The sequence below is a fragment of the Paramisgurnus dabryanus genome, chromosome 16 (assembly GCF_030506205.2).
Source record: "Paramisgurnus dabryanus chromosome 16, PD_genome_1.1, whole genome shotgun sequence".
Classification (NCBI taxonomy): Eukaryota; Metazoa; Chordata; class Actinopteri; order Cypriniformes; family Cobitidae; genus Paramisgurnus; species Paramisgurnus dabryanus.
Window position 1 is genome coordinate 34,547,221 of NC_133352.1, and position 144,179 is coordinate 34,691,399.

General features: G+C 38.6%; 1 long non-coding RNA gene across 1 annotated transcript; it reads left to right on the top strand.

Moving 5' to 3' along the window:
- Nucleotides 1-57,153: 57,153 nt before the first annotated feature.
- On the top strand, nucleotides 57,154-92,802 carry LOC135745658 (uncharacterized). Its single transcript, XR_010531316.2, has 3 exons — nucleotides 57,154-57,220; nucleotides 57,312-57,548; nucleotides 92,250-92,802. It is a non-coding gene; the product is annotated as an uncharacterized lncRNA (long non-coding RNA).
- Nucleotides 92,803-144,179: the final 51,377 nt, after the last annotated feature.

Consider the following 144,179-nt stretch of genomic DNA (forward strand, 5'->3'; position numbering starts at 1 on the left):
ATGACGAGAGACGCTAATTATAACACCCTTATGTCTTAATCTGCACATGACTGTTTATTGGCTGCCATTATTAACCCGCAATAAGGCGTGTGGAGGCAGTGCTGGAAAAACATTGCAGTACCTGCTAAACTTCTCCGATATTTCTTTAGCACGAGCTCGCTTAAGAGGAAGTGAATGCCAGACCCCCCTTAATCTTCATATGTCAATGTCACTCCCTTGCAAAAGCAGTATATCTGCCACTCGCAGAGTTATTTGGCTCGAGATGGAGTCGCGGGCCTGCCTAAACGGGTTGGATTAACGGCATTTTCAGTAGCTGTCTGTCTTGTTCCTTAGCGGCGCTGTGACCGAGTAAATAGCTTCCTTTCAGAACAGCAGAAGGAAGTTCCCATGGGAGAGATACACATTCAATCATATATCATCCCTCGCCCTTGCTTTGCGTTAAAGAACCGTCCTGCATCACCTGTGAGTTTTTCTCAACAATGCACCAAAAAATGCAATGCTAGCATAACGAAATGACTAAGATGCCCTGGTTTTTGGTTAAAAATCATGTGAAATCCAGGATTAAGTTTGATCATCTAATAATGAGATAAGGAGCATCAAAGTTAGATTTTAATCTTTGACATGACCTTACTCAGTCAATATTAAAGATATCAAGATTATATTTACATTCTTTACATTACGTAGGATGATTTTTTGTAGAAAACACACAAAAATGACTAGCTGGGTTTTCACAGACTGGGTTACAATTATTTAATAAAGACATTAAGATGAACTCCACCCAGATTGAAAAAATTATGTTCCTATTAGTCACGTAATTTTTTTATTTTTTTCATGATACATGTCACGAATTTCCGCATTTTTTTTGTGATGGCATCACGAATTTCTGTTTGTGTCATTGTATTGGTTACGCATGCTTTTTCCTATTTTCAAACCATTTTCGCTTCGGTTTAGGGTTAGATTTGGTGTTTGCATTAGGATGTCACTTTAAGTATTGGTTTATACTGGTTTTTTTCAGATTTTTTTTTACTTTTTTAGGGCTGTCAAAAGATTAATCACGATTAATTGCCTACAAAATAAAAGTTTGTTTTTGCATAATATATGTGTGTGCACTGTGTGTAATTATTTTGTATATATAAATACAAACACATGCACATATGTATTTAAGAGACATTTACATGAATACGTGTAGGGATGCACCCATACCACTTTTTTGGAATACGAGTACGAGTACTTGCATTTCAGTACTTGCCGATACCGATACAGAGTACTTAATAAAAAAACATGATTTAAATTTACAGGTAACAGCTTTAGTCATATAATTTAACAAAAAAAAAAAAACAAAGGACTAGTTTTCCAGTTTGTTGTAAACTCTGCCTCTTTGGACAAAACAAGAGGCATTAACCCCTTATACGCCGCTCAAACATAGACATTTCTCAGACCGTGGTATCAATTCCAGGTATGGGGGGACTTTTAACGAGTACGAGTACTTTAGAAAATGTGGTATCGAGGCCGATACCAGTATCGGTATCGGTGCATACCTAAAAACGTGTATTTATTTTGATATATATATATATTTTATATCATATATAAATTTTAAAAAGTTTACATAAATAACTTAATTTACATGTATGTGTGTATTTATATATACACAATAATTACACACAATACACAAACAAATATATTATATTTTGTATGCGATTAATCGCGATTAATCTTTTGAAAGGCCTACATTTTAATATTTTCTACATTTCAAACCATTGTCGCATGGCGTTAGGGTTAGAGTTTGGTTTGGGTAAGGATGTCATTTTATGTAAATCTTACTCTAAACCGAAGCGAAAATGGTAAGAAATTAGGATAAAACAGTTGAGTAACCAATACGTGACTATGACACATAAGCAGAAATTCGTGATACGATCACGGAAAAACACGAAAATTCGTGACTGTATCAAGAAAAAGAATCAAAAAATTATGTGACTATAGGTATGTAATTTCGTGTGATTGGGCTGATGAACTATACATAATGTTTGACTTGAAGACCAAAAATAAATTTCTATACAGAGAACATGAATGGGTTTTGTTCACTTTATTCAAATATGACTGTTTGTATGACAACATTATTGTGTTGTGGTCTGCTATGCACTTTCATTGAAGTCCCAGCGTTGAATGCACTGTAAATCATATTTCATTTCAAAATGAAACGTTTTTTTATGACCACAGATTGGTCAATGCTGAGTTATATGGACTGTTTTACTGTAAAATGGCAAAAAAAAAAATATGGGGTGAGAAAGGCAATGGATGGCATTATAGATCACATTGCAGTGCGAGAAAGGAGTCCTACCTCTTGTAATGTTTAATGGAGTGAGGTTATTATGGGCTTACAATAGTATAACTGGAAACGAGGTGCGTTCGCTGCATCTTCGCCTGTTTCACACCCGCGTACGTGCCTTTATCACATCTGGAAAAGAACGAGTCACACCATTGACACTGTTAATTTGTCGTAATCTCTGGTGATTTTCAACATCTTACTGACTTTATTGCAGTCCGAAAATGAACATCAAATCTTTAAAAGACCATTTTGAAGCTGTGACAAATCGTCACATTTTGTACACTTCTAATTTTACTGAACGTACCTCAGTAAGATGGAAATGACTCGCATGCACTCCAGTTGGATGAATGTAATTATTGCTCTTACGTTACGTTTCTGGAAAGATCTGATGACTTTCATGGAAGTTGTAGAAGGACTCGCTGAAGTGTTTGAGAGCCCGCCGAATCTGGGGTCAAGCCATTACCCTCCTTAATGTGCTGTGAGATTGCATGCTAATTGATGCTGCATGCTAATTGATATTAGCTCTCGCTATGTCTATTTAACACACTTGCACACAATGCATACTGTAGGTGTCCTCCCAGGGGAAAATGTTATTGCTCAGATGTTGATTTTTTAATATGGTTGTCAGTTGTGCTTTATTTATGTTCACATTTTCCAAAATGACACAAAGATACTAGATGTCTTAGGCTTATATGTTGATTTTTCTGTTGTTGTTTTTAGTAATTTTACAGTTGCATTGTACAAACATTGTGTTAAATATATTATTGCATTTGCTTTTTTTTTAACATGCAAATACATTTCAAATTTTACAACCTATACGGCAAAAAATATTTTTCCTTGCCAAAATCTAAACGTTTTTACAAAATGTATAAAACATATAAGTATGTACAAAATATGAAATTATAAGTATATTTTTTGCAGTTGAGCAGTTTAAATGTTATTTTAACATTTTCAAACTTTTTTGTATACAAAACATGTCCAAAAAATATGTTGGTGAAAAATATATAATTTCAGCAATATATATTTTGGCCACTTTTTGTATAGTTTGAAATACATTTAAAGGTGCAGTGTGTAACATTAGAAGGATCTAATGACAGAAATGCTATATTATATACATAACTATATTATCAGTGGTGTATAAAGACCTTGCATAACTAACTTTTATGTGTTTATTACCTAAAGAATGAGCCGTTTTTATCTACATACACCGCGGGTCCCCCTACATGGAAGTGACCATTTTGTGCTGCCGTGTTTCTACAGTAGCCCTAAACAGACAAAAAGCTCTACAGACCGCATTTTGTTACTACTGTATTTGTCTTAAACAACAACATGTTTGTCCTGTGGCACCTACCATAGCTTCTCTATGCGTTTCAGTGAATGGTGGACTGATCCGTTGGTTGCAATTCACAATCTTACTGCTAGATGGCGCTAAAATCTACACACTGCACTTTTAACATTATATTTAAAAAAAAACGTATATTTCTGCCATACCTAGGGAAAACGCAAAGTAAAAAAAAAAATTATAGTGTAATTTAAACCTGTATGACCAAAAATATATTTTTAAATATAATTTTTAATATACCTTAAAATATACAAAAATGGCCCAAAAAATATGGTCTAAAATATATTTCAAAATACACAAATGTATTTCACCAATATATTTTTGGGCCCTTTTTATGTATTTTGAAATCTATTTTAAAGCATTTATATTCAAGTGCATTGGAAGAAAAACTTTGTATGTTACAAACCTGTAAACATAACAGGTTTAAAAATATTAAAATTAAATATATTGTAATTGTATACATACTTATATATTTTTACTTTATACATTTAATACAAACTTTTATATGTTTGCCAGGAAAAATAATTTTTTTTTTGCTATATGAATGATAAAATTAGAAATGCATTTATTTCCCCTGAAATACATTGTAATATGTTAATATATAAAGGTTAAAACTAGTGCTTGGGATAGATTTATCTAGGTTTATTGAATACAAAATAAAATATTTTGCATAAAATATGAGTGTGTGCTGTGTGTAATTATTATGTATATATTAATACACATACATTAATTTATGCATTAAAGAAAATTTACATGTGTGTGTATATATATATTTATTTATATTTTTGTATATTCTATATTATATATAAACAAAACAAAAAATGTGTGTATATATATATATATATATATATATATATATATATATATATATATATATATATATATATATATATTCTGAAATGCATAAATGTGTGTGTGTTTAAACATAATAATTACACACAGTACATACACATAAATTGTAAAGCAAAAATGCACTTTTATTTTGTATGCAATTAATCTACATTAATTCTATTCCCAGCACTAGTTATATACTAGTTATATATAACTAAATATATTTTAAAAATTAAATAATATATTTAATTAAACTTTACTTTCTACAAAATGTATTTAGCATATATAAAAAAATTTGGCCGGAATAGTTTTTTTGCTTGTGGGAAACTCTGTTATTTTGGATAAAAGCATCTTTTCTTAAGAGGACACCTTTTGGAGTTGTTCTCAATAGGTGGAGTGGTTTATCAAGGAAGACAACAGTACACTAGTAGACTACAGTTCACATGCACAATTGTTTTTTCTCAGCCAAACACATTCAACGCAGAATGCTTTGGTACACGAACACATCTTGAGATCAATTCCTCTCCCTCTCTACCTGCTGGAGGGTAAATTGCTAGCAGATGTATAAACCTGAGTAAATCAGTCGTATTGGCACAAAACAAAAGGAGCAGGTAACTAGCAGGGGAGCTTTACTGTTGGAGGTGTTGTTGTGTGATGAAGTGGAGGTTGGTGCGATGCCCTCTCTCCCCCCGTCTCCCCCGTAGCGCAGCGCCCCGGATCCTGTGGGAAATCTCAGCAGGCTGTCTCCAATAAGGACATGTGCCGAGGGAGGACTCCGGTAAACAATCCAGATCCTACCCTGCTCTTTCTGCTGCACTTTGGGCGCCAGGTAACCTTCTGCAAGGAGCTGAGTGGCAGGTAGAGATGTTTCTCTCTATTTTAAGCAACGTCTAACAAGCCTCGTCAGACAGGCGGCGAGGGCCCTGTACTCACTGCTGGCATAACTCAGAGAGAGAAACCAGCAAGCTCACCGTCAGCTAAGCACCGGTTGCCGCCCCAGCACCTCCACGGAGACCTGCGCACACACAACAAACGTCCCTGCCTCTTGAGAGTTTGTCGATCGATACGAACCCCCAACTGGAGCGTGGCGCCACGGGGTGAATGCTTTCTAAGATGAGAAGGTTAATTTGGGGCCTGCGGCCTCAATCACTGCAGACTGGAGAGTAAATATGCTTCTTAGATGAATAATGCAGATTCGACCGCAGCTGAAAACTCAAGTGGAGGGATTTGAGATGCACTCGGTGTAAGAATCGGGCAGTCGAGGGATAGGAAGATGAGTTTTGGGGTTTGGTCACGCTGTGAGACTGTGGCGTTGCAAATGATGTTGTGGTTGAAAGTGGAGTGCCGTAAACGAAAACAGCACTGGGTCATTTGTAATGTGGTGATTTAATGCTTATGAACGTTCCACAGGGTTCCTCAGATGGTTTGAGTCAGAAAAAAATGGTCCAAAAATAGTGCCAAGCTTCTTTATGTGTACCATTTAGATATGTATACATTTGCTACCAATATGCACATCTGAGGTACTAGCATGCACTCTTTAGTACCAGTGTGCGCCTCTGAGGTACTAACGTGAACTCTTTAGTACCAGTGTGCGCTTCTGAGGTACTAAAGTGCACTCTTTAGTACCAGTATGCACCTCTGAGGTACTAATGTGCACTCTTTAGTACCAGTGTGCGCCTCTGAGGTACTAGCGTGCACTTTTTAGTACCAGTATGCACCTCTGAGGTACTAACATGCACTCTTTAGTACCAGTATGCACCTCTGAGGTACTAACATGCACTCTTTAGTACCAGTATGCACCTCTGAGGTACTAATGTGCACTCTTTAGTACCAGTGTGCGCTTCTGAGGTACTAACGTGCACTTTTTAGTACCAGTGTGCGCCTCTGAGGTACTAGCGTTCACTTTTTAGTACCAGTGTGCGCCTCTGAGGTATTAGCGTGCACTTTTTAGTACCAGTATGCACCTCTGAGGTACTAATGTGCACTTTTTAGTACCAGTGTGCGCCTCTGAGGTACTAGCCTGCACTTTTTAGTACCAGTATGCACCTCTGAGGTACTAATGTGCACTCTTTAGTACCAGTGTGCGCTTCTGAGGCACTAGTGTGCACTTTTTAGTACCAGTGTGCGCTTCTGAGGTACTAATGTGCACTCTTTAGTACCAGTGTGCGCTTCTGAGGCACTAGTGTGCACTTTTTAGTACCAGTGTGCGCCGCTGAGGCACTAACGTGCACTCTTTAGTACCAGTGTGCCCTTCTGAGGTACTAGCGTGCACTTTTTAGTACCAGTATGCACCTCTGAGGTACTAATGTGCACTCTTTAGTACCAGTGTGCGCTTCTGAGGTACTAACGTGCACTCTTTTGCACCAGTGTGCACCTCTGAGGTACTATCGTGCACTCTTTAGTACCAGTGTGTGCCTCTGAGGTACTAACGTGAACTCTTTAGTACCAGTGTGCGCCTCTGAGGTACTAACATGAACTCTTTAGTACCAGTGTGCACTTCTGAGGTACTATCGTGCACTTTTTAGTACCAGTATGCACCTCTGAGGTACTAATGTGCACTCTTTATTACCAGTGTGCGCCTCTGAGGTACTAGCGTGCACTTTTTAGTACCAGTATGCACCTCTGAGGTACTAACATGCACTCTTTAGTACCAGTATGCACCTCTGAGGTACTAACATGCACTCTTTAGTACCAGTATGCACCTCTGAGGTACTAATGTGCACTCTTTAGTACCAGTGTGCGCTTCTGAGGTACTAACGTGCACTTTTTAGTACCAGTGTGCGCCTCTGAGGTACTAGCGTTCACTTTTTAGTACCAGTGTGCACATCTGAGGTACTAGCGTGCACTTTTTAGTACCAGTATGCACCTCTGAGGTACTAATGTGCACTTTTTAGTACCAGTGTGCGCCTCTGAGGTACTAGCCTGCACTTTTTAGTACCAGTATGCACCTCTGAGGTACTAATGTGCACTCTTTAGTACCAGTGTGCGCTTCTGAGGCACTAGTGTGCACTTTTTAGTACCAGTGTGCGCCGCTGAGGCACTAACGTGCACTCTTTAGTACCAGTGTGCGCTTCTGAGGTACTAGCGTGCACTTTTTAGTACCAGTGTGCGCTTCTGAGGTACTAGCGTGCACTTTTTAGTACCAGTATGCACCTCTGAGGTACATAATGTGCACTTTTTAGTACCAGTGTGCGCCTCTGAGGTACTAGCCTGCACTTTTTAGTACCAGTATGCACCTCTGAGGTACTAATGTGCACTCTTTAGTACCAGTGTGCGCTTCTGAGGTACTAACGTGCACTTTTTAGTACCAGTGTGCGCCTCTGAGGTACTAGCGTTCACTTTTTACTACCAGTGTGCGCCTCTGAGGTGCTAGCGTGCACTTTTTAGTACCAGTATGCACCTCTGAGGTACTAATGTGCACTTTTTAGTACCAGTGTGCGCCTCTGAGGTACTAGCCTGCACTTTTTAGTACCAGTATGCACCTCTGAGGTACTAATGTGCACTCTTTAGTACCAGTGTGCGCTTCTGAGGTACTAGTGTGCACTTTTTAGTACCAGTGTGCCCTTCTGAGGTACTAATGTGCACTCTTTAGTACCAGTGTGCGCTTCTGAGGCACTAGTGTGCACTTTTTAGTACCAGTGTGCGCCGCTGAGGCACTAACGTGCACTCTTTAGTACCAGTGTGCGCTTCTGAGGTACTAGCGTGCACTTTTTAGTACCAGTATGCACCTCTGAGGTACTAACATGCACTCTTTAGTACCAGTATGCACCTCTGAGGTACTAACGTGCACTCTTTTGCACCAGTGTGCACCTCTGAGGTACTATCGTGCACTCTTTAGTACCAGTGTGCGCCTCTGAGGTACTAACGTGCACTTTTTAGTACCAGTGAGCACCTCTGAGGTACTAACGTGCACTCTTTAGTACCAGTGTGCACCTCTGAGGTACTAGCGTGCACTTTTTAGTACCAGTATGCACCTCTGAGGTACTAATGTGCACTCTTTAGTACCAGTGTGCTCTTCTGAGGTACTAGCGTGCACTTTTTAGTACCAGTGTGCACCTCTGAGGTACTAAAGTTCACTCTTTAGTACCAGTGTGCACCTCTGAGGTACTAAAGTTCACTCTTTAGTACCAGTGTGCACCTCTGAGGTACTAACATGCACTTTTTAGTACAAGTGTGCACCTCTGAGGTACTAGCGTGCACTTTTTAGTACCAGTGTGCACCTCTGAGGTACTAGCGTGCACTTTTTAGTACCAGTGTGCACCTCTGAGGTACTAACATGCACTTTTTAGTACCAGTGTGCACCTCTGAGGTACTAACATGCACTTTTTAGTACAAGTGTGCACCTCTGAGGTACTAATGTGCACTCTTTAGTACCAGTGTGCGCTTCTGAGGTACTAGCGTGCACTTTTTAGTACCAGTGTGCGCTTCTGAGGTACTAGCGTGCACTTTTTAGTACCAGTGTGCGCCTCTGAGGTTTTGGTGCACAAATGGAAACTTTAGTGCATGACAAACAGAGACTACAAGAAAGTTTTTGGAGAGTTTGCATTATATAGATGTTTTTTTTTCTCCTAGTTAATATTAAGTTTATCAAAAAGGTTTAATGCAGGGCAATAGCACTAAAATTTTAACATAAGATTATGTCAGCATTTTTATTTTGCTTTATTTTACGTTGTTTACCCCAAAAGGGCTTACAGTGCATTCAAGGTTTAATTTCTTTTAAAAGCTTGTGTTAGCTTTTAACTCAATTTATTTCAAATTTGCATAACATTTTATGACATTCAAATAAGAATAATCAAGTAAAGAGCACAGTCTATCTTCCTCTTTCTTTGCAGAGGTACTGAATGTTGACTGCAGTTTAATATTTATTAAAATATAAGGATTCTAGCTAAAATAGCAAGTACATATTATAATGTATTGGCCACAATTATTGCATGCATTTTCTTAGAAACGTTTCTGTGGCAGGTGGAAATGTAGGCACTGAAATAAAAATATGATCTGCACCTTTAAGAGAATCTCAGGGGGCAAAGGGAGGGTCGGGTTTGTCAAGTGGATGACTGACAATCAGAACTATACCAGGCTTGTTAAAAAGGAAAACACAGCCGTTCACGCAGGTACAAGCAAAAGCCATCGTGACAGAGGTGTGATGGAGGAAGTATTCTGTTGAAAATCAGGCAATAAATTTGTTCAGATTTGTTCCCTGCCAGTACAACTGTGGGGGTGTATTTTAATTAGGGACTGTGTGAGGTTTGCGGTTCAGTAAGCACTGTGACTGTGTGCTATCTGTGACACGTTCAAGACAGTCTCCGGTTTATGGTATAATCATCTATAGATGCTTTGGCAGGTTTGATCTTTAAGCCCAAGAATCAGAGACCCTCGCTAAGCCTCCAGATCGATCTGGATCGTGGTTTAATATCACACTACTTGTGGTATGCTGAGGTACTTTATACTTAAATTGATTACAAAGACAAAAAACAGAGCAGTCATCCAAAAAATGACAATAATACCACCTTGTTATTTTACAGTAGCAAGTGTGGGCTTTACACCGGGTTGATATTGCATCTCAGCTCTTTGTTGAAGGTGTTTCTCACGGAGGTTGGGGCCAAGTTCACGTACACAGCAGGAAATGACAGAGAACGGGGAGTGAATGTTGCACTCTCACATGACGCCGGGCAGTCGGGGCACCAGGGGTTGGAGAATTGTCAGTCGGTGTCTGGGAGGTGTGACTCGTATGACATTCACGTCCTCCGCAATTATCACTGCTATGATGTGCGAGCATTAATGATGTATGAATGTTCAGTAGGAGGTTGGGGGAGGAGGGGAGTCTGGGATCTCAAGACCTCATTATCTGGAGGAAACTGAAAGAAAGGTGAACCTTGCCAGCTTTGGTCTACTTAAGCATGCAACATGTTTGGGATTTAATGTCAGCATTAATTTAACAAAATTAGCTTTTAACTTTATAGATACATGCGTTTGGTCTGTGTTAGATACATTCATTTGTATACTAAGAAAATTGCATTTGTAATCCATCTGACTTTAAAATAACTTCATTTACGCTTTTGACAGATGCCTTACAATGCATTCAAGCTATACATTATATCAGTAGGAGAGAGGGGCACAACCTAACGCTTTTTGGTTTTGGCTCAATCATTCAAAAAAATATTTGAGTTTGAGTAATTATATTTTTACACAAGCAACACACACATCTCTTCTACAAAAGAACATTTGAAGTTTGTTTCTAGTACTTACCATTCTTGAACAATTATATCAAATGTGACAGAAGTGCAAACGTTACAACTTACCCCATAGGTGGGGTAAATTGTAACAGGCAGGGGGTTAGTTGTAACACTTGATAAAAATTAAGTTTGCATGGTATCCACATGGAAAGGTATCCACACTGTATTCATTCATCCAGCTCTTTTCTAACAATAGTTCAATTATAAATGGATACAAATGTCTAAATATGTGAGAAAAAGCAGCACCATTATGACAAAACATTTTTTATATGTGACCAGTCTGTAATAACCATACTACAGTTTTATCAAATCTAATTCTGAGATAATGAGCATCAAAGTCTGATTTAAGCCATTCATTTCATTATGATTTCAATATTTGACTTGACCTTATTCAATCAATATAAAAATTTTTTTTTAAGACAGGCACATTTATTTTTTTGGCAGCCAGCAATCATTCGTGTGTAGCCGATTTAAAACAACGACAAGATTTACGCTAACGTTAGCGGTTTTCATATCGTAAGTGCTGAGGGGTTAACAGCGTTACAATTAACAAAATATTTTCATGCCCACCAAAACAGTTGCTAAGAGCTGCAGACATATTTCAAAACGATGCTATGTTTTAGTCAACAAGACACTGATTAATATGACATAGCATTGGATTTGGTATCTTACACACCCAACTCAGAAACCGAAAAAAACATATGATGAAAAAATTTACTTACATGCCACCCAAACACTCGTTCATCAATAATTCTATGGAATTATATATTATATATTTCCAATAATTTGCGGGAGACCGTATTTTGGCAGCGTGAAATCAATACGAAAAACAAATTGCTCAACCCTGTGCAACAATGTAAACAGTCCGTGTTACCACTAACCCCGCGTTAGCTTTTGCCTCGGGCACCCCTACTGTATGTGTTTTTTTCTGAGTTCGAATCCATTGTGCATGTCGAATCCACAATGCTCTTCCGGTTGTGCTAAAGCAATGGTTCTCATACTTTGCAACGTGTGCTGCACCCCCGGAGAACACCCCACCCCTGTATAGGATGCACCCCTTTGTGCCCACCCCAAAGAACATCTCAAACTTAGTATGTTTTTTGTTTCATTTATATTCTATGTAGTGCTGATGGTTTGTTGCTATATTTTTCTGAGGTTTGATTAAACAGAAATATTACTGTTTTTTTATTTATTTCATAAAACATATTGTGCTCCCCAGTTTGAGAAGCACTGAGCTACAGAAACACTTTATTCTGGTATGGAATGGCCACTTTTTTTTCTCTTTATGAAATAAAATTGTTCCTGTAGCTAAACTGGTAAAACATTTTATTAACAGAACAAAAGGTCATGGGTTTGACTCCCACAAACTGATCAAATGTATAACTTGCACTGTAAGTCACTTTAGATAAAAGCTTCTGCCAAATGTGTAAATTTAAATTGTGTCATTATGCAAGTAAAAGCTGTCACTGGGCGGTACCCTTTCAAAAAGCACACTGTGTCACATAAAGAGTTTATATTATTGTTTCAGAAGTAAATATTGGTACCATATGTATGCTGACCCAGTGGCGAGGCTACATTAGGGCCAGGGTGGCACTGGCACACTCAAATTGATGGTTGGCCCACCCAGTCAGAAGAGACACAAAATGAAAGCAAAAAAAATCACAGATAAACTATAATAACATCTTTGGAAACACTTTACTTGAAGGGCTGTTCATAAGACTGACATAACACCTTTATAATCACGTGTCATGAACATGGAGATTTTATGCACTTTTTTGGCAACTGTCATTAAGTGTCATTTGTCCAATTATGTCATTTTTTTAATAAAAAGATTAAAATGTTTGTGTTGTCTTTGTTATGACAACTTGACATAAACCAATACATCATAGCTTGTCATAAATCTGTCATAAACATGACATAGCAGAATAATTATCAAACTTAAGAAACTACCTAGCTTTATGGGTTAACATTACATTAAACTGTCATTTGAATGTCATTAAAGAGTAACTAAACCCTAAACCAACTTTTTTTAGTTAATGATCTGTAAGAAAGGGGCTTTATTAGTGCTCTTCATTGATTTTAGTAAGTTTTTTGACATTTGGATGTAAAGTGTTTCAATACTACAATATATGGTGTAAAAACGTCTGAGTGCTGCCCTCTTTAGGTTGAACGCTGGCTACTGCAGTTGAATTTTTCTATTGGATGGTGGGTCCAAAAAAATGACTCCTGACGTAAGCAGGTTCAAGATCACCACGCCCTTGTTACGATCTCACCACACACTTAGTTCGTCCCCTCTATCTCCTTGGTATCTGCCCACTTTTGTTGCATTTTTCAATTATTGTCAGTGGGTGGAGTCAGGCTCTGACCAGGGGTTTAGTTACGCTTTAAGTGTTAATACTATGTAAAATAATTTTAAATAACTTAACAAAATATAACAGACTTGTTAAAATATTATACTTTACTTTATATATCTGCACAATACATAAAAAACAACTAACATAACTTGATCTTCCTCACACAGAGGGTTCAGAAATGTTCAGAAAACAAAACATTTATCAATTGTAATTAACTTTGCAGCAATATGAACCCAACACTGCATGGCTTATCCCATTATTGTACTGTTTTCATTTAATTTAAGTGAATCGGTCTCCAAATGCAATAAAATATAATTTATCAATTTTAATTATAATTATTATTATTGAATGATTGATTTTATTTATTAAACGCATGGAAGAAAATAAAAAAACATTATGAACTGAAGAATATTCATGATGTTGTTTTAAAACTATATGACAGAGTATTAACACTTAATGGCATTTTAGTGACAAATTAAATTTGTATCACTAGTAAAAATGGTCAGGTATGTTGTCTTTGTAATGTCAAGTTGTCATAACAAAAACATCTCAAACAATGTCATCTTTGCATTAAAAATGACGTAATTGAACGACTGACATTTAATGACATTTGTCATAAACCTGCATAAAATCTCCTTAATGTTCATAGCATGTGTCATGTCAGTCTTATAAACACCCCTTAAAGTAAAGTGTTGCTATCTCTTTAATAAAAATGACTCAAATAAGCTAGTTAATCATTTGCATGTGTTTCTAAACCTTGCAAATATTAACATTTAATTGATTCAAACAATTTGAACACAAGATGTTAAAGTGAGGTGTTTTTTGTGCGCACAGATGCACAAACATGCTTAAATGGACGCATACTCATAAGTGCATGCACAGAGACAATAAGCAATAGACCAATTTAGAGTAGATGTCACAGTTACGTCACTGCAAGCTGTGCGCGTAATGCGGTTGCAGAAAAACAGTGGAAATGAATTAGACACGAGTGAAAAGAGCAAGATAACTCACTAGAAAATGTCCTGTTGTGCTGTTAAGTGTCAAAATAAGAATGCCAAAAAAGATGGCTTTCATTTTTATAGAATACCATCGTCGCAGACATCATTTGAAGATAAACGTAGGTGTTTATGATTACAATAAGCCCTTAAACGGACAGAATGGAGCGAGTAAATCATCTGGAAATCTTTTAATAATTAGAATAGAAAATAAGTAGAGAAGATGTCCGGTGTTCTGTCGAAGTTTGTTCCCTCCATGTGTTTCTTATAGCGTTTTTATCACGTTACAATTATAATTTATTAAGGGAGAAATAATAGAAAACAGGAAAATTATGAAATATTTAATTAACGCTATTATATATAATACATGATAGTATTGCTTTTACATGTACTTTAGCGATTCAGACTGTAAAAATATTTGATTTAGCAAAAAAGAACAATACATATACATTACATATATACATATCAGTAGCCAAGCCATTTAAACTTTTTATCTATCTAAAAAAATAAACGTAATGTGATTAAAACGCTATAAGAAACATTGCACTAAAGGGAAACATAGGGGAATCAGACTTCGACAAAACACCGGATCCATAAAAATCACTGTTTAATGTTAAAACACTTCACAACCCTACTGCGGAGCAGTCACTTTCTGCAACCAGTTTGGCTCCGCCCACAAAAAACGTCATCTCTGTTTGCAAACACGAAATTGGTCTATTTCAATAAGCACACCAACACAGAATCTCTCTGCATTTGACAGGACACAAACACCCAAAATTGTCTCGAAATTGTCTCCACAGTCTTAGCAAGTATCTCATAAAAACAGTCAGTTCCCTTTCAGTCTGTCACTACGACGTCACGTCGTGACCGACGAATTGGGAACTCGCTTAGAGAGACCAATCTGCTTCGTATACTACTAAAACGCCAATGAACTTGGCCTTGAGATATTTGCATAATGCTGGCGCCGCCCCGCCAGGTGCCTATATAAGCAGCAGGTGCAAATATGGAAATTAGCTTTTTCGCTTCGAAAGCCGGCATTATCTGCTACTGAGAAGCTACTTGCTCTTCTGGGAACGGTTGCTGAAGTTGATTGACAAGCAGTACTAACACAGCGGACGCTCGCAGTATTCCACGGCTCTGCATCTTTTTTGTTTTGAGTTTAGTGTGTGCGTTGCCTCTCCCTGTGCGCATCATCAGCTGAGCACCTAAAGAGTGATTTCCCTAAAAGAGTGATACGTGAGAGCTCTGTGTCTTTTTAAAGACAGCCACTCTCTCGTATATGCGGAGATCAGCGTCCTTTTCAGGATAGCTTTTCTTTCGCCCGTGCGATCTTGGATGCGAGAAGTATAAGGGTTCCAGTGACGGTCACGAGCGCTGTCTTCATGCTCAGGCATCGAGCACTCCGGGGCTGCGTTCGTGGAGAGTTTCTGTTCTCTCTGTGAGAGCATAACCCTCTTGGATTGCGGAGACGACTGTCGTTTCTACGGGGACGCTGTCCGCGCCTTTGCAGTGCTGACGCCGCCATGGTGCGGCTGTCAAGCGCTCGCAGGGCGCCCTTCGCGTCACTACGCTGAGTAGGACGGAGGATGCGTCCTCCACCTACCGGCCTTCTCATCCTCAGCCGGTTGAGGCTCCGGTGGAGACTGCAGAGTCGTGTTCTACGATGTCTGCCGAATCCATTGGACCTCCTTCTGGTCCCGTCACTTCTGCAGCATCAGAGGGGTGTCCATTTTTCCTCCGAGGCAGAGTCGTTCCGGAGATGGCGGCCGTGCCCCCTCGAGCGGCGGAGACGGTAGAGTTGGAAAGGTTAACCCCTCTCCGCCCGAACCGTCCCGCCCACATGATTGGTACTTCGGAGCTGCTCGGGCCTCTCGGTCCTCTCCTCCTGTGCCTTTCTTTCCCGACGGCACGAAGAGCTGACGCGATTTGCGGCCGTCGGCCGTTCAGCTTCCACCCCTCACCTCCCTCACCAACGGAGCCGCTAAGGGCGTGGACCCCTTCAGTGGAGCGGGATGCGTTCCTGGAGGGACCACCCAACCCTTCCCTCCCGTGTTTGTAGACAGTCGTCCGGTTACGGACGCTGCCCATCAGGCATGCCGGAGAGGCGGCTTCGGCCCTGCACGCAATAACGTTGCTGCAGGCTCACCAAGGATTTACGAGGGAGGCCGCGACCTTCAGTCGTGCGATGTCCACCACAGTGGTTCAAGATCGCCACCTTTGGCTGTGTCTGGCTGACATGACGGACGCAGACGAGAACAACTTGAATGCTCCTGTGTCACAGACCGGCCTCTTCCGCTGCGCAGACTGAGGCGATCTCCTAGGTCATGCCCCGGCGGAAGAGAGCTGCCCTTGGTCCACCACGCCGGCTCCTCAGTCTGCCTCTCGCCGTCGGCGTCCTGCGGCGACCACCTCCGTTCCCATCCTCGGACCCCATCTCGGCAGCGCAGGGGAACCGGTCATCAGCAGCTCGCCCCGCCCGCTTAGCCGCTTCCCGTGAATTCGGGAGTTTAAGTGGCCAGTAAAGGGCGACCCGGATTGGCAGAGGATCACTCTTCAGGAGATGGAGCTCCTTCCCCCGATAGAGGGTCGGGTGGAAAATCCTTGGTTTGCATATGTTCCACCGGCTGTTCGGCCGGTACCCACTTAACCACACATAAGAGTGTATTCCTCTTCCCTCTCTAGGTCTCCGGAGGATCGAGAGAGCCGTGAGCGGGTACACACCAGCTCCCCTACCTCTCCTCTATCGCCAGCGGGTGACCTGAGGAGTCCGAGCTCTCCGCTGAGGAGACCGGACCACCAGCACCCTCATCGGAGTCTGTGGTCTCCGTAGAGGAGACCAGACGACCGTTACCCTCAGCGGGCTCAGATCAGTGTCACACACACATACTGTAGATGTTTATGCTGTCACAGCAGACGCACCGGCAGTCCCACCTGTCTTGCTTCGCTGCCCCACCGCAGGAACTTCGGTAGTGTCGTTATTCCTATTCGTACGGTGCCTGGGTGCTTGGCTTCAGTTCCCAGCCCGTTTCGTTGGGTTTTACGCACGATCCGCCTCGGTTACGAATCCGGCACACCCCAAAATTCGGGCTTTCGTTTCACTGTGGTGAAAGCGTCCGATGCACATGTACTGCGTGCAAAAGTCGATATCCTGTTGGCGAAGGATGTTCGAGCCGGTCCCTCTTACCGAGATGATGATGATAGGGTTTTTCCAGCCTTTATCTCATAGTACCCAAAATACGCGGCGAGTTACGATCGATTTGATTTACGCACCGGCTCTACGAAGGTGTTCTTTTTGGATGATAACGCCGAGGCTCGTATTTCAATATTCAGATCGGTTTGCAGCCTTAGACCTGTAAGACGTGTACTTTATGTGTCCATCTCCCCTCGCTTTAGACCGTTTTTTCGCTCTGCGTCGTGGGGTGGGCATATTAATACTAAGTACACCGTTCGAGCTGTCTCTCTCTCTCTCTCTCTCTCTCCGTGTCTCCATGTGCTAGTCACGGCATTAAAATATCAGAGAGAGAGCGTTGTTCGCATTCTGCTTTTATGTACGTCGACTTATAATCGACCATTCTTGGCAGACGTGCGCGAACACAGAGTTAATGCTTCGGCATCTCGCTCGTTTTTGTCTTCAGGTCGACTGGGAAAGAGCAACTTTGCCCCGTGCAGAGGATCCTTTTTCTCAGTATGGAAATAAGACTCGATCGACTAATTGGCGTATTTTACAAGAGCGCGCAACCAGTCAGTTCTGACTTGCCTCGGTTTAATTCGAGGGAAGTACGCGGTCCCTCTGAAACAATTTCAGAAGCTCCTGGACATATGACAGCATGCTGCGGCTGTGACACCGCCCGAGCTGCTTCATATGAGACCGCTTCAGCGTTGGCTTACGATCGAGTCTCGAGGAGAGCGTGGAACACCGGAATACACCGTGTAAACATTACACCTGCGTGTCATTTCAATTTTTCCCCGTGGTAGACTTGGCATTTCCGATAGAAGATGTGCCCCTGAGGGGTCTCCTGGCATTCTGTAGCATGCAATGCCCTCGGCACGGGATGATCAGCCACGTATGACGGGCTTGCAGTCTCAGGGGTGTGCAACCCCAACTGCCGCGAGCGGTGCGCTGTATATCTGGGACTTGTACGCTCCGCTATGGAGATGCGAGGGAAGGATGTATTAGCCGACACCGATAACATTGCGACTGTTGCGTTATTTACCGTTAAGGCGGTTTTGCGCTCTCGTCACCTGTCGCATCTCGCTCGTCATCTCCTCCTTTGGAGTCAGAAACATCTGAGGTCCCTTCGTGCCATTTTTTTCCCGGGTCGCTCAATACAGCGGCAGACGCGCTTCCCGAGCTGCGCCCCCGGCGAATGGCGACTCCACCCCCAGACGGTCCAGCTAATTTGGATGAAGTTCGGTCGTGCGTAGATGGATCTGTTTGCGTCGCCGGACGATACCCACTGTCGCCTATTTTATTCACTAACCGAGGGCAGCTCGGCGTGGATACGTTGGCACACAGCTGGCCGCGGGGATGCGTAAATACGTCAGGCAGGACGAGGAGAGCCTTTTTTAATCGTCTCTACTGGACGACTAGGAATTGGTTTTCATAGTTAATGCTCCTCGCGACAGCCCTCCCTGGCGGATTCCCCTGAGGAAGGACTTTCTTTCTCTAGGAAGGGGCACATTTGGCACTCGCGCCCCGACCTGTGGGATCTCCATGTATGGTCGTTGAGCGCGCGCAAGGTTTAGGTGATTTATCGCAAACGGTATCTAACACCATCGACGCGGTTCGAGCACCGTCACTAGACGGGCTTACGCGCTTAAAGAAACCTTTTTCGTCACCTGGTGCTCTTTGCAACGCGAGGACCCCAGAGAATGCCCATTAACATTGTGCTTATATCTCCTACATAGGTTAGATGGTAGGCTGTCCCTTCGCCATTAAAGTTGATATCGCCGCTATTTCTGCTCGTCACTCACTCACTTATCAACGGCAGATCAGTTGGCCAGCATGATTTGGTTCTTACATTTTAAGAGGCGCTCGCAGGCTAAACCCCTCGCGCCCTCCCTCTATTCCTCCTGAGACCTGTCCATGGTGCTGAAGCCCTTCAGGTCCTCCATTTCAGCCTTTGCAGTCTGCGAGTCTGAAGTTTTTTGTCAATGAAACTCTGACCCTGCTAGCATTGGCCTCCGTGAAGAGAGTAGGGAATTTACATGCATTCTCTGTTGACGATTCGTGCCTTTAGTTTGGTCCTGCTGTCTCACTGAGACCCAGACCAGGCTACGTGCCCAAAGTTCCCACCACTCCCTTCAGAGATCAGGTGGTGAGCTTGCAAGCGCTGCCCCCGGAGGAGGCAGACCCAACCGTGGCTTTGTTGTGCCCTGTACGCGTACTGCGACTCTACGTGGTTTGCACGCAAAGCCTCAGGACCTCAGACCAGCTCTTTGTTTGTTTTGGTGGCCAGCAGAAAGGGAAAGCTGTCACCTAAGCAGAGGATGTCTCATTGGATAGTTGATTCTATCACCCTGGCTTATAATCTTCAGGGTATTCCTTGCCCTTTGGTACATATTAGGACCTTTTTGTGTGGCAGCTTGGGACCATTTTTTGACCATTCTTATAAGAATTAAAAAAAAATATTTTTGTTGACTGTGTGTTTAAAAAGGGAGCACCACGTCTTTATCCCAACTCTTTAGCATTAGTAAAATATTCTCTTTCTTTCCAGAAAATGAATCCCCATTAAGTTAAAATAGAAAACTTGACCTAACAAGGCTGGACTGTGGCCCTTTTCCCGAAACAGACAAGATGTCTGATTATCACTAATTAAAAATGATTAAGCACCTACTTACCTGCGTCGATATCCATTGATTGAGAGGAATGCTGATGCAGGGAACATTCTGGATGAATTCCAAAGCACTTTTAAATTTCTACACACAAATCGGAGTGGATGCTCATTGACTGAACCAGCAATCATTAAAGCTCTTCGCTTTGGTTCCTACTTTAGAGTTTAGAGACCTCTTGGATCCGTCTGATTCCTCAGATTCTTGCGTGGTGCGTGCCGTTAATTGAAAGTGGTGGAAAGTGTGACGGTAGTCTATTTTAGTCTATCAGCCAGCTGAAAAAGTCATGCGTCATATTTTACCATGGACAGAGATTGGCAAAAACTGCAAATGTTTGCATATAAGTGAAGAGAAGCTGAGTAGCTTGGAAAGTTTCATTTTAAGGCTGAATAGAATAGCTTCATTGATATGCTACTGTAGGTGTTTGTGGGTCTAAATTTATTTGTGAACACAAGCATGACTTACTTTTCACTCGCCAGATGTTATCTAAAATATTTTCATGTCAACAGTTAATGACACTACACTCGAAAAAATGCTGGGTTATTTTCAACCTAACGTTGGGTCAAAAAGGGACGAGCCCAGCTGTTTGGTTAAATTAACTGAGAAAATGTTTATATTTGACCAAACAATGGGTTAAAAAAACACAGCATATATTAAATAACAACCCATCGGGCTGGGTTCGTCCGTTTTTGACCGAAATATAAGTAATAAGTAAATGAAAAATAAGTAAATGAAGCCCTCGTTATAGCGATCTCAATGCTTTAACCAGGGAGAACACACGGGTCAAATTTGGCCAATGTTAATTGATGCTAAGAGAAGGGTTCTTGGGTTCTCCAAGGTTAAATATTCATTAAAATGTCTAAAAAGATCTTTATATGTATGTTTTCTGAGAGGTGTGACATCCTAAATGCTTACTCTAATAAAAAGTTCCATCTCCATCCACATGCGTGTCACATTTTGGTTTGGGTTTTAAAACATGCAGGAATTAGAAAGTGCAGGACTTGTTTGATGTTAAAATAGCTGAGAGATAAAGTTTGGGACCTGATTGATGTTAAGTTATTAAGCTTCCTAACGCTAAATGATAGATACAAAGGATGCAAAAACGTGCAAGCACGCAACCCTGATATATAAACATCTACACAGAATTACAGTTTGAAAAATATCTGTTTTGACAAGAATTCATGCAGATATAGGGCCCTATCTTGCACCCAGCGCAATTGACTTTGTCAGTGACGCATGTATCATTCGTATTTTGCGCCGGCGCACAGCGGGTTTTTCCCTCCACAGAAGCACGCCGGCAAACTAGGGAATGAACTTGCGCCCCCTGGGCGGTTCAGCGCAAAAAAAGAGGCGTGTTCCGGCGCAAACCATCCCTGATGCTATTTTGCAGTTTCAAAAAACAATTGCGCCACTGACCAGAAAAAAAAAGTTTAAAGTCAGTGGCGCGTTGCGCATTGTTCATTATGCTATTTTAAGGGCGCATGCTTGACCATAATGTATAGCGTGCACAACGCGCATACACTTTGCTTATCTAATCTACACAGATGCAACAGTTATTTTTGCAAATCATAAATTGTTACACTTAAAAATATTAATACACGAGATAAGGGGAATCATAGTGGTGAGCATTGTGGTGATAGTTTTTATTTATTCTCATGCAAATAACGATTAAAATATTTTCATAAGTTTGTTGTGTGGCTGTATTACGTTTATTTTATGTAAATAATAAGTAAAATGTTTTCATAAGAAACCTTAATGTATATGAACTTGATTTGTAAGAGTACTTTGGGGTTGGACCTTGCTTGCGTTTCTTGGGTCCGATTTCAAAGCCTCCAAACCCTTTCAGCGGTGAGGGTGGACGCAGCGATGTCCTCTGCCGGCGTCTGTGTAGAGGCAGATCCACCTCCCGTTACACGGCGTGCCCGATTTATGCTGGCGCAACGATGGGGATGCCAGCTGATGAGACAATTGTGGATATTTCCTCTCATGCCTGTTTAACCTACGCTGATTTGGTCGGGTTTCTCCTATCCCCATACAAAACAACTTCTCTGTCTTTGACGTGGGTCTCCTCAGCTGCAAACCGCTCCTGGCGTACCCCTGGTAAATCCGTCATAATAATAGCAACCCGCCATGGAACTTGCGCCCTTGCGTTTAAAGGGAATGTTGGATAGCGTTCTGATTGGTTTATTTGACGTTACGCCCAAACCACAATAATGAACCTACTTCAGACCAACCCCTTATTGATTTGCGCCCGGCGCAAGAGTTATTTCTCATGCCGGGAAAATAGCAACAGCGCCCAAGATCCGCCCACAAACTCACTTGCGCGTTGCGCTTCGCACTTGCGTTTCAGATCGTTAAAATAGAGCCCATAATCTGTTTTGTCTTAACCGAATGTTTGATTTAACTTTTGGGAAAATTATCTGATGTGTAAGATTATATTTGATCCTTGCATTACAGTAGATCTTAAAGCGGTTTCAATGTCAATCAAACAATAAAAGAAAGAAAAAAGTTGAACATATATTTTTCAAACAGATATTGTTTTTGACTTTGTGTCTGCTTAATCTATTAGTTTTACAGTGATTTTAAGGTATCGATGCTGTGATTTTGCTTTTGAACCTTTAAAAATCTTTAACTTGATTTTTCTCAAATCTGACTTTGCTGACTTTATCAACTTCAAAAAAGTGTAGCTCTGTCATTTTTTTTTGTCAGATTTGCGTATAATTTTGAAAAAAAAAATTTAATAGAGAATGTCAAAAGATAAATAACGCATTTTTTGAAAATTTGTTCATGCCGATTTTTTTTCAATATTTGCTAATAATCAACAATTTTAATGACATATGATGTCAATTTTCAACATATGAGATTTCATTTTAGCATGCAGTGAAAGTAAGTACAGTTTAAAAAAATGCTGGGTTATTTTCTACCCAGCATTGGTTCAAAAAGGGATGAACCAAACCCTTTGGGTTAAATAAAGAGTTTGGTTCCAAAACCAGATAACTTGTTTTTTAATTTTTTGTCAAAACATGTTTATTATTATGTTATTATGTTTTATTGTGTTATATTGTGCTACTTATTTTTAGTTATGAAGGCTTAAATTAAAACAAACCAACTGCAGTTTGATTTATAATAATTGGAATGAACAATCCAAAACATTTTTCACATTTTTGAAAAATGAAAAAAAAAAAACTGAGTTATATCGTTTTGGAACCAAACTCTTCAAATTAACCCAGAAAATGTTTATATTTTATATAACAATGAGTTAAAACAACCCAGCATTTTGAGTTTAAACAACCCAGCATAGGTTAAATTACAACCCAGTGCATTGGGTTCATCTCTTTTCGACCCATCTCTGGATTTAAAAAAATTACCCATTTGATCAACATATCTTCCAACCCATACGATTGTTTTGGTCGTTTTTTCCATTTCACCAAATACGACCAATAAATGAATTTAGTAAATCAGCACCTCTACCGGCAGCAGGTGAAACTTAATATATTAGGGTATAAAATGATATTTTGGGGTATAATTTTGCTATGATGTACTGGGATAAGATTTTCAATTTAAATTGCCAGGATTAGTTGTATTTTATTGCACATTACACTATTCAGGCATTTAGGGCAAATAACGTACCCATTTATTTATTTATTATATGATATAAACACATCACACAAAACCGGTCACAACTTTTAAAAAATATACTTAAAATATCCAAGTGTACCAAGGTCAAACAATCAATTTATTTGAAGAAAAGATGCAGAAGTGATGACAAACCGCTGTAAATATCAGATCTGGTGTAGACTGATTCAAAACATGCCGTGATGATATGTCATCTATGATTGTGAAAAGGCATTGGCTCTCGTGTGTCTCGTGACCGATTGGATCATTACGTCAGAATGTGAAGCGCTATTGGCTCTTGTGACCGACTATGTCATGTTGGTTTATGTTTGAATGAGATCTGACTGTGCGTTCTTCATTTAAAGTAATCTTATGGCTTCAGTTCGCAAGGTTTGCAACACGAATGGTTTGTAATCCTTTTATACTGTTTTATTCAATAAATACCTGACTGTACTTTTACTTACGTGTTGTGTTTTATATGGTTGAGAAGTGGTGGGGTTTAGGGTAAGTGTGAGGGTGGTGTTAGATGCTCCAAAATATCTTTAAAACCATAAATGTTTATAAAACTGTTTCTTCATTTACAAATGTATTAAATTAAATGTGTCTAATCTAATGTATAAGGCAAAAAACTTAAAACGTAACAACAGGTTGTAAAAGCTACTGCCACTAATCCCTTAATACGTCACTTTACGGTGTAATAAGGTGCTTGCAGAAACGACATACGGTATGAGGGTGTTATATTCTGGAGGACAGTCTCTATTTGATAGACACTTTTATTCAAAGTGACTTAAAGTGAATTTCAAGCTATACATTGATTCAGTATGTGTGGTCCCTGGGGTTCAAACCTATAATCTTTGCATTGCTAATGCAACTCTCTATACATTGAGGAACACTACACACTGTATTGCATCTTCTTAGGTAGTGTGCACACCAAAGTGTTTACACCGGTGTATAAACGCAAGCAGCTGGCGGGTTTTGTCTGGGTTTTTTGTGCTCAGCGCAGAGTTGTAAAATATTGAACCGTGAAAAGCTCAGCTCATCAATGTCAATTCTCACTCAGCCATCCAATCACAGTGGAGGAGGGGTGGGACAAATATCACAAAAACCAACCAGCAATAAAAAATAAACAAAGCAGAAATATCATAGCAACCAAAGCACTCAGCTGGCAAGCACCTACAGTCGTCATCCGCCTGCCGTTTTCAGCCGTGTTTAAATGCTTTGGTGTGAACGCCCCCTTAATCTTACCTTTGACACGAATGTTGAAAATATGAAAAGTTATGAATATTTCATACATTTGCTTTCTAAGGTGTGCGGCTATGTGTTTTACTCTGTAAGGCTGGAACAGATGGTGTGGTCCAACCTTAACACTAAGGGAATCGTTGCTGTTTTTACTGTTGTGTTAAGAGTCCTACTAAGATGAGAAGAGAGTTTTTCAACAACCGTTTCCAGCGAAACTCATATCCATAATTAATAAAGGCTTGAAGTAAGGAGGCATTACTATAGTGGGAGAGTCTCGGCTCAGGCATCAAATATTTGATGATTGCTTTTGATTATTAAAGCATCTAATAAATGTCTGCTCACTGCAAATGTATTAATTATAATGTTATGAAGACAGCTCCCTCATGGAAACGTACAAGGAATGTACTAATGTCAATTAATTTGTCTTATCACATTAAAATGCCTCTCTGGAGGATGCCTTTATGAAAAGCAGCACAGGAAATAGTCGGAGCAGTGTGCAAGGTTCATTTTGCTGATCTATAACAGTATAAAGCTGCATGTTTGTGATGTGTTCATCTGGCTTGTTGTGTCCATGGAAACAACAGCAACAGGATGCTGTGTACAGTGCATTAGAGATGATAGCTCAATGATATGCTGCGAGTGTAAGACTGAAGGCACACACATATACTTCTGAATCTATATTAAAAGGACTTCTACCAGATGAAATGGTTTTCATATAGGACAATGATATTTACTATTGTGTACTCCAGGGCTGCACGATATTGAAGAAAAATGTGATATGCGAAAAAGGTTCAAAAGCTGTCAACGGGGAGGTACATTTTTAAAAATACCTAAAGTGTGTATATTAGTGCCTAAAATGTACATATCTGTACCTACATGTATTTAAAATATAGGGGTGAGCGGGAGCACAAACTAACGTAGGGTTAATTGTAACACGGCTACTTTGCATATTTATACAGGGTCAAGCAATCTGTGCTTTTGGTCTTTTTCTTTTACTTTCAGAAGATCTCCTGTGAATTTATGAAAGGTTCTGATGTATTTTGGTTAAGATATTGAACAAAGAGTGTTTTGGAGGCAGGAAAGTACATTTCTTCATCTTATGTTTTTTTCGATTTCTGAGTTGGGTGTGTAAGTCACCAAATCCAACCTTATAATATTTTAATCACTGTCTTGTTACCTAAAACATAACATTTTAAAACATGCCAGCAACTGCTAGTAACTGATAGCTTGGATTGAAAACATTTTTACACAGCTGGGTTAGTTGTCACACAGCCTCAGGGATACAATGATAATAAAATGAAAACAATGCAAATACTTTTCATTAAAATGATAACTGTTAATACAATATCAGGGGAAATAACTCAAAAATATGATTTTTGTCTTAATTGTGCAGCACTTGTGCTGCATAATACAAGGATGATTATATGAAGGAGCGTGGATGGATGAATGTGTGGATATCTATCTATGATAGGCAGATATATAAACAATATCCACCTTTAGTGTATAGACAGAATTTGATTGAATTATTTGTCTTTTAACCAAATTTTCTAGCAGGTGTTACAACAAATCCTCTGTTTGTTACAATTAACTCTACATATGGGGTAAGTTGTCATGTTTGCACTCCTGTCACTTACAGTGTAATGGTATGATAATGGTAGATACCACAAACAAACTTTAAAGATGCACGCACTCACACTGTACTTGTATCGATCCGAGTCCGGGCGCGCTTTCGTCATTAAGATGCGATTGTTTTGAAAAAAGCAGGAAGTAAAGCTCTCTCTTAACACTGGAACCCACCGTAATGATAAGTCTGTGTTTTTTATTCGGAGTCATTTGGTGCGCGATTACAGACAGCCCTCTCACATGTCATCATATTGCTTAGTTGATCTGTCACGTGCGCAGCTCGGACATTCACGTAACCCTGCGGCGCGCATCAAAAGGTTTTTACGGGGGCAGATGAAGGTGAGTGGTCGCGCAACTGACGTCTTCACCTTTTGAATCGCGCTCAAGCGCGAATGCGCTCACACCACAGCCTTCCGCGCCTGAGCCCAAGTGAACCGCGCTCCGGCCCACCTCTGCAACCCAGCCGCGGCGCGGATAACCAATCCGCGCTCGGGCGCGGAACAGAGCGATCACACTAGTCAAACAAACCAGGCTTTGGGGGTCAAACGCGCCCGAGCGCGGTTTGGTTTGGATAGTGTGAGTGCGCCCTAAGTGTTCATTTGTAGCAGAGATATGTGTTGATTTAGTTTTTTTTACTTCAATTTAAGTTAAAAATGTTTAAATATCAATGTAAAAAAAGCAGAATTTTTTTAAAATCAACATAATATGTGAAGTTAAAATTACATAAATTAATTTCAGCTTGTTTTTATAAGTTATGTCAACTTATCACAGGTCAAAACCTAAAATATTATGTTGAATTGACCTGCAAAACCAAGCTGTTTTAACTAAAAAAAAAAAAATGTTAAAAAAACATTTGCACCTTAATTTTTTCACTTTAAAGCGACACCATGTAATTTTTCAACCTTCATAATACATTTTCAAGACCGTTGTGATAGTACATCGACTTTAAATAGGTTGAATGACATGTCTACCATAGCCTGACGGGGTCTGTATCACTTTTACTTGTACTTTAAAACTTAGGGTTTCGGGTAGTAACCAGAGCACAAAAAAATACAAAATTCGACTGCTTTACGGCATACGTCACTTCCTCCACTTCCTCAACATAATGTTTTTTTAACGTGAATTTTGCTGGAGGCTATATAAGAAGTGTAGCGAGCAACTTCTATTATGTGACTCTGTGGCAGTGTGTTAGTGTCACAGACCTATGACACGGGTGACCCGGGTTTGATTCTTCTTTAAGGCTATTTTTTATATAAACTCACAATCTTGATTCATACATAAATGCGATCTTCTTTATAAATGACGGCGATTATCTTGCATATAGTTGCCTGTATTCAGATGCTGCATTCACGTGTTCACGTATTTACCTTTCTTTTACTGTCTATGGTATTTACATTACAATCCAGGATGCTATAGCAGTCAAACTTGCTCAAACTCACACAGTGTAAAACCAAACCCTATTCATTCACCAATCAGATCCGAGCGTTTCTCTCTTCCTCATTTGCTACGTTCTGCTGTCACTCGCGTGACGTATTACAAAGCGGCAGACCTAAACACATCGGTTTACTTGGATTTGAAGCGACAGTTTTCACACAAAAGAGAGGAAAAACGAGCGCCACTGCAGAAAATCCTGGTGGCGATGGAGAAAGGGATGTTGCAACAATATTTGTTTTGAAAAAGTCAAGGAAATACTTCTGATCGTTTCTCAATTGGAAGGCTGCAGCCTCCGGAAGTCAAATATGCAGGCTGCATACGTCATCAAGCCTGGTTTATTAAGGTAACCTGAGCATTACATTCGCAAATCATAAGCATACTGCAACAATTTACAATTAAGTAAGTATAATAGTCAACTTTTTAATTGTTAATATTCTGAAATAAGACTGTCTTGATGACGTATGCAGCTTAGAAATACGACATCGGGTGGGCTGCAACCTTCAGATTGAGAAATGGCTTCTGCCACGAGTTCCTCATCAGAAAGTTGTAACATGACTGCTTTCCTCCTTGATGGCTTAAAATGTTGATCGTTTAGCGTTTCGTTTTTAAAGGTTTAGTTTTTAGTTTTAAGGTTGGCCAGTTCTTTTCCTTTGCGACAGTGCTGCGGCGCTTGTGGCCTCTAGGGGCGCTAGGCGTGAAAAATACATGTCTAGCGCCCCCCTAGTGGCCAAAAAGTTCCGCGGTGTGCCTTTAAGTGAAAAAACTTTTCACTTTCACTGCATCATTAACATTATGCAAATTAGCCCACTCTGCTCCTATTTTGTAGTTTTTTTCTCTGTTTATATTATACTGATGTTTTGTATTAGTTGTCATTTGTTGTCGTTTGTTGTGTGGAAAGTTTATCCTGTTATTAAATCTCTGTGGGGTTTTTAACTACCGTTTTTGTGATCCCTATGTTAATCAATATGGTACCTGCGCATGTAGAGAATATTGCCTGCTGATCGCGTCAATGTGGTTTGTGTAATAACAAAATTATTTTATGCCTGGAGGGCCCTCATCTTTCGTTGGGCCCCAGGCAAGCGCCTGTATGGCTGTTAGATGGGCCGGCCATGTGTGGCCATCTTACAAGTATAGTTAATGCTGTACACGCAATATTTTAAATTTGTAGTCTAAAATTGCGTAGGCTAGGATTCGTTGTCAATCAATTACAAACACTTCGCCAACTTCAATGCTGCACAAAAAATATTTTGCTAAAGTAACATAGTTTAACGGTGGTTTTGTAGTAAAACCATGGTTTTACAAATAATAATAAATATGCCCCCCCCCAAAAAATGTAAAGGTTGAAGCATTAGTTGGTTATTGTATAGTTCATCACAGAAATAACATCTTGATCCTTTTAAACAGATAAACAAATGCTATCTCATGGCAATTCATATGAATTAATTTGTACGTTTTTGTACGGTTTGCATTTGCCCGTGACATTGGCGTTAAAGCCAAGGTTGAGGTGAGGTTTTGTTATTACGATTTTTTTGTATGATTCACGTTGTACGAAATAATACGAATTAGCCAAAATGCATACAAATTCTTGTGAGATCAGGTTGATGATACACAGATGTGGAAAGGTTATGAATGACACAAAAATAGAAGTGGTGGTTTTACTTTAATTGTTTCATCTGTTGTATTTTAATGCGATTAGGAAGATTTCTGTGTTTGTGTTTGTTAAAGCTTTCCTTGAATGTTTTCTGTGTACAGCATAGGAAGAGAAGTGAAGTGTCTTTAATGCAAAGCGTAATTACTACTACAGGGTTCCTTACAGCTTGAGGAAAATAGAGAGGAATGGATAGACGAATGGTGTAATTAGAGGATTAGGAGGTCTCGGGTAATAGGGCAATAGCAGCACCCACAGCTAATTATCCTGTTTCCAATTTCCTGTTTTATGTGTGTGTACTATTCCAGGACAAACACAGCAAGTATCCTATACATCCCAGTATGTGAGATTTGATTGTTTTCTGTAATAAACAATATAATGCTTTTATTTTTGCCTTTGGCAGGATGTGAATGCCTGTAGCATCGCACGGTAAAGCATTCATTACTACATAATGTTGCAACAACTCTGTACGCTCCACGTTCGTTCACGTCAACCGGCGATATATAAAAACAGCAGTGTCTTACACCGGAGAGAGAAAGAGAAACAGCTGTCCATAAAGCACAGTTCATTATTTTTAGGAATAAATTTAGACATTCAAATCTGCATGTATTGCCTGAAGCATTTTCATTCCATCTGTAATTTTCTTCTCTTTTTTTATTGGCATAACTCAATATTCAGCTTCACCCCCAAATCACATTCCTCGCACCTTTTAATTTTTTGCAGTTAACTTTCTCACCTGGAAACAATACCTCGGAGAGACAAACCTCATTCTGTCTGTCATATTTACTCTGCTGTTTCTCGTAAAATGAGCTTCATGCCGCCTTGGCTCACCTCCGTTGAACTGAAGCCACGAGAGCGAGCCGATGCAGCTTTCCATCACCAGTCACGAAAAAAAGAGAGAGAGAGAGAGAGAGAGAGAAGAAAATTAATTAAATTGTGCAGGGACAAAGGCCTGAGACATAAAGGTCTGCTGTTAGCATTTTTCTAGCCCATTGATTCCTTGTTACAACTGCACATTATGGCTCCCCGAATCCTCATAAATCAATTTGCACACTATTGTCCTTTTTCAGAGAGCCCCTTCCCAACACCAAACTCGGCACTGCGGAGGTGACCGTAATCTATTGTTTGGATTTAAGAGCTCAGAGTCGACGCGAGACCCCGGGGCCTCGGGAGAGCGGCTAAATGAATCAGCTGCCCGGAGATTTTTTAAGGTTGGTTGACGCACGGGAAGAGAACGGCAGATCCGCAGGAATCCGTCTGTGTCTCGGGCACATGGGCGCTGTGTATTCCGCTCTAGCTACCTTGACCCACATATCAACAAGAGCATTGTCCAAATTCACTTGTTTTTCTGCGGCTTTGTTCCAGGCCAGATGTGCCCACGGTGTAACTGGGGAAAAGTCTTTCAAATGTGTGCGTTTGTGTGAATGTTCAGGAAACAAAAGTTTGCCTGGGAGGACATTTTAGTTCAGTCGTACCTCAGCATTTGCACATGGATAAAATACGTATAAAGTACGTCTTTGCCTACATCTTAAAATGCATCCTTTAAATTGACTATATATAGTCTTGTGCTCATCACATGAAGAAGAATTTAGTGTTTACTTCTTGCAATAAGGATTTAAAATACAGAGCATGCACAAACATTGTGCAATATATTTTTAAAATAAACAATCTTTTTTTATCTTTCAAAGCTGTTCGTCTGTGTCCGAAAGGCACCAGAAGGCAACAAGGCACTAAATCCAATGTTTGCATCACATTCTGTCTACAAAGATGCCTTCATCTGGTTGATATTTGAAAGTAGCATAGATGTATCCTTCGCTGCTTTTGAAATCCCCCAATCCTATGTGTGGTTTGACGGTCGGTTCAAAAAAGTAAGTGGCATCTGAAGGAGCAGTTTAACGGAGTAAATTAAATTTGTAGCTCTGTCGAAATTGGTTTCCATTTATGCATGCAGTAACACTAAATGTTGAATTATTGACTGACTGGACAGTCACAGCTTTTAACTTGAGCCCAGCACAGTGCATTCTGGGATTGTCTTTTCAACACAAAAGAAACTTGCAATACTACTATCGTAATTGTAATCTACCTACGTAATTTGGTTATTGCAAACCATTGCAATTTGCGATATTTCTTGCAGTTCTACCCTGCTCCAAACATCTACATTATTAGATTTGATTAAATAATTTGGCCAGTTTGAATAATTTAAAATAGTGAGGACCACCAAAAACAAAAGATTAGCTAATCCTGTACACACACAGTAAAATGTTTTGTCTAAAAATGCCTCATTCTCAGTAAGGTAACACATCTATCACAAACTTTGATGTCTCTTAATTTCAGGTTTCACAGGGGTCATGGAATTTCTGGAATATTGTGGAATTTTTAATGGTCTATTCCAGACAATGAAAGTCAGGGCATTTTATATATTTTTGTCATGGAAGTCATGGAATATCAGGGATTTTTGTTTGTTGCTTTAGATTTTAGTTTCCATTTATTAAAATGTAATCCGCTCATCAAGTTGTGACGTAAGGAATGGCGTTGCAGGTCCAGGGATTTACTGATTTCAATTGAGACGACAATCTAAACAGAAGTTTATTGGCATAGTTTTCAGGCTACATTTTTATAAACTCATGGTGTGCACTACATTATCCATGCTAACGGCATCCTGGACATAGGTCATGGAAATTCAGCTTTTTATTGAGTGAAAGTCAATGAGTGAAAGGGAATTTGACATTTGGCTTTTTTCTAATGTAATGGAATCTCATTTGTTGTTTATAGTCAAAAGTTTTTTAGCAAAGAACAGCAGACTGACAGGTGCAGGGGGCGGGGTTAACGGAAAGGTCATTAGAGAACGGGTACATTGTCATATTTTGATTAAATTAACCATGTTTTTTGTGGTAAAAGTGTAGTAACCATGATTTTTTGGTGTATTGATTACTATTAGCAAAACCATGGTTTTACTACATTAGCCATGGTTTAACTATGGTTTTTGAAAACCATGGTTTTCAAAGCTATGATTATTTTGTGGTAACCATACCTTTACCATAGTGTTTTTTTAACTGTAGTAATACAATGGTTATTTTTTGTAAGGGAAGGGCACAAGAAAAAAACACTTTCACTTTATTTTCATGAACTTTGCCAATTTTACTTAATTCTTTCATGTTGTGATAACTAAAAAAAATCTATTTAACAATGTGAACTTAATTTAATCTAGTTCATTCAACAAAAAAGTGTGTCTTGTCAGTTTTACTTAAAACTTATTTGTTCAGCCAACATAACATTGTTGCATAAAAGTAACAGATTAATAAAACTAATACAGACTTGCATCTCATTGGCTGAAGATTTTGCAGTGCATTATGGGTAATTGTTGTTCTGGCACCCTCTTGCAGAAGTGTAGCACCATTAAATAGATCCCTGAGTAATAATAAGTGATATATTTCTGATATATTTTAGAACAAATCAAACAAACGGTTTGGAATGTAACATTGCATTTCAAATATGTTTGTGATATGTTTGATTAACTCTTTTAAAAAACGGTTCATTTGATAAGTTGTATTGAGCAGCTGCACTTTGATTGATTTACTGGGTGTTATGGACTTATTAGATCCTAATTAAAAGGGGGTGGAGTTTATATATTGGCATTATTCAATTTTTTTGTCATCATTAATAAAAAAAAATTATGTACAATTAACTAAATTTTTATTTGTTGACTCTACTAAGAATTGTTGAGTTTTCTTAAACTTCTTTTGTAAAATGAACAAAATTATTGTTGTTGACATAATATTTTAAATTAAACCCAACACTTCATTTTTTTTGAGTGCATACCAATAAATGTTTTATAATGAACATGGTATTATTCAATTCATAAATGAAAATTGTCATCATGGGGATTAAATGAATTAAATCTTAAATTTTAGGGCAGAGATAACATTATAAACAATTTCAATGGATAGACAGAAGTAAAGAAGAGAATATAGATGTAAAACCGATACAAAAGCTTACATTAAAAACTTGTATTTCTTGACAAAATCTTGACCTTATATATGGACTCCAAAATATATGGTATAAAAGGGTTCTCTTGCAGCGATGCTATATGAGAACCATTTTTGGTTCTCCAAAAACTTTTGAAGTTAAAGGTTTTTGAATGAATCATTTCTTTCTTACATTCTAAAAAACAATTTTTACAAAGATACATTTGTTTAACAGAATGGTTGTGTTGATGTTTAAGGTTCTTTATGTAACCATACATTTCTTGAAGCTTTATCTTAAAGTTTGTATTGTAAGTGGTTGCTTTTTCTGTGCTCTTTTTTTCTTGTTGGAATGTTCCCACTTCGCTTCTGTCTCTTCACAAACCCTGTGACTGATGAAGTACAGGCTATTGAAATAAATCAGCCAGTTCTCCTTCTTCTTATATTCTCTCTCACTTTTAAAATCATAAGCGGCACAATCAACATTTTTGACTTTGACATCTCTGACACTACTAAACCCAGGTGCTCTTATGCTAACTGAGAAAAGGGCCACTTAATCCAGTTTTTCTTCTCCTCCATGCTGTCTGCGTTCACTTCACTTGTACTGACCTCTTAGCACGGGCCAGGTTCAATTCGGTCTAGTGTTTTTCCTGATTCGCAGGAATTAGATAAGCGTCCATGTACAGCTGCATGTGCCTCCCTGAAATCACAATGCGCGTCATAGAAAGGTCAGAAATTCTCAGGGGCGGGTCAGTTGTACCTCTTGTTCGAAATGCATGGAATTGCGCTGGGAGACGGAAAAAAGGTACAATTATTTCACAAGAGTTATTGAGCTCTGTCTAGAAGTAGGTTTTTATGGGTGTGAATTATGCAAATGCATTGTCTAAAAAATGTGAAATTATTTCACCTTTCATTATCAAAAATGAAGTAGGTAATTGGTGCAAAGCCCCAGGTGATGTTCTTGCTATTTTTATTTGCTAACTTGTGTAATTCACAGAGTGAGCAATGGATTAGATTTTTTTTAACTATGCAAACTATGTCACTAGTTTAACTTGTCTACTAGAGGTTGACCAATAGTGGATTTTACCGATACTGATAACTAAGTTGGTCTCTGCTTGCTGATAACCGATAAATCGACCAATGGTTATTACATTGCGGGCAGCTGCATATAGTTCGCTGTCTCTCGTTATGAACTTAAAATATGGATAAAAATAACCAGCTGGAAAAAAAACTAATGCAAATTGATGAAAATAATCATGACATTAAACATTTGGGTTGGATTTATCTGTGTTTTTTGTTTGAGGTACTACTAATATTATTGTCCTGTCAGCCTTGATGACAAATCCTGCTAGGGATGTCCCGATCAGGTTTTTTGCCCTCGAGTCCGAGTCATTTGATTTTGAGTATCTACCGATACCGAGTCCCGATCCGATACTTCATAATGCATAACTATAGATGTGTTAAAAAAATAATGAGAATATATATAGTATGTACAGTTGTTAAATTGGGATTTTGCATAATCAAAATACATAATTTTATTAAACTATACAATAAGTCGTATTCAGTTATCTAGTTAACATATTGTAATAACATGAGTGACATGGCTATGCATACTTTCATACTTTGTTTCTAAACTTCTATTAAGTTTTTTCGACGTGGGTACCATTCTTACCTCTCTCTTTATCTCTCATCTCTACAATGTCTAATGTCATGATCCTGTACGTATGCACGTTCTTGAGGTTCTGAGTGAAATGGTGAGAAAAACGTTCGACGGGTTGTTTAAATGAGCAGTAAGACCCCGGTTTTGTCGTAGGTGCCCAGCGCGCACGAGTGTGAAGCTTATAAATGAAAACACGTCATTATTTGCTTCTCGTCAGTTTACACGGACCAGCGCAGCGAGGACACTGGCTCAGAGCAGAGCGAGACCTTCAGCCTATGTGCCGGGGCCTAGCCCCGGATGGCCCTGACCCAATTTAAACCCTGCATATGTATCCGAGTCCTGATCGGGAGTTAACGTCCATTTTCCGATCGAATCTGAAACCACGTGATCGGGCCCGATTTCCGATCACGTTTTCTGCTGTTATTTCTCTGCTTATGCAGCATCTATTCACCAAATTATTTACTTCATGATGATATGAAGCAACGGACTTGCTACTGACCTTTATGCATATGCATTTGTCCTTATTGCATGAGCTTCTTTTTCAGACGGGGAAAGTATTTAAATAAATCGTGCAATGTGATTTACTAAGGTTTGCGTTCGTCAATTTACGGGTTTTTGCGCTATTATTTAACTTAAAAAATGCATGTCGTAAACCCTATGATAATTTGCGCTGCTCTTGGTAGATTTCATCAGTCATTATGGAAATGAGATTTTTGCGCCTGTGTTCTTAAAGGGACAGTAAGTAGGTTTACCTCCATCTAGTGGTGAAATTGTATTTTGCATTCAAACGAACAGTGCTCTCTAGCGCCTCGCTTTTCCAAATGCGTGTTGCAACTATGGTAGCCGTTATGTAACCACTGATCTCCTTGTACATTTCAGCAGGTTCACATGTTCTGAATGAAAACGCATTGTGGAAACGCGCTGGTAGGCAAATGCTTTTTGTCCCTCTCTGCTATTATAATTTATCAATAGAGCGGACGACATGAAAGCCTCCTTGGTCTTACCCGTTCAATGTAAGTAAAGAAAATTTATTTTAAGATTACAAAGAAAAGTCAGATCATCGGCAGAGGTCATTTGACAGCAACGAGGACATATTTAAGAATAAAGACATTGATTTTGATTAATAAAACACTTAAAATCCTACTAACTGTCCCTTTAAACATTACTAACAGTACTCTCTCCCTGTTTAGTAAATCTGACCCGTTATCTTAAATGATCAAATCCTGATTGATGTATTTTGTCTGACACACATGAAGGTGGTGGGAAAGACATTTTACATTTATTGAATAAATTGACACTTCTGTCTTGGTAAAGCTATAAGTTTGCATTTTATGTATAATATTTGACACTCCTTGCATGATTTGACAAATTGACACAATAAATGTATTCTTTTCACAAATTATATCAAACTTGATTTTTCTTTGTTTCCTTCGCACATCACATCTCATATTTCACCTCAGGCACGCTCTTCACTGACAACGCTGTCTCCATGGTAACAATGTATACACTAACTGGTCGTTGTAGATGTGAAATCTCACTTTGAGGAGCTGTTGCATACGTTTATTTCTGTCCAATATTTACCCAGCATGGGTTAAAAACAACCCGGCCATTTTTAGGGAACAACCTCAAACTGTTAAGCTGTTAAGAAGTTCAACTTTGTCTGACTAATTATGATGCAAAGGTGAAAAATTTGGTAACATTGTGCTGGTTTAGACAGTTTTTCTGTGCACAGACCCTTGGGAATATTCTCCAGCTGGCAGAGAGGTGCTCATATGTGATGGTGAGGTTACACAAAAGTCTCGCTTTCCTTCTCTCTCTCTCCTCATCAGCAACTTTATGTGCTGTTATATAAAGAAAGAAGCGTTTCTGCATCTCCCATCATTACCCAGTTTAGATCCCGGGCAAGCACGATCCATCAGTTTCATCAGCATCATTATTCCCGAACACGCAGATGAGAGCAGGCGGTTCACTTTGAGCTCAGCTCTCACCTGTTTCCACCCAGCCGTTCCCGCGCACCGAAGGATGTGTCGTGGTGAGAGAATTTCAATCGAGGACGCGGCGGGGTGTCGGCCTCATTTAAACAGTAGGGGTGTTTAAAGCCAGGGTTGGGAAAGGACACAAGGTTACCTCAGTAATATGCCACTGATATGAGTTTTCCGCACCTTTCTTTGTTACATTTCTTCGCCTTTATAAGTAGCTATTTTGTTTTTTATTCCCTGTGCAATTTTGAGACATCATCCGCGTCTCTCTGCAATGTGCGCTCGGACCAGGAGTCAAGGGTAGCGACGGTCCCTCCCGTCAGCAGTAATGTATTCAGGGCAGAAGTTAACGCCTTTCAGGTGCCCAGCAGTGTGCTTTGTCAGCATTCTGTAATCAAATCCAATCTGTTTTTATTAGAAGATGCTCTTGACATTTGACTCCGTCAAAAGAATAACCAAAACCTCGCATAATGCGATTTGTGGGAATGCGTGGTCCCCGGTGACCGCAGGGTGGAACAGGACAATGTGAAATTTAAAGACCCACTAAAGATGCGCAAAATGTGCAGTCAGTATTTTTAATGGAAAGTATCTAAAGCCTGCTTGGAAATTTGCTAAATGTCGTCAGATGACAGCATATAAAAATGTTTACGCCGTTGCTTCGAATTTTGCATTTGCTGTCTATATTTTCTGTTTCTGCTGTTGTCAGATAATAAGTATTGGCGTGACCCATTAATACCTGTCTACTGAAAGAAGCCAAGGTTTGTCCAAAAAGTTGCTAGATTTGTCGCTAGGCATTGTTTTGAAAAAAGATTGCTAAATAAGCTTTGTTCAATGCGTTGATGTGTTTTCCATAAAACAGGAATTTAGGGCAGATCACATTGAGTGGCTCCGCCCCATTTTAAAATAGTCAATAGTGTTAAAGCTAAAAGTATAGTGTAGTTTAGCTTTTACACATACGCGAGGGTCCACGTACTGTGCCCATGGAGTAAATTTTGTCATCAGAATAGGGGCATGCACTGTGCGCAAATTGCATATTGTGGGTATTACATGTAGGTTGCGCTGCGCATGTACGTAAATTTAGTATGTAGCCCAGGAGATGCATTGCATTTTGTCGCAATGCATGCGTAGAATGTCTGTGTACACGTACGAGTCAAATAAATGATGCTTTGAAAGCTGTGCGTTCAACCGTGCGTTAAAAACAGACTGACAAATGTCTTTTTGGTGTCACCTGCACAAATTTCCTTAAATAGTTTTTGTGTCCGTGGCACGGCTTTCGTGTTTTTTTCTTGTCATTTTATGTTTTTCTTTTCTCATTTTTTCCTCTATTTTTAAATCATTATCACTTTTGGGGTTTGGGTTAGGATGCACTTTTATGTATTGGTCTCTACATGTTTTTCTTTGGCTTTAAAACTATTTTCGCCTGGAGTTGGGGTTTGGATTAGGATGTCTAAAAATGTAACAGAAAGTGATTCTGACCACAAGGGACAATGGTCAGAAAATAGGAAAAAAACAATACACAAAATTACACAAAAAAGAAAGTCATGCAACGGAAACGAAAAACAATTTATAAAAATTTGTGCAAGTTACACGAAAAGACATTCATGCTCAAGGCTGAAATTTTGTGCCATGGACACGAATAAATTAATAACATTTTGCGTGACTATAATAGAACTTTCCTTGAGATCAGTCTGTCCCTAAAGCTAAAATATTCTTACTAAAACCCCCCAAAATTTCATTTCAATTTCATCTGGACTTTATTACCTTTAGGTCTCTCACATAAGAAAGTCTTCTGTATTACTTATTACTTTATTACTAACATTAAATACCACCTTGTTCTCTTGTGCTCATAATGGAGTATTAATTACATTAATTACATTATTTAAATAAGTAATACATTTAAATAACTCCATCCAGAACTTTATTTAAAAACTGCCATGCTTTTCAGTGTTTTCTTTGTTTCTATTTTTATGTGAAGCTGTATTTGTACGAAGAACAATTGTGAAATTCAAATAAAAGTGAATTGAAGTAGACTACAGTCTGTTTTGCCTTAGTTTACGAGACCTGTCTTTTGTGCGAAAGGAGAATTGCTTGTTCGTTCCTCAATATGATTTGAATGGTTTCTATTAAAATGAGTAGCACTGTGAGACCATGATAGAAAAGTATATTTTCTCCACTTGAGCATCACATTCAGGTACTGCTGTGCCCTCTCGGCTATTGAAACTCTCTGCTTTGTGTTTATATCTTAGAGAAAAGTGTTAATAGTTTTTTTTCTCTGTGATGGCGTTTTCTCTTGGTTTCTTTCTCAAAGGAGCCTTCACTCCGTGCTATTGAGGTATAGAGTCAATGTCACTTCTGTGGTTGTGAACTGATACACAGTGACAGTGTTGAAGGCCTACTGTTGTAGTATAACACGTACACTATGACACATACAGTAGGCATACAGAGTAATTTTCTAGTAATTTTTGTATAAAATTAAAGCATTTTTTTAAAGCTTTGACTTTGGCTTGACCACAAAGTGACATTGGGACGTACTGTATATCTCTAGACATTTTAGTGTAACACGTAAAATGTTATCATAGTCACTGTTAATATTTTACAAGTAAATATGGTGTGTATTTAGTTATTTAAATAATTTATCTGTCATCAACAACAAAGCCACAAATGGATCCATTATAAAGTTATGACCAGAGCTATTAAAACAAAGAGTTACTGAATTAAAAGACATAAACAGCCCAGATCATAATTCCAATAAAATGTGGATCATAGCATTAAGCTATTAAACTCTACTTAACTGACTTTATTTCTAACAAATAAATAGTTTATCAGATGGATTATTTGCATCTATAAAATGTAACATGACTACATGTCATAAAATAAAAAAAATAAGGTCCCCTGTCACTGGGGCAGCACGCTTTTAAAAAGCAGGGGAGAACCGGGCTGAAAGTAACTCGGGACAAAAGTAATGCTGCGTTTACACCAGACGCAGTTAAGGCGGCAAGCGCGAGTGATTTCAATGTTAAGTCAATGTGAAGATGCGTTGACAAAGTGATTTTCTCTGAGCCCTGACTTCATTTGCTTTTCAAACTATGACAGCATCTTTAGCACGCAACCCTTAACAGAGCTGACAAATATCGCATTATTTTGTCACCGTTTTGCGCGTGTAGGTCCAGAAAGCTGTTTTCAGTTGCTAAAGCGGTCATTTTTTTCTTATAAGGCATTGTGTTTCTGGTTTCATGTGTTACAGAACTGATCAATCTACAGGTTATTTAGTGCTCTAACACATCCTGAAGTTTGACTTCTCAGAGTTTACACAAAAATAAATAAAAGGAAATCAGGTTTAAATGTCAGGAGTTCCTGTCGGGATGAAAGTAATACTTGTTACTTTTGTCCCGCTGCTAATACTGTTGCATTATGTTGAGAATGTATATTATTGCAATTTGATTTAATAAAATTTTTATATTGTTCGTACTCTTGAAAAAAATGTTTTATTCTCAACAATTCAAGTTTGTACTGTTGGGTTGCTTTTGAAACATTTAATGAAACTGAAATTTAAAATGAGATGTAGTTAAAAATATATATTTTTTTGCATAGATAAACGACAAAATTTGTTTGCAGTTACATATTAACAAGGTCATAGTCATGTATATCTACTGAAAAACAAGTGTAACACAAAAATCTTGTTCTGTTGTGTTACTTTGTGTTACGAGCCAACAGTGTCACAAGTAAAAATGTGCTACTTATGTTTAAAGTGAAATTATAGTTAAGTCGTTAAACGTGTTCAAGATTAAAACCTTGATAGACCACAATATCAAGAGTTTTTGACCACAGCAAACATATATATATATATATATATATATATATATATATATATATATATATATATATATATATATATATATATATACACAGTATTGTTCAAAATAATAGCAGTACAATGTGACTAACCAGAATAATCAAGGTTTTTAGTATATTTTTTATTGCTACGTGGCAAACAAGTTACCAGTAGGTTCAGTAGATTCTCAGAAAACAAATGAGACCCAGCATTCATGATATGCACGCTCTTAAGGCTGTGCAATTAAGTGCTATAATTGGGTCCCCAATTATTTGGGTCAACCTAAAAATTTGAAAATTTGAAAAAGCTCAACCCAGTAACTTAGTTTTGGTAAACTATTCTCTTCAAGCATGTGGAACAATAGGTAATTGAAATTTGGCTCCCTTTGTGATGTCAGAATGGGATCTTATTATAATAATACAGCCCCTTAATTTGCACTATCCAACCATGGCACTGCCATTTAGTGCAGAGATCAGCTAATTTGCATTTACATTTTTGCTCACACCTACAAAATGGCAGTTTTAACATGTTATAATGAATTATCTGTGTGGTATTTTGAGTTTAAATCTTGTGAAATGTCCCCTTTAAAATTAAGTTTTTCTGTAAAATGGTAGCCTACTTTCCCCCCAGCTCTCCCTTACACCTTTGTACCTAAAGAGCTTATTAGAGCTTAGTACCACAGAGAATACATATTGGTACCAAAGAGTGCTTATTAATACATCAAAAGTACATATCTGTACCTAAATGGTACATATTGGGCATTTTTATATGGTATACAGACAATATTTTTCTTACAGCGTTGCACATCGAAACCATTATATGTTTGTGGGTCACGACCCACACTCCTTTTACGACCCAAACACTTTTTAAGACCCATGGTACTGGACCCCTTACTTTTTCTCTAATTGAGCTCATATGCATGTTCACTTGTCAGAGCCATCAGTCAAAACCATTCAATGATAGGAATGCCATAATAAATCAATCTCCATGTTTTAGCTACAGTCGTGAATTCCACATTGGCGTTTCCTCGAATCCATTTCACTTGGCTCATTAGAGTCCATAGAATTTAAACTCCATTTCGTGTTTTTACTACTTTCGCCAACTGCACTCCCGCGAGGGACGTGACTCAAGGTAAACAAAGCTTTTAGGCAATAAAAGCAAGTGTTTAATTAAAAGACACCAGAATACAAGAAAATGGCATCTACTCCAGTAAATGTTTTGGACCTACCCAGATTTTTTTGCTTCCGACGCCTATGGTTAGAAGAACACCACTTTTACACCACTGTGACACCTTGTAGCTTATTGCTTTAATATTCTATGCAGTTAGAGACATATTTCATAAAATCTGAATTCAAAATGGTTCTAACATATATTAGAAACATGCTTTTTAAATGGTTTTAAATGGAGCATGTCAGCTGCCCCAAATGTCTCATTGGGCTTTATTCATTAAACAAAAATCCTTCATAAATCAACTCATGTGTAAATTGTCATATTGAATAAGAATGTGACATTTGTTTTTGTGCAATTTTCACAGAAATGTGTTCCTCGTGTTTAAAAAATAAAACGTATTTACTTAAAGGTGCATTGTGTAACTTGGAAGGATCTCTTGAGAGAAATGCAATATAGCTACATAACTATAATATCAGTGGAGTATAAAGAACTTACATGAACTGAATTGTTTTTAATTACTTTAGAATTAAACGTTTTGGCTGCTTAAAATGGCCCAACTTTTTTTAGAATGAATCCTCTATTTATCATATTACTTTATTGGGGGTGTATATATATATGTGGCCATAATTCAAGACTTTGCTAAATAAATATGAATGCAAAAATTGGAGAGCATTAAATGGCGAGGTGCACAAATGGTAGATTGACTCACGCAATGCTCCACCAATTGAGCTACAGGAACACAGTACAGTATCATCGATACAACTCAGCACCTGTCTTTATTTATTCATTCGTTCATTTATTTATTTATTCACTCATTCCCATCAGAGTGTCACCTTAAAGGGAGAAACTAAATTGGGAGGAAAATCAATATGATAAACTGCTACTTGTTTTGTCTCCAAATTGTTTCGGTTTGGAAATCGATATCTGAGTCATGGCCATTCATCACAGCATGAGAGCAGTGGGAGGGACTCATGAGATAATATAAAGCTGAAAATGTCCCCGTGGAGGTGGGGAGGAGAGAGGAGGAAAGGGTGTGGGAGCGAGGGGAAAAGTGAGAGGGTTAGAAATAGCAAGCGGGGAGTGAGAGGGAGGTGAGCTCGTGAGAGAGGAAGGTGGAAAATAGAAAGTGAGAGCTACAGCATTGATAGATGGATGGTAGTGAGCAGGTTTATCAGCCGCTGACAGACACAATAAAAAATAACCTTCGCAGTGAGGGCCCTGCTCAAATTAATATGGAGCAGCCAGGCGATGCTTGTGGGCCGCCATTAGGTGCCCATTGGAAACGCCATTAAGACAATGGGCAGATTATAGAGGTTACTGATGACACATCGGTGCTGGGACCAACAGCATGTTAGTCACTTGACCTCTGGAGAGCGCTCCCACGACCGATAAAAACGGGTCTGGTTCATCTTTCTCAGGCAAATCCCCTACTGATTAATTCCACTCGGAAGTAAAAAGACTCATTATCCCATCATTTGTCACTGCCGTGTTACTGAGGGCTTTTTGTGTTTTTAACACAGCGGATCTTTTCCATCATTCCTGTCGGAGGAGGCGGAAAGACGGCCGTGATGGGAAGTGACCTCCGACCTGGGTTTCTCACATCGTGAGGGGCTCCGGAAGGCCGTCGGTAATCTTGATCTATTTGCTTCTGCTCTGATGCGCTGGGCTCATTAAGAAATCCATGTGTGACATCTGTTTCTTTGATATCCGACTGTTTTTATGTGTGTTCGACTATATTACAGCTCGTTGGGTTTTATTCACTGTAGTCATCAAATATTTGGGAGGAAATTATTCAATCCGACTCTAGCAGCTGAGTCTGTCTGCCAGGAGTATTCCCAGATGAAATTGAGCGGTTGGTAAAATTAGGTCCACTGAGATATGTTTCTAGAACGCTAAAAAGCAATTTTATTTATATAGTACATGTCATACACAATGGCATTTCAAAATGCTTTTTCCAGGCATTGTAAAGACAAAGAGAACTATAAATATAATGTCAAATTCGTAATATAGACATTAAGGGGCAGTTTCCCAGACAGGGTTTAGATTAAGCAAGACTAGGCCTTGGTTATATTAGGAAATGTTTTACAAACATACCTTACAAAAAAACAATAGTGTGCATCTTGAGACAAAACAATGTCACGGATGTATGTGTTTATAAATTAAAGAGATAAAAATGAAAATTCTGTCACCATTTTCTCATCCTCATGTTTTCTAAATCTGAATTTTTTTTTTTTTTGATAAACACAAAAGAAGATATTTTGATAAATGATGATAAGCACACAGCTGATGGTAACCATTGACTTCCGTAGTAGGAAAAACAAATGCGATGGAATTCAATGGGTACACATCAGCTTACCATAATTAAACAAAATATCTTCTTCATGATTTATTACAATACTTTCATTATATTTGTTTTCCTACTGTGGAAGTCAGTGGGTACCATCAGCTGTGTGCTTACCATCATTTATCAAAATATCTTCATTTGTGTTCATCAGGACAACATGAGGATGAGAAAATGATGACAGAAAAATTAAATATCTATCCCTTTAAAAAGCTCAAGCATGCATTTTAGTCTGGGACTAGGGACCTATGGAAGGTTTTTTTGGTCTTTTTTAAATTAATTAATTAAATTATAAAATAATTAATTAAATTATAAAATAATTAATTAAATTATAAAATAAAAAATAAAATCGCAAAATATGTCCCAAATTTGAAAATGAAATGCTAAAATAAAAATTTAAACATTATATTAAATTATTTAATTTTCATTTTTAACGTGATGAAGCATCATTCCGGCCAAATTGAAAAACTAAATTAAATTGATGATTTCACATTTCATTTTCAATATAATCTTGAGTCAAGACTGACAATATTAAAATAAAAAGGCAAGCTTGAAAAGGAATCTGTAAATATTTTTTTTTTAAGGGCTTTTTATTCATGCCCAAGCAATAATAGGGACAAAATTAAAATAAAGTTCAGTTTTAATTTTATGTTCTCTTTTATTTATTGGTTTTCATTTTCTTTTTCATTTTCGTTTTCATTTTCGTTTTCAACTTGTATGCAAATTCAATGTTAATCAGTGGGTGGGGTTTACTTGCTCATAAAAAGGGGAATGGCTGAAGCAGCATAGATATGTGAAGCAGTGTTGCCAAGTCAGCGACTGTTTTGCCAACTTAGCGACTACATCTAGCGACTTTTAGACCCATTTAGACAAACTTAGCGACTGTTTGGATTAATCCTAGCTTCACATCTGTACAGAGAAGCTACTGTGTCGCATGTACCGGCCCACGAGTGCTGGGTGGCGCTGTCTCGGTGAAATGTGCGTCTGGTGTCTCTGTACATGCTGAGCAGCAACATATTAGACTGTACGAGCTGACGCGTGGATGAGATTCGCGAACATTGTTTACATGTCAAAGGAGGAACAAACAATAAAAAGGGGCTGGTCCACTGTTATATATGTGCGTATTTTCACACATTTGATCCGGTGAGGCGTCAGTCATTCTCATCAAATGCATACACATAGCACAGTGTGATTATCGTGCAATACATATGCCAAATTCCGGAAAGTATTGGCGTATCATATGCTCGCAAAATTGGAATTTGGCTTATGTATAGCACGATAATCACACTGCGTGTTATTTGTATGCATTTCATGAGAATGGACATACATAGACACGTCACTTACTTTTGCAGCGGGCACACTGGTACAGAACAGACCTTCAGCCTTTGTGACGGGGCTCAGCTTCGGCCCAATTTAAACCCTTCATCCTCATGTGTTACGCTGATTTGTGAGTAGGGCTGTGACCGTACAGGAATTTGTTTTACCGCGGTGAAGAAGCAACAAAATCACGCGGTTACAGCACAACAACCCACCCCAGGAAAGCAGTAATCTTATATATCATTAAAACGACAAATTATATTAGCAATAACAGCATGAAATATGTATTTCTTTATGTTAACTTTTGTTTTTTATATCTTTTGAATATACTATTGATTATAGAACTTTTATGTCACCGTTTATAGCCCATTTTATACAATACATTTCATAGAATAACAACCTGAAAAGCTGTAGAAAGAATATGCAGTTTAAGATTGTTTCTGGTGAGTTGTGCAAAACCTGATTCCTATTTCTTTAGACATTGTTTTTCGGTTAACTGTCCGTGGATAGAAACGCACTTCTCAAAACTTGTTGAAACGCTGAATAATTTATTGTACAAAAAATGGGTTAAAAACAATGACAAAAACGGTTCCATAATTGATATTAAACTCAAAAGATATCGAAAATAAATAGTTTTTAATGTTATTATGATTAGTATGTTTAATTCGATTTTTTCAAAGTGGATACAAAACGAAATAGCCTATTGCATCATTCCGTAAATAACTGCGCAAAACTTATGGATACTCCAATCAATGCTTTCAATTTCAGCTGTCCATTTACATCATCAAGAAGATAAGACTTTTTTTAACCCGAGCTGGAGAAATTCACTTACAGCAGCTCCAGATATAAACACAGCATTCAACCAAATAACGAGTCGCGCTGTCGGTATGCGCTCACCTGCCTTCATAACGATAGTTGTCATGTTTGCCCATTATAGTTTAAAATTATTATTATGCTATTATTATCATCACCAACACACAGTGCCTGCTTCTCCTTGAACGAGAAATAATGCGCGTGGCTCGGACTCCTTGCACATGAACTTGCATTGCACTGACATTTCCTTGCAGAGATGATGTTATTCGCGCAGGAGTTTAAAACCAGGGAGTGAGTCGGTACCGTTCAAGAAATCAGAGCACCTGTGCATGACACGCTTCATGTTTAAGAAGGTTGCGGCCGTGACATCACCGCAGCTGGCATCTCACGTATGGCCGTACGCGGTAAGCGGCAAAATCGCCGAGCGGCTTCAGCTTTTCTCTTGTATTGGAAGCGTTTTGTGCAGCATTTAGTGCAAATATGTTTATCTTCAACGGTGCCTGTCATGAAGTACCATGTCCGGAGAAGGAATAGGATTTTGGGTGCACGAGCAAGGCGTGTGGACCAACTCCGCTTCCCCTCTGTAACCGCCCCCGTTTTGCCGCTTTCCGCACGTCTCCTATTGAAAAAGAACTAAACACTCGCGGTTGCCGCGTACCATGTGAAACGGCTACTGCGGTGATGCAGTAACGCGTTATCGTCACAGCCTTTATGTGCTTGCTTCAGCTAGGTCAGAACTGTATGTTGTGTCCAGTGCAGTGTACAGGGTAGACCCTGAAAGACTTGCATTTCACAGAGGACGCAAGTCCTGATACGATACTTGTAAAGACAACACATAGGCTGAATAAACAGATAATGTTCATATAAAAGTAAGTGACTGGTCGGTGTATGTCTTCAGCTCGTTAAACTGACGCCTCACTGGATCAGATGTGTGAAAATACACACATACATAACAGCGGACCAGACACTTTTAGTGTTTGAAATGTAAACAATGCATGCGAATCTCATCCACGCGTCAGTTCGTAAATTGTTCACTGCTCAGAAAATGCACAGAGGGTAGACGCCAGGCGCACATTTCACCGTGACCGCGCCACCCAGCAATCGTGGGCCGGTACAAGCGACACAGTAGCCTATATGTGCAGATATGAAGCTAAGATTCATCCAAACAGTCGCTAAGTTTGTCTAAATGGTTTAAAAGTCGCTAGATGTAGCAATAAGGTCGCTAAGTTGGGAAGCAACACAGTCGCTGAGTTGGCAACACTTCAGCCAATCCCATTTTTTTTTAGCAAGTAAACCCCACCCACTGATTAACATTGAATTTGCATACAAGTTGAAAATAAAAGTGAACACGAAAATGAAAATGAAAAAGAAAAAGAAAAACAGAACATAGAATTAAAACTGAACTTTACATTTTAATTTTGTCCCTATTATTGCTTGGGCATGAATAAAAAGCCTTTAAAAAAAATTATTTACAGATTCCTTTTCAAGCTTGCCTTTTTATTTTAATATTGTCTGTCTTGACTCAAGATTATATTGAAAATGAAATGTCAAATCATCAATTTAATTTAATTTTTCAATTTGGGCGGAATGATGCTTCATCACGTTAAAAATGAAAATGAAATAATTTAATATAATGTTTTAGTTTTTATTTTAGCATTTCATTTTCAAATTTGGGACATATTTTGCGATTTTATTTTTTATTTTATAATTTAATTAATTATTTTATAATTTAATTAATTAATTTAAAAAAGTCCAAAAATACCTTCCATAGGGACCATGTTTAAGAGACCGCCCCTAAAATAAATAAAGGAAGAAAAATAAAACTTTTATGAATATATTGTATAAATGCACATTTAAAATAAAAGCTCACCCAAAAATAAAAATAAAACTTTGGTTAGTTAATAAAAGAATTACTTTTTATTTTAATCCATGCAGTTACAATGACTAAGATTTCAAGTTTCTCAACGAAACTCAAAAATCACACATTTACCTACAATAAGTAAGGGTGAAAAAATATGATAATTCAGTCACAAGAGGCTAGTAGATCTGATATTATTCACATTTCTAAGAAAAATAAAGTAGATTTGTCGTGTTGTTTAGGTTTTAGACCCATGATGTTGGTTTCTAAGTGGACTAACTGTATATTGTATTTATTCAAGTCAACTAAATTAACAATCAAGCAGTATAATTATTTATTTCTATGATATGTATTTTCGTATAAAGACTTAATAAATAAGGTTAAAGGGGTTATTCAACCCAGAATACATTTTTTATCATAAATCACCCAAGGCTGGGTATTGGCAAGGGCCTCACGATACGATACATATCACGGTACATGGGTCATGATGCAATGCACCACTGTACAATACGTTGTATGCTGCGATTCATTGCAATACTTAAAAAAATAGAGCTGTTTTTTTTTTAAGCCAAAGTGCTTCCACACGTCGGCTTTAAAAGCTGCATGTGTTTTAAAATTGTCTGCCATTTTCTCACTACTGATTACTTTTGAGATATTGGCCGAATTGTTGGATATGACAGACAACTGGGCATTGACAACTACAGCAGTGGCGGAGGAGATTGTTTGATGCACACAGAGGGATTTGATGTTTTTTATATCAATAGTAGTGATTGAAATATCGATACACTATCGTGGAAAAAATACCCCGATAGTTAGCTGTTTCGATATTTTTGCACAGCCCTAAAATCGCCCCTATGTCATTCCTCATTTGTGCATTCATGAGCAGACTAGTTAGTGCGTGACCTCCTGACATAGTTGCAAAGCAGCTAGAGGACAGGGCGTGAACTTGTAGTCTGCTCATGGACGAGGAAAACAAATTGTTGAATACAGATGTTTGTTTTATTTTCTTTGCATGCACAAGTGTTTTTGTCGCTTTATAATCTTATCATATTTTTTTGAACCAATGACTATGTTTACATAATGCGATTATTTCCAATAATCAGAGGGCGTCAGATGATTATTCACACATAACCCAATGCAGAGCACAAATGATGAACTCACATATACTGTCCACTGTTTTTATTTACTTACGTTAAATGACAAAAACTTTCTTATGGACATATTTCGTTATTCAGTGCTGTGATAAAGACAGAATTATTATGACTGTAATGGTTTTATACTCTGCTGTCATCTTATTTTAGATGTTTCTGGATGAAGGCTGACTGCTGACAGCCAGTCTTGTTGAAAACTTCCTAATTTCAAGTTTAAAACTAATTTACACTTAAGGTGCGTGATTTAAACACACACGCACTTCAGTTAGTGCAGTATAGATGCGATTAAATCGTTTATACGGATGAATACTGCGACTAAAAATGCTGTACGCCACCTCTTTTAATACGATTATACTTACTGCGATTTAGGGCTGGGTATCGATTCAGATGTTCCAGATCGATTCGATTTCGATTCACAAGCTATCAGGTCGATTCTATTTTGATTCTCGATCCGATTTTCGATTCCGATTCTTGACTCGTACTCGATTCTTGATTCAACTCAATGAGTATCGATTATATTTAATATTATATTATATTATAATATATTATAATATAGACTGAATGAATGAATGAATGACAGGCTCGCCTCTCGCTCCTTGGTAACATTGCGCAAGGTAAAAAAAATGGTGACCTCTAGTGGAGAAGACTATTAATTAGATTGCTGTTTATCTTCTTGCGTTCAATGTTTGCAGAAATAAAATTGGAAAAAATTCAATTCGTGGCCTGTGAGAATCAATTTTGAATCAACCAAGTGAAAAAAAAAATGAATAATCGAAAAATCTAATAATTTGCACAGCCCTACTGCGATTATGAGCTTAATCGCATTATTTTTATCGAAGAATTGTGTTTACAGGAGGTAAAGTATAATTGCAATATTGCCCAAAATACCATTATAATCACATGGTCATTGAGGGCACATGTCTTTAATTCCTTTCTGGGCTTGAATAGTGTTGTTGAATACGGGCAGTCACAAGTCACCCGGTTTTCCTCAAAAATATCTACAAAGGAATTCCTGAAGACAATCAAATGACTTATGGATTTGAAACGCCACGGGGGTAAGCGATTTATGTTAACAATTTCTTTCTGGGGTGAACTATCCTTTAAGAATGAATGTGAAAAGTTCCAATAGCTTTCTCATTATGTTTGGCTCAATACTTTGTAAATCATGGTGAAAGTGATCACACGTTGTTCCTACAAGTTGTTAGTGCGAGTTTGTGTGAGAATGAAAAAGAGTTTCAGGAATCAGAATGATCTTGTGATTAACACACCTAGTCTGCGATTAGTCGCTTAAAGCATGCTCTGAAACAACAACAACAACAAAAAAGTGTGACTCTTACAATTAGTTTCGTCACGTGCGCTCACCTTAAATTTTCTCACCCCACCAGAAGATAATGGAATGGGACGACATCTGTTCTAGACCAAACGAAATTAGACTGATTTGCATTCTCGTGGGTTAAACAAAAACGGAGCATTCTTCACTTCTGCAAAATTTACACCTGAGCTGTTTCTTCAATCACAGTTTAAATTGCACCCATGTCATCTGTCACTGAACTTCATACCCTGATTGAGAGAAGATTTGAGAAATTGACATTCAACTCATCTGTACTCAGGAGGATTGATTTTTTTTTTCAGGTAACACCTGAGCACAGCAGCAGTGCCTTCCTGTCAGTCAAAGCCTTTGCTACGTCTTTCTCTCCACGGCTGACAAACAAAAATCACCTGGCTCTGTTTTTGCTCTTCCATCTCTGTTTGTCAGGAAACTGCAAGAGTTGCTTTAACGTACAAACTCACTTCCAGTGCATGCACTATACTCATGTAGCGAGACGAGAATAAATAAATGAATAAAATAATAATCTGATAAATGAGATGCGGTGTGGTGAATCTGAGGTTAAATCTCTTACCCTAAAATAAGTCAAATCTCAGCTTTGATGTGATTTTAAGTCTGAAGAAACAGTACAGTAGGTGGGCAGGTTTGGAGGATCAAAGTCAACACAAACATACCTCTGCTCTCAATATTTTATAGGCCTTCAAACCACTGCTGAATATCTACGGCCAAGCGGTGGCCAAATCTCAGTTTGGCACCTTCATGATCGATGCGTGTTGATTACTTTGTAGTCAGATTTTCATTGTGTGCCCTGAGCGCTTGAAGTGCACTTATTTCTCAGATCTCTCTCTTCTTTTCTCGCCTCAAACCTGTTTTTTTTTCGTTGAGGATCTAAACTGATGCATTAAATTTGTTCTTGCCATTATAAAGGTAAAAGTGTGTCGCTCTTTCTCACTTTATTTATAGCTTCCAGATCACCTGTTTGACTAAAATTTAAGGAACGCCAGCTACAAAATCTAAGGCAAATGCATCAGAGATGGAATAATTTAGAAAGATGTTTCAGTGCAAAAACTGTGTCTTTTCACCAACCACCTGTACTCCATCTTAACCAGCGGCTAAATGAGCTGAAATAGCACTACCCAGTGTGACACCTATTTGGAGAGATTTGGATGGCATGGGTGGGAAATAATGTAACTGTTTCTTAAAATGCTATATATGACTTGATTTATGTTCGAAATGATTTTATTTATGTAAATGCATGTTTTTTAGCAGAAGCGAATCTGGTTTCCCGCAGAAAATTTGTTAGTTAAGGTGGTAGGGATGGGCGGGTGGGCGGTCCTGAGGGCGTGGCAATTAAAAGGGCGTGGCGTATGTGTCATACTGAAAATTAAAATTATTTTAATAAAATAAATAAATAAAAGATTTATTTTTAAAACACTCAAATAAAACTTAATTTTGAAGAAACTATGACAGAAAATGAACACATACTAGATTATTAATGTATTACATGTTTTTTCCTCTATCGGGAATAGCTGCGTGATGAAGTGAAACTAAAGGGTTAATAAACACAAACTAAAGCAGATGTTGTAGAACTTCTGGCGAATGATGATAGATAGCGCAAAAATTGTAAAAACTGATTATTTCCCACTATTACTTACATTATCTTAAAGGAGTGTAACTACTATCTAAATAATGCACATAAATAAAGTGAGCAAGAGCTCTCAACAATTATATCCAATCAACAGGCACGTGAAACCTAGCTAGCAGGTTGCTCAAACAACAAAATCACCAGCTAACTTACTTTAAATTTGCAAGAACTATAGACTAATACAATAACAGGCTTGAATAACCCCAAAACATAAGTCCACTTACAGTTCTCACGGACACGTGTTATATTAACTGGCTATCCTCCAGACATGACGGATCACGTCTTATCTCATTTCGGTCGTGTGGTGCGCGTGCACGCTCACGGTGTGAAGCGCGTCTGCGTTATACTCCGAGATGTTTTATCAACTGCTAGTTACCTCTAGACAGTGACGTCCGGACCACGTCTTTCTCATTTCAGCCGTGCGGCGCACGTCCACGCTCGCGATGTGATGCACGTACACGCTATTCTCCGAGATGCACTTGACGGCCTTTTGTGCAGCTATCTTTTTTTTACCACCTAGTTAAGGCGATAGGGTTTCCAAGCTTAGGCGGGCCGCCTTAACTGAAATATGCGTCGGGAAACCCTGTTGTATGCTCTGCTTTCAGACTTCCAGCAGTATTTTTTGATTGTTTCTGATTCAACACTAAGAAAATCATTCTTTAATTTGGCTAGTTATATACAACCGTGTACCACTTTATTTACTTTTCCCATTTTTTTGTTATGCAAAAAAGGCTATGCATTATGCTATCATCCATCCATACATCCATGATAACAGCTTTGTGACACATGGGAATAAAGCAAAGACAATAGATATGTTATAGGCTGTTTATTAACCATTTATTTTCGTTTACTTCAATTGACTGTTTTTCTTTGTAGTTTAGACAAATAATTCTTGGTCTTCAAGGGTCTATTTTTGGCCTTGAATGTAGTTTTTGGGGGTTGTGGTTCACAGTAATGTTTAGGTTAGATGGTGGTATTTTGTGGTGATGCATTTTATTTGAGATCACAAGTCCTGTTTCTTCAAACTCTTCTGAATCTTCAAGCTTGTGTGTTTATCTTTTTCTGCACATATCAGAGGTCAAAATACTCTAAGGGGGCGTGCACACCAAAGCTTTTACGCCTGCGGTCGGCATATGTTTTCAATTGTTTCCAATGGAAGCTCAGCGTTTAAAAAAAAAGCCAGCAGCTAGTGGTTTTTTCGCTCTGTGTTTTCCGGCGCTAAGTGGTGAGCGCCAATAGTCGAAAAATAGTCAGCTTTGGATGAAACTTTGGTTCTCACACAACCATCCAATCACAGTGGAGGAGGGGCGGGACAAATAGCACAACAACCAACGTGTGCATCGTACAACAACTGATAAACGAAGAAGAAGTATAACAGCAACCAAACAGCTGGCATGTGATTTCCTCCAGGCGTTTCAGACGCATTTAAAAACTTTGGTGTGCACACCCCCTAAGGTGTTGTTTCCCAGACAGGACATATAATACATGTTTGAGTTGCCTTAATTTAAAAAGTTCTTGCACATATCTTAACATATATCAGTGCCATTGTTTTTTCTCAAGATGCATGCCAGTATTGCTTTTTTTGTAAGGTTTGTTTGTAAAAAAACACTTGAATTTTCTAATATAACTAAGGCCTAGTCCTGGATTTATCTAAACCCTGTCTGGGAAGCGTTTGAAAGCAGGATTTAAAGAAATATTTTCTTTAACTGCTTTTCTATATCACAACTACCACAAATAACTGCTTGGAGAGTTTATAGTTGTTGACTTGCATGGATTTTGTGGATGAATTTGTTTTCTTTACTTTTTTAATGATGTAGATTTAAGTAAAAGTAAATGCTGTTTGTCTGCATTTATAAAATAAAATAAAACGACACGAAAAGATGCGCCATATAAGTGAACAGGAAGGACTGGTGTATCATATGCATGCAAAATTGTCATTTGGAAAATCTATTGCACGGTAATCACATGTATGTTATTCAGGGGGGGTCATGCACCAATTTTTTTTTAAGGGGCGCAGTGTGCACAGCTCACAGAAATGTGTGCATACACAGACATCAAACAAAAAATATTATAGACCTTTCAGTCTTTTCCATGACACTTACATTTCTAACAATCTGAGCGCCCCTGCCTTCATGCAAAAACCTCCAAAATAAAAGTGTTGACTAACTTTCATATCAAATACTATTTAATCGGAATAATGACATATTGGCATCATATTTACATCTGAAACGGCATGTTTTGTTTATTTACGTTTTGTTTAATTGTGTCATCAATGCATTGTGCACAACAACTGTATTATCCTATGACATAAATGTCATTTTAAATCCATAAACAACGAAAATGACATAAGCTATAGCCACGTGATTGATTTTAATGTTCAATAATGATTTAAAAAAATATGTTCAGATAAAATTATTAGAGGAATGGATTTTTGCATAAAATTTTACCTCATATGTGAGCATGTGTGATTCCGCGCCCCCGTGAACTTCGCGAACTTGGCGTTGTACCAAGAAGATGAATCTAGAGATCTTTACTAATATAACATCGAGACGGTCACATTTTAAACCATACATTTTCTACACAGAGGAAGTTAACTGCACAATACCGTACTTGGGTTTGGAAATGTTGTAAGCGATTCTTACACGTTTTAATTCCTCAGATAGCAAAATGCAGCAGCAACAGCAAAGCTCATGCGCGCTCACGCTCAGATGCCAACGTCTGTGGCTGCGTTGACTGCAGCGCCTGCCGCCAAAAAAAGTTATGTAACACAATAAAAACGGCAAAAATCTCTAAAAAGTGACAAGGATGCAGCACAGAATTGATAATAATTTGTATAACCCATGGGTCTTCAACCGGGGGTCCGCGGCCCCCAGGGGGTCCGTGACGGAACTGCAGGGGGTCCGCCAAATGATGTTTAACAACAAGCTATTTTTTGCTTAAAACGTAAAATATATGTACAAAACGTTACATGTCCCCTTTAAGTTGTGCACGTGCGTGGCCGCATAGGTTTGAAGGCGCGCGTTCCGTTTCGCCAGCGGACCAAAATAAAATATCTAAAGATTATAAATGTCCACTCAGGAAGCAGCAGTAGCGACAGAAAAGTCATCATAAAACAGGTAAATCTTATGTGTGTCTTTCTTTCAGAATGTCATTTTAGAATCAGTGCGACATGATGTCTCATCTATATTTCTGAACTTGGACGGCTGTTTCACGCGGTTCAGATTTAAAGCGCTAATTCAACAGGCAAATGACACCACACCGCGTCTGCATTTTAAACTGTGACAAAACTATCGCTCCCATTTAAAAATTAATGAAACGCGCGCCGTGATGGTGCTTTGTGCAAGATTCATCTGATAGTCAGGTTGAAATCCGCCTCTCAAAAAGTTTCCCTAAAGAGATGCGCTCGGACTCGTTGCATGTTGTTCTCCTGAGTCTGATATGAAGCTATACAAAAAATAAACCTGCGTTACTTAAACTCTTGACAATGATGATACACGAGAAAGGCAACAGACCTCAGAATTATAAAGTAGCACAACCTCTATCCCCACCAGAATCTTTGTGCCATTCACCATGATCAGTCTTCTTTATAAACTGAAAGCCCTTGTCCAATTCACAGTAAAATGAAAATATATTACACTGCAAATACCCTAAAATAATATATTATTATTATTATTATTATTATTATTATATTAATATAAAAACTAAATCTACTTTAACAAAAAAATTATGCATTTTAATATAGTATGGCTGTGTGACAATATGGTTTGTTTCTATTTATAAAACAGTTGCAGTCCTTGATTCTGATTGGTCATCAGTTGTACTTTACTCCACTTTGCGTTGTGCCTAATATGAAAAGGCAGCCTCTCGTACCTTACTGCTTACTTAAATATCTTTGTTTTACACATTTAGTATTAGGGGGTCCCTGCTCCATGCCTGTCTTATCTAAGGGGTCCCCGACCCAAAAAACGTTGAAGACCCCTGGTATAACCGATTAAAAGAAATTGAAAGATTAATGGAAGCTTCTTTGATTTTGAGGTTGCATGCAAAATCCATTTGCCTCAAAAAACCCTGCACATACCCCCTCAGTTTCAATGGGCATGATGCCTCTGGTGTTATTTGTACGCATTTGGTGAGAATGGGTTGGAAAAACTATAAAAGCAGGCCATATATACTGCAGACTTTAAGTTAAGATAATTTTTAAACACATTTTCTAATGATCAAGGCGACAGTAATTTATCAAATAAAGAGCATCATAAACAGGCACATATCAAACTCAGAACTGGCAAAACTTCAAGACAGGAAATTACGATGTGCAAATTGCATTCAGCACATTTTTTAGCACCATTAGCGGATTTGCATGATTTTTACAGTCAGGGCTGTTACTTTGCATACAGTCCTATACAAAAACATGAGGTTGGGCCTGGCGTCCAGTACACATGACAGTATAAAGACACATTTTGGGTGCTGCTCTGGGACTGTGTTTCAAGTCTTTAGTACTTTGGGTGCTCAAACCACACAGACAAATTTATTCTTGCTGATTTCCACCTCTGTGAGAAATCCTGAGAAGTTTGTACCAATGAAGACCACTTCTTTTCCTTAAATCCGACTCTTGCTGTCTCCTGCAGGCTAAACACAGCACTCGGGGGAATGACTGGCATATAGCACATCCTCTGTGTCTTTGACACTTGCTAAGGTAAGCACATATTACGAAATATCAAATTTTCCATTTTAATTTAAAATGAAGCCCGTCATCGCCTGACCATCTGTGCATCGACTCTTTTTAGGAGTGACAAAACGCCACATGTGTCAAAGAAACTGGAGATGGGTGCTTTCGTAAGTAAGAGCGATTCTGTCCCTGTGAAAAGCATGGAGCACTTTGCCGGTGACCTTCCAGATGAGTGCGGCTGAAATTGGATGATTGCGTGCTGTGTTACCGGACAAGTGACAGGTGGCTGTATCTCCAGGCTTGAAGGCAGGCAATCTCACATACCCAGTCCATGTGTGCTGCACCCAGTTCCCAGGTATTGGATCCCCAGCTGAGATCAAAAGCAGTTTGAAGATTTACAGACTCTTCATTATATATTTATGCCGGTATCGGCTTTCATTTCCACAGAATGCATAAAATTTTGTCGCGTGGGTGCTGCTAGCACAGGTGGACGCATAGCATATGCATGGCAGCAAATACGTGTGTAAGCTTTCAGCATATTAAAGCACGACATCATATCCGATTTGATTTGTGTGAGATCATAAGCATCGCTTTGATGTATACGTCTGCCGTCGGTTCCAAGAAAGGATTTGAAAAATACTGAAATTGTACTTGTAAAACTATAAGTTTGACTTATGTCAAAACAGACTACCTAAGCAAATACAATCTTAAATGTAAAATGAGTTTTACTTCAGAAGTGTACAGATTTACTCATTGATGCTACTTTCATGCACAAACTGTGCAATTTGAAATTGTCCGCGATTATCTAGGGTGACCATACAGGTACGTGCCATTTTTCCTGTGAAGAATTTTGGGTGTGTCTTCCGAAAGTTGTATTTGTCGACAGCATACATAATCGAGGTTCTTACATTTCAGTTAAAACATTATAAAAATAACATTTATTTCTCTTAAGACATACAATTATTGTGGTTTGATTCTTACTTTGAAATGTAATGGTTGCTTTTCTGAACCTGAAATAATAAACCTCGATGCTGCAGTCGACCAATGCGACCTCCAGAGAATGCATCCGAAATCCTGGCTAGGATGCATCCGGAAAAATTACCACGTATGGTCACCCTGATTGCATTTTTAGTAAAGTTCATCTATCTTCACGAAGATCTGCAAAAAATGCATGCCTTAGGTCTGAGTTTCACTTTAAATTAGGGTTGTAATGGTGTGTGATTTCCACGGTATGATAATCGTCTCAGACGGTTTCACGGTTTGCCGGTATTAAACACTTATTATTATTATTATTATTAGCTACAATGACCCTTAAATGAATAAAAAACAGATAGGGGTTTTGGGTTGAACATATGGTTTATTATATCAAACTTTTTTGGAAAAAAATACACTTTCGAAAAAGTAAACTTTTATTATTAATTTTAATTTTATTATTGTAAATAAAATGTTAAAATACTCATTAAATTCTATCAGAGCTGCTCTGGATATATTAATTTGTTCACATTGTCGTCATAGTGAGTGAAATGTATAGTTTTTATTATATGGCCTAAGTATAATCAACTTAAATTGATCTGTAATATAAATCACTTCAATGGGCTTTAGTGCCTTTTTTTGCAGTCACTCTTCGTCCACATTTCTTACAAACTGGATATCCATCTTCAAGGACAACCCCACATTCATTTTACGTATAACCAAAGTATTCCCATACTGTAGATTTTTAACTTTTTTTAGATTTAAACTTTTTTTTGCTGGGGGATAGAATTTGACATTTTCTCTTCTGTACATAAACGTGTGGAGTCTAGCAGTCACGCCGAATGAAGTTGCATGTGCGTAGTAGCGCAGGTGAGATCTGCTTTATTTTTTTCCAAAACCATGTAAAAGCAAATGTTTACGGTATGATAATCGTAAAAGTTAATATCAAGGTATACCCCAATACCGGTATACCGTTACAACCCTACTTTAAATATTAAGTTAAAATCTAATGGGGGACTTCAAGTAAATACTTAGGTGAAGAGGGTTCAGCTGACAAAAAAGTTTTAAAACCCCTGCTGGGCAATTCCATGCAAATGTCAACCTTAGTTTTTACTCATATCTCAGATGTCAATATTTGGTGGTTTAAATACCCATGCAAAGTCTCTGTTAAAGTTTCCATAATTAAGTAAGTGCGCATTTCAAAACTGTCACATCCATAACAGAGAAATGTTTCTTTATCAAAAATGCGCACACAAAAATTAAAAAATATTATTTGTTCTTTTAAGAGTTGGTCCCTCTCCATTTGTTGGGTATTATTGCTTCTGATTTGTGCATTTTAAATCACAGATGTCATATAAAGTATGTTGACTCTAAGACCTTCTAATTTCAGTATGCAACATGCTACTCAAAGTTGTAAAACAGCAGAAGATAATTTTCAAAATGTATGAAGCCTCTCACAGGCAGCAGATGCAGGAAGAGGTGTATTAAACCTTGTTCACACTGTCAGTCCAAATCCGATTTTGGTGCATATCCAATTGTAATTCAATCAAATTTAGAATTTGTGAATGGACAAAAACCACATGAAATCTGTTTTTCTAAAAAGTTTCAGGCTACATCCAGAGGTGGTTTGAAATCCATTTCAGTCTGGCCGCTCTGATCGCATGTAGCTTTTTGGTTACGTCATGCTGTCGCGTCACATAAAACTTAAACACGCCAGACGTCAAGGCAGATTGTCGTGCCAACCCAACGTCATTGTCATAACGTCATTGTGCAGATTATCCGGAAAACGACAGAACGCTACAGGACGCACAGATCGGATCTAAACCGTTGTGATGCACAATGTGGACAGTGAGTCTGTCAAATCAGATATGCACCAATATCAGATGTGGACTGACAGTGTGAACAAGGTCTTAGTCTTGATAAAGAGGCTGCAAATAGCAGGGAACGTGAGCAGAGACTCCCTGGTGTCTGAAACACAGGCCAGATATCCATCAAACTCGTCGCTGGTTTCATGTGTTGTTGGTTTCAAAGAAGCGTAAAAAAATCTTCATTATCAGATGATCTGATGGCCAATTCCTTGGTGTGGTCCAAAGGCTCCAAAATAAAAAACATCAGCGCAATTCAATTGGTTTGTTAAGAGCAAGGGATAATAGAATGAAGTGATCTCTAAAAAGAAGTACTTTTGACTCTAAATAAAATTGTAAGAAGTAAAAACTCCTTTTTTCTTAAAATACAAAAAGTATCTACAAAAAGGATTGATTTTAAATTGTACACAAGTAAAGTAAAAATACCCCAAAATAATACTTAAGTACAGTAATCAAGTAAAATTACTCAAGTAATTTACACCTCTGCCTATTTCATGTGTATTTGGTATAATAAAATGGGATTGAATGGTTTATGGTTAAATTTTCCACATACCGTACTTTTTTGTAGCTCCAGATTTCACTCTCTTCCTGAAATGCACAGATTTGAAAAGCTCTGTGTCCCTGATTGGCCAGCTAATCGGTACGTTGTGATTGGTCTAACGCTTCTTACCATGTTTGAAAGATTCGGTAACAATGCAATGCTTACAGGAGTTAAAGGGATAGTTCACCCAAAAATAATTATTTTTTGGCTATGTCTTTCAATCTTTTTTGGGAAGCAGATTGTGAAAGAAGATTTTGATTTTTTTACTTTTGAAATGCTATTAAGTATTTTTACTCAATATTCCTCTTTAACATCACAGGAGACCTATACAGTGGTGTGTTTCTGTTCTGCAAAGCTTTGGTGCTATACAGAAAGCGATTATTGATTTTGCGAGTATTTTTTTATATTCTGCACTTCAACATGGTTTTTGCTGAGTTCAGCGGGGCCACGAGTGGTAAAAACAGGCTCGCACCTACGCTCCCGCTGCACATCTTTGCATTGCTTACAAGGTCAGTATATACTGTTACTGCCGAAATAAACCCGCACCACTTTCTGCTGCTTCATGTACGATTGGAAACAGATGTAATGAAGTTCAGTGACTCAAGTATCTCGCAGCCTTTTTACATCATATTTCAGACGGTCAATGAGCGCATCAATGAAAGCACATGTTTTGTGATTCTTAATCCTGGCTTTATTTATCAAATGATGCATGTTTTGGTGTGGTTGCCCACCGGCCCTCCCCCTTAAAATCTGTGTGCTGGTGTCACATCATTAAAACTGAAGCCCTCTTTATGGCTGTTTTGCTAAATAATTGGTTCCTCTGCTTCCCCTCGCAGTGGCAGGGGGCCAGCACTCACGCAAGTCGTCTGATGTGTTGGCCAATAATAGTTTCCCCGAGTTACAGCGTTTGGCAAAGATGCTTTGGAGATTTTTTCCTCTGCCAAACCCCCCAGTAATAATAGCGGTTTTAAAACAGCTGCTGTTAGACTACGGCAGGCCTCGGTGTACACAGCGAGAGACAATGAGAGTCTCATCCCGCACATACAATTGGGTGGGGATTCCCTGTCTGTTAAGCTAATGAATAGTGAAGTGCTGGTGGTATGATTGTGTGGTAAACCTCAGGGGTTTTTTAAGCTCATCATCTCTATAGGAACATGTGTTTGACCTCTCTGCACAACCTGTTTGTGTGCTTGCTGTGAGTAAATTGCTTGCACAAATTGTCGAGGGTCACCAAGGGTCACGGTGATATCCAAACATGTGACGACAGTCTTGATGCTGATTTTTGGGGTTTAGGTTGGACTTAGAAAGAGGAACATTTTGAAATGTTATTAAAATTAGGAGTAGAAAATAAGTAATATTGGGGTTTATTCATATTTAATATTTATTTAAATGATTTTTTTATTAAGTATTATATATTTAGGAAGGCATTGTCTTTTTTGTGATGTGTAGCGCTTGATTAATTACTGAGATGAAATTTTCTTTGTCTTTTTGCCACGTAGTAACTACGCATCCTCTTGAGACCTCATTTAAAACACAGAAATAGGCCACATCACCATCCTCTAGCAGAACACCATTAAATCTAACACTGGTGTTTGGCAAAAAATAAATATTTACTTAAAAATAGATAAATAAATTCTAATTAAACTTAGAGCAAAACACTTTTCTTTAAAAATAAATAAAATGAAATACATCTATTGTACATGTTTGCATTTGAAAGCATTATTTAAAGCAATTTTACTTAAAAAAATAAAGTAAATATTTTATCTGTGTGTGTGTATCTTGAGAATCAAACCAGTGACCTTTTAGCAGCTAATGCAATGCTCTCCCACTTAAGCTACAGGTGTATTTCATTTATTAAATACAAATAAAATAAAATTAACTTCTACTATTGTACTATAAACAAACAGTGGCATACAAAACATATTCTACCTCCATAAACTTTGAATCGATCCAGCGTTTTTCTTCTCTAAAATATATTTCTGTCGGTGGACTCGCAGGTCTTGTGAGGGAGGGGTTAACCCCTGGGGGCAGTTATTTTGAGCTTACTCTCACAAAAGCCCAGTGAGAGAGGCAAAGCCGGTGCTGTGTTCAACCACTCCAGACAGATTGGAGTAATTTCCATTGACAAAGCTGTCAAAGAATCTACAGCCTCCTGAGCAGAGATGGATGCTGACCTGGGAGGCGGGGTGGGGGGATGCCAGTCTCCCATGATGCTCTCTGCTACTTTGAATCATATGCTTTAACTTTGTAAATTACACAGGTGAAGCCAGATGAAAAGTGTCCAGGTCCAGAAATCACAATGTATGATTTTTTAACTATTTATGCAGATAAGTATTTGAACACCTGAGAAAATCAATGTTAATATTTGGTACAGTAGCCTTTGTTTGCAATTACAGAGGTCAAACTTTTCCTGTAGTTTTTCACCAGGTTTGCACACACTGCAGGAGGGGTTTTGGCCCACTACTCCACACAGATCTTCTCTAGATCAGTCAGGTCTCTGGCTTGTCACTGAGAAACACAGAGTTTGAGCTCCCTCCAAAGATTCTCTATTGGGTTCAGGTCTGGAGACTGGCTAGGCCACGCCAGAACCTTGATATACTTCTTACAGAGCCACTCCTTGGTTATCCTGGCTGTGTGCTTCGAGTCATTGTCATGTTGGAAGACCCAGCCTCGACCCATCTTCAATGCTTTTACTGAGGGAAGGAGGTTGTTCCCCAAAATCTTGCAGTACATGGCCCCGGTCATCCTCTCATTAATACAGTGCAGTCGCCCTGTCCCATGTGCAGAAAAACACCCCAAAGCATGATGCTACCACCCCCATGCTTCACAGTAGGGATGGTGTTCTTGCGATGTTACTCTTCTTACTTCTTTCTCCAAACACGTTTAGTGCAATTATGACCAAAAAGTTATATTTTGGTGTCATCTGACCACATGACTTTCTCCCATGAGTCCTCTCATCCAAATGGTCATTGGGAAACTTAAGACGGGCCTGGACATGTGCTGGTTTAAACAGGGGAACCTTCCGTGCCATGCATGATTTCAAACCATGGTCTTTGAGGGTCAGAATTCTAGCTGATAGACAGGTGTTCAAATACTAATTTGCAACTGTATCATACAAATAAAAATCTGATTTCTGGATTATTATTTTTTTATTATATCTCTTATAGTGGACATGCACCTAAGATGACAATTTCAGACCCCTCCATGATTTCTAAGTGGGAGAACTTGCAAAATAACAGGGTGTTCAAATACTTATTTTCCTCACTGCATATATATATAGCCTGGTCTCTTTGTTAATACATAGTATTAATACATAACTTTCAAAAACATATTTTTTGTATGTTTAAATAGATGCTGAAGTATAAAATTTAGATGTATTTGCAACATCGTAATATTATTACGGTTTACAGCTACAAAATGTAAAAAGTTTAGAAAATCTTTTGCTGTGTAATTTCCCTTTAATTATTTAATCAATAATGTTACCACCCTACTCCAAATCTTACCCTTAACCCCCAAAAATATTTTTTCTTTTATATTATATAATGAATAGAAATGTGTAGGAATTTTTTGTATCAATGGTAGCAATATAGCATTTAAAATATATTTTAAGCTGCTAATACAGTCCTACCCAAACAGTTTTTTAAAATTATTTACTGTTAAAAATCAAAAGCATAACAGACAGTGTCATTTGTGAATTTTTAAAGCAGTACCAAAAGTAGTTAAAATCACGATGTGCTGCACCCGCGGTCCTCTCTGGAGTGAAGTAAAGAGAAGTATTAAAGTTATCAATCCACAATATCGTTAATCCAGCTTCTGTGAAGGCGCGCATTTCACATTTCATACGTACATCGACTAAAAAGATGGGAATGTCGCAAATCTGGGACACAGCACGCAAGAGCCAATGAGCGCTTGACGTGTCCTAAATATTTACATTTGAACTTGCAAGATTTGACATTTACTTTGCAGCTGAGAACTGGAATCAAGATAGCTGGCACTCTTACCCAATTTATAAAAAAACTAAAGCCAAAACTAATTTTATAAATTTTAAACTCTGTGTTTGTTTTGATCATAGTTCTTGATCTTTCACAAACTTCCTTTGCAAAAATGCAATTATTTTAGCTTTTTTATTTGAGGTTATATTTTTATAGAAGAACATTTTCCTGAAATGCATTTTGTTAAAACTTTTGTGATGTGCTGGCAGGCAACTTTAAAAAAAAAAGGCTGGCAGGGAATGAGTTGAGATGTGGAATACAGCGAATTCATATAAATTTATGTTGTACTTTGGTGTAATTATTGTTGCATAGGAGAAAACGCCTTTGTGTGTCATTGGAAACAAACTAAATATTACAAAGTGGTTAAATGATTACAGAAATGTTATTCATTTTAAAGTGTAGTCTTGTTAAATATTATGCAATTCTCTGAAAGTAATTTGGTAAATAAGTAAACAGTCTTAACTAAGTCAGAAAATATGACTGAAAACACGTCATTATTATTATTAAGAAATGCCAATGCTCGATACTTTAATAATTATGAATAGGAATACGTACAAATCTGTACATCTTTAAAGCTGTTAATACGTAAATAATTAACATATTAGTCCTGTCAACGTGTCAATATTATGTTTCAGTGTGTATGAAAACTTAAGTAAATGTATGTATAATGAACACAATTTAAAAAAAACGCACAGGTATTCTCATGAGATCACATTGGCTACAGTATCGATAGAGGTGGTCTGATTCCCTGGCAGGCATTTCTGGTATTTCACAATCCATTTATTATTATAAATAATATAAACCACCAATCACACACTCTCTGAAAAAGAGGTACAAAAGCTGTCACTGAGACAGTGCCCTTTAAAAGGTCCTACCATTTACAATATAGATACAGGCATGTATATATTTATTTTGTACCAATATGTAGATGTACTAATATGCACTCTTTAGGTACAACCCAATGACAGCGCTTGTGGTTCAGTGACAAAAAACATTTGGCAAGATGAGAAATTCTAAAATCTTTAAAAACAATTTTTTTAAAGCATGCATCAAGTTTATTTCAATGCACATAGTGCATTTATGTTAATTTTATGCAATAAAAAATTTGCACCATTTTTATGAAAGTTAAAACTGATTGTAAAATGGTATAATGGCCAATTGCGCCAAGAAATAAGAAATATAAAGTTTATCCACCTTGATGGAATGTAAGCGTAATCTTAAAAAATATATTTTTAAAATATAATTTATTAGTTATTTCTAAATGTAAACTTTAATGCATTTTTGTAATATTTGTCCTGCTGACAACTGTTCTGTTTTCTAAATAATCTTTGACAAATGATGAAAAAAAATGTATATAAAAAATCATATTACACTAAACTAGATGATTATATTTTATTCCACATTTTTCACTTAAAAAACATAGACCGGTTACACCACATTGACATTTTTGCAATTATCCCCCAAATATTCTTTCAAAATGAAATAAAACCAGACATTTTACACTTGGTCCTCAAAAAAAGAGAATGTATGCAAGTAATTAATTTTAAAATTTTAACCCTTTTACATTTAATTGAACCATACAGACACAAAATAATTAATGTCACGTCATTGACCCCTGTATCCCTTTTTCTGAGAGTGCACGGCCATACGTCACTCCAAACCAACCAAGTGATTCTATAATGCAATATGGGCATGTTTGTGGTATCTGTTGTTGAGACTGGAGCACATGGCCACCGTCAGGAACGCATGCGGTATTTGTTACTTTCTTCTCAGTATCGATGAACCAAAGGATGAAATCCATATGTCCTTGTACCCTTACTGTAAAATGCAACCTGAGATACTGACCATATAAATTCTTTATGCTTCTGCCTTGAGGGTCTGGGGTGAGACGATGAAAAGATGCAGGTGGAGAGGGGGCTGAATGTTGCTGAAGCAGCACGCCTCCTGCTGCAGGTGTGGGATTGTGGCGTCCGGTCCCTTGGGCACAGAGCTCTGGGCCTGTCACCTCTGTTCACTCTGCTCAAATCAAAACCTCCCTCGACCCACTCGCTGCATGTCACCTGTCCGGAAGGGTATGCAAGGTGACTTTGTCTCCATGATTCAGGATTGACAGCTGGAGTTCTTATTTTGAAAGTCTTCTTTCTTTTGTGCAGGCTTCAACCACAGGGCTTGTTGCACATAGGGGGTGGAAGGCAACAGGCTGAGATCCTCTTTCAGTAATAATGAATAACCACAGCGGCCCCTCTGTCAGACCCTGTGTTGGGAATATGTGTCTGTTATGTTTTAGATGCCTGAAGGGATGTGACAGTGACACGGGTGTTGATCATATTCCATTAATAAATGTTTGACAGAAGGATTTTAAAGGGTTAGTTCACACAAAAATGTCAATGTTTACTCACCATTTCTCATAGTGGTCAAAATCAATGTGACTTATTGCACAATATGTCAGCCGTGCAGTAGAAACGTGTGGATAAGACGGATATTTTAGCCAGGATTTGCTGAAAATCTCTACTCTCCTGTTTATAGTACTACTATTGTGTTTTAAACTTACACTGTCCCAAAAAAAGGTCAAAAATGGTCCCAAGCTCTCTTTAGGGCCGTATCCTTTTAGATATTTTGATATGAATACATATTGTGCCAATATGTACCATCCCCAGAGGTACTATTATGCACTCTCTGGTACCATTATGTACCTCTGAGGTTCTAATATGAACTTTTGGGGTACAAAGGTGTACTTTTGAAAAGGTACTGCCCCATTTACAGCTAGCGTCCATCTTTATTCTGACAGATAATGCTATATACCTTGGAGTAGGCCTACCATATAGACGCTATCAGCAATGACAAAATAAACAAACGGCTTTCGTGGAACAGATGCAACTTCCAGTAAACTCAGCTAGGAATAAATAACAACAATGTCATTTTAAAGTAGTTTATTTAAGCAAAATACACAACACATAGATTACCTTGGAAACCAAAACATTTGTTATTTTCCACGAGATATATGTTCAAGAGTTCAGTTTAACAACCAGTCAGACCATTAAACAAACACAAACCGGTAGTAAAGTTTCGACCAGATGCGTATCTCGTCACCGCACATGCGTCCGATGAAACCGTCTATACTTCAAACTTTAAAGGGGTCATATGAGTTATATAAGCTATAGCGGAAGATTTTCTTTTTCCGGGTGGATCATCAAGACTATTGGTCATCCCAGTTGTCAATCATTCTGATGATATGTTGACGTAAGGCCGTCGTACGTGCTCGTCCCTAGGTTCGCTTTCTACACATGCGCACTTTCAGGTCTATATGTGTGGTGGGCTACGGTTTCAACCATTCATTGAAGCTCGCGTTCTCACCGTGTTTTTTCAAAATGTCTGAAGGTCACAAGAGAAAAAGTGTCTACGAATTGTATGACAAGAAGAGAAAGGCGTCTGAAGAAAGAAACAAGACCAGAGTGTTTTGGGGAGACACACTTTTCTTTTCAAAAATTCGGAAAATCTTCCTCTATACTTTTAAGATGTAAAAGTCTTTGGTGTGTATAACTGTGGGTTCACACCAGCCGCGTTTGAGGCGTCAAATTTGCATCTACTTTCCCGCTCTAACATTTTGAGTTTACTCGTTTCATTTGCGTGTGAAAGCCGCACGTTAAATTCTAGTCATCGAGACATTCACGCGGAAATTCGCGTCATGGGAGGGGCTTCTGCGACTCCGCTTGCTTCCTGTAATCATGTCACTACTAAAGCAAGCTCATGATTGGTTAACGCAGCATGTTTTTCCGCCAACGTTCAAATTTTTAAACTCTAGACGCACAAATGAGATATAATCGCTTCTACAGCGCTGCGATAAACCCTCATTCGCGCCGCAAGACCTCCAGACGCACATCAACGCGTCTTCACATTGACTTAACATTGAAATCACGCGAGCTTGACGCCTCTACCGCGGCTGGTGTGAACTAGGGGTGGCACGGTCCATGAAAAAAATCCGAACCGTTCGGTTCGCTTGTCTCGGTTCGGAGCACGTGTGTACCGCACGGTTCAACGGTTCATGGCATGCGCAATGTAGTCTCATGCCCTGTATGTGACCTCCGATAGCGTGTTTCCCTTTCGAGCGAAAGAAGAGGTGACTGGTTTGGAGTGTAAGTACTGCAGGTTATGTTACGTGTAGAAATGGCAAGTGGGAGAGAAAAGGAAGTCTGCCCGCAGTTGGAGGATGCGCCAGCGTCGTATAAGTTTGGTGTGTGGAAACATATTTTTATTTCATGTTACCTATGATGACAGCGGAAATAAAACAATAGATAGAACTGCAGTCTATGGGTTGAATGTGTTCGAACAGCCACAGGAGATCACCTTCTCTCCGACCATTTATCTAATCTGAGGTACTGACAACAATGTTTTACATCTTTTCGTATTCAGCGCTATTTTTAGCCTTTCATTGATAAAATTAAAGCGTCTGGTTTCATTTTGCTAGCGTGTGAAAGTTGCGCAATCTTATTTCAGAAATTGCCCCTCAAAGTAATCAGGACAGAAGTGGTCAAAAGTGGACAAAAGAGACGGATTTAAATATTACAGGTGCAAAGGTTATGTTTCTCTCTCGTCCACATAAACTCTCTGCAGTATTAAAGCAGCCTCTCAGTGATAAATCTAAGAGCTACACTGAAGTTGGCATTTTAATAAATGCAAGTTATCTTTGTGTGCTAAAAATGCACATAAAGTTAATGTAGATGGCAATACACATTCTCTTTTGCCAAATAAATGAAAAGCATGTTGAAATCATCAATGTCTTCCCTCTTGCTCTATCAAAATCTCACCTGGCTTTCCTCAGAGATGGTCCAATGTGCTTAAAGTCAAATTCAGTTTGTGCATGATTACATGATATTACATTTTTTTAATACTGTATCCTAAATTATGGATAATTAATACATTAATAAGATAATACATTTCTGGAGTGTTAAAAATGTAAAGAAAAAATAACAACAAGAACCGTACTGAACCGAGAACCGTGACCATAGAACCGTGATACGAACCGAACCGAGGGTTTTGTGAACCGTGCCACCCCTAGTGTGAACGCAGCATAAGAGTGCGTGTGTAAAGTTTTAGCTAAAATAATATATAAATAATTTATTATTGGATAAGCAAAAATCTGCCGTTTTTGGGTGTGTCCCTTAAAATGCAAATGAGCTAATGAAATGCAAACACTGATCACCATAATGGTGTTTTTTTTTTATTGAAACTCTTTTTACTTTTTACTATTCTCTCTCTCTTTCTTTCACTCTGCACTAAATGGCAGTGATGTGGTTTGTGCAGATTAAGGACTTGCTACCTACGTCACAAAACAACCGAAATCTGAATGACCTAATGGTTTACCAAAACAAAGTTACTAGGTTGTTCCCTTTCAGTCGGTCACTACGACGTCACGTCGTGACCGACGAATTGGGAACTCGCTTAGAGAGACCAATCTGCTTCGAATACTACTAAAACGCCAATGAACTTGGCATTGAGATATTTGCATAATGCTGGCGCCGCCCCGCCAGGTGCGTATATAAGCAGCAGGTGCAAATAGGGAAATTAGCTTTTTATCGCTTCGAAAGCCGGCAGTATCTGCTACTGAGAAGCTACTTTACTCTGGTGGGATTCGATTGCTGAAGTTGGTTGGACTAGCAGTACCACAGCGGACGCTTCGCTTAATTCCACGGCTCTACACCTGTTTGTTGTTTTGAGTTTAGTGTGTGCGTTGCCTTCCCTGTGCGCATCATCAACTGAGCATCTGAGTGAATTTCCCTAAAAGAGTGATACGAGAGAGCTTTGTGCCTTGTTAAAGGCAGCCACTCTCTCGTATATCCGGACATCAGCGTCCTTTTCAGGATGGCTTTTCGTCCGTGCGATCTTGGGTGCGGCAAATACATGGGTCCGAAGGACGGTCACGAGCGTTGTCTTTCGTGTTTGGGCATCGAGCACGCAGAGGCAGCGTTCGCTGGGGGTAAGTGTTCTCACTGCGAGAACATGTCCCTTGTGGATTTGCGCAGACGGTTGTCTTTCCTCCTGGAAAAACGCAACCCTCATCATGCGAGTGCTGAACGCCGCCATGGTGCGGCTGTGAAGCTCTCAAAGGACGATCTGCGCATCACTGTGCTGAGCCGAGCGGGGGATTCGTCCTCAGGCTCTCAGCCTCCTCATCCACAGCCGGTTGATGTGCCGATGGAGACTTCAGCGTCGTGTTCTACGATGTCTCTAGAATCCATCGTGCCGCCCTCCGGGTCCACCGACGCCGCAGCATCCGAGGGTGGGCCTCCTCCCCCTGACGTGGACCCCGACGCCCTTCCTCCCTCTGGTCGGGTTGGGACGCCGGAGTTCGATCCAGAGATGGTGGCCGTGCTCGCTCGAGCGGCGGAGACCGTAGGGTTAGAGTGGGTGCCCCCCTCAGCCCGAACCGTCCCGCCTGGATGATTGGTTCTTTGGAGCTGCCCGGGTGTCACAACACTCTCCACCGGTGACTTTCTTCCCCGAGGTGCACGAGGAGCTGACTAGAACCTGGAAGTCGCCGTTTTCCACGAGATTACGGCCGTTTCAGCCCTCCCCCCTCACCTCCCTCACCAGCGGAGCCGCTAAGGGTTACACGGGGATCCCTCCCGTGGAGCGTGCTGTCGCGATGCAGCTGTGTCCGGCTCACGCTCCCTCTTGGAAGGACCGCCCAACCCTCCCCTCTCGTGCCTGCAGACAGTCCTCCGGTTTAACGGGCGCTGCCCACCAGGCATGTGGAGAGGCGGCTTCAGCCCTGCACGCTATGGCGTTGCTGCAGGTTCACCAAGCGAAGGCCTTGAGGGATCTGCACGAGGGAGGACACGACTCGCCTGTCCTTTCGGAGCTCCGGGCTGCCACTGACCTGGCTCTTCGCGCTACGAAGGTGACAGCGCAGGCGATTGGTCGTGCCATGTCCACGATGGTGGTCCAGGAACGCCACTTATGGCTATGTCTGGCGGACATGTCGGATGCGGAGAAGAACAAGTTCTTGGACGCTCCAGTGTCGCAGGCTGGCCTCTTCGGTGAGTCGGTGGAGTCCTTCGCCCAGCAGTTGTCCGCCGCCCAGAAGCAGACGGAGGCGATCGCTCAGATCATGCCCCGGCGCAAGCGACCTGCATCTCGCCCTCCAGCGCCGGCGGGCCCGTCTGCTCCTCGCCGAGGGCGCCCTGCGGCGGCTGCCTCCACCCCCCCCACTAGAACATCTTCCAGGCCACGGAGGGGGAACAGCCGTCGGCAGCCCGCCCCGCCCGCCCCACCCGCTTCCCGTGGTAAACGGAAATCGAAGCGGCCCTGAGACGGGCGACCTGGAATCGGATGGGATCACTCTTCGGGAGACGGTGACGGCACCGCTCCCTCCACCGGTAGAGGGCCGGATGGAGAATCCTTGGTTTCGTTTTGTTTCTGTTCCGCCGGCTTCTCAGCCGGCACCCACAAAACCACAAAAAGAGTGCATTCCTATTCCTTCTCCAGGTCTTCAGAGGATCGAGAGAGATGTGAGCGGGCATTCACATGCTCTTCCTCCCTCTCCTCTATCGCCAGCGGGTGTTCTGAGGAGTTCCAGCTCTCCGCTGAGGAGACGGGACCACCAGCACCCTCATCGGAGTCTGTGCTCTCCGCTGAGGAGACCAGACGACCGTCACCCTCAGCGGGCTCAGGTCAGTGTCACACACACACATACTGTAGATACTTATGCTGTCTCAGCAGACGTACCGGCAGTACCACCTGTCCCGCTCCGCCGCCCCCCCGCGGGTACCCCGGTAGTGCCGTTAATTCCCCTCGTACGGTCCCTGGGGGCTTGGCTTCAGCTTCCCAGCCCGTCTCGTTGGGTTTTACGCACTGTCCGCCTCGGTTACGAAATACAATTCAGCCGGCACACACCCAAATTCTCGGGCATTCGTTTCACCACGGTGAAAGCGTCCGATGCACATGTACTGCGTGCAGAGGTCGAAGTCCTGCTGGCGAAGGACGCGATCGAGCCGGTCCCTCCAACCGAGATGAGATCGGGCTTCTACAGCCCGTATTTTATAGTACCCAAAAAAGGCGGGGGGTTGCGACCGATCTTGGATTTGCGCGTTCTGAACAAATCTCTGCAGAGGAGGTCTTTCAGGATGATAACACCGAAGCAAATATTCAATTCAATTCGCCCCCAAGATTGGTTTGCGGCTATAGACCTGAAAGAGGCGTACTTTCATGTGTCCATTCTCCCTCGTCACAGACCGTTTCTCCGGTTTGCATTCGAGGGACGGGCATACCAGTACAAAGTTTTACCGTTCGGGCTATCCCTCTCTCCCCGTGTGTTCACGAAAGTAGTGGAGGCGGCGTTAAAACCCCTCAGAGAGAGCGGTGTTCGCATTTGGCTTACCTCGACGATTGGCTTATAATAGCGCATTCTCGACGGACGCTTTGCGAACACAGAGATTTAACGCTTCGGCATCTCGCCCGTTTGGGTCTTCGGGTCAACTGGGAAAAGAGCAAACTCTGCCCCACGCAGAGGATCTCTTTTCTCGGGATGGAACTGGACTCGATCGATTTATCGGCGCGTTTGACAGAAGAGCGCGTCCAGTCAATTCTGACTTGCCTCGGTTCATTTCGAGGGAAGAATGCGGTCCCGCTGAAACAATTTCAAAAGCTCCTGGGGCATATGGCAGCAGCAGCGGCCGTGACACCGCTCGGGCTGCTCCATATGAGACCGCTTCAGCGTTGGCTTCACGATCGAGTCCCGAGGAGAGCGTGGCGCGCCGGCATCCATCGTGTAACCATTACACCTGCGTGTCGCCTAACATTCCCCCCGTGGTCGGACCCCGCGTTTCTCAGGTCCGGTGTGTCCATAAGACAGATCGCTCGGCATGCTGTTGTACATACAGATGCGTCCGACACGGGCTGGGGTGCCACGTACGACGAGCTTACAGCTTCAGGGGTGTGGACAGCACCCCAGTTGCACTGGCATATCAATTGCCGAGAGTTGTGGGCAGTATATCTGGGACTTGTACGCTTCGCTACGGAGCTGCGAGGGAAGGATGTACTAGTACGCACCGACAACACTGCGACCGTTGCGTATATCAACCGTCAAGGCGGTTTGCGCTCCCGTCACCTGTCGCATCTCGCTCGTCATCTCCTCCTTTGGAGTCAGAAGCATCTGAGGTCCCTTCGTGCCATTCACATTCCGGGCTCGCTCAATACAGCAGCGGACGCGCTTTCTCGAGCTGCGCGCCCCGGCGAATGGCGACTCCACCCCCAGACGGTCCAGCTAATTTGGAAGAAGTTCGGTCGTGCGCAGATAGACCTGTTTGCGTCGCCGGACGATACCCACTGTCGCCTATTTTATTCACTAACCGAGGGCAGCCTCGGTGTGGACGCATTGGCACACAGCTGGCCTCGGGGGATGCGCAAATACGCATTCCCCCCAGTGAGCTTAATCGCACAGACACTGTGCAAAGTCAGGCAGGACGAGGAGAGCCTTTTACTGATCGCCCCATATTGGACGAGCAAGAATTGGTTTCCAGAGTTAATGCTCCTCGCGACAGCCCCTCCCTGGCGGATTCCCCTGAGGAAGGACCTTCTTTCTCAAGGAGGGGGCACATTATGGCACCCGCGCCCCGACCTGTGGGATCTGCATGTGTGGTCGTTGAGCGCGCGCAAGGTTTAGGTGATTTACCGCAAGCGGTATCTAACACAATCAACGCGGCACGAGCTCCGTCCACGAGACGGGCTTACGCGTTTAAATGGAACCTTTTCGTCACCTGGTGCTCTTCGCAACGCGAGGACCTCAGAGAATGCCCTATTAACATCGTGCTTTTATATCTTCAACATAGGTTAGACGGTAGGCTGTCACCCTCCACCATTAAAGTTGATATCGCTGCTATTTCTGCTCATCACTCACTTATCAACGGCAGATCAGTTGGCCAGCATGATTTGGTTATTAGATTTTTAAGAGGCGCTCGTAGGCTAAACCCCTCGCGCCCTCCTTCTATTCCTCCCTGGGACCTGTCCATGGTGCTGAAAGCCCTTCAGGCCCCCCCGTTCGAGCCTTTGCAGTCTGCGAGTCTGAAGCTTTTATCAATGAAAGCTCTGACCCTGCTAGCATTGGCCTCAGTGAAGAGAGTAGGGGATTTACATGCATTCTCTGTTGACGATTCGTGCCTTCAGTTTGGTTCTGCTGCCTCGAGCGTAACATTGAGGCCCAGACCAGGCTACGTGCCCAAAGTTCCCACTACTCCTTTCAGAGATCAAGTGGTGAGCTTGCAAGCGCTGCCTCCGGAGGACGCAGACCCAACCATGGCTTTGTTGTGCCCCGTACGCGCACTGCGACTCTACGTGGTTCGCACGCAAAGCCTCAGGACCTCAGACCAGCTCTTTGTTTGTTATGGTGGCCAGCAGAAAGGGAAAGCTGTCACTAAGCAGAGGATGTCTCATTGGATAGTTGATACTATCGCCCTGGCTTATAATCTTCAGGGTATTCCTTGCCCCTTTAATTTGAGAGCGCACTCCACACGGAGCGTTGCCTCATCTTGGGCTCTAGCTCGTGGTTCCTCGCTAACAGACATCTGTAGAGCTGCTGGTTGGGCGACACCTACTGTAATACGTTCATTAGATTTTACAGTGTTCGTATCGAGCCTGTATCCTCTCGTGTTCTTTCCTCACCAGGGGGAGCACGGAGAACAGTCTCGCAGGTCGGCTTGCAGCCTCCAACTGATGCTTCATAACTGTGTCAGTATGGAAGGCCTTCAGAACAAAAATGCGTAATGGTTTGAATTGTTCTTCCTCCGCTGCCTTGGCAGCCTTTGTTGCGGAGCATTGGCTGTCAGCCTTTCACTAGCTGTATCCTCGCGAACCTACGTGTCTGGCTCGGGCTCCACATTGTGTCCCACCGAGTTCCTTTGTGAGTATTTTTCCGTGGGGTTAATCCTACCAGCCCACGTTTCCCTTAGCAGAGCACTGCTTTGCTTACACAGCCACGGCTGTCTTTATTCCTCAACTACGGTTGACTTTCGCCCACCATTAGCCCTTAAGACGGGTGGTGGCTTCCGCAGCGTTCCTATCCCGCTCAGGTAGGGCGCTTCCCAGTCGCTGGCACTTCTGTGGGGTTAAAGGAACATCTAGTGCCCGGCCTTCTGCCTTAAAACCTACCTCCTCCTCCTTAAGTGGAACCGGAGGGCTTTTTACGCAGTCACTGGAAGAGGTCAGCCCCTAGTGGCATTTTGATAGGGATTCCCAATTCGTCGGTCACGACGTGACGTCGTAGTGACCGACTGAAAGGGAACGTCTCGGTTACGGATGTAACCCTCGTTCCCTGAAGGAGGGAACGGAGACGTCACGTCCCGTCGCCACAGGTGCTGCCACCTGCTGTTACGGCCGGTCACACTTTCCGGCTTTCTCAGCGAAAAAGAAGCTAATTTCCCTATTTGCACCTGCTGCTTATATACGCACCTGGCGGGGCAGCGCCAGCATTATGCAAATATCTCAATGCCAAGTTCATTGGCGTTTTAGTAGTATTCGAAGCAGATTGGTCTCTCTAAGCGAGTTCCCAATTCGTCGGTCACGACGTGACGTCTCCGTTCCCTCCTTCAGGGAACGAGGGTTACATCCGTAACCGAGACGTTCTTTTGTACATTTTCTAGTTTGATAGAAGCACTGGGGACCCATTTTTAGCATATATTTAAGTAAACATGCTATGACCCCTTTAAAGAATACAGAGTATAACCATAGTAAAACATTGCATTGCAAACCTGCATGGTATTTTTTTTATTAGTGATGCGCACAGGCTCTACTGAGACTGAATATGCCTTCTAGCCACAATTTTTTTGCTAAATAACAAATTATAAAGTTGAAGATTGCCATCTTTGTAGTGATATTTGTGTGATCCCTAAGAAGAAAAGTAACTCTCCGCAGGAGGGTTTTCAGACTAGCTGAGCTACTTAAACTAAAAACTAATGAATCTAAACCTTCTTGCAGAATGCAAAGAAGTAAATATATAAATAACAGGCATTGGAGAAAGAGTGAGACAGAAAAGATGTTTGTATTTTGGTCCCCCGGGGCCTTCACGTGATGCTGCGTTTCCATGCCATACTGAGATAAAATGAGAGTAACGAGATATCAAACTAAGCCGTCCACCTGCCTGGTTCTCCGCTCTCTTTATCCTCGGCCAATCCGCTCAGCAGCACGGCACCTGCTTTGGGCACTTATCAATATCAAACCCCACAGCGTTTCTACAGTAACACAACATGCGCCACACTGACCGACACTTTTGGCATTTCACGTCCGTGTTGAATTTATTTCGCCACCGGTTCTCCAGCCCTCCCGCGTGTTCTGAAAAGTTGCCCCCGCGTGTCAGCTTGAACGTGTAGGTGGTGTGAGATAGATCTGTCTGGGAGTCTCACGTTGACTCATATTGACATCTGCCACCGTGTCGTGTCGAGTCTTCACGAGCGGGCCAGGCTAGCACTCGAGGCTTTCATGCAACGCTAACTATTCTGAATGTTTATAACGATGTATCACTAGACAATAAGATTGTGAAAGCAGACAGTTCATTGTGTGTAAACTGTGAATGAATAATATCTGACCAGAATCTCATTCAGCTACTGGAATCATTCATATATGTGTGGGCCAGTGGGTGTCACTTGGCGGACACAGACAGACAGGCTGGTTGTGATGTCATGAAATAGCAAAGACCTGACTCGAATATTAATTAGGTTAATATAGATGGTATACTGTATGTGATTTATGCTGAGGTTAATGTGGTTACAACCACTGGGTGATGGAAAGAGAAACAGCCAATACACAAAATATCTCTAAAATGAGAAAGAGTTAAGGTCGTCACACACCGGACGCACAACTCAGCACCGCGCTGCGTCGAGTCGCGTCTGGGACAACTCAGAGGTATCGTAGAACCGGAAGTGCACATTACATAGCACAAGCTCAGTCAGATAGCGTCTACTTCAAAATGCTAAATATATGTTAGCAGCCAATGTTAATCATAAATGATTTGGGACAAATATGATGTTATTTAATGTTAAACTATGTGAGTGGCGTTATGTGGGGCGACAGGAATTTGAGCAACTTCCTGAGTCGTAGCTGGGCGCCGGGGGCAGGCGGCACTGTCGGCGCCGGTTTGCGTGCACTCATAGAAAACAATGTGTTTGATTTTTTTCAAAACGGCGCGTCTGGTGTGCGACCCCCTTTACAAATAAGACTTTGCCTCCTTAGACAAAATGTCTCTTTGAAGTTGAAAAAAGCATTGGATAAAAACATTGCTAAAGTGTAAAACGGAAATGTACAAATATATTCAGTATAGAAATCTGAGATTATAGACTTTATTGAAAATTTTAAAAAAGTTGGAGTCCAGGAACGTAAATGTTTTGTATGCGTTATGTTGAATGTTGGGGTATAGTCATTTACATTGTATTTATTTATCAATTAAATATTAAGCATCTTACATTCTGTCACAAAAAATATGATTACGATTACCATTTTGAAATTTTGCCCCAACATTTTAAATATAAACATACAGTATATGACACAAAGTGATATAAAAATGTTAATTTAAAATTTTCATTGCAATAATAATTTTGTATCTCTTATTAGATATTAGTAGTCCCATGGTGAGCAAGTCAGAGGTGACATTTGCATTTCTGCATTGGGCAGATGCTTTTATTTAAAGCGATTTACATTGTATTCAGTCTATAAATTTTATCTTGGATCCCTGGGATCAAACCCGTAATCATTATGTTGCTTAGCAAACAAACTGTACAATTATTAAAGGGATACTTCAGCCAAAAATTATATTATAAAACGGCTCGCTCTGGTTCTTCATTCTGATGACGCGTTCTAAGCCGTGATAAAATACCCCGGTAAACGGTTCAGACCGTATTACGTAAGTATCACTGCGCCACTGTTGCTTCGTACTGATTTATGAAAATAAACAACAGTGTCTTTAATCATTTTTAAATTTTTCTACATTTGCACAATTATGGCGATATCCAGATAAATGTCATAGATAGTGTTAAGTCATTTCGTCAATAAAGAGAAAACGTTCTCTGAGTTGTTTTTGTCTTAAATTGATATTTCCGCTATTATCCACTAGATGGCAATCTTACCCAACTTAAACACTGACGCATTCACTCGACACAACAGCGTTGTAGTGGATTTAGCGTGATGTGTAAGTTTTGATGGCTCTGAATCTGATCTCTTACAAAAGTTCTTCACAAAAATGGAATTATCTCCGCTTTTAGCTGAAAATTTGAGAGGTGATAACTGATAAGAGAACAAATGAAGGTAGGATGAAATGTTTTTTTGTTTGTTTTTGTTTCAAAGCGGATGGTCTGTTCTTTCATTTGATATTTTATGTTTATTTAAAGAAGAAAATTTTTTCTGTAAGGCATTAAACTAAAACTGGCTGGCAACTTTAAAAAAAACGCTGACGGGGAAAGAGTTCAGAATGCTTCCAAGCATATTTGATCATCACTTCAACAGTTGCACAATATAAATGTTAATGTATAAATTAGATGAATGTTGATTTATAAAATAAACACCACAGTCTTAAATCATATTTTCATTGTGTCTTTGCTGCGTCTGTGTTGGTTGTGAACTGCGCTCTGTTGCAGCCACTCTTGATTCTGAGGAACTACTTTGTTTGGTGGAAGACTTATATTTGTACTAATATAATTACAACTTATTTGTGTTTTATTTTATAAAATCCTGCTATGTACATGAAGTAACCGTTTTATAAAAGCAATAAGTCCCGCGAAACAGTGGGTTTACAGTGCATTTCATAATCGCGTCGTGCCTAACAACGCCCCTTAGCTGTTATAAAATGCACTGGTAACCCACTGTTTCTTGGGGCTTATTGCTTTAATAAACCCATGATTTACTCCCCCTTAAGCCGTCCAAGATGCATATGTCCATAATATTTCAGTTATTTTATAAATAATATGGGGTCCACCTTCTTCAAGTCCAAAAAATGTGCAACCATCCTTCACAAAATAATCCAGCCAGCTCCAGGGGGATAAACAAAGGCCTTTTAAAGGTAATCCATTCAGTGCTGTTGTAGAAATATGTTCAGAAGAGCGCATCAGCGTAGTGTACGCACTTTTCTTAGTGATGTTTGACAAATGCAGCAGCAAAGAACCCTCGGCAAACTGCGTACACTCTCACCGTGTGAAACACCCATAAGATGGCGGTGTTACCGGAAGCTAGTTATTTTCGTTCGTAAAGTTTTAAAAATAGATATTTCTATGACAAACCTGCAAGGATTACCCTCAGAAGCCCTTTGTTTATCCACCTAGAACCGTTTGGTTCTTTTGTGATGGATGGATGCACATTTTTTGAACTTGAAGGAGTAGACCCGTAACTTTACATTTACAAATGTGATTGTCTGAAAAATGACAGACATATGCATCTCAAACGGCTTGAGGGTGAGTAAATCATGGGTTAATTATAATTTTTGGTCGAAACTATCCCTTTAAGTACACTCTAAAAAAATCCTTGTTGCACATTTTTTTAAGGTGCATTGCATTACTTTTATGAGGATCTTTTGACAGAAATGCAATATAATATACATAACTATATTATCAGGTTTGTATAAAGACCCTACATAATGAACTGTATTGTTTTTATTATCTTAGAATGAGACGTTCTCTCAGACGACGACATATTTGTCCTGTGTGTTTTGAAATTGAGGGGTGAGCTGTTGCTTGCAATTCGCAACCTCACCACTAGATGCCGCTAAAATTTACTCACACCACATTTGAGTTTAATCAACTTGAATTTATAATAAATTTCAGCTTTCTTGACTCGTGAGGAGTTCCAATAAAGTTGAATTAGCTTAAGTTATTTCAACTTTATTTTTTTATATTTTTTAGCCACTCATTACTAAGAAAGTTAAACTTAAAAAAAGTGCAACAATGATTTTTTACATTGTACTTTAGGTATCTATAATGTCGATCTCATTTTGTCTGATGTTGTGCTTGTAAGTTGTCTGTCCTTTGGTTTTGTTGGATGCAGATATATCAGATGTCTGTAGAGGTATTGACTCTTGTCCAATGGGATTAGTTACTTTAATTGGTACTCTTTTAAATGTAAATGTTAAGTTAAAAACATAAAATGTTACGAATTGAAGTAATATTTTAAGATGATCCAATTCTTCACTTTTTTCAGTGCTGTTGGTTAGTAGCAGATCGGGGCGCTTACTGTACATTTTTCAGTAAATGACATGAAGGTTATTGTCAAGTCTTGTATAATCTCTCTCACCTACATACTGTACAATAGGGATTGACATGACTTGGCACCCTGAACACATCGGCACGTGTGCTTTTGGGGTGGAGGTGATTGCATTGTTGATCCTGTCAGACTCGTGAATGTGTCCTGTTTCTGACTGACATTTCCAACAAAACAGTATGCCTGGGATTAAACAACCATGTCCACTTGAGGGAAAAAGAAATAAGAAATGAGCATCGCCTATTTGCATAATACAATCAAGATATATCAGTCGTCGCAGGCAAACCTACCCAATTCCTATTCGCATATTCCTCTGAGCTACCCCCTGACCCTTGAATAACACATTTCGATTCTACAGTTGTTTGTGTAGATATGTTTGGGGATTCTCAGTGGATCGTCGCGTGGAAATGTGTGCACAGAAGCAAAGGATTGTTATTGATTTGGTTAAATCTTTTATTTGAAGATTACAAGTGAGATGAATGTAAAAATGTGTATATTTTTCCAAGCAAATGACTTCTGTTCTCCTGTGCAGACGGGTCATGTTTTGACAAAACACTGCTGCAGAACGTAGCCGTCTTGATGTCATTCATGGTGCTAGATTTGGCCAGATTGCCCACCAGCTGGGAAGAGATGGCACGGCGTTATGTGTTTCCACAGTGCTTCGTATTGCTTCAGCGCTTCGACTTGATTTTTGTCGCAATCGAAGCAATTTCCCTCCGCTTCATATAGCTGCTTCTTGCCCCCATTAGATCATCTACATTATGATGCCCGCCTCTTTCTGGAACAAACATAAAGAATAACAGCGGTGGAAATGTTCATCTTGTCATTCGGTGGATCTGTTTTGCTTGTGAGTCCTGGCCTATGGCACCTTTGTAGTTGATTCCTCGCTTGTTTAAACATGTTTGTCAGTTCTTGTAAAACTGCAAATGAAGCCGCCCTGGTTTGATTCAAGTGTTAATTGGCTTCAGATGCAGATTGGCTGCCACTTGTTGTGTCTCTTGTAAGCGTCATCATTATAGAGATGCTCACCCGCTGGGCCGCTCGGAAAGTGAGGCGAATGCGGGTTTCGAAATGAAACAATGGTTCGAAACCAGGTGCGCTATTTCCTTAATCACACCAGGATATGTATCTGTCTGGAAGATACTGTTAGATTTATTTTCCACCTGTCAGTCGTCCTATGAAGTTTATGCACAGTATATCTGCTCAATGAAATGAGAAAGATCAAGCACTCGAGTCGAGCAACTGATCCTGTGCCTCATTTCAGCACAACAGTTATTAGCTGTGCATGGTTTATATAAATGTTATTGTACAGATAAACTGCTCTTACTGTTTGGGATCTGACTATAAAATTGTTGTATAATACTGAATGTGAATTCCTTTGATTATTCTGTTATTGCTCTTCAACTATCTCTATTAAAGAGCTATTTGTACAATTGAATGGACGTATTTGGTGTGAATTGGTAGAAAAAAGCAATTTTCTAGTCTATTCTCCGCAGCGGTCATTTTCCGTCTGATAAATGGAAAGTATTGTGGAGAAAATAGTCCACCGAATGGCCATCAGTGATTAAACTGTTTTAGATGATTTTTTAGGAGGGTTGTAGTCTGTAGCGGTAGTCTGGGTTTGTAGCAATGCTTTTGTTTTCCTTTAGAGGGCGCTGGTTTGCTTACTTCAATTTTATTATTTTTGTCAAGAGCAATGCTATTTTCTTTTGCTATTTTGTCAAAATGTTGTCTGTCAGTTTTAGAAAAGTTACTCAGTATAAGCTTGTAGCTTGGCAAGTAGTTTAAAATTAATTTATCATGGTCACAATATATCAGGCTTTCAGATTATAAAAAAATATATATATATATTTTACTATAAAGAAAACCAGTGCTGGGGAAAGTTACTTTTAAAAGGAATGCATTACAATATTAAGTTCCTCCCCAAAAAGTAACTTATTGCATTACTTAGTTATAGGGCTGGGCGATATGACCCAAAAAATTATCGAGAAAATGTTTTCCATATCACTCGATATCGATAATTATCATGATAAATAACAAATCTTTACTCCTGTCAAATTTAAAGGCAGATTTTTGCTCCTGAATGAAAATTGTAAAAAACAGACAGTTAATAATGGTTTTAAACTACTTTTTATTCAGAACATGACAAATACAAATACTAAAATCTTGTTTTAATGCATCTGTATTAAATGTAAATCTATTTGTTATGAAATCAACACATTTCTGACACAAAAGCAGCAGACTACTGTCACTTTAGGACCCAAGACAGACTGCTTTAAGTTTCAATATACTGAGTAACAGCTGTTTATGTTCACTTAAACAAGAAAGAAAACTTAGTTCAGTGATCACGCGTGTGTTATACATATACGAGCTATACACGCTGATAAATGGATGTCAAGGGTGTCACTTTGCTGTGGGAGCGCACATACGCAAACACTATATTCACTGCAGTGGTGGATCTGCTGCTTTTCCTCAGTTTCCTGAATTTGTGAATGTCCTGTAAATATACTTTTAAAGCTGTGCGGAGTGTGCGTGCGCAAGGTGGATGCTGAATGAAAGTACAGTATACTGCACCTATTGTGTCTGCTGTGTTTGACGAACCCTGTTTGCGCGTCCAACATTACACACAAGAAAATGTTTCCGCGCATTTGGATTCCGTGATTCCGTCCGCGTTATCCGCATCGCGAAAATCATAGGTCTCTACTAATAAATGAATAACTTGCCTCATCTTCCACTCCTTCAAGTCTAACTGACACTGTGATTGTAAACCAAGAGCGCGTGCCGCATCCGGAAGTGCTTGCGCAACATTACGCACAGTGCGTAAACATTATCGATCACTTATCGAGCTGTCCTTATCGTTTTATCGAAAAAGATTATATCGGTAAAATTATCGTTATCGAATTATCGCCCAGCACTACTTAGTTACTTTTCATGGAAAGTAATGCTTACATTTCTTTTAAGTTACTTTGCGTTATTTTTTCTTACTTGGCTTAGGCTTGATCTCTTTCAGGTGCTTTTTATGACTGAGAAGTTCTGCATTCAGAAATTTCATATTTCTATTGCAAAAATGTTAAGGTCTGGCCTGCCATCTCCGTTTCTGACACAAACTGTTCCCGCTCAGGTGCGCACTTATAACTAGAGCTGCAACTATCGACTATTTTTTCAACCGATTAATCTATCGATTATTTTTTCGATTAATCGAATAGTCTAATGATTTTTTTATACATATAATTCCCCAACAAATAATAAATGTAACATCTGCCATTAACGCCAACATTTTATTTAAGAATTTTCTTAATTAAACAAACACACAAACCAAAATTTTCAACATGAAAAATAAAGTGGCAGTGCCACTTTAAAAGAGGCATTATTCACCTTAAACAATAAAATAGGCATATATTAATATTTTAAACATTAGTTTATGATTAGTACATGCATTAACTCAGCATTAGTTCAGACTGAAGTAAAAATAAGTTCATTGTGATTCATGAACCCTTATATAAAATGTAATGGTTATATTATTACTGTTAATATTATTACTATTAGTAGTACTGCATTCTCATTTAACTTTAACATTTAACTTTTCTTAAGTTCCGGGTAAAAAACAAGTTCAGTTAGTATGATATTCTAATATTTTATAAACAGCGTTTAAGCTGCTGTTACTTTAAATAAACGCATGTCAGGAATACCTTACAAGACGAGCTTCTGTAAAATCTGCGCACATATTCGCAAAAAAGACGTTCATTGGGAACTCCGCACTGCCAGCTGGCTTTCAGTGCACGCGGGCACATGCCTATCAGTTCTCAATGTGACAGTAACTTATTATTTCATAACTTCTTAATATAAAAACATGTCCTGCTCTTTATTTACTGTTTCAACATACTGCCCAGAAGCGATGCAATGTCGCGTCTGTCAGGCGTCTCGCAGCTCGTATTAAACGAAGATGTAAACACAGCTGTATTAAGCACAATATGCATTGATTCTATTGTTGTATAAAAACTTACTGTAATAGTTCAAATTCTTACGCTGACGTCTCGTCATTTTGAGGTCGGAGAGCTCCAGGTTTTCTTCTTTTAAGATGATCATACACGGGTGTTGCGCTGCTGTGGTATGCCATTTCAGTTTTACACAGTATGTGTTTTATTTGGTCTCTGCTTAAAGTATTCCCACACTTTTGATCGCGTTCTGTCTGTTTGGTATAACACTTGTATCACCCGGTCAGAGCTGAAGCCGCCTTCATTTCAAAATGTAAACAGTGCGACGCATCGACGCATTTCCGGCAAATCGACGTAATTACGTAATCGACGTAATCGACTACGTCGACGCGTCGTTCCAGCCCTACTTAAAACATTCTTAAATCAAGATGGTGAGCAAAATGAACTGAGCAAAGCAAAAAACAAGTCTGATTTTTAGACAAAAAATATCAAATTTAAGTGTAGGAATATTTAAGTGTGCCTAAAATATGTAAAAAAAAATCTGCCTATGGGGTAAGATTTTTTTTAACTTTTTCTTACACACTTAATTCAAGAAAAAATGTCTTACCCCATTAGCAAATTTCTTTGCTTTTTTTAATACAATCTGGCTTAATTACAATGGAAATGTGTGTTATTTTAGCAATATTATTAATTTATGAAACAATATCAAATAAAGTAACAACTTACACATGCATCCCGTTCTTCGTTCGCCATGCTTGATTGATAACGTAAAGCTTAATTTCTGTTGTAATTAAGCCAGATGGTGTGCAAAGCTGAGCTCCGTTAGTGCTGCGCTTTTGGCGCGTTATGATTGGTTGCATGGTAAGCCTGAATCTGATTGGCTAAAGAGTACGAGTGACCCATGTTGGAGAAGCGCGCTGGCAGGAAAGTCTAAAAAAACCAAACACACGAATCCAAAGCTATTCATACACGAAAAAGACGATTCGCACATTCACAGTCACAATAAGCTTGTGAAATTTAAACATTCAAAACTTTTCATGCACAGTTGTACATTTGTGAATTGTGTTTTTCGTTTGTACTTTATGAAACACATTCAGATGTATTTTATGAATATGTATTTTTATTTTGTGCATGTGAATTGGTTTTTGTGTAATATATATATATATATATATATATATATATATATATATATATATATATATATATATATATATATATATATATATATATATATATATATATATATATATATATTTGGTTACATGCATTTCAATTTGGCTACACGTGTGTGCATCGTGTTTTTGTGTGATTTATTATTAAGATCATTCTGGCTCCATACATACACTGCAAAAATAATTTTTCACTTTTTTTCTTTTGAGCATTTTTCTCGACAAATCACTTTTAGACCAAAAATATCAAATTTAAGTGATTTTGTGCATAAAACAAGCAACAAAAATCTGCCAATGGGGTAAGCAAAAAAAACTTTAAAAAAGTAAAAAAAAACATTTTTCTTAAACACTAAATTCAAGAAAAATCCTAGAAAAATGTGCTTACCCCATTGGGAGATTTTTTTGCTTGTTTTATTCCCAAAATCACTAAAAACTAGACTCATTTTCTTGGGTTGTTTTGCTCATCAGGAAAAAGCATCTTAATTTAAGAATTTTTAGATATTTCTACTGAAAACAAGACAAAAATAATAAGAAATGTTTTTCTTGAAAATAATTTTTTTGCAGTGTATTCACTTAAATTTGATATTGTTTGTCTAAAAACTAGACTTATTTTCTCAGGTCATTTTGCTTATTAAGAAAATGCATCTTGATTTAAAAAAATTTACATATTTGAAAAAAACCTTAACTGCAAAAAATGATTACTGCAGATTTTTTTGCTTGTTTTAAGCACAATATTTTTTGTCTATAAACTAGACTTATTTTCTTAGGTCATTTTGCTCATCAAGAAAAAGCATCTTAATTTAAGAAATTTTAAATATTTCTACTGAAAACAAGACAAAAATACTAAGTAAGAAAGTCATTTTTTGCAATGCATAAAATAATAAAAAAAAGCTGGTGAATTGTTACATTGAGTAACATTTACATTTAGGTGCTGCTTTTTTCCAAAACAAATCTTAGAAAGTGAAGAAAACAGTTTATGCATGAACCATTTAAATAAAGCGATTGAGTATAAAGAAATGTGTTGGATTATTGCCTCACTCAACTAAACACAATTCACATTGCATTCAGTGTTTGTCTTCAATGATGTTTGTTGGAAAAAGCACCTTCTTACTTAAAAGCCAAACTATTTTGATAACAGCTAAACTACTAACTGGTTTATTACACACCATGAACACAGACACCTCTACGAACCACGGGTTTTGGTAATCAACACATCTTTCTTGTTTCCTCACATCTTGCACATCTTGTTTCCTCAGATCCTTGTGAGCGGATGCGTTTCCCAGGGACGCTTCTCACCCTGAAAGTCCACTGTCTTCTTCCCTCTTCTGTTTGTGGTAAGCTACGAGCGTCTGGCAGTCATAAGGAAACATCCCACAACAGACTGCACAGTAATTACACAATGAAAACTAATCAACTGGAACATTGCACCTTAATTAGCTGACCAAAATGATGGGAGAACACAGAGTCGATGTGCCCGAGGGGTCACGTTCTGTAAAAGTCCTATTGCTTTGATTCAAATCGTGTTTGTTTTTTCTTCGCTCTCGAAACCGGACCGGATGAGGCATGAAGGACCAGCTGAAGAAAGTTCCCATTAGGGAGATGGAGATTTTTAGGGTTGGCTGACGGTACGGCTGGGCGAGCACTCGGTGTTGCCTCCCCGAATGCAAATGGCGACGTGGCGAGGTCAGCTAATCCATTCTAATCAACTTTCCTGCAGCACTTTAGGAATTCATTAGTAAACAACTGGAGGGTTAAAGCATCCAGACGACGGCAAAACAGCCCTGATTATCATTCACAGGGATTTGCTGTGGACACTCCTGTTAGGTGTGAGATAAAGTGCTTGATTAAGACATAGCCAAAGGGTCTCCTCTATTCCACAAGGGGAACTGGATTTTCACTTGTGTCACAGCCGTAAAGTCGACACATTGTCATGAAAGACGTGTCTTTCAAAATCACATCAGGACAAATACGCATCAGCGCTTTGAATGATGGGTTCAATGTTTTCGAGGGCCTCGATAGCCCCGGGGTCACTGTGAGAGAATTTCACACCCCTTGATGGAACTGTCAGTTTCCTTATCAGACCAGTTGCTGCATCTTACATTTCTTCTCTGATAGCATAAATCTTTTATGATTTGCAAATGCAACACTATTTTAACACTATGAAAATTTAGCAAAAAATTATAGTCTGCTTTTGTTAAAATAAAAAATTTAGGTAAAGATATCTAGTGAATTAATATTATTAGGATCTTAAAGTGACGTTGAGTCAGTTCTTTCAGCTGGAATGCATTAAAATGATAAATCATGTTTTTCATTGTATGCCATCACATAGTTAACTTTAGCTTTAAATAAGGTTGCCAAATTCAGTTGAAAGAGTTTATGATAAAAGAGACTCTTATTACACATGAGATTAAGCAAGTATCTGTCAAACGCGAGCATCTCTTTTATCATAAACCCCTTCAAAGCGTCTGCAGCAGGCTCGTATTTTGACATGACATATGATGCACGTAAGTTTACATGACGCGCCGAACACATATTTTGACATGACGTATGATGCACGTAAGTTTACATGACGCGCCGAACACATATTTTGACATGACGTATGATGCACGTAAGTTTACATGACGCGCCGAACACATATTTTGACATGACGTATGATGCACGTAAGTTTACATGACGCGCCGAACACATATTTTGACATGACGTATGATGCACGTAAGTTTACATGACGCGCCGAACACATATTTTGACATGACGTATGATGCACGTAAGTTTACATGACGCGCCGAACACATATTTTGACATGACGTGTGATGCACGTAAGTTTACATGACGCGGCGAACACATATTTTGACATGACGTGTGATGCACGTAAGTTTACATGACGCGCCGAACACATATTTTGACATGACGTGTGATGCACGTTAGTTTACATGACGCGCCGAACACATATTTTGACATGACGTATGATGCACGTAAGTTTACATGACGCGCTGAACACATATTTTGACATGACTTATGATGCACGTAAGTTTACATGACGCGCCGAACACATATTTTGACATGACGTATGATGCACGTAAGTTTACATGACGCGCCGAACACATATTTTGACATGACGTATGATGCACGTAAGTTTACATGACGCGCCGAACACATATTTTGACATGACGTATGATGCACGTAAGTTTACATGACGCGCCGAACACATATTTTGACATGACGTATGATGCACGTAAGTTTACATGACGCGCCGAACACATATTTTGACATGACGTATGATGCACGTAAGTTTACATGACGCGCCGAACACATATTTTGACATGATGAGCCACACACATGATGGGCTACATACATGTTGTGATGAGCTTCGCATCGAGAAGTCACCGGCCGCCACTGGATTTAAATAACTTATTTTATTTATTTGCCTTTTTTTAATCATTTAAATTTGGCTGTTTTTCATACCACATTTTTCTGTTGTGTCTCAAACTAAGAAACATTTAATATCGGACTTTACACAAACCTTTAATTTCCAACATGGAATATTTTCAAAATTCCCGAGCTTTGCAACCCTTGCTAACCTTGTAAGCCCCATCCTCATATGAATTTGTGACTCTCCCTCCTAAAACATTCCTGAGGTTTTTGCCATCAAGGGTCGCCGTACATTTATCTACTCCCTGAATTTCAATTATTCTAGACATTGATAAAAACACACTCGGGGTTTGTAGCAGCCGTCGTGCAAGTGCCAATAAATCCTGTGATTATTAATAACGATTTTTCCAGAGCATTGATTTGTTGCCGTCTTGTTATTTCATATTAGGATGGAGACGAGCTTTGATATGTATGTGTGACCCTGGAGAGTGAGAAAACTTTTCAAAGTTAAAGTCACAAGGCTTAGAATAAATGAAACCAGATTAGCAGGCTGACACGTGTTGACGACTCGTATTAATACTTTAAGACGACAGAATTACAGAATATGAAAGGTGTTGCAGAGAAAAAACATATACTGTAGTATGCTTCATGCACACCTCCAGTGTTTTGCTGTAGACCATGAGTATTAAAAGTGCATGACCTTGAATCACAGAAATGGTGTATTATGAATACTCAATTATTCAACTGTATTTAACGACACTGGTGTATAATCTTTTTTATTAAATACCTTCGGGATGATGTATTTTTCTCTTGCGCTCTTAATATTAAATCCTGGTTCCTCCGTAAAGAGCTCTGGTGTATTTTGTAAGGAGTGGATTAACGTCGACTAAAATAAATGTAGTTTTCTTTGTAACTCTGTTTGAATTTATAGCAGGATGTTGTTATATAATGGATTGCAGTTATGCTCAAAAAAAGGATTTGCTGTCGGATTAACATATGCATGTAAAGTTTTTTTAGAGAAACCATGCTATTACCATGGTATGTGTTAAAAACGCGCTACTTTTACATACCCATGTCATCCAAGATATTTGTGTCTCTATTTCTTCAGTCAAAAAGAAATTACTTTTCTTTGAGGAAAACATTTCAGGTTTTTTCTCCATATAGTGGACTTCAACTGAGCCCAACGGATTAAAGGTCCAAATTGCAGTTTCAATGCAGCTTCAGAGGCCTCCAAAGATCCTAACCATGGCATAAGGGTCTTATCTAGTCAAACAATCGTAGTTTTTGCCAAAAATATAAAAATATGTACTTTTTAACTTCTCGTCTTACACTAGCCCTTGGGTATGCACCCATGACCTTACGTATGAGGTAATCACACCAAAGGTCACGCATATAGTCATGAAATTTTTTTATTTTTTTTATTTGTGTTCATGGCACGAAATTTAGCTTTTTTTCGTGCCTTTAGCACAAATGTCTTTTTCCATTTATTTCTATAAATAGTTTTTCGTGTCTGTGGCACGACTTTTCATTTGCATCTTGTCATTTTACGTATTGTTTTCATTTTTTTTTTACTATTGTCGCTTGGGGTTGGGGTTAGAATCACTTTCTGTTACATTTTTAAACATCCAAACCCCTAATCTAACCCCAACCCCAGGCGAGAATAGTTTTAAAAGCGTAGAAACCAATACATAAAATTACATCCTAACCCAAACCCCAAATCTAACCCTAATCCCAAGTGACAATGATTAAAAATAGGGGGAAAAATTAGAAAACAATACTTAAAATGAAACGAAAAAGAAAGTGATGCCACGGACATGAAAAACTATTAATAGAAGTTTGTGCTGAAGGCATGAGAAAAAGCTGAATTTCGTGCCTTGGACACAAATAAATTAATCACATTTTCTGTGACTATTACACAACTTGCCAAAAATGATAACTGTTTCACTAGATAAGACCTTTATGCCTTGCTTCAGATCGTTTAGAGCACTTTGAAGCTGTAATTTAGACCTTTAAATCATTGAGCTCACTTGAAGTCCACTATATGGAAAAAAAACTATATGGATACTGCCTACCAGCGGTCTGCGCGTGTTTGCAGGGCGACGCAGACGACGACGCAAAAGTATAAATGAAAACTGACACGGAACCTACGCCATCGCACCTACGTTGTAGGACCTATGCACAAATGTAACAAGCCCTTTAGGGGTTGCCATAATAGCTGATTCAAACGCAGTAATTATTTTTAATGATTTTTTTAAAATAAGCAAATCATTTCAAAAGCTCATGTGTTATTTACTGCATACAGTAATAATATTTTCATAAAACAAAAACAATACTGAAAACATGTAATAGTAGTTTAATATGTTTATTATGGTTTGTTTAAATAACTTACAATGTGTTGAATGAGAAGCATAAGTTACTGCTGCTGTTGGATCGCGTGAAGCTTGATGTGTCGCCATAAAAACTTAGCAAGTCGATTAAAAATTGCAGTTTAAAAAAAAACTCACACCAGAGGGACAGTTGTGACATTTTAAACCATCAACTTAAAAAGGTTAAAAACAAGAAGTCTCTGTATATTCCATGTATTAAACACTCGACTGACTGTCCCACTGTGTAGATACTGGTTGTCGTGTTGCGCATTGAAGACCCGTCACCCCTGAGGAACAACATGAAACGATTGAATATATCTTCATATGATGTATCAGGACACTTCTTAATATCATCCTCACACCGGCTCATACATGAAATTATGGCCGTAATCATCATGGAAAGTTCCGGTTCAGTAACAGTACGTGCCGGAAGTCACGCCCATAATTTGTGCAAAGCATCATGGGGTGTAGGAATTGTGTGGATAGTACAAATCCTGAAAACTATACAATGGTATTTTTGTATAAGTGTAGTATGGTATGACAGCAATAAAATTACTGTCAAACTCCTGCATGATTTCTCCTGACAATGCTGATACTGTAATCTGTCTCCATCTCTAAAGGTGAGCTGTCATCTAGTCTGGTTGAGTCCAGGAGAACAGGACCGCATGACGTTCACTTCACCCGAGAGAACAACATCTCCGAAGCTCCTTCTTTCCATGCCATCATTTCACCGGATGCCAGCTTGATTTCACTTTCTGCTTCGTGACATTTGGCTGACTGAGTTGAGTTGAGATGTCATAGACAGGCAGTGGCAGGTGAGGCTGAGGGAGAACAAGAACTGTCATCTTTCTGGTTATCACAGCAGTGTGCAGATTTCCAAATGCCTTCTTTTCAAACAGCAAAGTACGTATTAACTGTAATGGTGTGACATAGCAGTTTGGAGCTGCTTTTCTGTCCTGTGGGTCTCTGGCTCTCACATTCTCAGTAAGATCTCAGAAATGCAACTTGAAAGACAAATGGACTTTGACATTTAACATGAAAAACAAAAAAATGCTGTCAGAATTGTATCCTCTGGAAAAGTATATTTGACTTGAGTGAAGCAACAGCGCGACCCCCTCCATGCTTTATAATCACTCCACTTCGGGCTTTCTGTTCCCCTGCTGTTTGCTCACGGGTGAGAGAAACCTGGCTCTGATTTGTGCTTAAATTTAAATTAGTTTTTGTAATATGAACTGGTGTAGACACTATAAATATATATATATACACACATATATATATATATATACATACATATATATATATATATATATATATATATATGTATATATATATATATATATATATGTATATATATATATGTATATATATATATATATATATATATATATATATATATATATATATATATATATATACATTCATATACATACATACTTTTTTTTTCTTTTTTATTGGATCTTGAATATTATTTAGTCCCTCCAGAAAAACGAAATTATGCAATCGCATAATTCAACACAGCCAAGGTCCACATATTTATGCGTGGCCGCATTTTTTTAAATACGCTGCACTTTCGCAGCATAAATTGCAGATTTCTGTGCATAATATGCGGGGCTTGCATGATTTCATAATCCCCGCATTTTCGTAACAAAACGTCACATATATCTTAGCAGCCATGTCCCCTGTTGCCATGGGAACGTTATGAAGTGTTCAAGTTTCATCCCATAAAGTTGCATTTATACCCTGCATATTCCATCACATTTTTTAAGAAAATGTGCCGCAAGATCAGTGATTTTTGCCCGCAACAGTAACAGAAATCTCAGGAGTTTTTTAGTTTTAGTATAGATTAGGTCAGGATTTCTCAAACTTTACCCCAAAATATGATAAAACTTTTGTAAGGGGCCCCATACCTTAAATATATATATGAATGTACATATTTTTATGTAAAGTGAATACAATTTGGTACTCTTAGTTCAGGGCTAGCAAGGGCTACCACAATAGATAAAACTATTTGAAGGGCTACTTATTTGAAATAGTCTACTTAAAACTTAATTTTACTTTATTTTACTTGTTAATGTTTTATCATTAAAATGTTAACATACATAAAAGAAGCCAAGCTAATATAAAAATATGTAGTAAATAAATAAATATTAAAACTGAGGCTATTAATAAAATTTGCTTTGGCGGGCAACTCACAGACTCCGTGCGGGCAACCTGCTGCCCGCGGGCACCATGTTGGAGACCTTAGAGTAATGTTGTATGTATAAAGCTGAAGAAAAATATTTTTCAATTTATATTTATTTGTATTGCAGCAACTTGGACATTATATCTTGCTTTACAAACCTACCAACATTGGGTCAATAAAGAGACAAACCCAACCCATTGGGTTGTAATTTAATCTATGCTGGCCCATTTTTTGGGTCAAATATAAAACAAATTTGGTTAATTTAACCCACTGGCTGGGCTAGTTAAAAATAAGTGTAATGAAGGGGACTTTAATGAGGAAAACACAATAGGAAATATAATCAATTCTGGAAGGTATGTAGCAAGAAATGAGAGCTGAACTCATAATTAATAAGTTTGAAAAAAAATTTGTCTTTCTGAAATTTTCTGGTGGCCCGCTGAGGATCACTGGACCCGGGTTTGAAAACATTGGGTCAAAAAGGTACGAGCCCATACCCTTGGACTGTGGGTTGTTTTAACCCAAAATGCTGGGTTGTTTTAAACCATTGCTGGGTCAAATATAAGCATTTTCTGGGTTCATTTAATTCAATGGGTCAATAAATCAATAATTTGTCCCTGGGTTGAAAATAACCCTGCATTTTGTACATGAGGGTACATGAGGTCTTATTTGCCTAGTAGTCTTCAGGCTTACACATTGTAAGATCTTGCTTGTTTACACCTGTGTTATCATTGTATCCCTCAGCTTTAGTGGACATTAATGTCGATTTCGAGTGTTTTAGCATAAACAGCCAACAAGGTGGGCTGGGAAAAGAGCACGCTGATGTATTTCTTTAATGCGTTTGCGTGCCACTTTAGATAAAAGCATATTCCAATTTCATCAATGTAAATGAGTAAATGTTTTCACGTACCACTTCAAACATTTGAATCAAATTTGCTCGTATAGCAGATGCTCATGCGACGCTTATGTTTATTGGGACAGATGATACTTGACTTATAATAATTGCTGACTTCGCCTTAAGACCCTTGAGATGTTGGGTGGTACGTCATTCACGTCGCTGTAGAACATATGGTTCTGTTTGATCCGCTGACGGCACGTAACCTCCTGAAAAGCTTCCTGGTGGCCGTGCGATATTTGGCCTCCATAAAGCTGTCATGAATCATGATTTATTGATTCATTTTTGGCATGAGTAATGGGAAGTAGTGCAGTGGCACTGAAAATGAATAGCATAGGATTATATTCACTAGATGTCACCTGAATATTAATCAGATGCCTTATAATTTATAACACTCAGTGTTCACCTCTTTAACGCAGTAAATTTCTCCCATTGTGACACCTACATTTCCAGTTGATGCCATGCACTGATGCATTAATTTGATCAATATTTAAAACACACAGGACATAAATCAAAAACCACAGCCGTGATGGGGAAAAATAACATTACTGGCTTTAATTTTCCGAGCTGTTTTGCGTCGCCGGCGTGGATGCGCGGGAGCAGGAATGCGTGAAGAGTGCAAACTGTCATTTTTGTCCTGATGAAAAAGAATTTCCAAATCCACTCGGCATATAAATTGTCTCGGCGTGTGTGTGCAGAGATGAAAAAGAGGGAAATAAGCAGAATCAAAAGCAAATGGAAAATACTTCCCGTCCGCCTGCTTCCTGTAGTCATTTACTGGCGATTACCGGCAAAGAATAGCATCAGCCATTAGTGTCCACGTCATTTCCATCGCTTGTAATCCTGTTTGAAAGCCTTTGCACGTAACTCATAGTTTCCGTCTTTATCAACGGCTGTGCACGTTTTATGAAATCTTTAAGTGGATTTAAGAAGCCGATCATTGTAATTTTGCATGCTATCAGAGTCCGTTCTGTTTGCCGCAGCCTTGCGTGACCTTTTAACGCCACGTCTTGTGTGCTAAAAGACTCTGGAGATGAAATCGCACGTCGTCTGTAAACAGTAGAAGACATCCTGGATGATACACACGCGTGGCATGTGTAAATATTTCAGCTCTAACATTTTATCAGTGGCTCATTGTGAAATCCCAGAGGTGAACGGGATCCCTTGACGGTTCCGGGTCAGTGCTTTTCATCCCACTTGACGCTGTGCACGGATCGCACTATGTCAGAATCAGCACAGATCCGAGGTCAAACTAACCTGACCCCCCTATCTCAAACACAAGGCCCTCGAGAGCCACCTGTCCACAGAGTAAAGGATCTTCACGGCCTCAAGGGCTTACACAAAGAATGACAGACCATCAGAAATGAATCAGAAGTCAGCGATGAGTAATTTGACGTGCACCCTGTAAGCACTTTTGGAGATGAGAGGGAATTTTTCAGGTGGGAGCTTGAATCTCACATTGAGTGTTTATTCGAATATGTTTGTCCTTCCGACGCTGACCTCGTTTTAAAGGCATAATTAAATGCTGCAGACTAACGGTGGCCCTAATGGCTGTCAGAGATTTGCTTTGCTCGTGTGCAGGTGTGCGTTAATGAAAGTAGGCTGTGGCAAACACACACGCTACCTCGTGATCGCTGCTTTATTTCATTAACACATCAGTAATTGCATTTCAGACAAGTTAAGTCTTTGTACCGTGGTAAAGAAGCTTTGCAGGGCACTTCTATCAACAGGAAATTAAGTGCGAACAGTCAGCGAGATGTTACATATAATGAGATTTTTATCATGCCAATTTAATAACTAATGTAAACAAATGGGATTGAGTATACAATTAATAGTGCACACCGTGTGCACCAACTGCACACCTCTCTCAACCGCCCGGGGACAAAATATATGCTTGTGTACGCCTCTTCGAAACACAGTCTTCCGTCGGATTGAATTGATCAAGTAGTGTTTCTTTGAAAATTCAAAACAGGCAATACAAGGGTTTCGGTCTGATCAATTACTCCTACATCTGTATCGTCTCTGGAGTCTGGCAAACACTCTTCTGATGTGCTAATATTTACAGCAAAATTTCCAATATCACGCATTCCTGCTTCAGTCGGTTGAAATCGTTTGCCTTGTAGAACAAAACAATTATTTATGGTAAAACGCACTAGTGCATATTTTATCGTGGCATTGCGTAATTGTTTCTGGTGACATCTTTTTATTAGTGTGGTTTCTTTGCATTATTTATCCTTTGAGTGACTTTGATTGGCTGCTGGTTCAGCTGTTTAAAGGTGCCAAAAAATGTATTGAAATAATACATTAAATTGTCATTTGATATTTACATAGAAGGTATGTAACTTTATTAAGCGCAAAAATTATCCAGAAACATTTTTACATGTCCATTTACAACCCTAGGATTTGTCCTTTGAATTAAATTGTCTATTTATACCTTATTTGGAAGGGTCATGAATAATAATGTTGAGCTCTGCTCTGATTGGCTCTGCTCTGAGGCTCATGGCAGTAGCTCACATTAGTAAACCTGTTGGGGCGTACTTCTCGACTGTAACGTCACAGTTGGTCTGTTTTCCAGCTGTCTTTTGCATGAAGAAGATTTACATAAGGAGGAGGAAACAAACGTGTTTGAGGCTCATGATATGTTATAACCATGTACAGAGCTCTTATTATTTATCTATGCCTAGATAAATACACATATTTATTCTATGGCACATTTAATTGTAGGATTTAAGTTTCAAATATAACATCAGTTATGTAAAAACTTGCAGAAAATTTAACTTGAAATTTTAAGTTTTCTTTTTTAGCTAATGGTTTTGTTAAAACAACACATTTTGTGTCTATCTTACTATAAACATATCTGTGTATAATTGTAACAACATTGTCTAAAGCGCACAGCGCAACGTGTAAATGGGCGTGTCCGAATCCACTTTTGCTAATTTAACGACGGGAAAAATGGTTTGTGCGCTGAGCGCATGGTCGAAAAGGGTTGGTCCTATTGTAATGGGAGTATTTTGGGCGTAATGTGCAGTAAACCAATGAGAGTCTCAGCTCTCATCCCCTTTAAAAGCAAGTTGAGCTGGCGCTGTCTAATCCCTATTTAGATGACGGACTTTGTAAACTGAAAAACTAGGCGTAGGAAGAAGATCCCCAGTTTAAGATTAATGTTAAATAATTGTGTTGTTTTTCACTTGTATTGAAATTGTTATTTTTTTATTAAAACCTTTAAAACCCGTTTTCTTTTAGTCATGGAAGTAAAAAAGCAGGCTTGTAATTGCTTTAAATGTATGGCTATCCAATATCATCAAAAATAATTTACAAGCATGTAAGATAAGGTTTGTACTCTAAAAATACTTTATTTGTAACAAACAGGAGATAAAGAATTTACAAACGGCTCTATGCGCGTTTCAGCACTTTGGACAGGGTTTTTTTTTAGCAAAGAGGTTTTTTTAAGCATGACTTAAAAATGTTTCTCATCCCACCACATCCGCAGGTACAGAGTCATCATATAATAAATCCGTGAGGTAGCATAAAAAAAACCATTTAAAAACAGACGCATTTGTTCAAAGCAAAGCATTTATTTACTTACCAGGCTGCAGGTGAAGCAACTCTTTGTGCCTTCTAACGTCTCATAATTAGTCCTCATTTATGTCCAAGAGACTCAATAATAATCTTTTACATTCAATCCTTTAATCTTTCATAGTTAAAAGCATTTTTGTGCTGCTGCGCATTCATGTACTTTGTGATAAGCAAACCCGCGTTGTCCTCCCGTTTATAGGCGCATTTTACTAATGCGCTCTTTAAATAACATAAAACACATTGCGCCATTGACTTTAGACTTTAGACCAGGTTTTTGTTGGTTAATGGCGTAGTCTATTTTAGTTGCCTCAAAATAGCAACGCGCCTACAATGCGCCTGAACACACCTCATTTTCAGACCAGAACGCCCATGGGCGCAAAAGGGTGCGCAAATGCATTTGCTATTTAAACAACGCGGCGCTAAACGTGAAAATTAGGGTGGAAACTAGCGAAAGACACTTGCGTCGCGCATTGCGCTGCATTGCGCCAGGTGTAAGATAGAGCCCAATATGTTAAATAGCATAACACAAAACAATGTGTTAAAAACTTAAGGGGCGGTTCACATTTTGCGTTTAAACCGTGCGGAAAACGCAACCGTCGGTTGGTTCTTGTCACATGACCTGCAGTGCACTTGCAGCATTTTGTTCATTTGTGATAGTTTTTAACTCGATGCGGTGCAGATGTGCCTGGAAAAAATTAGTACATCGCACATCACTACTGTTATCACTACATTTAAAATGAAGAACTTGAGGGCGCAAAAGACACGATACAGATGTGGCCTTTAAAAACGCGCGTTTTCTCCCGCGGCATTCGCCAAATCGTCTCGCGGAGTCACGCAGAATTCTGCAAGTGTTTTCGGGGGGGCTACTTTCCCTTTTCCCTTAATGTGTTTCGCTTCACAGAAAATCCACCAGGTGGCGCATAAAAATCTACATTTTTATATGCGTTGTCATTGCGGTTGTTTCCAGAAGTTAATAAGGGCATTGCTGAATATTTTATATTTCTATTAAAACAGCAAAGTGACGTCAACCCCTTCTTGCCAGCATAACAGCGCATACATATATTAAGATGACTGTACGTGCAATGGGCATTTATACTAAGTGCAACAAAGAATTTAGTGTGAGCCTAATACCCTTAACTCTATTTACAATGAATATCTTAATTATTTGTGTTGTCGAATTTTGACACCGTTTCATTGTTTGTTTATAATATTAATAATTATGTCCGTTTTTCTAAAAGTATTAATATTTTAAAGAGATTCATGTGGTATAAAAATACATGTTTTAAAGTTAAAAATGTTGTAAAAATATATTAGTATTATTGTTCTTAATATATTAAGAACAATAATATGACACATGTATATTGCGCTAAAATGCTTTACATATGGAAAGAGGAATTCTTCTCAACCACCACCAATAAAGTTAAAAAAATATTCTTTAGAAAAATAGCGTTTAAACCCACGCAGAGCGAACAAGAAAACATGGGCCTATGCTTACATACTGTACAGTGGGCATATGATATCTTTATTTAGTTTTACATATTTAAAACTTTAATAATACCTTTCTTGCGCATATAGGCAGTCAGTGTTATGATTTTTTTTAATCCTTTCAGCCGTTATTCATAACAATAAACGGATTTCCTTATTGAAAGAAAAACGTAGAAAATGTTATTATGGGTATAGTTGATGCAAATAAAGTGTGCAGTATACAAAAAATGCAAACAAATTATTTCTAAAAGTGGCAAGATTTTAAAAAGATAAAGGTGGTATAAAGAAAGACATGAGAAAAGTAGAGGTATGCAAAAGAGCACAGTTTAGTTATTGTTAATTAAAGCGGTTTTATACACCTTTGTTTGAATTGACAAGCATTTTATTCGCCACTTTCAACACATTTTGTGATTCATTTACTGATTTATTACAGAAAATTGTTGTCAGAAGCAAAGCTATTGTACAAAGCATCTTTATATGTATGTTTTAAAGTTAAAAATGTTGTAAAAAATATATTAGTATTCTTTAATTTAAGAATAACAAGATACATTTATATTGCGCTAAAATGCAATATACATTATTCTGCAAGCAATATAAATTATTCTCAACCACCACCAATAAAGTGTAAACATTATTCTTTAGAAAAAAAACGGCGTTTAAACCCGTGTTGCGTGGAGCGAACAAGAAAACATATGATTACATGCTTATTCGGCATATGATATCTTTTTTATTTAGTTTTACAGTTTTAAAAGTGGCAAAAAAGTTCTTAAAATCTAATGAATACTGGTTTTGTAAAATGTATATAACTGCAGATGCGTGCGTGGAATCCGGGCAGGTATCTTTTCCTCCAGACCTTGACGCATGGTCGCGGGAAGGCGAGAAATATATTTTTTTTAAGTTAAAATATTTTGCACAATTGATATATTACTTATGAATATTTTAGGAAATTATTTTTGACACACGTAGGTTATTACGTGTATTTTGGATTTTAATTTCATTACTGTGCCTATCCGTGGCCTCATCCGAGCGCACTTTCTCCGCCTTGCATCTTTTGAAGACATTGGTATGCAGCACCATGACCCAGAAAAGACTCACACACCTTTCCCTGATGCATGCCCACACAGAAATACTGAACTCCCTGGATATTAGTCCTCTAGCTCATGAGAGACTTTGGAATCTCTATTATACAACCGGCGCAATTCGCGAGGCGAGTTTTTTCTGTTCGAGTAAAGAGCGCGTTGATAATATGCGTATTAACGGAATGACAACGCGGGTTTGTTTATTACATGGATGCGCAGCAGCACAAAAACGCTTTTTAATATGAAAAATTAAAGGATTAAAATGTAACAGATTATTATTGAGTCTCTTGGACATAAATGATGACCAATTATGAGACGTTAGAAGGCGCAAAGAGCTGCTTCATCTGTAGCTAAGTAAATAAATGCTTTGCTTTAAACAAATGCATCTACTTTTAAATGTTTTTTTTTTTTTTAAATGCTACCCAACGGATTTATTGTATATAATGACTCTGCACCTGTAGATATGGTGAGATGAGAAAACATTTTAAGTAATGCTTTTAAAAAAAACATTTCGCTGTCCAAGTGCTGAAATGGCTCTCCACACGTTTGTAAATTCTTTATCTTTTGTTTGTAACAAATAAAGTATTTTTACAGTACAAACCTTATATAAAGCCTATTCTAAAAATGTAATTATACACCATGTTTTTCTTTATAAAAGTATACAATATCAGAACTAAACCCATTATTATTTTTGTTCAAATTATGAATTATTTATATGTTTAAAAAAGACAGTAATAGTACTATTTAGTAAAAAAAGATCTATATAAAAATATACTAGGTATGTTAATGTGAGAATATTTTACATCTGTTAATCGACGTGTGATCTTAACTTAAAAACGAAAGTAAAATATGTTCGTCCGCATGGACATTGAAAATTGTGAAGTTTAATTAATATTATATGTTGTTATAATATTATATGTTGTATGTAAATTGTAACGAAAGTAATTCCCCCTGGGATAAGTATTTTTGCTTCTGATTAATAGCGCATATTCATCTGAGAACTGATGATGTCTGTGTGTTTCAGACCCTGGCTGTGTGCCCTGAAGTGTATATGACAATAAAGTAGTAAATCTCAATGTATTTATTTTTAAAATGTATTTTAAATAGGCCTATAGGCTCATAGGTTTTTTGGTTAAAAAAATTCACAGCACCCCCTGTTCAAAATGACTTCCAGCGGCCCTGCCTTGACGCTTTGTGTGTTCGACTTTAAATGGTGCGGCGCTGACGTCGGCGTATGACATCAGAGTACCGCGAGAGCAAAGGTAAAGTCGGACCATTTGTAACATTTCGACTTGCTCTCGCGGTACTTTGATGTCTTCGTTGCCGAACTGTCTGCGCAGCGCCACATAGAAACGCCCTTTGACTCTTTAAGGCAAAGTACCAGCAACATGAGAAGTGGTGGCACGCAAAAGAAAGTGAAGGTACGCAGTACGCTAAAATATAAAGTGTCTGTACTGCGAGCACTGGTTTAGTTATTTACATCGTTTGTTGCTCTTTCACCATTGTGCACCCGCGCACTCGCTCTGTAGTTTGTAGCTCGCGCTCCGGCTTCGATAAACAATGCCCGTTTCTCAATACCAAGTAGGGGAGAGTGGGGCAAAGTGAGCCAGTGGGTAAGTTGACCCACCCCCTTTATCTAGGCAAACATACAGATTTGTAGCCGTGTGACCACAAATACAGGTAGCAACCATAATTTATATTTGGCTATATTAAAGAGAAGGACAAATTAAAGAGTTATGATTAAAGTATGATTTAAAAAAAAAAAAAAACAGTTTTTATCCTATCAAAGTAAAATGTATACATACCAGGTATAATGGCTGTTATGTCAAAGTAGATTTATCCAGGTCTAAATATTTATACCATAAATATTGGTGATAGGCTAATGTATAAAACCATGTGAATGATTTAGCTAAAGATTAGCCTGAATTACTAAGCTAGGCAGTTTTCCAAAACGGTGGCTGTGGGGCAAAGTGAACCAGATGGGGTAAACTGAACCAGGGGTTCAACCCCACCATGAGGCACTGTAACCATTGAACATGTTTCATAACAAAAACAAATTCTGTGTAGTTTCGCACAACTGATTTGTTCATTTTTAAACATTTTAGAAAACATATCATGCTAAGACATTACAATATTAATTAATTTTTATGCATTTGGCGTTTTGCAGGTCCACACTGAAAAAACAAACATACCACTCAGAAACGTCCATTGACAATCTCCAAACAATAAGTTGTTCCTCAAAATCTGTATTTTCATCTGATACAGACTCAAACATGAGTGGATGACATCAGAGTACCTGGTGAAACGCGCTGGTGAAAACTGGATAAACCGGTTTTCTTTGATGAGGTGATCGATTAGCATTGGGGGTTGGCAAAGAATTGGCAGACCTAGGGGTGGGTGGTTTTTAATTTCTTGACTCTGTGTCACTGGTAGCTGCTAAAACAAGCAGCTAAACCATGTACAATTAATTACATTTTGGAATTAACTTCCTTCATGTCTTTTTATTTATACACTGTAAAAAATATTTTCTGAATTTTTAAGTAGTTAGCATTAAATATGTTTACAAACAATTGGTTTACAAACTCTGGGATGTTTGTGATTATCATCATTCAGAAAAGTGGTGCTTGTGTTTAGACTTGTGTTTTACGTGATTAAATCATGAAGATTACATTAGTTTCTTTTCAGTGTAGAACAGTTTGTAATCAAAATGCAAAAATATAGTATATTTATAAACATCGCTGAAACAAAGAGTGAATTAAAATTAAAAAAGTAATAAAGTTAAAGCTGCTGATAATTTTGTTTATATTTACTAGCCTTTTCTGAGTGAAAAATGTTTAGATTTTGTTAAGTAGCCTAATACTCCAATTTATTTCAGTGTGGGTTTCTCATTTTTATCAGCTTTCTTTTGCTTTTCAAAGGGCCGTCTACCTTTGCTACCGCCAGTGCTTTAATGTGGGCCGGTAGGCGCCAGTACTCAGTACCGCCACTTCCAAATATAGCTCTTGCGTACCACCACCTCTCCCTGCGCCCAGAACGTACTTCTAGCGTACCAGAACGCTCATTTGCACATCTGTTTAAATCAGAGGCTTAATTTAATCCTTTGGCTGCGCTGCCGCTTTTCAAAGCGCCCTTCACAATGCAAGCTACCTAATTCGTCCTACCGAGAGCAGAGACTACATTACCCATACACCTTTGAGTTTTACAAGTTAAAAGCGCATGCGTAGCTTTTGCTGCTGTCAATAGGCTTGTTCGACTTCATGCGGCGCCCCGAGAATCGACAGCCGGAAGACGTCACAGTATCGCGAGAGCGAGGCGAAATATGATTTCTTGAATCATTCTCGCGGTACTCTGACGTCATTCGGCTGTCGGTTCTTGTGGCGCCGCATGAAGTCGAACAAGCATAGTGTTAACAACGTGGTTTGGAGAGGTGTGTGAAACGCGCAACCATAGCTGCTCTGAAAATGAAAATACAATGAATACTTAATATGCCCTCCTGGTTTTAGACTCTGAGGAGTAAAAGAACAAGGTCAGACTCAGAGGACTCTCGCTGGCTGACATCCCACCAAGCCAGAATGATATCGCTGCAGGTACCCTTTTGTAGGTACTACGTGACAATCTCTGCTGTCGCGGCTGTCAGCTTGGTTCCCCTCGACGCAACTTCGGATTTCCTCAGACGATGTGCAGTGTAAAAACATTATTGAAATTGTATTATACATACTTGCTAAGCTACAAGTGAACAAAATTTCAATGAATTTGAACGACGTGCACAGGAGTTTTATCACCCGCAAAATGGAAAACAATGGGACAAAATAAAGTGATGACTTTCGAGTTTCAAATGGCCAATATTTTGTTATTCTTGAACCCATAGACATGGTCTTGGTGTCCAGAGAGTATCTTTGCCCGACAGCGACAATATGTTATTAAAAAATAAATTACATCATTATGGATAAATGAGTGCTTGCAGAATATACATATTTGAGAATGCTTATCAGTACTTTTTTGTTTCTTTAACTTTAAAGATGAATATTCTTCTTTAGAGATGGGCAATTTTCAGCAATAGCACATTATATTCAACATTTTGAGCTCATAAAAAAGATTTTTCGCTTATTTAAATTATTTTTTTTATGTTTTTATGCACGTTTAGTTTTGGTGCAATTTCATCCAAAAGCTTATAATTAGGAAATACACACAACACGCTTAACGTATATTTTCTATATGTTAAAAATGTTGTAAAAATTGCGTATTCTTATATAATAAGAATAACAATATGATACATTTATATTGCGCTCAAAATGATTTAGAAATGGAAAATGGAATTCTTCTCAACTGAGTGCTTGCAGAATATATAGGCTATATTTGAGAATGCTTGTCAGTACTTTTTTGTTTCTTCAACTTTAAAGATGAATATTCTCCTTTAGAGATGGGCAATTTTCAGCAATAGCACATTATATTCAACATTTTGAGCTCATAAAAAAGATTTTTCGCTTATTTAAATTACTTTTTTATGTTTTTATGCACGTTTAGTTTTGGTGCAATTTCATCAAAAGCTTGTAATTAGGAAAATCACACAACATGCTTAACGTATATTTTCCATATGTTAAAAATGTTGTAAAAATTGCATATTCTTATATAATAAGAATAAAAATATGATATATTTATATTGCGCTCAAAATGATTTAGAAATGGAAAAAGGAATTCTTCTCAACTACCACCAATAAAGTTTTAAAATTCTTCTTTAGAAAAACGGCATTTAAACCCACGTGCACCGAACAAGAAAACGTATGCTTACATACAGTCCGTGTATGATATATTTTTTATTTAGTTTTACATATTTTTATTTATATGCATTTAATAATAGTCTACCGTAAGGTCATAATGTACACACTGTTAAAAATGATTCAGTGGCTTTGTAAATATCTCTAAAATAAATGATTAAAGTAACTTAATAAAATCTCTTAATGCAGTTATGCGATTTTTTTAGTTGGAAAATAAATTACTTAAAATAGAACAGATATTTTGTGTAAAATGTACATATATTATTTGATGTATACGCCTTAATAATATAAGTATTACATTTACAGATTATTTTAGTCAATATATTTAAAAAGGTCAGAGTAATATATTTAAGTTTTTTAAACTGTAATAATTGCATATTTCAAATTATTATTATTTCTATTTGACATCAAAAATGTGTAAGTTTTACGCCTAACTTGAAGTATGAATTACTTATATTTTCACATTGATATTATTTGAGTAAATGTAGGCAAAAAATAAATTAATAATAAGTAGAAAAAATGTCAATTTTAAACAATCACATAGCCAACGGTTTTTAATCAGCAAACTATTTGCTTAGTACAAAAGTATAACATATTATACAAATTCTCAGTGAAATGTATTAAACACCATTGCATACTTTTTATCGTGTTTCATACCATGTAAAGGGAAACATGATAATATAAAAAGTAGCCTACTGTTCAGTAATGCAGAAAAGTGCAACACAACCATGTTAAAGCTATTAAAACGTTCAGATGCAAAAATGAACTAAATGTAAAATTAGATAAACTAGTTAATGATATTGCGTAAATGCGCTCGGTCTCTTCAAAGGTCTTCGCGAATTATTTTGTTATTAGACTCGATTATCATACATCACGTCTCTTCTACTGTAAGTACACGGAAAAAATAAGACAAATGATGCGCGTTTGAGTCCGATTTTTATGAAGAATATGTGACTGTTTATGTAACTGGCAAAAGAAAACTTCGCCAACAAAATGTTTGCCAAAAAGCATGCATTTGTATGACATCAAAGTCTATCGCCTAAACATTGATAATCCGTGTCATGTTACTTCAATATCATAGGCCTACAGTATACGCTAAGCATGAAGTCGAGCACACACATTGTCGTCAGTATGGCCTACATGAAACACGCCTGCCCTCTACAGGTTTTTATATTTCCTGCGTCCCCCACCGAACTCCCCTTCTGCGGGATCTCGCAGAATTTCGGAAGTCTCCGCGGCATTCTGCTCTCAGAAACGCGCATTTTTAAAGGCCACATCTGTATGTGAATCGCCCCTAACTCATTCTTTCTTTGGGGGCGTGCACACCAAAGCTTTTAAACGCTTATAAAAACACCAGACAGACGCCGCTTTGGTTGCTGTGATACTTCTGCTTTGTTTATCAGTCGTTGAACAATGCGCTGGCTGGTTGTTGTAATATTTGTCCCGTCCCTCCTCTACTGTGATTGGACGGCCGAGTGACATTGACGAGCTGAGCTTTTCATCCAAAGCGACTCTGCAAGCTTCAATATGTGGCTAATGTCATTTGACATTAAAGTACCGTAAGATCAGACTGCTTGTTATGCTTTCCAATTGCTCTCGCAGCACAGTAATGTCACTCGCCAATCATTCTGTGCAGCGGCGCACAAAATTAAGAGAAAGGTGGCCCCCTAGTGGTTCGGGGGGCACTACGTATGCACATTATAAGAATGCTTAGCATTAAGGAAATCCTGTTTTTTGTCATTAAGAAAAATGATCTTGTCTCAGTTACAAATTGAAATGGTAAATGTTAAAGAATGATTTGCCCTTTTGTATATATTGCATTGCATATTGTATGTTCAAGGATGACAGATTGATACGCAGACATGCTATTTATGACTGGATAACTTTTGATACTTTGCTGTTCTCCACTCCTAAAAGTGTCTCTCCTATTGACTTTGATTTATCAGTGTGGCTCTCATGAAGACCACAGATATAGATGGTTTCATAGGAGCCATGCATGTTGGGCAGTTATTCTTTCTTTTTAAATGCCTTTTGGTCTGTGTGATCCTGCCCACTGCAAATGTACCCAATATTGTGTTTCGACAGTTTCATGGCTTGAATGAGACCACAATGGCCCATAAATGCGACCTCCGGTGGACACAACCTCAGAAATGAGCTGCAGACAGAGTTATAAAAATTCACATGAGTGAGTTTGTAATTTGCAGACAACAAAAAACATTGCAAACATAAAAATAAGCAGGTAAACGTATGTTTTCCATCATCAGTTGTGCTCCTCCTGGCAACCTGAGAGGGGGTCAGGGAGAAACCGTCTTTAATATTTTGATATGAGACTGTGGTACCAAGTTCAACCGCTCAAAATCAACAGTACATACAGCCTCTTTAATGTATTCACGAAAGACCAGATGTCAAACATGAACTATTAATAAAAAAAATACTTGACGTTTTTCAAGCTAAAAAATATTTGACATTGGTGCAAGGTTATTTTTAGACTAGTTGCTTGTGGGTCTATGTTTGCAGATAAATTTGGTGAGTTTTTTCAAAAGGTTATATTTTTATTATTTTAATAATTTGGGTACCAATGCCATGGATTACAATATGTTATAAGCCATAACACTATAATATTTTCTGTAAAAAGTGTCTCATATAGACGGTTTCAGCAGCAACAACATAAACAAACAGCTTTTGTGGACTAAACGCAACTTCACCTCCATATAGAGTCAATAACAACAGAGTCCTTTTACAGTTTATTTCTGATAATAAGGGAAATAAATGACAAGTAGATTACCTTCATTTATGTCTCATATTTATCAACTATATATTATATTAAACTGACCTAATGTTACTGTGTAAAATGAATGTATGCAATGTTAGCTACAGGTCCTTGAATTCTTGCCTGACTGCCAAACCTCTCCACATAGTTGTGAAACATGCTCGTATTCTCTCTTCGTCTTTAGCAAATCAAAACATTTTATTTTAAACAAAGTATTTGTTTCAGAGATAAGTTTAGCCACTACGCTAAATAAATACAATCCAGAAGTTCACTTTGGTTGAGGAATGTAACCGCGTCAACGGGCATGCTTCCAATAAAACCGTATATTTTAGCTAAAGTTGTTCGAATAAGTTAGTGTCAATTCTGTTTCTGTCAAACTTGTTACCAATGTTCATTAGAGTAACAGTGTTGATTGCAATGGATTTAATTGGCTGTTTTAATGAATAGTCATTTGCATTTATTTGCCCAACATTTTAATTGAAAAAAAAGTGTGTTCAAGCTATACATTTTAACAGTATTTAAAAATAAAATAGTCAAATGGGGATTGCCAAGCTTATTCAGACTTTTTATGGTGCGGCAGTGGTTCAGTGGTTCATGTAGGTTGTCTACAAATCGGAACGTTAGTGGTTCAATCCTGGCTCCACCTCGACCATGAGTGCGTGAATGTGAGGCAAAAACTTGTAAAGCGCTTTGGACGGCCATTGGTCTGTGAAAGCGCTATATAAATGCAGACCATTTGACATTTTTTCTTTTTAAGAAAGAGGTCATTTTTAAGCCTTCTAATTTAGTATCAACCCAAAGATACTCAAATATACAGTCTAAAATCCTGGGTTACTGTATTTACAACCCACTGTTGGGTCAAAAAGGGTTAAGCCCATGGCCGGAGTGGGACTCATTTTCAGCCCTGGACTTTCATGCCTTTGACCGGCCCACTTTAGTTCATGACTCATTTTATTAAAATAATATCATTAAATCCTACATAAATCTGCAATAGTGCACTGTTCTCTGCAGCCTTGCAATTCAATGAATTTTTCAAATGTATCATTTCCAATTCAATGCAAATACAGTAGCCTAACCATAAGGTATTTTAATATTATTCAGTTAAACTCATTCAAAAACTACTGAAAGGGAACAAATGTCTTTGGTGGGTCTTGAGATTACCTGTTGGGTTAAAAAGGTTTGGAAACCCCTGATATACAATAGATAAGCAATTAAGTATGCAGAGGTATAAGGATGGAAAAATATTATTTAATTGTTTTAGTACTTAGATCATGCATAATGCCAAATAATGTAAGGTAGGCTTATGATGTGTCAAAAAATATCAAATATATAATGGACTTTCAACATCCAAACATCATATTCATATGAAAGACATTTTCCAATAAACTGTGTTTTGCTTTAAATAGATTTTTGTGTCTATTCATTGTTACATCTATTTTCCTTTTAGGGGCCGATCGTATCAAGTTGCGCTCATATTTATTTTAATTCTAAACTTGAGTTTATTTTGAGCGCACTCAAATATAGACACGTCTGACAAAACTTGTGTTCACAGGCGAGCGCTTTTTGAAAAGCAGAAGTAAATGGCACGGCTCCGTTCTCCATGTGTTTTAGATTTTAATGGACCCTATTGCAAACATTTTTCCAATAAGTGGTGGGGACTTGGGACACAATCAACTTGGGCATAGCGGTGGGGACATCTCCCACCCACAAAATACAGCAACCTTCAACCTAGTGGCATGATAACACCAGCCCTCGTGGCCAAAAAACAGACTGGCACACTGGGAATTCTCTCGGTCCTCCCTATGGCCAAATTCATGCATGGCCAGGGGCGAAAATTTCATCTAAATGTTGGGGGGGGACAATAAACATAAAATTTTTCAAGAACAATTTTTGAAGGGGACACCAATAATACAGGCAAAATTGTACTTGCAAGGAAATGTGTACAGATAGAAAACGTTTCTCTTTCTCTATGAACGGATGCGAATGTAATTTTAATATACATGAATGCAGAGGTGGAAAGAGTAATAAAATATTCTACTTAAGTAAAAGTAAAGTTAATGATATTTTACTTAAGTAAAAGTAAAGTTACTGGTCTGAAAATACTCATGTAAAAGTAAAAAGTCAATTTAATTTCACTCAGAGTAAAAAGTTACATTTTTACAGCGAAGAGAGGTTTCTAGTATATCAAAAAGGACAAGGAAATATTAATCTCAAACTAGTTGTTTTTTATTGTATGAACATCTTTACAATAAAAGTGCAATAACAAAAAGTTAATAAAATAAAAAGCTTTTTTATAACTAAGAAACAGTTATGGAATTATTTAATGATTTTTACAGGTGAGTTATGCACTTTTGAAGCAAAAATAATATGATTCAGCAGCTAGTAAATACAATCACTATAGTAAGGTTGTAATTGATGTATTGCTGGTAACATACATTATTTTATTAAACTATATACCTAGTTTAAATGAGCATATCATGTGATGAGTGCCATAATACTTTTAACCTTTACACGTTTATTGTATAGCTTCCCTGACCTGTGTACCCGATGTCTTTCAATCTTTCTCTCTCGCTCTCTCTGCAATGTCTAATGACCTGCGCATTTCCGAGGACGTTCTTAAGTTATGTTTGACTTGACGCGAAGCTGCTAGACCTCGAAGGATTATGCGCATGTATTAAAAACGCTTCGTGTAAATTAGCGGTAACCCGGTCGGCAATTCAAGAGCCTGAATGAAACAATCGCTTCGCGTCAATGGCCAGGGGTTTCTTTCATAAGAATTGAATTGAGGGTCTGCATTAGCCCGCGCCTGTCTCGTCCATCTACATGGCTCTTTTTGCGCGTTCCCCCGCCCATCAATCAATCATCCGTGGCGCTTCTTGCTTTTTTATTTAATTTTTTACTCAGTAACGGATATGATTTAAAATGTAGCGAAGTAGCCTACTATACTTTAAACAAAACATACTTAAGTAAAAGTAAAGGTACACATTTTAAAAACTACTCAAAAAAGTTAAAGTACACACAAAAAAAACCAATTACAGCAACGTGAGTAAATGTAATTTGTTACTTTCAGCTCTGCCTCACCTCTGCATGAATGCACAAAAATGTTTTCTTGTTCGTTTATCTGCTTCTGTTCTCATAAAACGAAATATGTTCATGTTTATATGTCCAAATAGACCAGTTTTAAAACATATGAGGATAAACTGATAAGTGGTGGGAATGTTGGTTTGTAGGTATATAGCTATAGCGTCGGCTTCGTACACTTCTCAACCACCCTACTGTGTGGCGCTGACAGTGGACCAAACCACTGTGAGGCAAGGGAGGGGGGAATTCAAATGTTTACAACGTTTTTTGTTGTTGCTCCGTTTGCATTTGTATTGTTTTACTTCTTACACATCTATTTTAAGTATTATAAATCATTAAATAATTTTCAATACACATTTTAATGATATTTTAAGGGGGGACAACCCTCAGATGGGGGGGTCCTGTCCCCCCCCCCGGGATTTCCGCCTATGGGCATGGTTGAGCCTATCATTGTAAAAAGTGTTTCTGTGCCTTAGTAAATTTAACAAAAATAAAATGAGTAAACTGTAATGTTTAATCAAAATATGAGTTTAAATTATTTGAGTAAATGAACACATTATTGAATAAATTCAACTTCATTTTATCATGTATAATCCACTTAAATTTGTAAGAAGGAAATTAACTTTATAATTTTATGTTGAAACTCCTGAATGATTTTATTAAACATAACTAACTATGCAGTATACTCGTAGTTCCCAGCATGCTTTGCATGAGACTGCATATTTTTAATTTAAACTCTATTTTATTCATTTTAAACTAAAAAGAAAGACTTGTTAGTGTTTCATGTTCATTTATCTTGAAGATTTAGAAGAGTTTCTGTTTCTAAATTGAGTTTTGTAGTTACCATTGTTCAGAAGACTGCTTGTGCTTGTGCATAGACTGCATACTGAAGAATGTTGCGCTTTTATGCTGCCCAAAACAAAACTGAGTGGGCCTGTTGATTAAATAAATGTTTTGTGCCCTCATCTCAGGGAATAAAAACAACAACAAACCATAAATAAGTACCGAGCCTCTAAGGTGACAATGGAGTAAAAAAATCTAAAGTATAGTTTCATGTGCTCACACGAAACCTTCATGTGCAGAATTTTTTTTAAAGTTTAGTTTTGCGTGCTCACGTGAAACTATCGTGTGCGCACGTGAACTATCGCGTGGGAATGTGAAAGTGAACGTTTCACGTGCGCACGTTATAGATTCATGTGCGCACACGATAGTTTTACGTGCGCACGCATAGTTTCACGTGCACACGCGAAACTGAACTTTTTTAATTTTTGCTCCTTGTCCCTTTAGGGGCTCCGTAAATAAGTTGCTTGTTCCAAGAAAAGTAAGTTAATCTAACTGAGTAATACTAGTACTTAACTTGATTTTAATAAAAGTAATTAATTAATCAGAAGACATTAACTAGTATTTAAGTCTGTGTATAATATTCTGATATTTTTTACATTGATTGTACTTAATTTATTGGCTTTTTCTTAAAATGCTACTTAATATTTTTGCATTCATTGAAATCCATATTTTTAAGTTGTCGTTACTCAAAATATCAGTTAGTTTAATAAACTTGCAAAAAGTAGTTGGAAATGTTGTTTTAATTTTATTGAGCTAGATTTAAGTAACAGTTTTACCAGTGTGGGTTAAATTAACCCCGCCCCAAAAAATAATTATATTTGACCCAACAGTGGGTTAAAACAACCCAGAATATTGGGTTGAATCAACCAAGCATAGATTAAATTACAACCTAGCGGACTGCGTATAGCCCTTTTTTGATCCAACAGTGGGTTGAAAATAACCCAGCATTTTTTTGAGTGTAAAAATGAAACACAATCACTGCAATACTTTACACCCTACATAAGTGTTGTCCTGCATTGGCACACATTTTCTGTGACGTGGCTTTTCTCGATTGTCTCTCTCTGGCCTACATAATAGCCAGCGCTCTGTTCAGTAGAATCCTGAGGGGCAGGTTTAATAACCCAGATAGATAGTGCTGTTAGATTTCTATCTGTAGGCACTCTATCTCTGCCCGCAAACGACCAGGTGCCTCACTCTAAGCATTCACAATGCTTCCCTCACCATGTAAATAACATTTTTCACCACAGAAAACAGGTAGAGATGTAGAGAAAGTGTGTGTGTGAGATAGAGAAAAGGGGTGCAAGCAACCCAGGTGAGAAGAATCGCACGGCTGGTTCTATTTTTAAAGGATGAAAATGAGCAATGTTTTTGTTTGGTGTCAGGTTTTAATCGCGTGAACGGAAGAGACCGCCAGAATCCGTAGAACGGCGCTTTCACGTGTATCCATGATGATATTGTGCAGATAATTTGCGGCAAGGTGAAGTTTTCCGTCTCTCTGGCTGTCATTATTTAATTTAGGCATCATTCAGCTGCCGTTGTTCCTGTGATCTTCCCCTGGGCATCTCTTGTCCTGTTTCCTTCATAAAACAGAGTGATTGTGCATTTTATTATTAATAAGGTTTGCCGTTGTTAAGTAGTCCTGCGGATGCATAAAAGTTCAAACTTTCTCACCAAGCCTTTAGCCTAGAGGAAAATATGAATTATTACATCCATTTAATCTTCTAATGCAGCCTCAATAAAAATCTAATTACTGTAATTTAAATCCGGCTCATTAAACATTTTCTTAGACTGACAGATTATTAAAACAACTGTCAAAAAGGCCATAATGAGAAGTTTGCAGATGTATGCGGGAAAGATCAGGAAAGTTTTGCATTGAACAGGTTACAGGATTTTCCGTTATTAAAGCAGACACTGTGGTTTTGACACATACTGACCTGATTAACCTATAAATTGATATTAAATCTCAAGATGTCTTTCTTGGCACTTTGGTTAATACAATCCAATGCCTAATTAGGCAGTTAATGCACTGAGTTGGATGTAGTGCCTGTGTAATATACTATGTGTTATTGCGGTACACATGATGCCTTCGGGTGTCTTGGGTACGATATTCACGTCCCGGTGACCCAAAGGTGGGCCGGCTTCCATGCTATGACTGACTTCCAATGTTTCAGAGTGAAACGAAATATTACACACGGAAACTAGCAGGGCGTGGCTTGTGTTTTCCACTCTGAATTGATTGGATATAGAAAAGTCAGCCCAGTCTCACGAATTTCCATTTCGTTATATAGTCACATATTTTTTTTTATTCTTTTTTCGTGATCGTATACCGAATTCCTGTTTTCGTGTGATTATCACGTATTGGTTACTCAACTGTTTGTCCTATTTTCTTACCATTGTCGCTTCGGTTTAGGGTTAGATTTACATAAAATGACATCCCTGCCCAACCCCAATGCCAGGCAACATATAAAAAAATAAATCAGGAAAAATTGTATAAACCAATGTATAAAGTGACATTCTAATGCAAGCACCAAATCTAACCCTAAACCGAAGCGACACTGGTTTGAAATTAGGAAAAAGCAGTTAAGTAACCAATACGTGATAATCACACGAAAACAGGAATTCGTTATACGATCACGAAAAAACGAATTAAAAAATACCTGACTATATCACGAAACTTTGTGAGACTGGGTAGAGAAAAGTAGGCGTTTCATTCAGAAATTGAACTTGCAGCAGACTGATGGTTGGAGAGGGTGGGTTTAACAGATGCTCCGCCCAAGCCGTCTAGCTGACGTCATCAGAAAAGGATCGCCACAAGAGAGCGGAAGTATTTTCAGACTTGGATTAAGTATTATGAGGCACATGCATAAAACCAATACAAAATAAAGACTAACATGGATGAATTGTTTATAATAAAAAAAATAATTGTCAGTTTTTATTTCATGGGGACTTTAAGTCTGATCCTGACTCAGATTGTCTCCATAGACTGTAAAACAAGATGGACGTAGTGTCCGTGATGTCACCCACAGGATTCTGAAGATCGTTTTTAAAGCTTAAAGTCTTCGCCATCTTGGCCTCACGTCACCGCGCATCACTGGCAGATATCCAAAAATGGGTAAAAAGACGGGATGTGGGTGAAGTTGAGGTGGCAGTTCACCTGTCACTCAAGTGGCCACACCCTTAATGCAGAACTTTTAGGCTTTATATAATTTAAACGGATGAGTTACAAAAAATGTCACCCTCTCACAGTTGTAATGAAGGGTAAGATTAGCTATACAAACCAAAAACACTTTTTGGACCAGACTGTAAACATTTACTTCTGGTGTTAAGTTAGGCATTTTAACATGAAGGTCTATGGGAATTGACTCCCTTTTGGAGCTTCTAGATGAATTGCAGTTTAAGTCACTTCAGTATTGGCTTCATCAGAGAGATCGGAAGGTTGCCCCTTGGTTTTCTCTCACAGTCCAAAAACATGCAGGTTAGGTAAATTGGAGCCAAATTGTCCTTCCCCAACTTGTGTCTAATTGTGATAATCTTGTATGTGGATGAACCAGTTTTTACCATGAATATACAGACATAGAAACTGGAATGGTGTTCAACTTTCTGCTTATCTCATGTTAATCTTGAGGACATAGAGAGTGGTATTACATCCTTCATATATTAAAAGAGTCTTTAATCAGATTTATAAAGACAGATCAGCTGTATCGATTCTGCACTTACACGCGGATTGCCAACAAAACACAGACATTTGATGCACTTTTACTTGCGAATCATGACCTGTTTGGGACAGTCCCATTTCAACGAAATCATGTGTTGAACAAACACACACGCACAACTACGCTGCTACCCTGGATAAGCAAACTATGTCCATTGTTTCCATAAGGCTGGGCTCTTTGGGAAGCTGAACAAGCTTAAATTTCACTTCTCTAGTGAGGTTGATTTGTGTCAGCTCCTGCATGTGCTATTCCGGTTAAAGTGCCCATATAAGGACTTCCACTGTACTTCCTGCACTGAAATTGACCATAAAAGAAATAAAGCAAGATCGTGACCTATGAATCTTTCATGTTGAAAAAAACATTCAGAAACTTGTACAAACCCTGGCGAAGTGCATTCGGCACAGAAATAATTTGTCATAGGTCCTACTGCTTTTTTGACACTTTGCCTATGTTTAGCACATGTAATCCAAATCTTAACCCTGGAGGGGTTAACACTCCAGGGTTAAACAGTGTTGCATGAAATAGCTTTAGACCCTTCCTCCTTTAAGAAATGAATAAGCAAACAAACTGTTCCATTTAGCATTTTTGGCATAAAATAGCAAAGGAAATACCATATAAAATAACCTATCCTTAGTTTAAAAATGTGGTTACACTAGCAATGACATGGAAGTAGTCAGGCAATGAACTGTAAAAAATAGATGTTTACTTGTTGGCTGGTTAACTCTGTATTTTCTGTACATGGATGGACGCAAGACAGAGACTCTGCTACATGTTTATTCATCTAGAAAAAATACAATATAGACAACTTTAGCATTTGTGTAATAAATGTATTTCAGTATATGTATTCTATTATTTATGAATGCTTAATTTAATATGCGTGTATGTAATGTTTTTTATTTCACTTTTTAGTGCATGGTCAAAAATATGAGCTTTCAAACCCCAGAGAGTACTGGCCAGCTTTACTTCCATTGTACTGAGAGTGCATTAACTTGACTGTGATTTCTCAATGTTGTGTATATTTTGTAAAGCAGTTTTTACTTTTATGTGAGGTGGATACATGTAAAATAATCAACCCAGTATCACGAAATTGCGTGACTATTTCACGCATGGACCAGCGTGACAATGTCACGCTTTGCCGCGTTTGAGCGTGAGCATGTCACGCTTTCTGTTTGTGTCACAGTCACGTATTGGTTACTCAACTTTTTTGTCCTAATTTCTTACCATTGTCGCTTCGGTTTAGGGTTAGATTTACATAAAATGACACCCTTACCTAAACAAACTCTAACCCCAACGTCAGGTGACAATTGGTTAAAGTTTAGAAAATATAAAAGAATAAGTATTGTATCTTGTTTTTTTATAAACCAATACTTAAAGTGACAAATACTTAAAGTGACATATAACACAAGCACCAAATCTAACCCTAAACCGAAGCGACAATGGTTTGAAAATAGGACAAAAAAGTTGAGTAACCAATACGTGACAGTGACACAAACAGAAAAGCGTGACATGCTCATGCTCAAACGCGGCAAAGCGTGACATTGTCACGCTGGTCCATGCGTGAAATAGTCACGCATTTTCGTGATATAGGGTTGAAAATAATATATGACCTGTGTGGAATGTGATATATATTAATGTCTGACTATCAGACTGGAGTTTGACCAAATATAAAGAGCAGCTTTTTGTTTTGTTGACTACAGTATAATACTTTATTTTTAAAAGTGTACAGTAAAATTTACAGTATATAACATTTTAAATGCTGTAACACAGACAGGATAACTCACCCGCCCGTGAATGTTTGTCGTCTGAAGGCAGTTAGCAGGTTGAGAGGGCAACTCCAGACTGTTCACAGTGTGCAATGACAGATGACTCCGCAGTGGAAATAGGACATTGTCCTCCAGTGTCATTTATTAGTGAGGTTCTGCAGGCCGTGGCTGAGAGGAAACAAGGGTGACTTAGAGGCTGCACATCACTCACATGAGCCGGTCGCAGCCGTAGCGGACGCAAGATCTTATCCGTCTGCAATAAGACTCCGATACATCATGTGCTTTCCAACACGCCGGATGATTTCCTATAGCCTTGGCCGTGAACGCCAAGTTCAAACCCGTCGGTTAGCGGGGCAAACATTGCAATATTTCATTCTTAAGAATAAACAAACAGATGACACAAAATGTTTTGAAGATCTGATGGAAGCCCTTTGTTAAAGTAAACTGCATGGCAGGGATCAAACAGACGCATCTTCTCTTTGTTGAAGGGTTTAGTGTTCGGACGAATGTGCTGCGGGCCGCTCCACAAACCGTGAGTGATCTGAACTCTGCTTATCTGCCTGTATCTGTCCCCAAAGTCTGATTGAGCGAAATAGGGCAATGCGTTCTGTAACCTACGACTAATGCATCCACCTGCCTGTCGTGTAGTGTCAACATGTCAGTGAGATTGTTTGTTTGAATGTGTGCAGTTCGACAGACAGACTGCAGCAATGCATGATAAATTCTCAAGATATAGTCACAAACAACCCATGGTATTTATTTTTTAAAATATTGGAATATTCAGGATACTACAGATAAGATCCTTACATGTACACTGTCAGAAAAAAAATTCAAAAATGGTCTCAAGCTATCACTGTGGCATGCAGTACCCTTTAAAAATGTCCTAATATGTATACAGCAGACGACTCTGGCCCGGATCCGCTCCGGATCTGTGCTGAAGTCAGCAGCTCTGGCGCTGATCCGGTGCGGATCCGGCCCAGAGGTGTCTGCTGTACCATTTAGGTGCAGATATGCACATTTTAAAGGGGACATTTCACAATACTTTTTTAAGATTTAAAATAAATCTTTAGTGTCCCCAGAGTACATATGTATTGTACGTATTGTATGAAGTTGTAGCTCAAAATACCTTATAAAATACTTTGTATGTGTGAGCAAAAATGTGCAATTTTTGGGTGTGTATATTTTAAATGAAAATGAGCTGAAGAAATGCTCTCACTAAATGGCAGTGCTGTGGTTGGATAGTGCAGATTAAGGGGCAGTATTATTATAATAAGATCCCCTTCTGACATCACAAGGGGAGCCAAATTTCAATGAGCTATTTTTTTCTCATGCTTGCAGAGAATGGTTTACCAAAACTAAGTTACTGGGTTGATCTTTTCACATTTTCCAGGTTGATAGAAGCACTGGGGACCCAATTATAGCACTTTAACATGGCAAAAGTCTTTCATGATATGTCGCCTTTAAAGGCAGGGTGTCTGATTTTGAAAAATTCTAACTTTAGCCTACTAGCACTGAATCATGATCCCACCCTCCATATAAATTGCCATTCAAAGTCATCTATCTATCTATCTATCTATCTATCTATCTATCTATCTATCTATCTATCTATCTATCTATCTATCTATCTATCTATCTATCTATCTATCTATCTATCTATCTATCTATCTATCTATCTATCTATCTATCTATCTATATATATATATATATATTGTTTTAAACTGTATAGGCAAATTGAAAACATACATTTTAGTAATTTTTTATTCAGAAAGTTACCATATTTCGAGAGTAACATAGCTCAGTGTACACTACTCAAATTTGTCCTTACAAGTCCTCTCTTCTTGTGTTTTTGTGGCTTAAAGATCTTAATATTTTATAAGGATGCATCTTTAATGCCCATTTCCAGAAGTCTGAGCATTTTTGTTCGTAAAACAATAAGCCACGAGTTTATGTTTACGTGAACCCGAAGCTTAACTTTCCTCAGTGTCTTATGTAATAGAAACACGCAGCCTACGCACAAAGCCGTTTCGATTATTTTACAGCAATAAACAGATGAGTGGTTAGCTGTTTGATAGACTTAAAACAAGTCTTTTAATATCCAACCCCCTGGACTGCATGGAGACGTAATTTGCTTCTATCAAAGTGCCTCTGTGTTTATTATTGTTGTTCCTTGCATATCTGTCATAGTTTCCCTCGGCTGCTGTATCATCTGTCTCGGCCTGTTTTGCATGGGAGCAGTTGTTCTTGTCTCATTGGCATGCATTTATATACCTTGAGGCTCTTGTTTATTTTAATTCAACAACAGTACAGTAAGCAGTTCGGAGAGAAGCCACTGTGTCACCAACAGTCACTGATGGAAAGGCACAATGACAGAAATTTATCAGCGTAGCGAAATTTATGGTGTGCCAAGTGCTACGCTCGACAAAAACAATCCTTGTCAACGCCTGAGCCATCACCTGCCCTGTGCCAACAAAAAAAAAAACACATATACTGAAACATAAAACACAACCGATAGACAAAACCCATTATACATTAATGTGACATATTTCTGAAATACAGGGTATTTAGATAAGATTAAAGATAAGGGAACGATGGGAATTATTTGGATGATACATGGGCATGATTCAATTAAAATTAAACACATTTAAAAGGTGCTTGGTAACAAGAGGTAAAAATGTGTCTGTTTAGCAGTATCTGCTGAGTCTGTCTATATACTTTTTGAGTGTTTTACGCCAGTCACAGCTAAAGCCAAAGGTATACCATATATATGTAAGCTAAATGTCACCATGGGGTTCTAAGCATAGCGGCGGTGAGCAAACTTTAAAAGCTGCGCTGATCTGGAAACAGATGTGGAAAAAAGGTGTACCTGGTCCTTAATGTGCCGGTGATGGTCCTTAAAAGCTTGCAACTGTGAACTTTTAAAAATGCTGGGATAATTTTAACCTAGCTTTGGGTCAAAAAGGGCCAAACCCAGCCACTGAGTTAAATAAACTCAGAAAATGTTTATATTTGACCCAACACTGGGTTAAAACATTTTGGGTTGAAACAACCCAGCACATGTTAAATACAGCCCAAGGGATTCATCTGTTTTGACCCAATGCTTGGTTGAAAATAACCCAGTGTGTGGTGTTTTTTTGGCATCATTCACATGCCGTTTATGGTTTGGCTGTTTGGCTTAAAACATTTTATCTGGAAGTCGCCATGAACTGAGATGAAAGAATTTTTAACCAAATACTTCTGTATCTTGTGCCCGCGAAGCATTTGACATTCAGATGTGCATGTGAACCAGGTATTACAGACCTCCAAGACTGCCCTTTCATTACAATTTCATATCTTTGCTTTGAATGATGTGCACTGATGAATCATTCATAGTCAGAATCTGTATCAAAGAAGTAAACAGGGCCAATTTTGGAAATGCACACTTAACAAAAATAGATAGTCTTTGATTTAGATTTTTTAGCTTCTCTTGAGTCCTATTTTGCCAAGCAGTGTTTCTAAAATCCACAACGGCTAATGAATTCCTCTGAGAACATCTTTGTTATTTTTAAATTGTTAATGACCACAGAAATCTGTGAATTTGTGAATATCCGAGCAGAATATAAAGTCTAAATGGCAAAGTTAATGCGCTACCCCAAGTTTTGGTTGAGCTCTAAGGGTTATAAAAGTGAGATATGATCCCCTCGAAGCTGGATCACTGCCTTAAAGTTTCAAACTGGTTGAGGAGGATTAAATGTATTATTAATAGCTACACGTCCTTATGCAGAATCCTGTGTCAATATATTTATTTAACACAAAATGAAGCTCTCGTGGGTCTCATCTCTGCCAAGCATAAAGAGGAAAATTAATGTTAAATCGCCCATGTGAGAAATTTCAAACACGGTAGTTGAAAAGAGCTTCTGTTTTTTTGCCCTAAATGTTTTACAGATTAAATTTGCTTTGGTTTGCCTGGTTGTCTTTTTTTAAGGCTGTATTAATGTCCAAGGCGGTCTATAATATCTGAATGAATATCTCAATGGCTGATGCTGCATCTTAGTCATTCGCTATTCTGCATCACCTGAGCTATAAATGCCAAGTGACCGATCGCTCTGTAGCCAATGGCAATACAAGAACAGTATTAAATTAAATGTAACATGAAATGTAGTAAAACACACTAAAGAAAAACATAAAGTACTTAATTTACTTAAGTAAAAATGTCTCACTGTTGTCCACCTCTGGTCAGAGCAGAAGCAGTTAAATTATTTCCTACACAGGATATTGGTGATTAGCTTTGTTAATTAAAAAGAGTTTCGTTAATATCTTCATATATGAGACCAATATTTCAATATCTCCATTGAACGATAACCTCTTAACCTCATGGAAATCTTAGTAGTCATTCATCACAAGTAAATCTAATAAGACGAAAAGTTGGTTTCCACAGAAATTATTTCTTCTCTCTGTACTGTACGTATCAACGACATATTTGACGTGATTTACTCATTAGTCAAATAGAAACCCACTGAGGACCAGTTATGAGTTTCATGTATTGTTAATGGGGACGTTGCAGCCCTCCTAAGGCTTTCTGGGAGATCTGAGTGCTCGTTCTTACGTCAGTGATCTGTCTGTAACCATAGTGACAGAGGGACAGATTTAATGCTTCGATTAATGCGAGATATTCACGAGCGGCCTCAGGAGGAAAGCTTGTAAAGAGAGAAGTAGCTTTGAAATCCAAATCTTAACACAAGCAAACATCAGTCAGGAGTCATAAGAACCAGAACCGCTTATTCTAGGCTTCTTTTATATTTCAAAGTCTACTTTGTTTGGGGGAAATGACCCCAAATGTATTTTGCCTTTGTGACCTTGAACATATTTAAATTAGTGGGTTGTAGCATTTGAAGAGTTTAGATGCAAAAGTGCGTTTGAAATAAGCATTTTTTATCAGGCTCTTATGTTTGGGTTTAGTCATTTCACTTTATTGACAAGATAAGATAATCAGTAATTGAAATGCCTTATATGTCATTTTAGACTAATTTGACTGTCTTTTGCTGCAAAACCCTCTAAGTGCATTGCAAGCTTTTTTTAGCATAAGACCCCTAAAAAATGTTTTGGATACTAAACATTGCAAACATTAGGGAAAATAGGAAAAAACTGAACGAACAATTAGGGGGCGCTGTGATGCATGTGGCTGCCTCATTTGGGTTGTCTTTTGCTGCAAAACCCTCTAAGTGCATTGCAAGCTTTTTTAGCAAAATACCCCTAAAAAAAATTCTTTTTTGGATACTAAAGATATCAAACATTGCAAATGATGAACGTCAGAATTCAAATAGAAAAAAACTGAACAAAACATTCGGGGGCGCTGTGATGCATGTGGCTGGCTCATTTGGGTTGTCTTTTGCTGCAAAACCCTCTAAGTGCTTTGCAAGCTTTTGTAGCAAAATACCCCTAAAAAAATACTTTTTTGGATACTTAAGATTGCAAACATTGCAAATGATGAAAGTCAGAATTCAAATAGGAAAAAACTGAACGAAACATTAAGGGGCGCTGTGTTGCATGTGGCTGCCTCATTTGGGTTGAATTCAGGTCCAAGTACTCACCCAAGTAGGGCTGTATATTGGCCAAAAACGATACATTTCCTGATACAAATGTTGCGGTACGCTACGATACTGTGAGCAAGGCGATATACTGGGATATTTTTTATTTTGGGAATAGAATAGGTTACAATTTTAGGAAAGCTGTCATCAAAAACACACCACCATATGCAAATCTCTGATCAACTCGAGTTTTACACACAGTTAATCAAACATGGGTCCTGAAGTAATTAAACTAGGAATTTCCCAGACACGACTGACCATTTAAAACAGGTCCTGTATGGTTCCTTGGTCCTCGGTGAAGACCTTTACTTCCTGTCACTCTTCAAGTTTAGAGATGAGAAGACTGCTCTCTTGCGGTCGGGATGTAAACTGAAAACTGCCATGAATCTAAAATAAAACATATAAAAATTAGTATGAGAAATAAATTACAGAAATTTGAGAATCGATACAGTATCGGCAAACAAAATATCCTGAAACACTTATAGATATTCTTACACCACTAGACCCAAGTTTAAATGTGATCCATGGTCGTTTCACATTCATCTTCTGTGCACTTTGAGGATTTCATTGTGGCATTTATCGGATTCTGCCTACAAACTTTATTATTTATTTATGAATGGCCTGTGGCCGAGATTAAGCAGATTTGAAGTGAAAGTATTTTTATTAAACGTATAATATGTGCCAAAAGCTTCAGCCATTAACACATTTCTGACAAAGTTAGCGTTTAGCACCATTTGCACTTGAGCTCTTCATATACTGTATTAATAATACTTGATAAAGCCAAAAGTATGTAGATGCCCAAACTTATATCCATACAGTGTATCCTTGTTGAATATTTTATTTTATGAAGAGTTGATCCTCTCTAACGGCTTCCACTGCACTGTAAAAAATCCAATTAATGAAATGTTGGACGGGCAAAAATATATAAGTTAAACCAATTTTTTTGTTTGAGCTAGTTGAGAAGACATATTATTTTAAGTCTAGATAAATCTGTGTTTAAAACATTGAATGAATGGTTATTTTCAAATCCAGTCAACATTCAGAATGGCTAGTGTTGACTGAACTAATTAAGACAAATCAGGTAAATATGTTGACTTATGACAGCTTTGTTTCCTGACAACAAAATGCTCCTAATATTACTGTTATTTGGTCACAAAATGTAATTGTAAGAGTTTTTCAGGCGTGAATGTATGTGCTTAAAGTTTAAATATGCGGTCGGTTAATAAAGATAGCGTCTATTTAAAAATGTGCTCGGACACTTTCGGACGGAGCTCCATATGAGCTCCATAAAATCACCGGCGCTTTAAGCGCTCACACCCCGACCAGCGCAGCCTCGCCTCGGCAAACGCATCAGAAATCGACTGCTGACTCTGTTATCTCTGTGGTGTTTAAACGTGATTTAATCCATTTTAATTTCTCATACTTAACAATGAAAGGGTTATGTTTTATATCATATTTTAGGATTGCACTTAATTGATATGGCTGTTGAGTGATGTTTCATATCTTTTACATTTGTTATAACCGGACTGCATGCGAATTTGAACTTCAGAGCTGAAGGAGCGGATGGAGAAATAGTCCCAATATCATAACAATCTTAAAATAAAACTTCTAAATATACCCGTGTGTGTACCCGTGTGCGCGCGCGCGTGCGCGCGACCCGCTCGCGCGCGCGTGTGTATGTATGTACAGTATGTGCGTGAGTTTTTAATTTAAAATGTCTCAATCAATCCGCACATAACAGCCTGAATCACTTACTGATTCACATGACACAAGTCATCAGCCGTTTCCTCAAGTTCACGTCAGGTAAGTGTTTGTAAATAAATGTTAATTTTAGAATATATTAATTGGCAAAGACGCAAATACTCGACGTTTTTGTAAAGATATAAATTATATAAAGGTGTGTTATGTTATGTGTCCAAGTTAAAGTGGAGCTATTTTAGTTAAGATTACCGGACAGGGTTTATTACTCCGTCTTAATTATAATTGGGACATTTTTACAAACAAACCTTATAAAATGCAATACTGGCGTGCATTTTGAGACAAAACAATAGCACTCATATGTTAAGAGATGTCAGTATTTTAGTCAGTGATAAGTCCTGTTCGAGAAAACCGCCCAATAGTGTTTAATTCAATTACGTGTGATGTCTGAGGGAAATTTGGCAATTTTAGGGTATAAAGTCTTTCACCGTCAAGCTTTATTATATTAAACATCTATGCATGTGTGTATTTATATTCCTCTGTTTATCAAACCAGAGCGGTGATGATGTGGAGAGAGGAAGACCAGAATGTTACGTGGCGAAAGAAGTTCTCCAAAATGGCCCTGGAGATGTTCTGACTGACTTTGGAGGGCTTTTGGACTGTTTTATGCCCTCTATTTAGAGAAGACTTAATTCTGTATGTTCAGTCTGTATGATAAGTGAATAAAGCTTTTGTTTTTATGTGACTGAAGTTAATTATTTGTTAACAACACCAGCATAAATTATTTGATAAATAATTTTAAAAAGTTTATTAAGTATTCCCAAATAATAAATATTAATTGCAGTAACACATAAAACATTGAGTAAATACTTAAATTTTAATTGACAGAGTCTTTGCTGTAAGTTTTTAAAGATTCGACTGATTAAAACATTTTAGTTGAATGAGCTATAAAGCTAGTTGAGCAAACATACTTTTTTATATTTGAGTCAAAATTGGGCCAACTAAAAAACATCAATCCAGGTAACACTTTGGAGTCAGAAATTGAGTGAACGTAAAATTTCTGTGGAACTAGTTACTAAAAAATAATTAATTGAGCCAACAATTTATTTTTTACAGTGTGGGAAGTCTTTCCATAGATGTGAGAACATGGCTGCAGGGATTTGCTCTCCATTTAGACACGAAAGCAACAGTAAGGTCAGGCGATGGTGTTTTGTGATGGGGGCTGGCTCGCAGTCAGCGTTCCCATTCATCTTAAAAATGGCCGTGGGGCTTTGTGCTGGCCAGCCAAGTTCTTTGGTAAACCATTTTTATATGAACCTTGATTTGTACACAGAGGCATTGCTGTGCCGGAACAGAATAGGGCACCAAATGTTGCCACAGATTTGAAAGCACACAGTTCGAATTTCAAATGCCATCGTATGTTGTAGCGTTAAGAAATCTTTCACTGAAATCAGGGGATGTGTTTAAAATGCATTAATTAGAAGAGGTGTCAATGCACTTGTGTATATTTAACACCGTGTACATGCTTGAGAAAAACTGCATAAAATACTTGACAAAAGTCTCAATACAGCACCATAACCCTTATGTACTGTATAGTTAAAAATACTGAAAGATCTAATGCTTGCCAGCCTGGTTGAAAGTATTGTTCATCCCATACCATCTCTCTTTATGAGCATGAATAGTGATGTTGAATAGCCGAATGCATCAGCGAACATCCTGAATCCCTAAGGTTGAGGGAATCGACTTCTGTCAGATGTCATTTCTCTTTTTGCTTTATTGAAATGTGCCGTTTCTTTATTTATGTGTGATTCTCACTGTCTTCATCCAAGCATGTGGTTGCCATGGAGGTCGGACCCATGCTCACCAGTGTCCATTCGGCGATGTAAAGATCCCTGATGATCCCGTGACATTCGCCTTGAGCCATGAACTCACTAACCCGTCTGGTGAGCCAAATGCTGTTATTTTTCATTTCTTACTTTGATTTGCTTTTGGTTTTTATTACTCAACATCCATTCCTTTGAATTCTTGAACTTTTTTTGTCTTGTGTTTTAAAACATCTTGTACGTCATGGGTCTTCAACCGTTTTCAGACCGAGGGCCATTTGTGCATACAAAAACTGGACACTGTGTTACATTTTATAGCATAAAATGTGTTGTGATGCATAGCCCGTCCATATAGTATCATGGTATTGCATTTAAATCATTTATTATGCGGACACTATCAAGGACATTGAAAAATCACTGTTAATATACAAAGCCATACATTATTATACATGCATCTATATTTTTGTTACTTGAGATAGTTTCACATTAAATGGACAATGAAGCATTGGGTAGCTTTTCAGATTTAGTTGAAGTTGCTAAATTTCCCTTTGGGATTAATAAAGTTTATCAAAGTTTGAAGCTTTAGTGATATATCATATTGATTTTCAACAAATTTAGTTTTTACAAAAATGTAGTAGTTTGTGTGTTTCCCAGGAATTGATCCCATGGCGTTGGTGTTGGTAGCATTATTCTACAGGATTATTGAGCTACAGGACTCAAAGTTTGCTTTGCTAATGAGGAAACACCTTGTAGATCCAAACAGCTTGATCCAAAAGCTCTTAGTTTGACCCTTTTCAACTTCACTTTTAACTCTCTAGACCCAATTGACATCACAAGCAGCTGCCAAACATCCACTCATATTCCAAGAGCGAGGGCATAAACCAGCCCCCAGAAGGCCACAACCCGTACAAACTTCAGCGGATATCGACTATCTGACAGAGAGGAGAAAAATACTCTCTATTCAGACATGAGAAACGGCAATAAAGAATAAGGAAGCACCATAAAACCTTAACAACTCTACACTAACATGGACTCCATTGACTTGTCTACTCCTTGCGAAATTTTAGGTGATTTCAAAACGTCGTATGGTACCCGTCAAGCTGAATAGATTAATTTACACGAGGGTTGCTGTATGAAAATGCTGAATCGTGCAAAACTACGAACGGGGACCAGAAACGACTGTAGGAGTCATTAGGAACAAGCACTACGCCTCATTACATTCATTAATCTAGTCTAACAAAGCAGTTGAAAACACAATATGCATTCTGTAAAAACTCTTCATGGGTTTGTTCTTTGTTTGTTCACAATGCAACGTGTTTTTTAATTCCTATAGCAAAGCTACAGTACTAGGGTTCTAGGGCATTTTGGGTGGTTGCCAGGGTGTTGCTATGTGGCTGCCAAAGTAAAATGGGTGTTTCTTTTTTGCATTCTGCTGTGTAGTTCTCTGGATGGGTGCTAGTCAAATTGTAACTAAATATAGCTTGCATTTTTTTTCACCCTGTTTTTGTCCCTACTGATGACTTTACAAGGGTGAATATATAATTGAAGGGACATTTGTAGTCTTTTTCTCAGCTATTTTAAGTGGTTATATTTTTTATTTATTGTAATAATTTGGTACTTACCAGCTGCGTTTACATGGGCAATTGTAATCAGTTTAAATGTTCAATCCGAATGAAAATGCTTCATGTAAACATGAAAAGCTTCAGCTACATTTGTGCAATGGCGCATATTAAATGATAAAATCTGATTTAAAACTTGTGCCACACTGTATAAACACATGCATCAATCTGATCACAAGTGTTATGAGAGGATTTATCAATCAGAATGATATTAATCCGATTAAGGCAAAAGGTGTACACATAAATGTAGCTATTGTCATGGATCACAAGATGTTACATGTCATAACATTACTATATTTTCTGTAAAAAGTGTCTTATATAGCTTAAAAAAAAATCTGATTTAGTAAGTGTACGACTGGTACTATGATAGAGTAACAGTAGCTATGTTTACATGCAACCAAATAATCATTTTGTAATCGTATTTATGGCTCAATCGGATTATAAAAGCTTTTATGTAAACATCTTAATCGATAGGATTGAGGTCAATCAGATGCAAATTTGGATGGTATTGAAAGGGGTGGTGTAGTCCGATCTGTGATCCGCCGCATTCATGTAGCCTGGGAAAACTTCTGGCAAATTTAGATTTGCTCTAAAAGTAATATGGCAAAGAAGCCATTCAAGCTCATTTCTTATGCCGAGAAATCGCGGCACCAATCACAAACGTTGGGACGGGCTTTTAAAGCAGATTTAAGGTGGAAGCCGCTGTGAAACATCACTCGTTCGAATCAGCTATCTCGTCTTTTTTAAGCGATTTAAACTTTTCCTTTTCGTTAAAACCCGAGCAAAGAACAACACTCGAAGCCTTCATATCTAAAAAAGATGTTATCGCTGTCTTACCGACTGGATTCGGCAAAAGTCTGATATACCAGCTTACAACTTTGGTGGCTAAACGAATTGATCTTAGCAAGAGCGGCGAGCCATCCAGTAGTGGTGCATACGTCATCCCCTTCATCCCTCTGATTGGTTCTGCTCCCAGAAGCATTTGAGCGAGGTCCGTTGGTGATGCCCCTTTGGATATTATTATGAAGCTTTGCCAGACCATAACTCAGTTACTACTGAGAATGGTCTGGTTTTAACCAGGCTAGCATTCATGTGTACTTTCAGAACAATACATAAAGCAATGAAATAGCATTGTGCCTTTAAAAAATTGTGTTTGCATTTGCATATCTAAAAACTTCTTAAAGGAGCATTTCACCCGTAGAAACATTAATCTTTATTAAAAGTGGATCATATTTGTAGTCGAAATGTAACATACATTTAGAATTTGGTGACTATTTCACCGAGAAAAGGGGTGTTTGTAGTCTCACCCCCTCTACAAAGATATTGGACTTCCTTCTTTCAATGATGCAAAATGATGATTTTTACGTCATTGAAAGAAGTGCAACACTGAAATCTGTATTTCTCCTGTCTCAGCGGCAACTGAGAAAATTATGCACGACCATTCAAAAACATGACTGGGGTTCTAACTATACAAAGCTTAATGCAAATGGGTGAAGTGTCCCTTTAAGAACAACTTTATCCACCTCAGTTTTGACTTTGTACATTTATCCAGAGATAAAGCGTGAACTGGACGAGAGATACTGTGCGCTGCGTTGCCAAGTCCATTGCTTTTTTGCAAAGTTCAGATTTGGGCAACTTTTCCACAAGTTTTTTTCTGCGGGTTAAAAATTTAAGTATTTCATTGATTAGTTATTGATATTTGGGCTGTAAATAGTCATTAGGATGCTATTGGGCAAATTTGAATGTCCATTGGGCTGGTTTTGATTTGCAAATCTGGCAACCCTGGCTGTGCGCTCACACAGACGTTTGGTTCGGATAATAAAGAATATGCATGTAAATCAACATTTTAATCCAATTTCAATGTTTAGGGTACATGTAAACTGTACTGTCATAACCTGCAATCGGATTAAATTCAGTCGGATTGACAAAATTTTCAATGAGTACCAAATTATTAGTACAGTATCAGAAAAATGTATGACTTTGGACACCAAATGTACCTGCAATTATAGACTGTTTCATCGGACGTACTTGCGGTGATACAATACGCGTCTGGTCGGAACTTTACTTCCGGTTTTAGTTTTTTTAATGGTCTGACTAGTTGCTAAACTGAACGTTTCAACAAATACCTCGTCGAAATAACAAATGTTTTGGTTTCCTACACTGTAAAAAAATTCCGTAGAAATTGCAGCTGGGTTGCCGGTAATTTACCGTAGATTTAAATTTATGTTTTTAACTGGCAACATTTTGTTCAAAGTTAAATGAACATTAAACATTTACAAGTCTTTGTCTTTATAGAGTAAAACTAAAAAAACAGCATCAAGCAAAACATTCTGGGAAACAAAATCTGAAGCAAAAAACAGAAAAAGGTTGATGATGACTTCTGGTTCCCAGAATGCTTTTCATAGGGTTGTTATTGTATAGTTTTATTCTGTAAAGATAAAGACTTGTTAATATTTAAAATTGATTGAACTTTGAGCAAATTCTTGCCAGAAAATTACATAAATGTAAATCTACGGTAAATTACCGGCAACCCAGCTGCAATAACATTGAAATTTCTACGGAATTTTTTTACAGTGTAGGTAATCTACGTGTTGTTTATTTAGCTTGTTATATAAATAAACTACGTTTAAAGTGTTGTTATTTATTCTTAGCAGAGTTTACCGGAAGTTACGTGTGGACCACGAAAGCCGCTTACTTATGTTGTTACTGCTAAAACCGTCTATATATAATCACCCATACTGTTAGTAAGGTCATTGAAGTAATAGCACACCTAGGTGCATGATTTTAGGTGACATTCAGACAACTGCACACCAAAGTGTATTTTTTACAAAGATTTTGCTCTGGCAAGCACAACTAATGAAACCTTTACAGAACAAAAAAGGTGTGTGTGTTTGTTTTAAGGGTCGGTTAAACCGATACATATCTTTTGACCCAACTGAAATGTTTTCTTGACCCAATTTTGAACTCCATCCCACAGGGCTGCCCTTTAACTTCAGTTAACTCTCCTCATTGACATATTCCTTTGATGTGTCCACAATGACTGCACAGATACAACAGTATAGGTTGACCTACTGTATTGATCCCGGAAAGACCTGCTTTTTCATTCACTGCACTTTCCTCCGGCTACGACCGGACTACTATTTAAAGCCCCTCTTTTGTAACAAACCTATTAAATTAACTTTAATGTCAGACGGCCACAGTTGTTTCTCCAAGTGGGTAGCAGAAGCAAAATGCTGTCTTAATTCATTATTACGTGGTGTTATTCAGCTGATAAAATGTCACTTGTTTATTTGTTTGTTTGTTTGCTAGGTGAATAGAGTATGTGGGATGGCTCTTTTAAACATAATGTGCTTGGATTGTTGCTAATGGACTGAAATAAAAACTGTGATCCATTGATCCTAACGTTAAAAATGACTATCATCAAGTTGTTGATCTGTAAATGGCTTTTCAATCTGAGTGAATTTGTATTGTTAATAACACGGCGGCATAAAGGAAGGATGGATGACGCTTTGGTGACAGAAAGAACCCATTATCTTACTGGTGTCCTTTTTTGTTTGTATTATTGTTTATTTGTTTTTGTGATGCATTACACTTTACGCACAAAAACTTGTTTGTGTGAGTGGCCTGACTGAACCTGGATGTAATGTGAGTTTGATGTCTGACTAAGGCCACATTTACATTGCATGTTTGGCACAGGGGGCACAGATCGGATATGACCCATGAACGTGTAAGCAGGAAAAAAGCACAGAGATTCCGATACTCTCCCATCGGTTTCAGACCTCATTCATACCGGACTGAAAAATCCAGCAAGACCAGCATAAGCTGGTGAGCTGGTTTTAGCTGGTCTCCCAGCTTGGTTTTGCTGGTTTATCAAGCTGGTCTAGCCTTGTTTTCATCACTTTTTAAGCTGGTCTAGATGGACTTAGCTAGTCAGGCTGAGAGACCAGCTGACTCACCAGTTTTGCCAGGCTGGGAGGACCAGCTTAAACCAGCTACTGCCACCTTAAACCAGCTAAAACCAGCTAAAACCAGCTACCTGCTTATGCTGGTCTTAGCTGGATTTTTCAGGAGGGTGTTGAAAAAAATCGGATATGAATCAGATACATGCGTACGCAATGTATTCAGACAGATTGGATATTCCCATCTCAAGATGAGTCTTGCTTCATTGAAAATGCAATGCTTGCAAATGACGTCAACTCAGGTGGACACCACCCGCGATCACATGACTCTTCTTAGCAGCGCAATGGATGACGAAAGCTGCACTTAGTGGAGTAATATTTTGCAGAAATAATAAAACTCTATAATCTTGTAAAATTTCCTTTATGTTTTAAGCTGTTTCGGGTCAGTATGTCTACCTTAAATTGTTTTGCCAAGTATTTATTGTAAATGCTGCTACAGTATGGGATACAAGTCGCTTTTAAAAGATGATCGAAAACCTCATTCACAGAGCACTTTGGTCCCCCAAAATACCCGTAAAATTGGCAGACAGGCTTCTGTGTGAACGCAAACACGTCCCATAAATGTTCTGGGATCGCTCCCTAAAAGAGAACCTAGGAACATTGCCGAAAGAGACCCAGAAAGCCCTCTGTGTGAATGAGATGCAGAAACAAAGCCATAAGGGGCGTGTCGTAGTAAGGACGCGCGTATCATATGGCAACATGAAGTTATGGTTCAGCTCTTTAAAATGAGGGGTTTGCATGCAGATTAACATTCATGACGAGAAATTTCGGCAAACTAGCCTGAAGAATATATCAGGGAGCTCGTCACTATCTGTGCTGAAGCAGAGATCATTCAGCGGCATAAACAAATAGCCCGTCACGTCCTCATATGAGCTTATAATAAACAAAAATGCACGCACATCATTGCAACAAGAAATATTATTCAGCTATTTAAAACGGAGGTTTTTAATGCACATTAAAGGATTAGTCCATTTTCTTAAAAAAAAATCCAGAACATTTATTCATCACCATGTCATCCAAAATTTTGATGTCTTTCTTTGTTCAGTCGAGAAGAAATTAAGTTTTTTGAGGAAAACATTCCAGGATTTTTCTCATTTTAATGGATTTGAATGGACCCCAACACTTACTAGTTTTAATGCAGTTTAAAATTGCAGTTTCAAAGAACTCTAAACGATCCCAAACGAGGCATAAGGGTCTTATTTAGCGAAATGATTGTAATTTTTGACAAGAAAAATAAAAAAATTCACTTTTAAACCACAACTTCTCGTCTTCCTCAGGTCCTGTGACGCGCCAGCGCGACCTCACGTAATACGTCATCACGTCAAGAGGTCACGGATGATGTATGCGAAACTACGACTCAGTGTTTCCGTAATGTCTGTGTGAAAAGGGTTTAAGTTTGTCATTAAAAATATCGGATACAGGCAACACTGGAATTAGGCATCAAGATCTGCAGTGTAAATTCAGCCTAATGGCAGCATTACTGATAGAGTTTGATTTGGTGTCGCTAGTGGCGTGGGAACGACACAAACAAGGTTAAATATAACATCTAGAAATCAAGCTTTAAGTCGGAAACATGCATACGTTTGCAAATGGAGCAGGTTTATGTGCACTTCCACAAATTTCACCTCTGATAAAAAGAGCTAAAGTCTCTCTATATTACTTTATAATATCATGGCCCAGGGGAAAAGCTCCCACTGTGCAAAAACTTCGATTCAAGCTGAGCTTCAGCCCGCAAGCAGAATTCCTAATTCTCACATATCACCGGGAATATCGCCGCGGCCTCCGAATGTCATCTCATTTAGAGATATTATGATTTTCTAGCGCTGCATGGAGCGGAATCGACATACAGATCTGATCTGAGTTTAGAAAGGTCACCTGTCCATTACAGGTAGCAGGGTAACGGAGTTGACATCATTCCACTTTTTTTGCCCTTAAGAGCCATGAGTAATGCCACACTACCTCGAACAAATGTGCCCAAGCCACATGCTCTTAGTCTTAGACAGGTATTGATGGCTGCATTCATGATTTTCACATCCTTGTTCCATTTTGCAAGAACTTCCCCCTGGCTATGATAAATGCAGTGAGACGCACGCAGGTTGAAGACCTCTACGGTCCTTTTCAAAACAATTTAACATGTAAAGGAAGTTGAGGGAAAGACGTCATGTGATTTCGGTATTTTAAAATACAATGTACGGATTAGTCTGGCAATTATGAAGTTTAAAATGAAATCTTTAGATAACCTGCACTCTTGAAGCTGACCAGCAGGGTTGTTGTTTTGGGATAAAACTGAGTGCATGTTTCCGGTGTATAATAACGCTTCTCTTGTTGCTGGCTGGGTTTTGTTGATGTCCAGCAGGTTTAAATAAGCAATTAAAGCTCATTTTCCTCTTTCTCTCGCGCCCTCTTCTCGATCACGTTCATCCTCTTTCCTTTCTCCCTGCGGTTTAGTAATTGTTAAGCACACAGCATGTAAAATTCTTGGGCTAAGTTGGCTGATTTCATCAATGCTGTTGTTGCTTGGGCTGCTAAATGCTGTGATCTGTTGCGGCTTAGACATTCTGGTGTCCTGCGTGTGTTACGTGCCCCGGGAGAAAACAAAAGAGTCCTTGGCTGCATTTTGATACAAATCTAATGACTGACTCATCCCGACCATATGCAAATCTCTAACATACAGTACAATATGTCATTCAAAACATTTGTTTTCAGATGGTTATTGTATCTTCTAGTTCAGTGTGTCATTAAAAAATATTAAGTTCAGGTTTCCAAGTCATAATGAAGTGTTTTTAGTGAAAATCATTTGAAGTATGCATACGCAAAAATCCACGGCAAAGTCCATTTTTATAAAAAAAAATTTGACGTGGAAAAGTGCTTAGCACCTTATCAAGGTCTAAGCAGACGTATTCACTATTGCTTGTCTGATTGCTGCAGGTTTTTTGAAGCTTTTCTTGCTGCTTGAAAAGGATTTAAACATTAACAGGTGCTCTTTGATATTTCAATGACATTAACGCATTCCCCGCGAAAATGGTTTAAAAAAACAGAAAACAAATGAGAAACCAATAAATGAAACAACACAAAACATATAAGTGAATGGGAAGGACTGGCGTATCATATGCATGCAAAAGCGGAATTTGGCGTATCTATTGCACGATAATCACACGTGTCATTTGTACGCATCTTGTTGAGAATGGGTAGGTTTAGAGGGACCTACTGTAAAGTGTAATCTCATATACAGTGTTACGACGTAAATAGTCCTCAGATTGTATATTATATTCTATTACAAGATGTTCATGCGAAATCTGATGTAAACAACAGACTATGGGCCCTATCTTGCACCCAGCGCAATTGACTTTGTCAGTGACGCATGTATCATTCGTATTTTGCACCGGCGCACAGCAAATTTTTCCCTCCACAGACGCACGTCTGCAAACTAGGGAATGAACTTGCGCTCCCTGGGCTGTTCAGCGCAAAAAAAGAGCCGTGTTCCGGCGCAAACCAACTCTGGTGCTATTTTGCAGTTTCAAAAAACAATTGCGCCACTGACCAGAAAAATCAGGGCGCATGATGTATAGCGTGCACAACGCATATCTAATCTACACAGATGCAACAGTTATTTTTGCAAATCATAAATTGTTACACTAAAAAATATTAATACACGAGATAAGGGGAATCATAGTGGTGAGCATTGTGGTGATAGTTTTTATTTATTGTGTGGCTGCGTTAAAAAATTCTCATGCAAATAACGATTAAAATATTTTCATAAGTTTGTTGTGTGGCTGTATTACGTTTATTTTATGAAAATACTAATTTAAATGTTTTCATAAGAAACCTTAATGTATGTGAACTTGATTTGTGAGAGTACTTTGGGGTTGGACCTTGCTTGGGTTTCTTGGGCATGATTTCAAAGCCCCCAAACCCTTTCAGCGGTGAGGGTGGACGTAGCGATGTCCTCTGCTGGCGTCAGGTCCTGTGTAGAGGCAGATCCACCTCCCGTTACACGGCGTGCCCAATTTATGCTGGCAAGCTTGGGATTCCCCCGTCTCCTGACATCATTGTAGCGTTTGGCGCAACGATGGGGATGCCAGCTGATGAGACTGTGGCTATTTCCTCTCACGCCTGTTTAACCGACGCTGATTTGGGCGGGTTTCTCCTATCCCCATACAAAACAACTTCTGTGTCTTTGACTGCTTTTACAAGAACGTGGGTCTCCTCAGCTGTAAACCGCTCCTGGCGTACGCCTAGTAAATCCGTCATAATAATAGCAACCCGCCATGGAACCTGCGCCCTTGCGTTTAAAGGGAATGTTGGATGACGTTCTGATTGGTTTATTTGACGTTACGCCCAAACCACACCTATGAATAATGAACCTACTTCAGACCAACCCCTTATTGATTTGCGCCCGGCGCAAGAGTTATTTCTCCCGCCGGGAAAATATCAACAGCGCCCAAGATCCGCCCACAAACTGACTTGCGCGTTGCGCTTCGCACTTGCGTTTCAGATCATTAAAATAGGGCCCTATATCTATAAATGTTCATTGGATGTATTCTATAAGATGGTTTTCATGGGTTATTCACACATCTGAAACAGACTGGATTCAATTTGATCATTATATCAGCACAAAGGTAAGAAGTCCCATTCATATTTTGCATGTTGTCATCTGGACTTCTGTCACAAAATACTACAATTATGATGCTAGAGAATCTGTATCTCAAAACAGAGACCATACACTGATGCTAAACCTGTAGACCTTTAAAACGATGTATAGTAATGTTAATAATATAAATGTTTGTAGACATTAGACATTAATAGCTGCGTAAAAAACCTGACGTCATCCCGCAAACGAACTAGTGCCCATTAAGAGGGAACTATGCGGCCAACATTTTTTTTTTCTATGTCATCATGTAGCATCTTTATATGTAAACTTTTTACCAACAGTTAAATTATTATTGTGTTGTACTTTCTCATGTGATATTGATTTTGCCCACTATTAATATTGTTTAGTGTATGATTCAGACCATATTTGGAGAGTTAGTTTGTACATAAATGTTTTTTTTACAATAAAGCCAAAGCACTATGCGTTGTGTTGCATCAAGCAATGTAGGCCTACAGACTAGAGCATCATAGGTGAGTTAGACCTTTTTGTTTTATAATGACAACTGTGAAAGTCGCAAGAAGAGGTTTCACAGCCATCTTTGAATATATGTAAAAGGAACTCACAAACAGGCGTTGCCCATCTGAATTCTGTTGGGATAACAGAGAGGAAAGGGCAGCCTTACTAAGCTGATTCATTCTGCAATAAGAGCTATAGCTACTTTGTATCCTGTGACCTTTCGGGTTGTCTCGGTCCACTCGCACACTCCCAGAGTCTGTCAGTTTTACTGATCAGCTACATTACGCCACAATGTTCTGGTCTGCTTCCGCTGCCAGCGGATGTCATTGCTGAGTGACTTTCTGGGCAGCTCTTTCTCTACTGATTGTATGAGAAAGGTCTGATAGGGTGAAATGAGAGATTTATCCTCTCTGTATGGCATTTTAGTTTGCTTTATTCTTTCATCATCGTGTTTGAACTCACACTTGTCCGAAGAAACTCCAATATTAAATTCAGTCCGCCTCAAACCTCTGATATAAAATGTAACAGTTGGAGTGCAGTGGAGAGCGTTGCATCCTGTGAGCCGCACAGTGCTGGAAAACTCACAGATGTTATGATGGTTTTCCTGCCATCATCCAGCTGCCAAGGAAACGGCATTCTGTAATGAAGAACAGAATTCTGAAAGAGGAAATGGAATTATGAATTAATAGGGAAGCCGCATTAAGAAAGAGGCACATTAGCAGTTTAATGGCTAATGCTCCCAAGATATTATCCAGATTATATTTTTAGTAATGTGCATTCCTTAGGCCATGTTCAAATTAACATACTGATACTTTTTTTTTGGAGTGCATGTTGAGCAGGATTCAAGAAGTTAGTGCTTTAGACGTAGCCTATATAGAAAACTATTAAAGGGACATTCCACTTTTTTTGAAATTATTCTTATTTTCCAGCTCCCCTTGAGTTAAACATTTGATTCTGGAATCCATTCAGCTGATCTCCGGGTCTGGCGGTATCACTTTTAGCATAGCTTAGCACAAACCATTGAATCTTATTAGACCATTAGCATCACGCTAAAAAATAACCAAAGAGTTTCAATATTTTTCCTATTTAAAACTTGACTCTTCTGTAGTTACATCGTGCACTAAGACCAAGAGAAAATTTAAAGTTGCAATTTTCTAGGCAGATATGGCTAGGAACTATTCTGGCGTAATAATCAAAGACTTTGCTGCTGTAACATGGCTGCAGCAGGCGTAGTGATATTACACACTGCCCGAAAATAGTCCCCTTGGTTACTTTCAATAGCAGGGCACTATTTTTGCCCAGTGCGTAATATCAGTACGCCTGCAACAGCCATGTTACATGTTATCCTAGTCCAAAAAAATATATATCTTCCGCGATACCTTTAAGTTCCAAGCACAAAGCAATTTTCGTCTCTGAATATCTGGCCACATTCACCTGTTTGAAGTGCATATCTTTATTAATGCATTCTGTCTTCTTGTCTAAGAGTACACATTGTTTGTCCACTTATATGCCTATAAGGGAATGAAACCTTTAAGATATCACATGCAAACATAGTTTAGTCAATTATGTAAGTCCCACTCCGAAGGATGGACTCAAAATAAAAAGCGCAAGCGTGAAGGCAGATGCGTGGGTTAATGCGATATGTACGGTATATATACTTGTATGCGACTGTTACGCAGGTGGTCTTTGAGAACAGTCTGAACGCTCGCATCTGGAGTTTCTCCCACTGATGTTGGAATGCTGGAAGCCTTTAGAGTAGAACGGTGTGAAGAATCCAAACGCATCAACCCAGATGGAGACTGTGAAAGTTTGCTTCTGTACTCTGGAATTGCAGGAAACCACCTGCTGAAAGTCAATTAACACAGGTCTGACTTCCAGCATCATAACACAGACCTACAAACAGCGGATTCAAATTCAACAGACCTGCATGCCTGCCGATAAAACCGCGCATCTTAGAAGCCGAGCAACAATTTACCGCCTAATAAAGAGCATGAAAGCGAATCCATCACCAATATCCATCTGTGACACTCACTTTATTTTTTACTCCTCTTATTTTCAATTTTGGGAGTAGTTTTTTTTTCAAGTGAGATAGTGAAAACTAACTAAGTCCTGGATCTTGCCATGTTAGTCAATATGTTAGTTAGTCCTATATGGTGATCTGATTGGACATTTTGTAGATGTGGTAATGATGAAACGACCCTCAGCATTTTCAGCCAGATATTCACAGACTGCCTGTAGAAAAACTGGATCTTTTTGACATACTGCAATAAGTAAGTGTTATTTGGCTTTTATTTAGGTCATTGGGCACAAAAGTTTATTCTGTTTTTTACCATAATTTGACATAAATCTTTTAAAGAGATAAAAATAATTTCATTCAAAGCCCATATGACCTGAATGACTAAAGCATAGTGGAGAAAGAACTGTAAAGTTTCAAAAGAGACATAAGAGCAATTCCAGCTTTATGGATGTGACATTTTTGGTCAAATCTGAAATAAAAATGTAAAAATTTATTTATTACCAATCTGTTTATATTTTCCTAAACCCCTGATGATAAAGTGCTAAACATCACAAAAATATGTTTATAGACACTTTCATCTGCAAATTCAAAATATGTATTCGATGTGTCATGTGCGCGGCTCGTCATGTCAAAATATGTGTTTGGAGTGTCCTGTGTGTCTCATCATGTCAAAATATGTGTTCGGAGTGTCGTGTGCGTGGCTCGTCATGTCAAAATATGTGTTTGGAGTGTCCTGTGTGTCTCATCATGTCAAAATATGTGTTTGGAGTGTCGTGTGTGCGACTCATCATGTCAAAATATGTGTTTGGAGTGTTGTGTGTGCGACTCGTCATGTCAAAATATGTGTTTGGAGTTTTGTGTGTTCGACTCATCATGTCAAAATATGTGTTTGGAGTGTCGTGTGCGTGGCTCGTCATGTCAAAATATGTGTTTGGAGTGTCGTGTGCGTGGCTCGTCATGTCAAAATATGTGTTTGGAGTGTCATGTGCGTGGCTCGTCATGTCAAAATATGTGTTTGGAGTGTTGTGTGTGCGACTCATCATGTCAAAATATGTGTTCGGAGTGTCGTGTGCGCGGCTCGTCATGTCAAAATAAGTGTTCGGAGTGTTGTGTGTGCGACTCGTCATGTCAAAATATGTGTTTGGAGTGTTGTGTGTGCGGCTAGTCATGTCAAAATATGTGTTTGGAGTGTCGTGTGCGCGGCTCGTCATGTCAAAATAAGTGTTTGGAGTGTCGTGTGTGCGCCTTGTCATGTCAAAATATGTGTTCGGAGTGTTGTGTGCGCGGCTCGTCATGTCAAAATATGTGTTTGGAGTGTCGTGTGTGCGGCTCGTCATGTCAAAATATGTGTTTGGAGTTTTGTGAGTGCGACTCATCATGTCAAAATATGTGTTCGGAGTGTCGTGTGCGCGGCTCGTCATGTCAAAATAAGTGTTCGGAGTGTTGTGTGTGCGACTCGTCATGTCAAAATATGTGTTTGGAGTGTTGTGTGTGCGACTCGTCATGTCAAAATATGTGTTTGGAGTGTTGTGTGTGCGGCTCGTCATGTCAAAATATGTGTTCGGAGTGTTGTGTGTGCGACTCGTCATGTCAAAATATGTGTTTGGAGTGTTGTGTGTGCGGATCGTCATGTCAAAATATGTGTTTGGAGTGTCGTGTGCGCGGCTTGTCATGTCAAAATAAGTGTTTGGAGTGTCGTGTGTGCGCCTTGTCATGTCAAAATATGTGTTCGGAGTGTTGTGTGCGCGGCTCGTCATGTCAAAATATGTGTTCGGAGTGTTGTGTGTGCGACTCGTCATGTCAAAATATGTGTTTGGAGTGTTGTGTGTGCGGCTCGTCATGTCAAAATATGTGTTTGGAGTGTTGTGTGCGCGGCTCGTCATGTCAAAATAAGTGTTCGGAGTGTTGTGTGCGCGCCTTGTCATGTCAAAATATGTGTTCGGAGTGTTGTGTGCGCGGCTCGTCATGTCAAAATAAGTGTTCGGAGTGTTGTGTGTGCGACTCGTCATGTCAAAATATGTGTTTGGAGTGTTGTGTGTGCGGCTCGTCATGTCAAAATATGTGTTTGGAGTGTCGTGTGCGCGGCTCGTCATGTCAAAATAAGTATTTGGAGTGTCGTGTGTGCGCCTTGTCATGTCAAAATATGTGTTCGGAGTGTTGTGTGCGCGGCTCGTCATGTCAAAATATGTGTTTGGAGTTTTGTGTGTGCGACTCATCATGTCAAAATATGTGTTTGGAGTGTCGTGTGCATGGCTCGTCATGTCAAAATATGTGTTTGGAGTGTCGTGTGCGTGGCTCGTCATGTCAAAATATGTGTTTGGAGTGTCGTGTGCGTGGCTCGTCATGTCAAAATATGTGTTTGGAGTTTTGTGTGTGCAACTCATCATGTCAAAATATGTGTTCGGAGTGTCGTGTGCGTGCCTCGTCATGTCAAAATATGTGTTCGGAGTGTTGTGTGTGCGACTCGTCATGTCAGAATATGTGTTCGGAGTGTTGTGTGTGCGACTCGTCATGTCAGAATATGTGTTTGGAGTGTCGTGTGCGCGGCTCGTCATGTCAAAATAAGTGTTTTGAGTGTCGTGTGTGCGCCTTGTCATGTCAAAATATGTGTTCGGAGTGTCGTGTGCGCGGCTCGTCATGTCAAAATAAGTGTTCGGAGTGTTGTGTGTGCGACTCGTCATGTCAAAATATGTGTTTGGAGTGTTGTGTGTGCGGCTAGTCATGTCAAAATATGTGTTTGGAGTGTCGTGTGCGCGGCTCGTCATGTCAAAATAAGTGTTTGGAGTGTCGTGTGTGCGCCTTGTCATGTCAAAATATGTGTTCGGAGTGTTGTGTGCGCGGCTCGTCATGTCAAAATATGTGTTTGGAGTGTCGTGTGTGCGGCTCGTCATGTCAAAATATGTGTTTGGAGTTTTGTGAGTGCGACTCATCATGTCAAAATATGTGTTCGGAGTGTCGTGTGCGCGGCTCGTCATGTCAAAATATGTGTTTGGAGTGTCGTGTGCGCGGCTCGTCATGTCAAAATAAGTATTTGGAGTGTCGTGTGTGCGCCTTGTCATGTCAAAATATGTGTTCGGAGTGTTGTGTGCGCGGCTCGTCATGTCAAAATATGTGTTTGGAGTTTTGTGTGTGCGACTCATCATGTCAAAATATGTGTTTGGAGTGTCGTGTGCATGGCTCGTCATGTCAAAATATGTGTTTGGAGTGTCGTGTGCGTGGCTCGTCATGTCAAAATATGTGTTTGGAGTGTCGTGTGCGTGGCTCGTCATGTCAAAATATGTGTTTGGAGTTTTGTGTGTGCAACTCATCATGTCAAAATATGTGTTCGGAGTGTCGTGTGCGTGCCTCGTCATGTCAAAATATGTGTTCGGAGTGTTGTGTGTGCGACTCGTCATGTCAGAATATGTGTTTGGAGTGTTGTGTGTGCGACTCGTCATGTCAGAATATGTGTTTGGAGTGTCGTGTGCGCGGCTCGTCATGTCAAAATAAGTGTTTTGAGTGTCGTGTGTGCGCCTTGTCATGTCAAAATATGTGTTCGGAGTGTCGTGTGCGCGGCTCGTCATGTCAAAATAAGTGTTCGGAGTGTCATGTGTGTGGCTGGTCATGTCAAAATATGGGTTTGTCATTTGAACCATGTGCATAATGCGTCATGTTAAAATACGTGCCTGCTGTGTCTCTTGACAGGGTAAATACATGTTTTGACAAGCTTCGTATCATGTGCCCTTGAAAAAGAAGTCACCGGTGGTCACTGCTGGTTACGCGTCTAGAATGGAACTTAACTACCGGTATTTGTTTGTTTAACTGTTTGGTTAGTGGCTAATCTGAACTCTGCAACAAAAACATTGCAGAAAATAACACATATTGTAGTTTAGTAAAGATGAGGGGAGGCGACGATTAAGGATCACTGCTATGTGAAGAGAGGTTTGTCAGCCTATCTGTAGTTAATAATAAATTAATTTTACACAGTAACGAAGGTTTTGATTCGTACGACCACATTTATACATTTTTGTATGATTTGCTTTTGCCCCAGTGACTTTGGGGTTAGAGGTGGGGTTTCATTATTGCTTTGTCATGATAATTGAATTTTTTTTTTTTTCGATTCACTTTGGACGAATTCATACGAATCAGCCAAATCATAAAATACGTATGAATTCTCATTGGATCAGGCTGGTGTTACGGATGTGTTTTTGGGAGAGAATATTGTTGGTATTGTGTTAATTAAAATGCAGACACAATAATACCCAACAACAAATGGAAAAGGGATGGCTCTTCAAAAAACATTTTAACTTTCATGTGTAATTTTAACTTTCGTGTGTGTATTAATGAGAAAGAAACTGTGTTATGGATGTGACATTTCTCCATTATGGACATGACACGTTAGCTCTAACTATGGAAAGAAATTATTGAAAAAACTTTTAGAGACCACGCAAACACCACAAATTTACATCTGAGATATCAGTTTGGTCGAAACGTCTTCATGGTAAGGTTGACATTTGCATGGAATTGCTCATAAGCGTAGTTCAAGTACTTCAAGTCTTCTTCAAGTCATATGACTCCTTTATGTGAGTAATGTTCACTATTGAATATTTGTGCAACTTAAAACT